Genomic DNA, 144,179 nt, shown 5'->3' with positions numbered 1-144,179 from the left:
TCCAGTCAGACCCATTCTAGCTCTGCTGCTTGCTGGTAGCATGGTCTCAGGGGAGTTATTTGAAACTTCTAAACTTCAGCTTCCTCTATCTAAAATGGTTTAATAGGTCTTATACATTTGGGCGATTGTGGGGCTTAAATAATGCTTGTAAAATACTTAGCACATTACCATGGACAAAGAAAACAGTCCCTGAATCGTTGGTATTGATTGATGCCTATCTTTTTATGTAGCTGCTTCTTCCTCTGAGTACCTGGACTGGTGGTCTTTACTACTAGCATCCTGGGGCATGGTCTAGCTTAGCCCTTAGACGATGTCCTAGAGGTGAGAAGAAGTGAGCGGTTGACATCTTGGGTGTACACCTCATTTGGATCTGCTCCAGGTGCCTCCAAGGTTCCCCAGAAGGTGACAGTGCCCAAGTGGGGTTGATAGTTTGGAATCACAGAAGCCCCAGCTGGCCGCTCTTGAGCGCAACTGTGGCTGGGACAGGCTCGCAACTCCATCTTCTCATTTCCACCCCTTTGCTACAGCCTCACCGAGACCGCTTCAGTCACCCCCAGCTAAATTCGCAAGCGCTTTCTTGCTGCCTTGCTACTTGGCCTCTGACCACCTGCTTATCTGACCTGCTACGCTTTTGCTCTCATTTCGGGGCTGCACGCTGTGACCAGAACCGCTGATCTCCAGGCTGAGCTCCAGTTCCTGTCGTCCTGATCCAGACAAAGCACTTGCCAGATTTTGCTCCTGGTGCCCCCTCTGCCTTGACCCATCCTTCTTGAAGGGCCTCCCTTATTGCTTGCTTCCTTCGATTCCCATCTCGTGCATTTTGCTTCTGACTGAGGCCTTATGTGACAATGCGGCAGCCGCCTCGGGGAGCCTGGGCGGAGGCAGGGGGAAAGCCATTCCTTCTCCAGTGACCTGAGCAAGGCCATCTTCCTCAGCCACATGTGGAGAATTGTTCTCATTATGACTATTTTAACATAATAAATCTTTGTGCCTCACTAGTGATATAGAGTAAAGCCTCATTAATTAAGGCCCCACCGATTCAGAATGTAAGATAATTTGTTCACAGGCCAAGCTGAAATTTACATCTGTCCTATCTATGAAAAAAGGTTCATTAAGTAAATCAATAAAGTAAGGAAGATTGCAGGAAGCCTGTTTAATCTAATTAAGAAAACAAACTATTTTCAAGCACTTCGTAATACCTTTGACATATAAACAATGTGCTCATTACAAATGACTTTTATGTACTCATTAAAGCATATGGAGGAAGATTCCCGTTTGACAAGTTAAAAATGATCAGTTCAAGTAAATGTATTTAATTGAAGGCAATGAAAGTGCTTTTAAAGATTGCCTGTGGTTTTGGTCTTTCCAGTAATGGAATGGATCTGTAAGGTGGTCTTCAAGGGGAGAGGAGGCTTGGGAATCAGACAGACTCATCTTGGCTCGGCTGGTGAACTTGGGCAAGGTAGTCCCTTTCTGTAAGCTGTGATTTCCTTTCCTCAAAGAGATTTTAAGAGGATTAAAGGAAATAATATATGTAAAGTTCTTTTCACTATCTTAGATCTATGATAATAAGCAACAGAAAGTTGTCATTTTGTCTCATTTCGCCCATTCAATAGAACCTGAGAAAATTCTTGTCATTTTACACATGACGTATGAATACGGGCTCTGAAATACTGAGTGACTTCTCCTGGTTGTGCATGGAGGAGCTGGGGTGCCAGCTCAGGCCGCCTGGTCCCATGCATAACCCTCACAGTGGCTCCCTGTGCTCCATTTGGCAGCTGCCCGGGGGAACCCCATGAGGACAGGGGTGTTTTAATATACTGGGCTCCCTGGTGTTAGTAACCAGTCCTGGCTCATAGCTGTTGCTGTTTGTTTCCACTTTAAGGCAGTGGAAACAATGAAACCCTTTCTCGGCCACATTTTTATTTTATTTTTATATTTTGGAGGAGAATTAGCTTGGCAGTGAGAAAGAAAACAAGATTAAGGGTATCTGAAATGGGGCTTTTGAGAGCAGCAGAAAAACTCTGGCATTTCAGAAAAGGGAGGGAAGAGAAAACCCTCTGCTGTCACGAGGGCACAGGCAGACCTCCGGCGTTCACAAAGCGCTCAGAGGAGCCCAACGACCCTCGGTTTTATACCGAAACCGGAGCTTCTAAGATGATGGATATCTGTTGTTGACAAGAGGGAGGAAATATGGATTGAGCCCATAACTATGTTTAGAGCATCAGGGGATGAATTAGCCTAATTGGAATATTAGTCTCAGTTACAGGGAGTAATCACTACAGGCTGTCTCTGGTTTCATTAGAAATTTAATTAAGTTTATCAATGTTTGGCCTCTCTAGCCTTCGTTTTTCCAGACTCTCCCCCGACAGCCCTGTTGTGTAGGAAGACTTTTCCTTTGTTTTCTTCTGTTTCCCAGGAAGGGGGTTGGGCTGGGGCGGGACGAGCTGGAGTGGAAGGAGGGGGAGGGGGGTGATGCGCGGGGCCGGCCCCTTGCGGTGAGCCTGGCTATTAGCGCTCTGAGACAGACTAACAAGCATCCGCGGTGAGGGGCGAGGTCCTGGCTCTCGCAGGTAGCACTGGGGCTTCCCAGCGCTAAAGACATCAGAGAAGGGTACACTCATCCAAGTCGGGGAGCCAAGCATTTTCTGAGCCTAGTTGGGAAAGCACCAAAGCCTTTTCTTCAATTACCTCCAAGGAGAGCACAGAGGTGGCCCTCAGGGACTGTGCAGTTCAGGGAACAGGTGTCTCTCCTCCAGGAAAATAGAGCGTTTTAGCTGACACACGGGGTCTGTGGCCACTATTCATAGGAAGAACTGTGTGTGCCATGCCAATGTTTCCGAGCAGGATGAGAGCTTTGCAGTTCTGCAAGGCGCCTGCTCCCTCTCCCTGGTTTTCTTTTTTCTCCTCTCCACCCCCCCACCCCTCGCTTTTCCTCCCTCCATCCTTCACCTCAAACTCTTTCTACCCCCTTTTTCTTCTGCAGCGAGTGTGGGTCTCTAACAAATGTACTCCCTTCTGCTGTGACCCTGGTCGCTTCCAATACTCTGTTTAAAACTCTTTTCACGTGTTTTGTCATTTTTATCCCCCCTCTTTCTCTCTGTTCATGTATGTAGAGATATGTGTGTAAACAAATGAGGATTATTTGATTTTGCCAAATCATTTTAAAGAAAGTTGAAAACATCAATTTCCTGTACTGAAATATTTTAGCATGGAATAAAAGAAATTACTCTGAGTGGAAAGACCATTTCTCTGTAGAAAGGATATCTTCAATGGGGTCTTTTTGGGACTCTGGGAAGAAAAGCCAGCATGAGGAATTAATTGGTGAAGACAATGTGAACCAAATCGGTCTAACAAAACTTTTCATCCCCATAACCTCCCACCCCCCACAAGTTGTTTCTGCCACCCCAACAAACAGAATCAGAGCATTTTGTTTCCCTTTGTGATAAATTTATTTTCCGGCATAATTAATGCATTTTTTCTTCTTTTTTCTCTTGTTCTAAGCCTGGCTATAAAAAGGAATGGGCTCTATATTCAGGTTTTAAGCACCACTCTAAGCTGTGCTTAACGTGGCAATGTGACATCGGATAAATCATTTCATCTCTCTGGTCTCCAGCTTCCCCGCTGAGAAATGGAGGGTGGGGGAGGACGGCAGTTAAAAATCTCCTAGGATCTTAAACCAAAAAAAAAAAAAAAATCAACTTGATTGAGTATAATTCGCATACAACAAAATGACCCGATTTTAAGCATCGAGCCCAGTGAATTTTGACAAATGCGTACTTCCGTGTAATCACCACACAAATCAATACAGAACATTTCCATTACTCTAAAACGTTCCCTAGGGCTACTATGCGGCTCATCCCATGCTAGTCTCGACCCTGGGGTAAACGCTGATTTGTTTCCTGTTACTATAAATTAGCCTATTTTAGAATTTTGTACAGTATATACTTTTTTTTGTATTGGCTTCTTTTGTTCCGTATAATGTTTTTGAAATTTTGCATGTTGTATATAACAATAAGTATTCTTTTCTATTTTTAGTGTTCCATTAGTATATAGATAATGAAAGTAGAATATAAATAATAAAATGTATGTAATATAAATACCTAAATCACATTTTTTTGAGCATTCCATGGAGTTTGTATGGAATTACCACTGATATGGCTTTGATGCTATTGGTGTTAGACGTTTTTTTCTACATATATTACGTAGCCCTGTTTTCTTTGACTTGCATTTTTTTCTTTCCTTTTCTTTTCTTTTTTTTAAAAGATTTTATTTATTTATTTGGGAGAGAGAGAGAGAGAGAGCACAGAGGGAGAGTGAGATGGAGAAGCAGACTCCCTGCTGAGCAGAGAGCCTGACCCAGGGCTCTATCCCAGGGTGCTGAGATCATGACCTGAGCCGAAGGCAGATGCTTAACCGACTGAGCCACCCACGTGCCCCTGACTTGCATTTTTTCTAACAGCACCTTAGTGATATTTCTTATTTTGGTTCCCCTCTATTTATTTATTTCTCCCTCTGATTGTCAGATTTTTCTTCTTTATTGTTTTTTAGTCACTTGATCTTGATGTGTCTCGATATGTATGGGTTTCTTTGTGCTTATCTTGCTTGGTATTTGTTGAACTTTGTGAAAAGTTTTCATCAAAGACTGTTACCTCAAATTTGGAAAATGTATGGGCATTTCCTTTATTTCTTTCTGTTTCTTTATTGATTTCTGCCCCTGTCCCTCTCTCTCCTCTCTTTCTATTACATAGAAATTATAATCCCATACATGCAATGCACTTAATGTAGCCACATAGTTCACTCTTGTGTGTGTGTTTCATTTCGTTCTTTTGGTTCTTTTGCCAATTTGATAGTTTTTCTTGCTAGTCTTTAGGTTTATTGATTGTTTCTTCTGGAGTGTCTAATCTTCTTTAAATCTCATTCAAATGAATTTTTCATTTCATTATATTTTTCAGCTGTGAAAGTTCCATTTTAAAAACGTAATTTTCCCCCTTATGTTTATGTTTTTCTCTCTGTCCTTGATCATATTTCTAATAATGATTTTAAAGTTCTTCTCTGCTAATTCCATTATCTTTGCCATTTCTGGGTCTGTTTCTATTATTGGTCAGTTTTTCTTCCAGTGATGGGTCAAATTTTCTTGCTTTTTTTGCATGAATGGTTATTTTTCCAAGATATATGTTGGGTATTTTTCTGTTACCGAGTGTCTGGATTTCGTCGTTGTTGTTCCTTTTTTTTTTTTTTTTATAAAGTATTTTTTTTAAGACTTTATTTATTTATGTGACAGAGATAGAGACAGCCAGAGAGAGAGGGAACACAAGCAGGGGGAGTAGGAGAGGAAGAAGCAGGCTCATAGCGAAGGAGCCTGATGTGGGGCTCGATCCCATAACGCCGGGATCACGCCCTGAGCCGAAGGCAGACGCTTAACCGCTGTGCCACCCAGGCGCCCCTGTTGTTCCTTTAAATGACTTAAGTTTGGGCAGGTAGAGAGGTAAGTTATTTACAGATCAACTTAATAATTTTTTACACTTGTTTGTAATTTGTTAAGGGCAGAAGTGTTGTGTTTACTCCTACCGAGACCTGACCAGATCTCCTAAACGCCCTGGTGTTCAGTGAAGCCTCTTTATTCCGGCAGGTGAGAAGTTAAATGCAAGTCTTTGTCCTGCTTCATGGAGTTTTACCTACACGTACACAGCTCAGTTCTCAGCGACAGACTTATGGGGACCCCGGACAGTTTTCTGGATCTCTTTCTTCAGAGCTTCCTTCTTGTCAGTACTGTATCCCATAATTTTTCAGCGGCTTCAGTGTCCCTGGACTCCCATCTCTGTTTTCTCAGTTCCATGAGACGCTGTGCTCTGTCTGAACTTCCCTCCCCTGAGTTACACTGGAAAGTGCCTCTTGGAACAAAGCTGAGGTGATTATAAAACTGACCTGTGTGCTTTTATTCTCTAAGGGATCACCATTCTGGGCTGCCTGTTGTTCAACATCTAAAAAACTCTCGTTTCATAGATTTTGTCCAATTTTCTAGTTGTTAACAGCAGCACAGAAAGTCTGGTCACAAACTTCCCTAATCCCCTTATCTCCAAATTCTACCATTTCCAGATCTAATCATTTCATATTAGACATCCTATCTGAATAAGCTCTTTTTTGTGTGTTCATATGTACAAAAATGAAAACAAATACAAACACAAAGTCTCAAATGTAAGAGCAAGCTTCTTGAATAAATGAGCACATTGAAACTTCCAGTCTGTCTCAGTATCCCTTTAATCCAGTTCTTTTTATTTTCTGGCTTGTGTGTGTGTGTGTATATATATATATATAATATATATATATATTATATATATATATATACACACACACACACAAGCCAGAAAATAAAAAGAACTGGATTAAAGGGATACTGAGACAGACTGGAAGTTTCAATGTGCTCATTTATTCAAGAAGCTTGCTCTTACATTTGAGACTTTGTGTTTGTATTTGTTTTCATTTTTGTACATATGAACACACAAAAAAGAGCTTATTCAGATAGGATGTCTAATATGAAATGATTAGATCTGGAAATGGTAGAATTTGGAGATAAGGGGATTAGGGAAGTCTGCTCAGTGGGGGTCTGCTTCTCCTTCTCCTTCTGCCCCTCCCCCTATTCATTCGCTCTTTCTTAAATAAATAAATAAATAAATAAATAAATAAATAAATAAAATCTTCAAAAAACATTGTCAGTGTTGGGGGTGTCTGGCTGGCTCAGTAGGTTAAGTGTCTGACTCTTTATTTTGCTCAGGTCATGATCTCAGGGTCCTGGGATGGAGCCCTGAGTTGGGCTCCGTACTCAGCTGAGAGTCTGCTCCAGATTCTCTCTCCCTCTGCCCCTCCCCCCTCTTGTTCTCTCTCTCTCTCTCTCTCAAATGAATAAATAAATCTTTAAAAAAATAAAATAACCTGTGTTAGTAGCGATATCTGATTACAGGGAAAGGTCTCACTGCGTCCCTGGGACCAAGCTCCCAGCATCGTTGTGTTAGAACCTCTAGCACCCGGACTAGCTTTCAGAAGCATCTGGAAGTGAACTTGCAGTTTCCTGGGGTGCATAGAAATGAATGTGACTTGGAAAAATATGAAGCTTTCTACTCATATCAACACATATCTTCTCAGGAACAGTAGCCTTTCTGGGTAAGTAGTCTAGCTGCTAAGAAGAATTGCGTCGTGGAACATCACCTAATACCTGATAGTTATTCTACTGGATTTCGTGCTTCTGAAACTCTTTTATTTCCAACCTTATGTGGTGCTATTCGTGGTGTAACCTGGCCACCGGTTGCCTCTTTGTAAAGTCTCTTTGTCTTGCCACAGCGGACTCAGCTCAGAGTCACTGCGGTGTCTGCGCGTGCTTCCCACCGTCTCCCCCATGGCTTCACAATCCGTTACAACTTGCGCACGCAGGACAATTTATCTCTTTTCCTGCTTCTACTTCCTCATTTGCATGTCCTCCCCACCCCATGCCTCACCAAAAAGGCTTCTTTAGTACAAGAAGCCACCCTCTTTATTTATTTATTTTTAAAGATTTTATTTATTCATTTGACAGAGATAGAGACAGCCAGCGAGAGAGGGAACACAAGCAGGGGGAGTGGGAGAGGAAGAAGCAGGCTCATAGCAGAAGAGCCTGATGTGGGGCTCGATCCCATAACGCCGGGATCACGCCCTGAGCCGAAGGCAGACGCTTAACTGCTGTGCCACCCAGGCGCCCCAGAAGCCACCCTCTTTAAAGCTCACTGAGGACTTATTAATAGATAAATGTGTTTTTTAAAAAATTATGTTAGTCTTCATAATTCAGATATGATGGCAGTATTAGGAATAATAATTCCTTAAGGAACAGAGAACACCATGGGGGTGGCATAGAGGGTAGGCTGCAGAATAGGACTTGGACCTCAGATCTAAGTTGTTTATATTCTTCACAGCAAACACCTCAGATGGTTTCATTAGGCCTGGAGGGATCCAGTAGTCTAGGGGAATCCAAAAACAGAAGCAGGAAACCTTCTCCTCGCCTTTATTTTTGGTGTGTGGGACAGCTTTTCCTTTTCACCACCTGCCTCATGCAGCCGTCACATTTTCTTTCTTCCTCCCAGTTATTATAAAGAGAGGAAGCGAGGCATGTGAGATTCCTCTCTGCCCTTGAGTCATCAGAATGGATGCCCAAGGCGATGGAAATTCTACTTCTTATTAAGGCTGCCGGACACCACGTAAGTGGCTTTTTCCCCCTCGTTTCTTAATTCTGGTGCCAGCACCTCTGAGATAATTTTCTCTTCGAGGAAAAGAAAGGGGTGGGGGAAAAATGTTGGAATTTTTGAATCCGTTACCTGTAGACCCTCAGAGGTCCAAATATTTTTGCCGTGTGGCACTGAGGGCCTAAGAGGGCTCGTTTTCCTCTCTTGAGGGAGGTCGAGCATCCTTGTGGATCCCAAGAGTGTTGTGTTGGAATCATTGCTATTAGAAATGCAGAATTCAGCTCCCTTTGTGCTGTCTGTCACTGGGTTACAGGGGTCTGCTCTATGTAGTCACAACGGGAAACTGGACTTGTTCCAAACTGTAGAAGGGTGACTGCTGGGCCCTGACAGGTGCTCCGTGGCTTTCAAATCTCGCAAATGACATCGTTTCTTGTATAGGGTGTGTATATGCAATTAAATAGTAGCTGGCATTCTCTTATTCGGAAACCACAGCCCATGATTGATAGTCCTGTGTCTGACTTGGGCCCTGCTGGGGCCCAGAGAGGGAATTAACGTGGATTGCATTTAGTGTTTGTCAGATACAGTAAGCTGGCCTTGGTTGAAAAGGTAAGAGTGTGTCTATTTTATAGTAAATGCTTTACTGTAAGCAGATATTAAACGATGACATTGTTGATAGATCATCCTGGTTCTCTATCTGTAGGACATGGGCATCTTTGGGATTCATCTTGTTAATGTAGAGGTCTGAGCATGACACCTTACTTTGTCATCACACCTTAAAAAGCCAACACATATGCACAAGAATGCAGGATTGCTTAACATTTGTCATTAGAGCAAAGGGGCCTGGCAGTGGCTAGTACCCTGGTGCATTGTCTAAATTAATCCATTGAGGGATATTGAATCACTTAATCACAACACAGACTTGCTGCCTTGGTAGGCACGCTCTCCCTTCATTAGATTTAATATATTTCTCATTATACAAATCTGCCTGTGCGACAATAAGTCTTGTTCATAAATCAGTTTGCCCTTTTGCTTTGCAGATGCAGAGAACCTTCATCAAACAAGACATAAATGGAGCCTGTTAGACAGGGGGTCAGAGCAGTCATCACCAGACAGTAATATCTATTCATTAAGATGATTTTTAATGGCACATTTTAATGGGCAGAGGTAAAACAATTATGATTTTAACTTCTTGTTTGCATTATAAATAAGTAAAAGGAAACATAGTAACAAGGAGTACTTGGAATTCCTCCGATCAATCTCCAAACTTCTTCCCCTCGTTCCACCTGCGTGCGAACCAAATGCTTGGGGACTCAGAGTTGGCCCACGGTCTCTCAAGTTACCACAATGGCATCAAGGCTGATTTAAAGATCAAGGCATAAAGAACGGTATGCATGTCAAGATATGCAAAATGTTTGGAAATCACTTAAAAAATAGCTATTGAGCAACGGAGCTAGAGTTATGATTATTGACTCCAAAAAAAAATAATTTTTTTTTGCTTTCTTTTCTCTCTACCATCGTGCTCAGTAGACCAGAATATTTGAATAGTCTTTTTGTAGGACAAATTCTGATTTATTGCATATTTAGTATATGTCCTGGCACAGTATTGACCCTTTTCCTCATTTTTTTGGATTGGATTCTCCAGAGCATTGTCTCTGTTATTGATCTCTTGAAAGAACAAACTTTTCTCTCCCATCGATCATTTCTACTGTTTTCATTGTTATTATTTTATTTCATTGTCTATTTTTATCTTAATTAATCTCTCTTCTCCTTTCTTTGGATATTGTTCTTTTATTAGCTTTCATGGATTGGAAATTTATTTCTTTTCTGTGGGTTTTGTCTAGATCCAAATGCATAAAAGTAGATTAAGCATAGTTTTGGCTGATGACTTACCATCAGCTCACATTTGTTTGTTTGATTTTTTTTATTTAATATAAAAAAGCTCTTATAAAACTACCATCCCAAATAAGAGCTAGGACCTGAATTCTCTTCATCTAACCTTTTGGCCTTTCTATCCTATCTCCCTTTCTCCCTGCTCTTTAGGTGATCATCCTCCTGAATCCTACGTATTTCTTTCTTTCTCATATAGTTTTAGTACGTCTCCATGTACACCTAAAACTATATGTCTTTATTTAGTCATCTTATACTTTGGGGAAGAGTCTCATGTTGTGTGTAATTTTGTTTGGAACTCCCCCACCCCCCATTTAATATAGAAATGTGAATTCCTACAATTGTCTGGCTGCAGAATTTGACATATGTCACTCAGATCATGTTGATTAGTACCAGTGTTTAAACATTTTACAGTTTTTAAAAAAGATTTTATTTATTCATTTGGCAGAAAGAGCACAAGCAAGGGGAGCAGCAGGCAGAGGGAGAGGGAGAAGCAGGCTCCCCGCTGAGCAGGGAGCCTAATGGGGGGGGGGGGCTCTATCCCAGGACTCTGGGATTTTGACCTGAGCCGAAGACAGATGCTTAACTGACTGAGCCACCCAGGCATCCCAAACTTTTTACAGTTTTAAGACTTTTTTTCTTACTCTATCACTTACGGAAAGAAGTGTGTTAGAATCTCCCATTCAGGTTGTAGGTGTGTCTACTTCAGCCAGTTCTTTTGGATTTTAGGTGATATTATGATGTGAATGCAAATTTAGAAATGTCATATTTTCCAAGGTAAAATGGACCTGCCACCATTAAGAAATATCCTTTTTTAATTTCTGTTTCTTTTTGCCATAAAGTTTACATTGTCTGATACCCATGTAGCAATATTAATTAGAAGAAAAAGACCAAAAACATAATAGGAAAAAAGACAAAAGATGTTTTACAGAAAAATCAACGCAAGTTGCTCTTAAATATATGTAAAGATCTAAACCTTACTCTTAGCAGTAAGGCAAATAAAAATTCTGTGGAGATGAACTTTCTCATCTGTTACACATTTTTTTAAAGGATTTATGTATTTATTTTACAGAGAGAGAAAGCGCGTGCGCAGGCACACACACACACACACACACACACACACGAGTGGAGGTGGGGCAGAGGGAGAGGGAAAGAATCCTCGAGCAGACTCTCCACTGCGTGTGGAGACCGCAGGTCTTGATCTCATGTCCCTGAGATCATGACCTGAACTGAAATCAAGAGTTGGCCGCTTAACCGATCAAGACACCCAGGTGTCTCCTGTCTGTTATACTTTAAAAATAGTCAACTGTCTGCAAAACAGTGGGTTGGCAAGACTGTGGAGGAACACGCATTCACCCATGGCAGACGGTATTCCAGAAAGGTACAACTCCAATGGTGAGGGATTTGGCAATATCTGATAAATTTCTCATGTATGTATTCTACGACCCAGAGTCTATGAGTCTATCCTGACAATACTTCACAAATATTGTCATACAGCAGAATATGTGATGTGCTACCTTTTGTATAAGAAAGGAGAGAAAACAGAATAAATAAATAAATTTACTCTTTTTTTTTTTCTCTAAAAAGGAACACAGGAAGGTTAAATTAGCAACCAATGAAAATAGTTACCAGTACAGGGTGGGGGAACAGGGTAAGGCAGATGGAAATGAGCTGGGACTTCTTTGAGAATCCAGTTTGGACTTTTATTTATTAATTTAACAGTTTAGTTTAACTTAATTTAATTTAATTTTGTTTCAAGTTTTTATTTAAATTCTAGTTAGCTAACATATAGTGTAATATCAGTTTCAGGAGTAGAATTTAGTGATTTTTATTTTAGAGATTCACATATTTTAGAGATTCAAAATCTAACTAAAATGGAACTAAATATTGCAAGTAACTTTTGGACACTTTCCGTAGAATATATTTTAAGACAAAAAGGACTGCAAAGAAATCTCAAACTTCACATAGTAGTTTACAGTTAGCAGTAACGATTGTAATTTTTAAGCTTTAAAAATATATTCTGTGATAAAGCAAATAAATAAATATATTCAAGCTTTTAGAAGAAAATAAAATGTAAAATTAAAAATTCCTGTAATTGAAATTCAAATTTAAAATATCAATATGAACTTCTAATAAAAAAAAGCACCATAATTCCAACCTTTGTCACTGAACATACCTGGAAACAATGACCCTTGAGTAGCAATGTGCACACCTAGTGTCTAGATCTCGGTTCTAAATGTCATTCTCCATCAGAGGCAGCCAGGGCTTCTCACAGACACGGCTGATTCCAATTTGGGCAGGAAAGAGCAAGGTGGGTGTAGGACATTTTGGGCCAGAAACCAAGGAAACTCTCAAAGACTAATGAGATTATGTCTAAGAGACACAAAAGTCAGCTTGAAGGGGCTCTCACTGGGCAAATTTGGGACAATTTGAACATCAAAGACAAGAATGTCTTTGATCAGTTACAATGCATTAAATTCACAAAATGTCATGAGTCCATCGCGATGGGGCTGTAGGGTAGGGAAGAGGGAAGGACTTACTGTTACAGAGGAATGCTGGTTAATAAATGCAGAAGGAATGAGAGAATTAGGAAATTACCATTTTTCAATCCCCAATGAAATAAATGATTCACTGGTTCAAGTAAGCCCCAGCAATCAGTGCTAATGTCATTGGATGAAATGTTTGGAAGCAGGATATTCACAAATGGCTAAAACAGCACCTCACAGATTAATTACTGACTGCCAAATGCAAAAGAAAAAAATGCACTTTAAAATAGAGACATCCAGGGGCGCCTGGGTGGCACAGCGGTTAAGCGTCTGCCTTCGGCTCAGGGCGTGATCCCGGCGTTCTGGGATCGAGCCCCACATCAGGCTCCTCCGCTATGAGCCTGCTTCTTCCTCTCCCACTCCCCCTGCTTGTGTTCCCTCTCTCACTGGCTGTCTCTCTGTCGAATAAATAAATAAAATCTTAAAAAAAAAATTAAAATAGAGACATCCAGGTCTCTTGTTACTGTGATCACATGAACAAAATTAACATCACTAACAATGGGGTGACCTGACTTTATACATTTCTTGATGGGATGGAACTTCAAGCATGCAACACCTCTGAGGTATACTTGCCAAAAATGTTTAACTTGTTAAAAATGTTTAATTTGAATGAATTTTTCAAGTGTCTAGGCATAATTTTCAATTAAAGTCAAAATTCAGTAACACCCTGAGAAAAGTTAGGTAGACATAGACTCTGAGACATTCTCAAAGACGGATGGTCTGAACTTTTAAAAAAGTCAATGTCGTGAAAGGGAAATAAATAAATGAACAAACTAAACCCAAGAAAGTTGAGGGAGTGTTTTTCAACGAAGGCAATGCCTGAACCTTGATCGGATCTTTGCTTTTTATAAAGTAATTATAAAAGGCATGTTGGAAACAACTGGGGACATTTGAAAATGGACTAGGTATTAGTAAATGTTATGGACTTGGGATTCTTATTTATTCTCTGAAGGGGAATAATTACATTGAAGTTATTCTCTTAGGAAATGCATGATGAAGTATTTATGGGTGAATAGTCATGATATCTGCAACTGTATGTGGCTTGGGGAATATGTATATATGTACAGATATATGCAGAGGAGGGGGAGAGAGAAAGGCAGGAAAGAGAGAGGAACAAGCAAATGTGGCAAAGGGTCAACAGTTCTTGACTCTGGTTGTGGGTACACAGGTTCATTATATCATTTTCCCAACTTTTGTGTATGATTCATGTTCATAATAAAATTGGGGAAGCCAAAGGACCTAGCTCAGCAAGAAAACAAACTTACACAGCCCCCTTGTCCTTGACTTGTATCCCAGATACTGTGCACTAGAGCAAAGTGGGTCTGGGAATGCAAAGTGGGTCTGGGAATCCACAGCATTGTTCATTGTGGACTGGTCACCGCAGCCAAGACATGGGAACAACCTCGATATCTGTCCATGGTTGATGGGATAAAGATGATGTGATGTAGAAATACCACTAGAGTCAATGACTGTTAACATTGTGCTGTATGTGCTCCCCCTTCTTTCCCCTCTGCCTCTCTCTGTCTGTCCCACCCCAGCCCCTGGCCTCCCCTCTGTCTAAACACACACACACACACACACACACACACACTGGAATATGATCCAGCCTTTAAAAAGAAGGAAACCGAGCCATTTGCAACAACATGGATAAACCTTATGATAAGTGAAATAAGTTGGACTCAGAAGGACGAATACTGTGTGATCTCGCTTATATGTGGCCTCTAAAATAGTAAAATTCATAGAAACTGAATGGAAAGGTAGCTGCCAGGGATTGGGAGTGGGAGAGAGAGAAATGGGGTGATGGTCAAAGAATACAACGTTTCAGTTATGCCAAATGAATAAGTTTTGGAGATCTTATGGACAGCATGTTGACTATAGTTAACAGTACTGTATTATATACTCGAAATTTGCTAGCAGGGTAGATCTTAAATTAAAGTCTTCTCATCACACACACACACACAGAAAAGAAGAAGATGATAAGGCGATAGATATATTAATTAGCTTGGTTGTGGTGATCACAATTTGTATTCCAATTGTACCCCAATAAAGGTATTAAATTTTTAAAAAATCCTTAAATGATAAAAAAGAAGAAATACTGAAGACACGAGGCCTTACTCTATACTTTCTGAATCAGAATCTGCACTTTGACAAGATCTCCAGGTGATCCACCTGCCCATTAAAGTTTGAGAAATACTGGTGTGTAAGAGAAATTGACAATTGAATTCTTAGTGAAACACGCATAATTGTCCTCTTTCCTAATGCAGCAACCAAGACTCTCTGACACTGTCTTTGTAAACTTTGTAAATTTGAACAGCAGGACATAATACATCTGTGGATCCAATTCTTTCATCGAGGAACATAGAATAATTGCTCCATAATTATATTTGTCTCAGGACGGGTAGCCTGTGAGTCAATAAACAATAAGCCCACAAGTAAAGATTCAGATTGGCTTCTGCTCCATTTACTTCTGTATTTCTTCTCATCAGATACAATTACAGAAAAATAAAGGGGCTTCCTCAAAGGGAAGAGAAACAAATGTCCACAGGAATCTGTTCTGGATGTCCCCTGCTAGCTCGGTATTTGCAGACTGCATTCGAATAGCCTCCCTGCGCTTCCTGGAGTAGACAGCTGAGCAATAGAGCTGAATTGCCATCCAATAAATCCCGACTTCCAAAAGTGTGGTTGGGTGATGGCTACAGAGACCCAAGGGGCCAAAAAGATTTCCTCAAACTCTGGTTTATGACGACTTGTCACTTTTATCCACCTTAGGAGAAATGTTTCACCGTCTCCCTCCCCAAGATTCATTGGCTCCAAGACATCTGATCTGGGCATTCCAAATCCATCATGCTTCTTGGGGATAAAAAGATCTATGTTAATTCAAGGTGGCTAGCATCGCTCTAGTCTTTTCCCCATTACTTCTGATCTACACAAGAATGTGAACATAATTGGTGCATTTCTCCCCATTTTCCTGCCAAGCCTAGGCAAGAAGTGGGAGACTTTTCATCCCTTGAGTCATTGATCTCCAGAATTATGGTCCAGCTGCTGCTGTCTGCTGTGTCTTCTGCACTTCATATAATCCTCCCCCCCAGGCTTGTACAATAGTTGCCCAACCCAGGTAAGAAGGCTGACAAATCGCTCCCTGTTTCTGATGCTTTTAAATGCAATTAAGAAGTGATAGCTTGTGTGAGCACTGCGAGAGCTCTGGGGTTTGGTGGTGAATAAACTCTAGATGCTTTGATTCATATCTCTTCCCCCCCCTTTTTTTCTTTTAATGGCTTCCTATCTTAATCTGGCTGTGTTTTCGCAGGGATGTTCACGTGACCTATACCCATGGCGGTCAACTTTTCCTTCCTTTTCACTGTAGAAGGAAACTGGCCTGGTGGGATGTGATGTCTCTTCTCAGTGACCAGTTTTAGAGCCAGCTTTCTCCTCAGCATCCCTACTCAAGTATCTACAAGATGTAGCACACCTCCCTTCCCTGGGAAAAAAAGGCAGGTTGCCCTTCATCTCTTCCCTCAAGTTCTTCTTTCTCTTCCTTCTTCTATAATCAATAGCGGTTCCATGACCATGTGAAACCCCCCTCCCCCAATTTGAAATCCTTGTCATTCTGAGTGAACCTGAACAATTGAATTATGCATATGAAAACCACACAGCAGAGCAAAACAAGATGGACTGCTCTTTGCACATTGTAGATTTGAGAACTGGATTTCTCGGTATCCTTAGGAGTTTTGGAAATCTGTTTAATTTCTCTGAGCCTCAGTTTTCTCAATTTTAAACTGGGGCAGATTTAGCTTTCTGGCCTGCTTCCTGATGATATGTTAAGGAGCCAATTTAACTTGAAGCCAGACCACTCTTTTACACTTTTATCTGGAGACAATTGTAGATTCGCATATAGTTATAAGAAATAATATAGAGAGACCCTGTATCTGTTGACCCGGTTTGCCCCATAGTAACCCTTATACAACTATAGCACAATATCACAACCAGGAAATTGGCCTTGATACAATCCACTGACCTTATCAGATCTCACCGGTTTGAAATGCATTCGTTTGTGCATGGGTGTGCACTTCGTTGTGTTTTAATTTCTCAGGGCTGCCATAGGAAAGAATCACAAACCTGGTGCTTAAAACAATGGCAATTTAATCTCTCATCGTTCTGGAGGTAGGATGTCCAAAATCGAGGTGTTGGTGTGGCTGTGCTCCCTCGAAAGCCTGCATGGGAGGCTCATTCCTTGCCTCTTCTAGCTTGTGGTGGCCCCAGTGTTCCTTGGTTTATGGCAGCATGAGTCCAGTCTCTGGCTTTGTCTTCACATGCCTTCTCCCTGTCCACCTTCACATCATCTCCTCTCTGTGTTCCAATTTTCCTCTTCTTATGAGGACACCACTTACACTGGATGAGGGGCTCAGCCTTCTCCTGTATGACCTCCCTTTCACTGGCTGAATGTGCAGCAAAGCTATTTCTAGATAAGGTCACATTTTGAAATACTGGGGGACACAACTTCAACATATCTTTTTGGGGGATGCAATTCACCCCGTAAGAAGCTCTATGCAACTTGTCCATGTGTCGATATGTGTGAACACCTCTACAATCCAGATAAAAACAGTTTCATCACTGCAAAGATCCTCTTATAGCCATGGACACCTTCTTTCCTCTTCTTCACCCTCCCCCACACTTGGAATACTACTCATCTATTCTTTACCTCTATCATTTTGTCATTTGAAGAATGTTTTATAAATGAAATCATACAGACCCCCCCTTTTCTTCCCCATTTAAGTAGGTTCCACGCCCAACGCAGGGCTCAAACTCACGAACCCAAGATCAAGACCTGAGCTGATATCGAGAGTTGGATGCTTAACCACCTGAGCCACCCAGACACCCACATACAGACCACTTTTTAAACCTAAAACTCACACACACACATATAGAAGTGTAGTTGGATGCACCTGAGAATTTTCTAGACCATCACATGGCAAGAGTTTTATGGCTTGTCTTCCTCCAGTTGTCTTCTTCTGGGCTCTTCGCTGGTCCATACAGAGTGTCAGTCAGCACCTTCCTCTTCCTCATCTTCTGTACCCAGGGAGAACTGGGGACCATGAGAAATATTTGTTCTCTGGTGAGTAGATTGAAGCTTTGCTACCGTCATACTCCTCCATGGCAAACCCTTGCTAGTGCGACAGAAACTTGACTGGGATTTGCAACACGCGGAAGAATTGTAAATCTTAAGAAATGAAAAATCACAAAATTCCCAAGGGTTATTGATAGAAAAATGCAAAATGTGGTAGCAATAGAAACACACACTCTAAGAGTTCTATGGGAATATAAAGGCTGCTTTGCCCCTTCTCGCATCTTTACGGTAGATGCACACGCCCTGATACAAATAAGACACATTCTGCTACAATAAACTCCACTGCTCTCCAGAAGGTACTTGGGAGCTTGGCAGGGTCTGAAGAGGTTGAATACCCTTCACGTAGCTCATTTGTTCTCTGACATTGTCCTTTTACCTGATTTGCCTGTTTTGACTGTCTAACAGTGTATTTCCCCTGAATGACGACAGCTCCTATAGATTTGCCTTATTTCTCGGAATTAAAATAAAATTGGAAGTCACACAATGCACTCTGCCAGATTTGGAGCCTCCCGGCATAAGATATCAACTTATATTTCTAAAGAGAAAGAGCTAGTAATTTTTGGATGCTTCTGAATGAAGCCGAAGGTTGATCACTCGCTGTGGTCCAGAATTGCCAACCCATTTTTTTACTGGAGAGTAAGCAGGACCTCTCTCAAAGTTCCTTCATTGTTCGACACCACAGCTATTTCTGTCCCTTACAAATGTTGTAGCAATTTAGCAATCTATTGACTTGACTTTTTTTCCATAAACATGCTGCCTGTTCGATGCATAATTCAAATTCACACACAAACCGTGAGATGTTTGCTTAGCAAGAGCTATAATTTAAACGTAACCTCTGCAGAAAGCCATTCAGCAGTGCCTGTGTGTAAAGTATAATTTAGTCTGTAGAAGCAATCTTCCCTCCGCCGTTCTAATATGTGAGCTTGTTTGCTAAATAATCATTGTAGCGTTTTGCTCAAAGCGGTGGTTTTATGTATTTTTCCCCCGCCACTTGTAAATGCTGCCAAGGTAAATGAGAGTTCTTTGGAAACTGTTACTGTCATGTAGTTTTCATTTGAAAATGTCACAATAAAGCAATGTTCTTTGATGCCAAGTAGCATGGAACATTAGAACATGATAAACATGGTTCCTAAATACAGTAAAAAAACACAGCGTAAACGGCCTGATTCTCTCTTAAAATGAGAGGGTTTTTGTTGTTTTTATTCTAAAGGGCCTGATTGGGGGACATAGCTGGGAAGAAGATGGAGTGCATAAAAGGGCTGTCAAGGTGGGAGTTTGGAGGAAATTATTATTATTTGCAGCTTGGGCCGAATGGAAAGGAAGAGGAATTTGGGAGAAAAATGTACTCCAAATAAGTGAAATGGAGATTACAGTCCAAAATATGCCATTAACAACAAATTACAAAAGTCTTTCCAAGAGCCAGGCGGAGGCACAAAGTAAAAGCAAAGTTTTAAAGGTGCAATTTGAAGAGTCAGGAGAAAATCTATAAAAAAAGAAAAAAAAAAAGAAAAAGAAAAGTTACAGAAGCAGCCAGATGGGAAAGGACACTATTTTCTAAGTGGACTTTTGCTACTTTTAACTTGTCCTGCCTACTACAACATGAGTGAATGTCGACGATGATTTTTTTGTGTATTTGAGTCCTATAAAACGGCCGCACAGTAACATTTGTTAAATCTGGCTGATGAGTGGGTTGGGTGGTTGTTATATAATTTCTTGCACCTTTGTATTTTAAAATTATGATTTTTTTAAAGATTAATTTATTTTATTTTAGAGAGAAAGAGAACATGTGTGAGTGGGGGGAGGGGTAGAGGAAGAGGGGGAGAGAATCCCAAGCAGACACCCTGCTAAGCATGGAGCCCAAGACAGGGCTCCATCTCATGACCCTGAGATCATGACCTGAGACAAAATCAAGAGTTGGATGCTTAACTGCCTGAGCCACCCAGGTCCCAGTTATGACAAATTCTAAATTAAAAATAAGATTGAGAATTTGAAACCACTGAAGAGACTCTACAAATAGCAAACCAATGACATCATAGGATAGTAATATGCGAAATGTCACCTGTACTGCTTTCATATATTTGAAGGCATAATTATTGTCTTTCAGCAAGATTACAGAACCAGTCGTTAAAGTCTCATCCTTCAAACATTTATTGGGTGATTACTATCGCTTTTCACTCTGCTGCTCACTAGCATTCAAAAATGGAAGATTCTGCTTCCTTATCCAGAGGACTCAATGTTCTGCAGTTTCTTAATGCTAAATTCCAGGGGAGTCCAGGGTGGCTTATTTCCCTTCTGAAAACACATAGTTCTGTGTCTAATGTCTTCCAACTTGCAGCTTGCCCTACCACTTGTCCTCATTTCCTGAATGACAAGAATTTAATCTTCTCCTATGATAGCCACGCCTTTATTCTGATGACTCACTGAAGGTAAAAGGTACACATCATCATGCCTTAGGATTGCTTCCAAAAGACAGTCATCGCTGCATGGTTTTCAACCATTGGGCATTTTTGGAAGAGTGAACTTGCTGCTCTAAAGCCAGTTTTGGGGCATGATTTCCCAAGTGTTTGAGCAATAACAGTATAGCTAGAAGGTACATGCATAACTCACTTGAAAGGGAAAAATACGCTGATGTCCTGATATGTCTCTTTTACAAAAAAGCTGCTTTATTTTAATCACATTTTGTACATGTGTTTACGTATTGAAAATTCAACGGTAAGTCAATATCCACTCTTAATACGTTTTAGCTTAAGACTGTCTTTTATCTAGTAGTTGGTGAGAAACGTGAAACACAAGAGAAAACATGAATCGTTTAACTCACTGGGTCGCAAAAGTCATGATCTTGAAATCTACAGTATAACGTCCTTTTCCTTCACATGGAATAGATCGTCATTCAAATTAATATTTCCCTGCAGTGACCTTTGGACTTGTTTTAGATAGAAAGTTTCTTGAGGTTGGAGGCTTGAGTGCTTGGCGCAGTGTAGGTCTTTGACAAGTGTGGACTGGATGTGCTGTGGTTGACTGGAGACCTCAGTTCGGGTGATCCAGGGACATGGCTCACACTTTGAGTGAGCAACTGCCTTTCCCCCAATCACAGGAACTGAACTGTGTTCAACATTATGTAATTATTACAGTGATTCCAATGAAAATCACAGCGGTGGGGGTGATGGCGTGACTTTCAGCAACGTGGGTGTGAGCATATCAAAGTTTACTTTAGCAACAAGCATAGAATATGGGGCTGGGCCAAGAAATAGACTTGGTGAACCAGACCCAGGCTCTGCTTCTTTGATGGAAAGAGTCTGGAAAGAAATGAAATGGAACATGAGCAAGAAATACCTACCAAGGACTCAGAGTGCCTTTCAAATGGGTCTCACTTCTGTATACTCAATTCCCGTAGGAGGATTTTTCTGGCAGGCTGACCTCAGCAGTCCACATGCAGACACATGGCCTTCTGGGGCTCTTCAAAATCAAGTTATGATAACCAATAGTATCACAATGCCTCATACTTGCAAAATGAAAGAGGAGTTTCTCAAAGAGCAGCTATGATTCTTGATGAAAAGTCTCTTGCTATTAGGTTACCCCGAGGGCCATTCACACTAAATATCACAGTTCCCTGTTGCTACGAGGGGCTGCACTGTCCTGTATCAGCCATTGGCTGGTCCCCCTCAAGCCTCTTCTTGTTATATTGCCAGAAATGTCTTGAGTGGCTCTGAATCCGGTCAGTGATTTCAACTTTTCTAGAACAGTCCACAGCTCTAGGAAATCAAGTGTTGTTCTTTGTTTTTTTGTTTTTGGTTTTTTTTTTTCAAGCTAGGGTACTTCTGTCAATGAAAAGGGGCCCCATTAGTACCTTTGCGATGATAGCAATTATAAACTGGGACTGTCCCAGGCAAAGGGGAATGAAAGGTCCAGGTACCTGGGGGGATTGCCCCTGGTTAGCGTCCCACTGTTTCTAAACACACAGAGCTTCACTTGGGACATGATCAGCAAGCTTGTTTGGTGGCCCTACTTTCTGGGGTTTCCAGAATAGTCTTGTTCATCATCCTCATCTTCCTAAGTGAGCTGGGCCTGTCCTGCTCTAGGTCCCCTGCCAGTCCTTTCTCATGGCAGTACGCTTGCTGCTCCTCTTCCTTGCTGGTGTTCGAGTTGATTTCCCTGCTAAGGACTCCAGCCTGGCTCTAGCGTGGCTGACCTGGGCCCCTGAAGCTGCACCTCCAAGCTGAGCTTGTTTCCTAGAAATGGATTCACTGTCAGATATTGGTGCTTCTCCCAATGGAATTTTGCCACAGAACATGGGGAAGGTCTCATGCGCGCAGTCCTGCTTTTCTTGTGTGAGTAGAGGTGCCAGAACTTTGCACTGTTCTGGGTCCATTTCCATTCCATTTCCTCTGGGCCTAGTCCCTCCTCGTTCTCAGAGCATCCCAGGGACAGCATTTTGTGGCAGTGGACTATGATCTCCTCTGGGGCTGGTTGAGTCGGAAAAGGATTACTTTGGGTGCATCGCAAAGTAGAGGAAAACTCCAGTTAATTAAAATACTCTTGAAATGAGGTTTTCTCATTAGGAGAAATTTCTACTTAATTGGAATAAACCAAATTTATGTCTTTTAGTATCAAAAGATAAAGCGTTCTTCAGTAGTATTATAGTTAATAACAGCAAACATTTACCAGGTGCCTGTTCTATGCCAGGCACTCTTAGAATACTCGTTACTAATCTCATTTTAGCCTAACAACAGTTTTGAGAGGTAAGACGACAATTACCCCCACTCTGTTTTGGGGAAAACCAGGTATCAGAAAGGTTAAGTAACCCGTCCAATGTTACAGGTAAGAGGGAAAGCAGGGATTGAACCCAGGAATTTTGTATGTTCGAATCCATGCTTTAGCTACTATTATATTGCTTCCACACAAGACAATAGGGAATCTGGAAGCTTCTGAGATGAATTGAAAAAAATCTTTTTTGAGAATATACTTTTCCAGGATATAGTTCTTCTTTCCTACCACCACCCCCAGACCACTGCTTCCACATCCTCTGGTACAACGTCTGGTAAACCAGTCCTCTGAGGTCCTTGCTAGTCAACCAAGCTGTCATTCTTCCACATTGATTGCTCTATCCTCTCTCTCACTATCTCATGATGAGTAAATTCATGGGATTCATTCCAGCACTTGGGTCATTTTCTCTGTCTTCTTGTTTCCCTCAAGAGCTAGAGTAAATTTTGCAGTCTATTTTCTTGATTCTGACACCGGTTCCCAGGTGTGGGCTCTTTCCCCAAGCTAAGCAGTTCTGAGACACTACCTGGGTGTCCCACAATTCAGCTCCGTTCTGACACTATCTTCAAGTAGATAGTGGCAGATCCCACAGGCTAATTAAGGGCTCAGTCCAACAAGACCGCAATTGTCTCTCTCCATTTCTTGGCTGGCCTCCTGTCATGGAGGGCACTGGTCCCTAGAAGATGGGGCAGTGCGTCCCGCTCACCACCTCTTCTGCCTCCTCTCCCCAGCATTAGGTGGAAACTATTTTCCTTTGAGATGACAACTTCTGCATTTCTCCTAAGGGCTCACCTTCCCCGTCATCCTAATTAGGTCACATTATCAGTGTAAGTTCTCAAAGCACCAAAAGTGTTCCTGCTTCTTTGCAGTTATAATGAGTGGGTGATCCTTTCATTGTACATTTAGACTTTAAGTGCCCCCAGCACAGGGTTTATTTCTATTTTGCCCACCATTAAATCTCTGACACCTAGCATAGTGCTGGGCACAGAGCAAGTTCTCAATTAATATAAACTTGATGAGCAAAAGGATGAGTTTGTGAATGAACACAAAATTTCATTCTTATACAATTCTCCTATTTCCAGAACAGGACACACACACACACACACACACACACACACACACGTCCCCCTCCCCTCCTTAGTTGAAAATATGAAAAAGACAATTTGCTAAGTAGCCCTTCTTGGAATCTTAAGTTTATATGAATTATTTTGGCAATGCTTACTCTTGAGTTTTCCAAAGTTTTCTTTTCCCCTAAACCAGAATTTAGTTAGAAGTTTGGTCTCACTGGGATCTCAAACACAGCAGAGTTGTGTTTTTGAAACTGTAGGCAAATAAGCATCCCTATATTCCCTGATCATGGGCTATAATTTGTTTTTTGCTCGCTTCTACCTCCTTCAGTGTATCTTAGTTCCCCAGAGCCCATAAAATGGTAGAGAAAAAGGGAAGTTATTTCCATTGGTTTATTGTAAATTGTTTTCTTACTTTTCCACTGGAATAAACATTAGATTCCATGGTGCTTTCTATCCAGAACTAGTCTGACAAAGAGTGAAATTTCATTCATTATGGCCCTTGCTGACAATAATTAACATACACTAGTTCCTTCAAAATGATTTTTGTAACTTGCGCTTTTTTGTCTGAGACTTTCAGACATTTGGTTTTTTGTTACATGGTTTTTTTTTTTTTTAAAGATTTTATTTATTTATTCGACAGAAATAGAGACAGCCAGAGAGAGAGGGAACACAAGCAGGGGGAGTGGGAGAGGAAGAAGCAGGCTCACAGCAGAAGAGCCTGATGTGGGGCTTGATCCCAGAACGCCGGGATCACGCCCTGAGCCGAAGGCAGACGCTCAACCACTGTGCCACCCAGGCGCCCCTGTTACACGGTTTTGAATTCTCTAAGAATCATCAGTTTCTGTTTGTGATGTCCATCCCCCTCCCCCCAAAAGAAGGCTATTTCTCTGGGACTGGTTACTTATAAGTATTTATCCAAGATTTTACTGAGTTATTTAAAAACACACCTACCATTTTTAGATCAAGCCTTAGGGAAATTATTGTGCTTAAAAGTATAAATTGTGATATTTTAATACACTATGATGAAATCATTGAAGGCATCATCATGTGAAGAAAACCCCAGGGAGGTTATTAGCAATTTAGCATTTACAGTTCATGAGAGAATGCTAATTTCACTTACTAGAGAAAAGTACAAAGATGGTAATCATTATGAATAAGACCCAATGATTATATAAGACTAAAAATGTGAAGTTGATGATTGTATAGAAATACTTAGAATAAATACATCTGATAGTGTCGAGGGAGTTGAGCATCCCTGATTCAGTAAAACTTCCTTCTAGATTTCTTTTTCTGGGAATCTGAATGGCAGTGACAGTTCCGCCTTGAAGGTATCTCCTGGTTGTGTGATTTTTCACCTGTGTAGACGACCACTAGCTATGGACGAGGATGTGTAATTAGACCATGGTGACTTACCCGGGAACTAAAAGCCATGATCGTGCCTCCTTCTGATTAATTTCTGTCCCCCACCCTTTTTCTGGCCCTGTTATCAGGAACCATGCAGGCACCTTACCATTCAGTTTCATCTTTTGTCCCACCCCTTCCTCACTACCCATTAGCTGCTCAGGTTCCTAACGTGATTGCAAGATAATAGGAAAAAGAATTTTTAAAAAAATGCTCCTTAAAAAAAAAAAAGTCTACCATGTCATTTACAGGTAAGGAGAATAAGTTGGTGAAAGAACCAGGTGTATATGACAGATTCTTCACTCTTTGCTTGTTATCATTTTTGTTCTAGGATGTCATCTCAGTTACTGCCGTCACGCTAACAGCTGTTCCATTCTCCCAAGTAAATGAAAACGGAAACAATCTTGGGCAGTTGAATCACAAAGTTGCCCATGTTACTTTAAAAAGAAAATAACTTTTTCAGATTGTAGTAAATCACTGTAAGTTTATTTTATTTTACATAGATAAAAAGGACAAAAGTTGGGAAACTGGCAGACCAATGCACAGTAGTATTGGGAGGAATGAAACGGAACAGAGAACACAGAAGTGGCTCAGATTGAGAGGAACAGAAAGGGAAGGGAAAGGCAGAAAATAGGTAAATTACTGTTCCCATGAAATTCAGAGTCTTTCAGGAAAGAAATCATGTAAGATTCCTTGGGTTTTAGGTGAATTATTTTCTTCTAAAAGGAATGTTTTCATCAAGACTGCTCACTCAGTAAATGTCAGTGGTGAGTAGGTAACAGCACTGAATCATTGGCAAAATTATTTTGCTTAATCCTTCCTATGGTCACCTGAGAAATAGGTACTGTTTAACTCCCATTTTACCTGTGAGGAAGCTGTGGCTGAAAATGCTTTAGAAACATGTTCTGGGTCACATGACTAATGAATAGCAAATTTACTTAAATCTAAGTCAGCTGAATTTCCTCCCAGTCCTTTTAATATGGTCAAACATACGCAAATATCATAATGACCTCTCGATCTCAGAGGTACTTTGCAGCTCTATAAATTTTGCTGTCATGGACAGCCCTGTTGTATAAATTAGGATCCATGGTAGACCATGAAGCCTTTCTTAGTAATTCTCCAAGCCGCTATTATTCTTCTTGTATTAATGGAGTGGTTACTCTGAGCTGGGCCAGCATGAAGCACTAGAGAATTGAAGATGGATGAGACGTCATCTGGTAAGCAAAAGAGAACTGAAATAAAGTTCTTGTCACACAACATGCTAAGCACGGTGACCGAAAATCTGAGCGAAACCCATGAGAACACCCTGTGAGATGGGATTCCTGCTGAAGCAGGAGAGTCTGACGAGAGGGCTGTATCAGTTTGCTGGGGCTGTCTTAAGAAAATACTGCAGTGGGGGGGGCGGTGGTGTAAACATCAGAAATTTATTTTCTCATAGTCCTGGAGACTGGAGGTCCAAGATCAAGGTATTGGCAGGTGTGGTTTCTCCTGAAGCCTCTCTCCTTGGCTTGAAGATGGCCGCTTTCTCCCTGTACCTTTTCTGTGTGTGCGCGTGCCTGGTGTCTCTTCTGTGTCCTAATCTCCTCCTTTCCTAAGAACACCAGTCATATTGGACTAGGGTTTGCTCTAATGACCTCATTTTAACTTGGTTGGCTTTATCTCCAAATATAGTCATATTCTGAGGGTGTTAGGGCTTCAACGTACGGATTTTGGGAGACCCAATTCAGTCCCTAATGAGGGCCATCTGAGATGTCGAGGGGTTAACATGGATCTTGGAGTTACATACCACCCTGCCATTGCCCGGAGCAGAGCTTCTCCCATTTGATCACACATAGAATCACCTGGAGGCCTTGTTGAAACAGAGTGCTGATTAGAGTTTCTGATGCAGTAAATCTGGGCTGGGGCCGGAGAAACTGCCTTTCAAGCAAGTTCCCTGGTGCTGCTGCTGCTGCTGCTCTGGAGAGCACGCTTCCAGGGTCACTGCTCAATGACGACTGAGCGACACCCCCCAGTCCAGGTCAGTGCAGAAATCCGGCCGACCCCCAGAGGGCTTTGAGCAGCGGTGTGTGGGCTTTGCAGGAACTGGCCTGGAGAAAGGCTGGGAGTGGTCTTTTTTAGGTTGGTGGAAGCAGCTCGCTTTTTCTGACTGCCATCTTTTTTTTTTTTTTTTTAAGTTTTGTTTTATTTGAGAGAGAGAGAGAGAATGTGCAGGAGGGAGGGGCCGAGGGAGAGGGAGAGAGACACACAAGCGGAGTCTGTGGTGGAGCCCAACATGGGGCTCAATCTCACGACCTTCAGATCAGATCTGAGCTGAAACCAAGAGCTGGACACTCAAGCAACTGCACCACCCGGGCGCCCCTCTGACCGCCATCTTTAAGAAGCTCATTTTTTCCCATTGGGGATAAAGGTTGCTACTGTTCCCTGTTCTCTCCCCTTTTTCTCTCTGTTATTCTGAACTGCTGCCTGAGATAGACTCTTCATCTGTCATGGGTTGTGGTTGTTTATTCCTTGCGTTGTGTGATGATTTCTTGCTGTGCAGAAGACGGGAGGTAGCTCTGGGATTTGTCATGTTAGGCATGATTTTATATTTCCTTAACATGCTACGCTGTTTCCTGAACTGTGTGTGTTTACATGCGGTGAGGTGGGGGAAGCCGGTTTGTCTTATTTAGTGGGTTTTTCATCACGTGACTCCAGCATATATTTACCCTTAGGACAATTCTCCTTGAGGGCTGGTGCTTTTCAGTGCTGTCTTGAAGCTGGGTAGTTATGATTTAATGCCGACTACAACCAATTATCATAAAACAAAACTAAGAAATTATGTTTACAACAGTCTGTTCTCCAGGCACTGAGTTGGCTACAAAGGCATTCATTATCATTATGGACATTAGTGTTAAGTAGGTGCATTAATATTTTACTTCTATATTATCAGGGTTGAATGATAGTCAACATTAATAGGCAGAGTACTGAAAATTTAAGGGGATTTTTTTTTCATACTCTTTTGCCTGGATGCACACTTATGTGATGTGCACATGGGCTAAATGAGTCATTTCAGCCAGCCCTGCAATCCATTTGGATCACTCCATGATTAATCTGTTCCGGACAATCAGTAGCAGGGAGAAAGATAAAGGGAATGAGGCATTGGCTGTGGCATAGCCCAACTGTCTACTGGATAGACATAACCTCTGTCTGACGTATAAACTTTGTTCTAGAGTGTTGTATAACACAACCGACATTGACTCTGTGTGTGTGATATGTATCCGTGGCCGTGAACAATGTGAGCTCACAGGCATTAGACAAATTTTTATTTACGTACAGTAGCAAAAGGTATAAATGGAGTCATTTCTTTTGCCCATTAACCGTTATGTGATCTGAGTTGTTAAGGAGTTACTCTTCCAAAAATGTAAGCCCTTCTTGAGATGGCTGTGCCAGTCATCCATTCACTCAACAAATATTTACGAAGGTCTTCTATGTGTCAGGCACTTATATTAGCAGCTGTGAACACGGCAGTAAATAGTACATAATTCCTCTTCTTACGGAGCTTACCATATGCTAAAAGAAAGGAGCAATAAACAAGTAAATAAACAATTGAATAATGGTAGGAGTGCTGTGAAATGAACAGGGTGGCCCGATGGAGGGTGGGAGAAGGGTGCCACATCCCTAGGTGGGGTGATAGGGAAGATTCGATGAGAAGTTGACATTTAAGCTGAGACAGGAGAAGCTAGAATGACCTACACGTGCAAAAGGGAGAACATTGTGGGTAGAGAGGACAATGTGTGGGAAAAGCCTTACCAATATCCCAAACAGGTTGTCTCCTAAGAGCTACGTATTTGAAGGACTATGTGTTTTTCACTGATGAGTAAAAGTCAAAAGTAATTTTGGAAATAAGACAGGGTTAAGGGAAGCAGAGCTTGGTGGACAGACTATGGTCATTATGAAAGCCATGGCCAGAGGGGAGAATAAAGGAAGTGTAGCAAAGACACAGTTTTCTATTTTGTAATTATGTCTAAAAAAACGGTGATGCCAGCAGCAGCCTGTGTGCTCTAGCGAATTTGCCCTAGGACAGCATCCTCTGAGAAAGGGCAGAGTTCCTTAACTCTTGGCCTCTTCACATTTGGCTGGTTCATTGCTATGGCATAACCATGGAGATAGTGCATGCAGTGTCCGCTCTGCGGTCTCACCTGCTTGCTGCGGGCATGATGGGCTAAGTTCCTCCCGTATAAATAATCCAGGCCTGTTCGGAATCGTCCATACATCTGAACTGCACCTGCATTGGCTGATCAGCAAAGACAAGAGGCTGGTCTTGTGTTCTATATTAGGTCATGGCTCCACACAGCAAACCTTACCCAGTTGAAGAGTGAAAAATCTATTCAATCAACCCATTGTTTAGTATTCAAAACATTTAAACAGTTTGACCGGGCTTTTAACAGAATTAGCCATAATTTGAAGGGCATAAAAAGTGTTTAAATTAACCACGATAAAAATGGGGGGAATCAAGACAATTATTCTAATCCTTCATTCAAATATCCAATGAGCACTTACCATATGCCATTGACCTCACCCGCCTCTACCCGGCAGAGAGGAGTTTCTGGAGTCAGGAGTGCTGTTACACAGTTGAGTCAGCTTGACTATGGAGAACCCAGGCCTGACTCAGCCATACCTCACATATGGAGTTGACTGAGGCATCACCATAAGCTCATAGCAAACATCCCGTTAAACCTTTAGGTGCTGATTTCTAAATGTTTTTCAAAGGGTAACATAGTATCTACCATTTATGGAAATTAATGAAATCTTGTGAAATGACTAGGGAGGAAGCTGTCTAGACAAAGAAACAATATGCATTGGGTTTTGAGGTTGGGGGAAAGCCTAGTACGTTCCAAAATCGTTATTCATTCTGTATGCTAGAACATAGGACCAGAAGGAGAGAATGAGGAGGGGTAAAATGTACGTGGGGCAAGTTTATGAAGGAGTTCGTAAGCACCATAGTGAAAAGTATGAATTAATTTATAAGCTAATGGCTTCTCAAACTTTAGTGTGATTAAGGATCACCAGGTGGGAGAAGGGGAGGCAGTGGTTTAAGATACAAATTCCTAAGTCTTGCCGACCTAGATGACAATTCAGTAAGCCATGAGTGAGAATATCTTTTTAGTATTTCGGGTGATTTAGATTCGGGGGTCCAAGATCACCAACTGAGAAGTATTGCTGTAGGGAATAGGAAATTCTGGAAAGGTTTGAAGCTAGGGAGTGTCTTAGAGGATTGTGTTACCCTGATCTAGCTGAATTCTTCCATTCATTTTCCGCAGTTACTAATGCTATGGTAGATAACCTGGTCTTGTGTGCTTCCTCACTGGTCGCTCTCAGCTGGTAGCCACAGGAGACTGTTCATGGTAAGAAGAAGTCAAAGATTCCCTGTGTTTGCAACGTACAGTGAAAATCCTTCACGATGAATTCAACTACATAGTCATGATTCAGTTTTAAAAGTTCTCCAACCACAGCGATGTTTTATCGACATTAGCATTTATTGTGCCGAGCGCTCAGTGCCAATTCATTGGCTAATCCAAATGTCTTTGTCAATCTAATTTCCTGTTCCTGAGGCCACTCGGAGTCCCTCAGGGTCTCTGAGAGGATCCTACACCATTTATAATTACAGTGGCCTCTTAGCAGGTTTCTAACTCCAATCTTTGGCTTCGCAACCCCACCCCCCTTTTTTTTTGTATTGCTGGATTTTCTAAAACTCTGGTAAAGTTTATGCTATTTCTTAAAAATTTTTTTTGTTCCTCCAGCTGACCATTGCCATTCTTAGAACAGCCACAGAATTCAAGATGATTTTGCTTAACTAGCAATTTCTTCTTCCTTGAAAGCCCTTTCCAGTTCTCTAATTGTGGAAAGCCTCCTTATCTTTTGTACTTCCTCTGTGAAGGCTTTCTAGAATCTTCCAGTCATAAACAATTGCTCTATATTCTTTATTCACTGTACATTTTACCTTGGCTATAGAGCTAATCTGATTTTGCCAAATGACATATAATAACATTCACTACCATATCTTGTAGATGTTTCCTTGTTCTCCTGTCCCCTCTCATCCTCTCCAACTAGTTAGATGGTATGCTTTCTCTCAGAGGCGGGGGATATAAAAGTGACTTAAGGTTTGACCTCCTTCAAGCTAATGACAGTGCACCCTTCAGAAGGGTTTGTTTTTTTGCCCCTGTCCTGATCCAGTGCAGGTTGGTGGAGAAGCTCTGCACATTCGTGGACCCCAGTTTCTTTCTGGGAACTCTAGTAACTCCTGGGGTCTTGAAGTCATTGGGATTTTTCCCCCCCCATCAGTTAGCAGGCAAGGGAAGAGAGAAGCAAGGGATCTCGCACGGGCTCTTTTATGAGCCAGGCTTGGATGTGGCAAGAAGCACTTCTGCCTGTTTCCTTTGGCCAGAATTCTGTCACATGGCCTCTCTTAATTTCAAGGGAGGCATGGAAATGTAGTTTAACTATGAACCTGGAAAAAAGAAGAAACAAGTTCGATGTGCATTTAATGAAATTCTCCCACACAGACTAAAAGCAGCTTGAAATCTCCTTGCGTGTTATGACACAGCACATAGCTCGAGGTGCATAGACTTTTCCTGGAAACAACAGCAACAACAATATAAGGCAAGACACTGAGTCATTAAGAAAGCGTCACATGTGCAGGGATTGGGTAGTATTCAGTGGTAAAGCATGGCACCCCATGGAGCTAAGACTCCCGTCTCACCAGGTCACATTCAGACCAGAGTCAGGGATCTGGTTCTTTCTAATCAAGCTCTGAGAGCGTAAGGTATTCAGTTAGGAAGTGAATGGAAATGTTCTTCCTTACAATTGAATGGATCAGGCTACTGCTTTTATCTGGGGAGATTGAGTGGCCTGCCCACTGTCTGCAGAAGAAAGCTACGTGAAGCGGCCTCTGCACGATTGTGTTAGAGGTGGAGAGGGGCACCAGTATTGTCTAGCAGTTGATTGATCAAACTCGTTTTCTTCAAAGTCTCATCTGCCACACCAGTCTCTTGTTCCTCACTCAGTCCTCTGCTTTCCCTAAATCCTTTACACCGATGGGCATTTTTGAGATTGACAAATTGCACTGTCTGCATGGAGATAAACGAGAGCAGTCTGATTCTTATTTAAACCCAGAAAATCTGTGGTAACCAGACATGTGTTCAAGCAGACAGCAACACCTGGAGCCCACCAGAAAACAGATAGGAGGACTAAGAATGGTGTAAAGCCAGGGACAGCCCAGCGCTTGTGAAAGTCGTTCCCGTGGTGTTATGGGGGAAGGGACCGGATTAGTGCTGATATGCTAATTAGCAAGCCTTTCCAATAATGAAGGAGGTTGGTTTGGGCCAAGTCCAGGCTGATATGGCTGTGAAAATGAGTCTTCTTTTCTTTTACAGAATACAGGGACCTCTTGAATGTTCTCATTTCTCACATTTATTTGTTTCAAAGAAGGAATTTGCTGACAGCACCCCCATTAAGATGACTCCCCTTATTTATCAATCTTGCCAAGCTCACTGACAGAAAAGGGGTTTGGTGCTTTTAAAAATAGGTTTTCTTCCCAAATGAAGCAAAACGTGGAGAAAGGGGAAAGAAAAGTGAAATGTGAAGCTTGTAGTGTGAAAGGCAGTTTCATTATTTGTCCTTTAGCTGCTTTTGTTTCCACTGAGGGAGTGTCTGGGTCTCTCCCCAATTTGCTAAAAATGAAAGCCCAGTTGCCCAACCATAAAAGACAGAAAAGGACATGGGAGGAAAGGATTTTTCCAGTACTAATGCTTGGTCTTCAAACTGAAAGAGGGTCTGGGGACCAGTTACAGTTGTGAAGTGTACATGGGGATGTTCCAAATTGGAGTTTTCAAGGTCTCATGTCTTGGAAAGTTCTGTTGGACACTTGAATTTCCCACGGGTGAAAAATAACATCATTTGTATAGATATTTTATGCTTTTCAAAGCTCCTTTAAAAAAAAATCTTTATGAGGTCAAAACTTTTCTTAGTCCTTTTAACCACCCATCAGAACAGTCAAAGACAACTCCCTACCCACTGTGCACAACCCAAGCCATACTCATTCCAGTCACCCACACGGGAATGGCATGAAAACTGAAGATAGAGGACGAGCCAGCATCTGCTATAGGCTGATAGTTGGCGGGATGGTAGAAACCGCAATGGGTCAGAGAGAAACTGGAAACCAGAGGGTGCGTCCTGACTTACATCTTTCCAGCTTGTTGGCCGTGTAGAAAGCATTTCAACAATTTGGACCTCATTTCCTACACCATAAAATGTGGTCAGAATAGTATCAATTACTTCCATAATTATTTTCTGCTCTATGAATATGGATCTGAAAACATTTTTTTAAAGATTTATTTATTTGAGAGGGAGAGCAAGAGAGAGGGAGAGAGAGCACAAGGTGGGGGAGGGGGGAGGGAGAGGGACAAGCAGACTCTCCACTGAGCTGGGAGCCCAACATGGGGCTTGATCCCAGGACCCTGAGATCATGATCTGAGCTGAAGGCAGACGCTTAACTGACTGAGCCACCTGGGCGCCCCAGGTCTGAAAACCTTTTTGATTCTGATACTCCTAATTTTATGACAATTGAAATAAAGGAATTGGGAAAATTTGTCAGTCTTTGGGCAAATATAGGCTGTGTCCTCTTTTTAAAAATGGTGTGCTTTCTAATAGTAGTTACCTCATTGGAAAGATGTGGGCATCAAATAACAAATTTGACAGGCACCATAATGGCAATCATATTATCAAAGATCAATATATATTAGGTATTATCACTCTATTTCACAGATGTAGAAGTCAAACGAGAGTTTTAAGATATGGTATCCATCTTATTCTTTGTAAAAAGTGTGCTGTTGGCTACCCTGGATCTCAGGGAGGAAGTTAGGTCACAGAAGGGAATGCCTTAACTTTTCAGGCCACAGAATATCACACTCTTGGGTGAAGCTCTGTCATTCCGAGGTAGCTGGTGACAAGCTTGTGGGGTAGAGGATGTGATGTTTGATCTGGCATATCGTAGTCTGAAAGCAAAGCCCAGAGCTCTTACCTGTGGGAACTAGCTGTGGCGGCGAGCTAGCATCTTGGCCCCTCTGCCAGTAAATGTGGTGCCCATGGAGACCTGGGGAGGCCTGAATGGAGCACAGTTTGAAGTAGTTTTAAATTGAAACCCTGGTGCCAGGTTTCACGGTGGGGGCTACAACAAAAGGAGTTTTGACGGGTCTGCAAAGTAACCTGTATCATCTCAGATAGAAGCATTACCCTTTCAGTTGGGTCGATATGTGAAAATGCAGTGGGGAACTGCATTATTAGTCAGCATTTCCTGGGGTCCAAGCGCATAACCACACAGAAGCTCACACGTCTCCCGACAGCTCCTCAGCCCAGTTTACAAGTGGAAACTTGCCTGATGTTGTGTAGTATTTAAGTCAGGGACGTTGAATTGAAAAGAAACCTGCGTGATGCTGTCCCTCCCCAGGGATCAGACTCCCTTCCTGGCATGAGGCTAGTCTTTCCAGATACACTGAATAGGATATGGCATCCTACTTTTCTTGAATTATAGATCAAATTTTGACTAGGCTGTTGATTAATCATTTAGGAAATCCCCATGTTTTCGAAGGACTGAGGCGGACTCCTCAGGGTGCTTAAATGTTTAGCATTTTCAGAAATCCTAGTCGTCTCACAATCCCTGTGTTCTTTAAATGTGCTTGCGAAGTGATCCAAAGCCGCAGATAAAAGATACGAATGAGAAAAAGTATTAGCATACTTTTCTTCGTGTGTAGGTGGGTGCAAATGTAAATGTGTATTCTGCTGATCTCAATGTGTGTTAACACAGGAGTGTGTGAGTGAGTGATGTACGAGAGAGAAATAGTGACAGCAGTTTAATTAATTCTACTGACATTGTTATGCCTTTAAATACAAGTAAGAATCAAGATTGGAACAACCTAGAAATCTCCATGGCTGCCGTTGATGTTTCTTTTCTATTCAGTAAAATTGGAGCTGCAAATTAACAAAACCAACCAACCCCTGGCAACTGATGGCTTGTTGATGATCAAATCTCTGAGGAAGTTTGAGGAATGACCTCCTTGCCCAGAAAGGAAGGACTCCTCTGCCCCTATCCTCTATGCACACAGAGTAATAAGGCATTTCAGCTCAAGGAAAGGGAGGAAGACTGGTATTGTGGGAGTTTCCTATTTGGTTCCATATATCTTTGTCATGTCACCGCCACTAATTAGCAGAAATGCTTTCCTGACAACCACTATTAGAAGCAATTTTATCTGCAAAAGTTCTGAAGAATGAAACCTTGAAAAACACAGAAGGGTAAGAAAAGTGGGTCAACTCGCAGTGCTTTATTTGAGTTGTCTGCGTATGTGAAGGAAGCTCTGGAAACTAATTAATACTCTTAGAAGAAATATTCAGTTTTCAAATAGTCTACTCTAGCGGGCCAGGGAGATGAGAGATTTGTATGTAGCCATTGACCATGCCACTAACTACATGGATTTGGGCAAGTCACATAAGTGCTTTTAGAAGTACTTCATATTTTTAAACATTAGATTGCAGGATTGAAACATTTCTAAAGCCCTTGTCAGTTCTGTATTCTGTAATACACTCTCTGTAGGACAGTGGTTCACTAGGGGGAGGGGAGTGATTTGTCCCCCCAGGCGACATTTGACAATGCCTGGAGACATTTTTAATTGTCATGACTAGGGGTAGGGAAGATGGACGGTGGGCTGCTACTGGTATTTCACAGGTAGGGGTGTAGCGATGCTGGTAGACATCCTGCAATGCATGGAATGAGCCCCTACAACAAATAGTTGGCCCAAAATGTGAATAATGCCATTGAGAAACTATGCTGTAGGAGGATAAACAGTGAAGGTAGAGCCTTGATCCCACTGTCTTTCTAAATGTCCTTGGAAAATTAAAAATGATGAGATTTCTTGATGATTGCCACCCAACATTTTACATGATGGTTTTCAGAGTCTAAAACTAGATCTGAAGACAGATCGTGGGGTGGGGGTGGGGAGGCACTCCCTCATAATGAGAACATGGTGCTCAGCCTGGGGAAGACCTGTGTGAGAGCCCTAAATAGCTTACAGTTGGATTAGATAAAGGTATTTTCCAATCCTCTTATATATGGGCTGTTTGTCCATGATATAGGCATCAGATGAGAGGAGTAAAGAATAAAATAAAAATTAGTTCTCCAACATGCTAATAAAGCAAGTACTTGAGCTCCTCATGCAAAAGCTGATAATGAGATTTCCTTTACAGTCAAAGCAGATTTCTATTGCTGCTGGAATAAATGACCACAAATTTCGTGGCATGAAACAACAAAATTTTATTATCTTAAAATTCCAAGGTCAGAAGTCCAGCATGGGTATAGCTGGGCTGAAGTCAGTGTTGGGAGGGCTGCATCTCTGACTGGAGGCTCTAGGGAAGAATTTCTTTGCTTGACTTTTACAACTTCTAGAAGCTACCCATATTCTTTGGCTTGTGATGTCTTCCTCCATTTTTAAAGCTAGTCTGTCTGATCCTGGCCTCAGCCAACAAAATTTCTTTTAAAGACTTGTATGGTTAGACTGGACCCACCTGGATAATCCAGGAAACTCTTCCCATCTCAAGGTCCTTCATCTTAATCACATCTGCAGGGTACCTTTTTCCAAGTATTACATTGTGTATTACATTTATTACATGTAGGTAACATGTTCACAGGTCCAGGAGGTGGGAAATGAACATCTTTGGAGGTCATTGTTCTGCCTACCACAGCAGGATTGTGTGTATTGGATGGTGTGGCACCATCTAGATCCCCCTGTAAAACTGAGGCCCTCATTTCCCCAGTTTTGGAAAGTGTTGGCAGCTGACAAATCTCAGCTGAGCTGCTCCCGGGGAATTGTCCTCTACTAAAGAGAATTGCCTCACCCTTCCCAGAGGAAGCCCACCACCAATGACTGGTTGATGCAGGGATATACAATGAACAGTCCCTTCTCTCTGAACAGAACACCTCAGAAGGGCCATTCCGGCTCTCGAGCTCAGCACTGGCTTGGCAGAGGACTTTGTTGTGATTGTATTGCAGTTCTTGTGTAATCCTCCTGTCTTTACCTCCCACTTGTGTTGGTCCTGAGGACACCCCACCTCCACTAAGCTTCCTGCCAGCAAACCTTCATCTCAGAGTCTGTTTCTAAACTGTTGATGCCAAGAGTTATCTGAGAAGGCAGATTCTAAAATGGGCTTTTGGAGCTGGCAGTGAGGACCCAATCACTGTTGGAAAGAGGGGGATAGATGGCTTCCCACATGCTGAAGTGAAATGATTATTACAACTTCACCATGCTGAACTCTGCTTAGATGTTGGGCGGAAAGTCTTGGTGGAGGTAGTATCTTAGATGTCTGGGAGGTGTGAGCGGGGAATGATTATTAAGACTGGAATTTCTGGGGGCAATCTAAGAATTGAGAAACACAAAATTGGGGTGATTGTTCATCAATTAAATGTTCAGTTTGAAAGCGAGGAGATTTCCTTTCAGCATCTATAGAGTATCCTGCAGCCAGAGTGTAGAAAAAGTTGGGGCTCATGCCCAGGACTTAATTACAAGAGAGACAGAGCTCCGGGAGAGGTCGAATTTTCAGCCTCAGCAAATCTGGTCTATAGAATCAGGCCCTTCATCAGACTTGGGATGAGGATGTTGGAATTGGATGCACTTGAATCTCTTAAATCTTTAGATCTTTTTGGACTCTTTGGTCCCACATAAGTGACCCACTAAAAGTTATTGTTTTTTTTTTTATTTTTTTATTTTTTTTAAAGATTTTATTTATTTATGTGACAGAGAGACAGCCAGAGAGAGAGGGAACACAGCAGGGGGAGTGGGAGAGGAAGAAGCAGGCTCACAGCGGAGGAGCCCGATGTGGGACTCGATCCCGGTACGCCGGGATCACGCCCTGAGCCGAAGGCAGACGCTTTAACGACTGCGCTACCCAGGCGCCCCTAAAAGTTATTGTTAAATCATGCAGGGTTTACCTTATGGGCTAATGCTCGCCTGTTGCTTGAAGATAATGCAGAGGTCTCTGGTTTGAAAGACATATGCAGCCCCCTCAGAACCTCCCCAAACCTCCAATCCTAGGCCAGATCAATAATGAGGGTTAAATTACAACATAGCTTGGCTAGGGAAGTTCTAAGTCAGCTAAGAGAAGAGGAAGGAATTGCAAGACCTACCTCACATGTACTTGCATCACCTGGGCCACATATGGGATTGGGTCCTGAGATGCTGGATCAAGGTAGGATGTGAAATACAAGGTTGGCTAATGGAGAGTTTATCTAAATAGAGGCACCTTGTGATACAGGATCAAACTGGCAAGAACTTTAGAAGGTAGTATTAATGTGCACCTAGGATGGCATGGAGAAGGTGATAGCCATCCTAGATGAGCTGGAAATGCCAGGGCCACTGAAGAAGACAGTAGCAGTAGTTATCAAGCTTAGAGAATTTGGTATGCTAGACTGGATAGACTCTGTGACCCACTAGTCTACTATGTTCCATGGGAGAGCCAGAAGATACTCTGCTTATTTGAATGAAAAATAGTTCACTGGTGCGAGAACTCTCAGATTTGTTGAGAAACTCAGTGGTGGCTGATCTTTTATGCCTGTGACATAAGAATAGTAGAGGAGACCAAGCAGAAACTTCTGAAATACCCCACAAGCCAAGATATTAAATGAGAAACAAAAACCAATGTGTTATATTCATGACAAACAATAAATACCGGAAGGAAAAAAATCAGGTTACCATCAAACTTCTCAAAGATGTGAGGGTAGTTGTCCTCATTAGAGAACTAATTTATCATTTTGGTCCCAATAAAATCAGATCCTGGAGGATGGCAGTGGTCCACTGCCCGATATGTTTATTAAAGCAAATTAACAGGGTTTCAGATAGATATATTGTACATGGCCAATGGAAAATGCACTCTTCTTTCATTTCTATCAAGAAGGAATATCAAAGTAGTTCACATCTACTTTGGGTTGAAAATGGTGTACACATTTACAATCTTACCCTATGGCTATGTTCATTCTCCTGCTCTCTATAATAGCATAGTCCAGAGAGATTGGGCTATGTGAATAGGCAGCCAGAATTGTTCCTCATGACCTGGGTTCTGTCAGATCCATCAAATCACAAGGTAGGGTGGACCCAGTAACAATTTATCATAAGAAGGAAGTGGTGCATTTGGGATCAAGCATAAGAAAAACCAGAGGGCACTAGTCAACATCATGTGTGAGACTTCCGGGTGATCCATACTGTCAGGATGATGTGATGCTTCTCATGACAAAATAGATATCTCAAAGTGATATAATGATATTTCTCTCTCTCCTAATATCTATGACCAGATGGTTAGCTAGGGCTAAAGACAGTAGCTTCCATTTATTGAACTTCATCTAGCTACTATTTCTGCCAGTTGTCTAACTTGCCAGCCATAAGGTCAAAGCTGAGCCCCCAATATGGTGCTATCATTCAAAGAGACTAACCAGTGATTTGGAGGCAGTGATCATTATATGGTACTATGCCATTAGAGGGCAAATACATGAGTCTAGAAACCGGTGGATAGAAAGAAGTGAGAGTGGCTGGGTTTATCATCATTCCCAGTGACCCACTTAAGGGATTGGTACTGCTTGTCTCTGCAACTATGTGCTCTGTGGCTTTAAAGATCCTGTTCCAGAGAGAACACTTACATCAGGGGACACTGAAAGGGTTCCTTTAAATTTTAAATTGCAACTTCTGCTTGATTACTTTGGGATCCTCATAACAAGATACCAGCGGGCAAGAAAGGAGCGACTATCCTGGCATAGGCAACTTTCCTTCATCATCACAGGGAGGTGAGGTTGTTGTTACATAATAGGACAGGGAAGAATATGTTTGGCACTCACTTGATCTACTGGCATGTACCTCTTGGTACTCTTCTTCTGTCTTTAATCTTGGTGATAAATGGTCAAAGGCAGTAGTCACAGGCTGAGAGGTTGGTAGCTCTGGGTTATCCCACTCCAAATGCCCCCTAAACCTGGAGAGGTGCTGGCCAAGGGTGAGGGAAATCTAAAATGGTTAATAGGGGAAATGATGAGTATCAATGGAAAGCCTGAGACTAACTTCAGAAGTGGTGGCTGTGGTAGGTCCTATTAGTCTTCCCCTTAGAAATTTCCTTAGGGAAAGAGATCAACCAGAATCTGGGAAGATCTGTTCCAAGAACTTAGTATATGAAGAAACTGGGTCTAAGAAGTATGAAAGGGATTGTAGTAGATGCTGTGGTGTGTTGCCAAGATCTATCCTACAAGACTGATTCTCTCCAAAGCTGGTAGTTTTAGTAAATGAGTTGTTCTTTGGAAGTTCCCTCAGCCAAAGAGGACACAAGGTTCTCTTCTAAGGTCACACCTAGTAAATGGGGCCAGGGCACATCCAGTAACTGGTCAATGTGGAGCTATGAAGGGTTGTCCCAGCTCCAGAGCACCTTTTGGATTTGCTCAAGGTCTTTGTTGCTAATGCATTGCAATTCAGCTTCTTTCTCTGCTCAGTCCCACTTCTTTCATTTCCCAAAGTTACTGATCCAGAAGACACTCCTAATAAAATTTCTGCGTACGCATCACTGTCTGAATCTGCTTCCTGGAGAATTCAATCTAACACAATATATACAACAAATAAATATCAGATTCTTCAGGCAAGTATTCAGCAGTTTTTGAGAAAAATGATAGACTATTTAATAAATGATTTTGACAGGTACTGTATTAAGAATTTTACATGTAGTATCTCACTTAATTACCAAACTATCCCTGTGAGGTATTCACCATAATTATCCCCATTTTATGGATGAAAAAAACCAAAAGCTTAGAAAAATAAATTACTTTTCAACGCTCTGTTGTTAGGGGAGAAAAAAATGAATTTAGACATAGCTGAAAATTATTCTGTTATATGATGGGCAGAACCCTGAAGCCTTGTGACATAAGCCTGGCTCTAGAAATTTTACCATTTTAGAATATAGCAGTAAGAAATGAGTTAATATATAATTACCCTTTAAGAATTTATGGCTGATTTCTGGAGAGTCTTGCCTTGATGATAATAGTCAATTATCCAAAACTTCACAAAATTATCTAATCTCTAAATTATTTCATGTGACACACTATAGACAGCTTTTCCACCAACTAGCTGAAATTCATTTTTAAGAAAAACTAATAATACTATTTTAAAGCTGAGGATGGCACAAAGAACATTTGATTCAAAGCCCTATCAACTGAGCTCCTAAGGGGCAGGGACTATATCCCCCCCAAGTTAGCATAGAACCAGGAACTTTATTTTCTTAACTCAATGTTGAACCCCTGGTGAGTTCCACAGATGTTACTTAACTTCCCCAAGTTTGGATAGTATGTGTGGCAATGCAAAACTGAGCCTAGTTTTAAAGTCATTAATTTTTAAAGATTTTTCCTCTACATTAACTCTCCCTTAGCTAACTGAGAGATCAGCCATAAAATGTAAATATCCTTAAGAGATGAACTGTATGTTCACACTATTCAAGTGGAAATAGGTCTGTCTTCACCTTGGGTTAATGGAAGTCCATGAGGCAAATAGATGTTTAAGGATGTTCAGATGCATGCCAGAGGGTCTTTCAGGTACTTCCAAAATACCACCTCACTTACACTTTCTTCATCTGGCTTTCTTCTGAAATTTGTTGCATGATTTGCTAGTGCTGATGTCTCAAAAGTCAGGGGAAAACAAGGTGAAAATATGCCACACAGATCTTTTGTTGTAGGCAGCGTAATGTTGACCTCAAGCTGCCCCTCTTGATCCACTGCCACATTCATGCCAAATCATACATTTTTATGGGCTGCTCCCAGCTACTGAGTGTGGATGGCAAGGGGTTTAAGGCAAGTTCATTCTGGAAATATTACAGGACTCTTCCAACAGAGGACTTTTGCTTCTGGACATTCCCACAGGCTGCTTGAATCTTGGGATCATGCAGCAGTTGAAGGCTCTTCCTGCTGAATCCTCCTTCCTTCTCTTTCTCCTTCCATCACTTTAGATCAGCATTCTAATCTGAAGGTTCTTCCACTTTATCCTGTTTCTTCCTTAATAAATTTCTTACACTTCTGATCCTATCTTGACACCTCCTTCTCTGAAGATCCAAACTAATGTATGTTGTACTGAGGAAGCAGGTAGTAAAATGAAGATTTGGGGCTGGGTAATTCCTGATGGGCAAGAACAACATCCTGGGTGATGAGTTGGGCATGGATGCCTCTGGAACAAGGTGGTAGCCCAATGGCAAAATGATTTCACCATTGAGACGATAGTCCATGTCCTGGTGGAGGACGATGTCATTGCAGGTGATGGGGACAGTGATGGCTACAAAGACAGTGGACTTGATGATGCTAAGTTCTACTGAGGACCTGAAGAAGCATAATGAGAAATCAAGAGCTATGGGGAAATCACTGTGAAGATGAGAGAGGACCTGGTTTAAAGGTTTATTTATTTGTTATTTGAGGGGGGAGGGGCAGACCCCCTGCTGACTGCGGAGCCCAACGTGGGGTTAGATCCCATGACCCTGCGATCACTACCCAGAGATCATGACCTGAGCTGAAACCAAGAGGTGGACACTTAACTTACTGAGCCACCCAGGTGCCCTGAGAGAGGACCTCATTTAGTAAGTAGATAATAACCATGGAAGAAAAACCAAACACAGGTATATAAACCACACCATCCACTTTGTGCTTAAAAACAGTAAGTATATGCAACTGATGAATCACTAAACTCTACCTCTGAAATTAATAATACACTATATGTTAATTAATTGATTTTAAATTAAAAAAAACTAATAAGTCTTCATTTAACTAAAATTGTGTGTGTGTGTATACTCCACCAGCTTTTAAAACATTTTTTAATTATTTTATTATGTTCAGTTAGCCAATGTATAGTACATCATTAGTTTTTTATGTAGTCCTTAAAGATTCACTAGTTGTGTATAACACCCAGTGCTCATCACAACATGTGCCCTCCTTAATACCCATCACCGGGCTACCCCCCCCCCCAATTCCTTAACTCTCAGTTTTGTTTCCCAGAGTCCAAAGTCTCTCATGGTTTGTCTCCCTCTCCGATTTCTTCCCATTCAGTTTTCCCTCCCCACTCTGCCAGCTTTTAGATGTGGCTGGAAGCTAACATATAGAAGGAAAGCAAAAATGGGTATTACATTTCTGAATCATGCCAGTGTCTCCTACAACGGAAGGCTAGCTCATCCAATGGATAATAGCATTTGTTTCTCATCTTAAAATTAACAGAAAGCATCACTAATGATACTTATGTCTTCGATTTGCATAGTATTTTGCTTCTAAACAATATGGACCCTGTACAGACAACTTTAGAAGCATGATTCACTTTGCTTGAAAATATAAGTAGAAAAACCCACCAATAGTTAATGTATGGTTATTATAAAATGGGTGAGGCAAAAGTGATGAGTTTCCTGCCCCAAACACTTTATGATGTGATTTCCTCCACTATTTTGATTCTAGTTTCCTTTGACTGAATGATTTCTGTCTTTTCCTCTCTTATTCTTTCTCTCTCATTCTTTGTCTAGATTGAGCAAAGGATATTTCCTCCAAAGCTGGTTGCTCATGTTGCTGAATTATTTTCTCAATTGCCTGAGAACAGCTTCTCCTTGTTTTGGAAACAATTCCCTTTTTTTGTTGCATCTTCAATTCTGAGATCACAGGAAATTTTTCTAAGTTGTGACTCACTGATCCTGTCTTTAGTTAACATTTTTTGACATGTTTTTCATGCTGTTCTAAATACTTAAAGAAATTTGGATCCTTTTATTTCTCATATAAGAATGTTCCATAAAAAAATTAGCACAACTGGTATAGTTTTAAGTTATTGCTGAGTGAGAGTTCTTATTATAATTATAATTTCTGGTCAATGTAAGAATGTTGTCAGTATATTCTACTTCAAACTCTTTCTTTCATCAGTGGAAAAAAAAAAATGAGGCTAGGGAACCAATGCTAAGGACTAAATGTTTGTGTCCCTCCAAAATTTGTATGTTGAAATTCGAATCCCCAATATAATGGTATTTAGAGATGGGGTCATTGGGAGTAGTTGGGTCATGAGGATGGGGCCCTCATGATGGGATTAGTGCCCTTATAAGAAGAGACATGGGAGAGCTTGTCTTCTCTCTGGTTTCCACCATGTCAGGATACAATGAGAAGATGGCCATCTGTACATGGCCATCATCAGACATGGGAACTACCAGGGCCCTGGTCACAGACTTTAGCCTCCAGAACGGTGAGAAATAAATTTGTTATTTAAGCCACACTGTCTATGATATTTGCAATGGCAGCCTGAACTGAGTAAGACACCCAGAGACATTAAAATTCATGGTCAACATTAAGAAGGAACAAAAGAGAAAATTTTACCATTTGGGGTCCTAATCTTACTCTTTCTGACAGAACTGTGAGTTCAGTGGATTCCATAAGTTACTGTTGTTCTGAAAAGAGTCCATTTTAACTGATTTCTTTTTGATGATATAAAAAGAAATTGGAGTGGAATTGAGGGTGGATTAAGGGAATAAAGAGACCACACTCATCACCCTGGGGACAGGGTTTGGGAGATAAGGACTGGGCGGGGGCGGGGGGGATGGCGGAGCAGATGCCCCCTTCAGTACATTGTCCAAATTTCTATATTTTTCAGCAACTGTGTAAAAGATATATGCTGTCATTACTGTTTTGAGAATCCTAATGGAAAGATGTCAGAGGAAGCTGAGTGAAAGCAGGGCCACCAGACACATAAATAACAAATAGAATCACTGGGGGGTGTCATTTTGTGTGTGAGTTCTTCCTCCAGCAAAGTTCTGCATAGACTTCATCCGTTGGCTGGCTTCCCAAGGCCCCTGAAACCTCTGACTTCTCTCCATCTTCTCCTGATTCCCACACCTTATTAAAAACTTTTGAGTTGAAAGTGCCTATTTTATACTTGGTTACAGTGTCATGTTTCTTAAGCTCCTTGGATATAGAACAAGGATCAGCAGCAAGCCAAATCTGGTCTGCAGCCCATTTTGTAAATAAATTGTTATTGGACCAGGGTCATGCCATTCGTTTAAGTATCATCTACGGTTTTCGGAGTTGAGCAATAGCAACAGACCAAATGTGGCCCACAAAGCTGGAAATATTACTATCTGGGCTTTTACGAAAAAGTTTGCTGAATCCTGATCTAGAAAGTCGCCTTTACTCCTTTTTATCCCACACTGACTTTTTATCTCTAGTTGAAGAAGCTAAGCAGTTTTCTTGTAAAGTGATGCACATTCTTAATTTGTCTGATCTTTTTTTTTTTTCTTGTGATGTTGTTACACTTGTTTCTCTATCTACTCTGTTTCTTAATAAACTGGAAGTTAGGTTTAAAATCTTAATTAGATTAACCAGATATATGTTTTTTTAATCTTACGAATGTCCTTGTTATCCCAAAGGCTTTTCTTTTTTAATCAGACATGGATTGCTTAGAAGAGGAATAAAAATAAAAATGGCTAATGTTTATTGCGTGCTTACCATTTGCCAAACATACATGTCAATGTTGAGTAGACAGTTAGGATGTGAAGGAGAATCTAATATACTGGTGAAGGGAGACGTTAGGTTTATTTATGTCGTAGATGTAAAAGGATTTAAGAAATCCAGAAGAAAGTCGCCATCCAGTAAGACCTTGAAGAAAAACAGGGAGGGGGATAGGAGGGAGCAATTGTAGCATGTTTATATTCTTGGCATTTCAGAGAAAGATGTGCCCCAAACATGGTAGAAATTTAACCAAGATGAGTTAGGGTTTCAATAAAGACCAAAAGTGGAAATCTATCACTCAAGTTTGCCCTGACGAGGAGGTCTGTGCTAGGTATTCTCTGCCTCACTTTCACCTTCTCTAATCCATTCATTTCTTTTCTGCCCCGCTCTTTGCTGTGGGAGGCTGACTTCAATGGCCTGAGTCACGCACCCAGCTCTCTTGTCTTCTGACTTTTGATTGCGTATGGATCACTCTCTCCAGCCTAACCCAATCTATGGGTACCTGAAGAGGGGGAGGAGCAAGGGACAGCCTCGTTACTTATTATAATTCCATGAGTACGGCCTAGATGTTTTTATAAGCCAGGTTCCTGGTTGATTTTACCATAGGAAGAGGTGATATTTAGAAATGTGAGCAGGGATAGAAGGAACTAAGAAAGGACTCCAGGGCTGGTAGTGATCAGAAACAGTTCCAGCCCTGACTAGGTGAGGTATGGGGTGCGAGCCACAGCCGTGGGAGTGGGGAGTATTACATGGGAGAAAGTAGGGGGATGGTATAGGCTGCCAGAAGGATGTCATGAAAGGCATGATATTCTGAGGATCAGAGATTGTCTAAGAATTCTTCCGCTGTAAGAGATCATAGACACCATCCAGTACATTATGCCACACCATGAAGAAATTCCTCCCGCAATATTGAATTTGACCTGTCTGCTTTGATTATCAGGTTCTTCTCTCTCTGATAAATAGCTGTCTTGAGTAACCAGTTCTCTTTAGCTTTATCGGTACCCTCTTCTCTCCAGAGAAGCTAATAACACAATACAACCGGGTGTGCCAAATTCCTTTCCCTGCCCTGAAGCCAAAGCTTCAGATTCCAGCTTTCAAGCGAAAATTGTCATACCAGTGAGGGACTCTTTGGAGTCTGCAGAAGCACTTCAAGGATTTCTGATAAAAAATAATAATAATAAAATAAAAAGCCAAAAAAAAAAAAAAAAGCCTGATTACATTGAGCCAAAAGCAGAGGAGACATTTGCATTGGAGACACATCCAAATAACTACTGGTCAACAATTAGTCTGCTAATCATGGTTCTTTCAATTTTATTTAATAATTATCAATTGAATAAGCCATGTGCAAAGCTGGTGCTTGGCCCTGGGAGAGAGATGGTAGCAAACAAATGTTTACATGGCACCAAGTTCCCACCCACAAAGGAATTTTAAATGGACAATTTTCTTAAATAAGCAAATCACTAGACATAGGACATGAGATGAGATACTATTTTAAAATGGTGAAGCTTTTCCTCTGGGTAAAACTCTAGATTTTCTTTTGGCATATACCTCTGTCAAAATTGTGCTCTCCACAGACAATTGAATATTTAGTAATGGTTACGAGTAGTAAGTATAATGAATTGACGTCTCTTGTAGGAAATCAAAGGGAAAAAAGAATTTCAATTATAGTTGTTTTCCATGGTTGCTGTAACAGATGATCATAGACTTAGTGGCTTAACACTACAGAAGTTTATTATCTTATAATTCTATAGTTTAGAAATCCAACACGGGTTGTAACTGGGCTAGAACTGGGTGTCGGTAGAGCTCTATTTCTTTCCAGAGGCTCTAGGGGAGAATCCATTTCCTTGTCTTTTCCAGCTTCCAGAAGACATCTGAGTTCCTTGGCTGTGATTCTCTTCCTCCATCTTTAAAGCCAGTACAGCTGGTTAAGACTTTCTCACATCATGTCACTCAGACTCTAGCTTCCTTCTGTGACTGACTCCTCTTCTACCTTTCTCTTCCCCTTTTAAAGACCCTCATGAGTCCTCTGAGTACATTAGGATTATCTAAGATAACCTTCTTATTTTAAGGTCAGCTCACTAGTCACCTTAATTCCATTTGCAACCTTAATGTGGCTTTGCCGTGTAACATAGTCGTAGGTTTTGGGGTTTAGGATGTGAGCATCTTTGGGGAGGGCCATTATTCTGCCTATGACATCAGCCAACAATCAGCAGTCCTTGGTGAGCATTTGGTGTACCTATCTCTGTGATAGACGCTATGAAGGATACAAGAGATGGATAAGACACGATGCCTGTTCTCAGCTAATATAGACGCTAGTTAATTGCAGAACAGGGGTAACACAGGAAGTGAATGGATGCTCTGAGATACAGAGGTCACAAACTGGCTGCTGGGTGCATCAAACTTGGGTTATACATGTATTTGTGTCGTGGGAAATGCACTCCCCAATCCAACTCAGTCCTCATTTCTCCCAATTGTCTGATAGCAACACCATTTCGCTCCCCTGAACTCTGATGCATACCTTAGAAAACATCTGATACTTTCATCATGATTGACATATCTCATGTATTCCATGTGTAAGTGAAGTTTGGAAAAGGACAATAAGAGAAAGTGTCCTAAAACAACTAAAACACAGCTCTTTTTGTTCCAAACTATTGATCCAACATTCCCTGCCCCTTCATGCCCTTCAATCTTTGTTTGGAAATATTTTAATCATGTAAATACAAGAATTAGAATTATTATAGCCATCAGTTGTGAAGTTACTTTAAAAAATTAATGGCATTTTGTTTAACCAATGTTATAAAATATCATTTCACTATGTAATCCAAACAAATTTATTGAGATAGTTTATAATCTTTGTGTGTGTGTGAGAGAGAATATTTAAGTTCTTCTCTCTTAGCAAGTTTTAATTATACAAAACAGTGTTATCAACTATAGTTACCGTGTTATGCATTAGATCCTTAGACGTTATTCGTCTTATGACTGAAAGTTTATAGCCAGGACCAACTGCTATTTCCCCCATCCTCCGCCCCCCCCCATCTCTGGGAACCAGTGAAATTATTTTTTGATGCACCATCAACTGTTTTGATCTTTTACTTATACTCTTCCTAAATAAATAAAATTTATTTCTAAGAAATAGATTGATAAGCAAGTCTAGGTCTTGGTGATTCTAGAATTATCTGGAAAAAAATCTCTCTTTTATTAGCAGTTGACTTCTCCTATAAGAAATGCTAAGTCCTATAAACATTTTCTAAGCATCTGTTACCTGAAGGACATATAGATGGCACAGTTCTTAAGGAGAACAGAATAGACAATGCTCATGGATAATGGAACAGTGCATTCCCTCTGCTTTCATAAAAATCTTTCAAACAAGCTTTTGAAGTTGTCTCTTGTGCTAAAGGATTAAGCCATTAACCTTAACAGTGCCAATGTGTTCTCACTTTCAAATCCCACTTAATTAGTATCCGAGGTAATATTATGAGTAAATTTCATACAGAGGAACCCGTAAAAGCATTAGCTGCTCATAAACATGATGGTCTTTTGAGACACAATGAAGGAAGAAGATGCCAGGCAGAATATAAACTGTTATCTATATAGATGGTAAAGAAACTTCAGCCAGAAGGATAGACTGCCAGAAGGCTTAGTAACATACTATAGTGTAGCGCTGTCTTAAAAGAACTTTCTGTGATGATAGAAATAAATGTTCTATATCTATGCCATCCAATATGTCAGCCACTAGACACATGTGGCTGTTGAGGACTGGAAATGTGGCTAGTGCAACTGAGGAACTCAATTTTTAATTTTATTTCATTTTAATTTGCATTTAAATTAAATAGTCCCATGTGGCTAGAGGCTACCGTATTGAACTGTGCAGCTATAATGATTCACTTTCTTTGCTTTGTCCATCACTGATCCTCACATCTCCCTTCTCCAAACAACAGCAAAAAAAGAAACAACAGCAACAGCCTTCTGCATGCACACTTGCCCAGAAGGGGCAGCAAGAGGTTGTACCCTTGTCAGGAGACCCTGCAGACCCTGGAGACGATGGGGCAGCATTAGGGGTTTGTTACTGAATTATCAGACTGGGCAGCAAAAGATGGTCCACATCTGACACTTAATTTGGAAAGTTAGTACAATGGGTACCATGGTTCTGGTGGAAGGAGCAGAGGTAGACTTAGCATTAACTTTTCTGTGTGAAGACAGAGTCACACAGACAGATTGGAATAAAAAGTTCTTTACGGTTCCTTGTCTATTCGTTGACCCTTTCACCCCCAACAGTTAAAACATTTCTTTTTACAGAGTGGGATCCAACTTGTGTTTGCAAATTATGGGTAGTGGTGGTGTATGTGTCCCATTCAAGTTGGGTGAACCTTCTGTTACAGTAATAACTACTTCTGACACACGATCTGACAAAAATTTTTGCTTTCTGATTTACAGTTTGTTTCTGAAAAGTCTTATGAAGATGAATGAATAAAATCACTTTTTGCTCCTATGACTAATTTATTGAATATATTGAAATGAATACAATTTCATGAAATACTGATGGTCTCAGAGACTACTGGCTGAAGGATCACTGAATGAATAGCTCTTTGCCATCCTCCTTGAAAACTTTGCTCTTCAAATGTGGTTTGCTTGAAAGCATATTGGCTGTGTTGACAAATCTTGCGCCTTAAGGAACAGCAAGCCCTCAGTACTGCTATTTAATTTGGAGATTGTGTTGGCAGGGCCAAAGGGAATGGAGAGATGAAGCTATTCTTAATAAATATATTTTGAAAAATATCTTCCTTAAGAAATTATTTTTTTCCCCTAAAATTTCCAGATTGTGTTAGACTGATTAATTTCAATCTAGTACCATTCTTGCCCGGTATTTACATCAGTGAGCTGATGTATTATTAGCTTTGCATTCTGATGCCGTGACTAATTTGTCAGGAAGTTTTCTTTATTACATAATCTCTCAAAGGTGTTTATAGCTATATTTGCCATCTCTTTATGACTCCTAGGACACACATATCAGAATCATAGTATTACCCCCATCAAGTTGGCTTGTTATACATAAAGATGTGCAGAACAAACTATAAAAGGAAGGACAAAGACCATGTTCTCAATACCCAGAGGTCAGTTATCTTCATAACATCTAGGTGACACTACTGGGTTAGGTTATGGATCAAGTTATTCTCCACAACACTACTTACCTTGTATCTAACCACTGCCCACATGCCCAATGCAGAGTGTCTTTAAAGAAAAGGAGCACATTTAGCTATCTTTCTTCTCTCTCTCTCCCTTCTGCTCTCTTCCTTCTTTTGTGCAACTGTCAAGGGTACACTTGACCCTTGAACAACACAAGTTTGAACTGTGTGGGTCCATTTACATGCAGATTTTTTCCAGTAGAGTACTGTAAATATATTTTCTCTTATGATTTTCTTAATAACATTTTCTTTTCTCTAGCTTACTTTATGGTAAGAATTAAGTACATAATAGACATAGCATACAACATGTGTTGTTTTTATTATCGGTAAGGCTTCTGGTCAACAGTAGGTTATTGGTACTTAATTTTGGGGGGAGTCAAAATTTATATGCAGATTTTTTATTGTATGTGTGTGTGGGCTTCTGTGCCCCTAACCTCCACATGTTCAAGGGTCCACTATAATTATTACTCCGCAGAAAGGCTCTTTGCTCTGCACTGTCTAAGGCCCTGGAGTAAGGCATACTTGGTTTTGCTTACAAGTAGTCTACAATTTTTCAGAATTCTAGGTACGTAGAAAGAAACTGTTCTATGAATGCTCATTACCAGGACTTGCACATTACTGGGGAATTAATCAAAGGAAAAGCAGTTATTGAGACCCTCATAGATATCTGAGTAAATATCATACATGTTCTTTGCCTTTAGGGAGCTCTTGGTTTAGATAGGGAGAAAAAAATAGCACACATTAAAGAACCACTACACAATTAAATCTGAACTGTGTGGTGGCGATCATCTTAAATAGAAGCAGGCATTTCACAAGGGTGAAACTAATGGGAACAGGATTTGTTGGAAAACATACCAAGGAGAGGAAGAGATGAGAAATTACAAGAAGGGGTCTCTGTTCATATTTGGCTTGTGTTAGCCAGGCAATGGCTTTGGACCATGATTAGGGAATAAACTAAAATCAGTCAATTCCATAAGCATCGATGAGCCCCACAATCATTTCCACATTAGTATTATAAGCTAAAATTGTTGAGGTCTTAAGAATGATTCTTAAGCTGTCTTAAGACAGCTATGGGAGATGCTGGTAAGACACCAGAAGGAGAGAGAGGAATGAAGTCAGAGTATTGATCCCTTTCTCCTTTGGGGTCAGGATGGGTTGTCTGCCTTTGTTAAATGACAGGTCACAACTCCTGTTGAGTGGCTCTTTCTTTAAAGCTGTCTCTTCAGATTCTTTTAACTGACCCATGTCCTTACCCTTTCAGGTCTAGAGACTGCAACCACTTACTAGGATTAGGATTGAGGTATTGTCCAAACCCTTGTTGCTTTTCCTAATCCCCGCCCTCTCCTCTGTAAATAATACCTTTAATACACGCTCCTCAAATACCCAACTTCAGGGTGCTGGCAATTTCCAGGTTGATGCAAATTCCAAGATGGCAGAAGGGCTTGGAGCGGTTACGTATACTCCAGAGCAGCCCGTCTGACCATTTCTTCTGGGCCATGTCAGAGCACCAACTTGGGTGGCATGTGTAAGTTTGAGCCTGGAGTAAACCCAGCTGATGCAGAGGGCAGTTGGTGATAATTAACTACAACTTGTTTGAAAATATATTCATTTCAGACAGTTTGTCCATCCTTCCTCTCAAGGGTGTTGCAGCATTCCAAGGAGACTGAGCCATGCAGTTGTAGACAGACGGTACTGCTGACTGCCAGCCGCTTCTTCCACATTCTCTGTAGCTACACCAGTACCACTTCCCACTTGTGCTTGCAAAATGCATTGAATTCCACGCACAGCGCAATTAGCTCAAGCTCTAACAGCCCAATTTGCATGTGAAAATGCTGTTTGCACCAGAAAATACAGAGTTTTGTGCACACAAATGATTTGCTTATACAAAATTGTATCTCAAATTTTTGGTTTTCAAAAACTTATTACTTAAAGCTGATGGTCTCAGAGCAGTTATTACAGACAGGAAAACAACCTAATGACAGTCTTTCTTTTTCCACGTGCATTCTTATCCCAGGCCTTCAAATCCTATCTGCTTCTCTTCGCAGCTCCCCCCTGAATCTGCCCAGGAGATTCAAGGGGTGGGGAGGGGGAAGCAGGGAAGAAGGAACAGGCTGACATCCCGCTTCACTTCCCATTGACAGCTGAGCTCTCATCACCGAGGCCTGCATCCAACAATGATGTGCAAATCAAGATCTCCTATGGATTTGCAAGTCCCAGGTGGAACTCATAGCAAAAGCATTTAAAAAACAAAACCATCTTTTGACGTGCGAGCTGAAAAAGCGTGATATGTCCTTCCCTTCGAGGATAAGCTTGGGGAACTCTGACGTGAGATTCCTAGGATGGCTGCTCATATGCCAGTCACTCATTTTTGAGGTGGTATTTGAAAATCCCAGAGGCAAACTCAGGGCTTTACCCTGGAGCTTCGTGAAAGTATGGCATGGAATGACCGTGGGGCTGTCCATAACCTGCATAATTTTGTTCCAGTCATAAAGTGATATTTCCTATTCAAGTGGAGGAAGGTCTGGCATCGCAACTGGTAACTTGTTTTGAAAGCTTGAAATTCCTTTTTGTCAATCAACCAGCTTTATGAGGTAAATATTTATTTCCTGCTGTGGGCTTGATACCATCTAGACTGCCAAAGAAATACCAGAAGTCATGATCCTTGGCCTCAAGGAACGTGTAATCTTATTGGACTTCAGAGAAATAGATTCGAAGTGAAATAAGTAATGAAGAATACCACAGAGTGCTGTATTTGTTTCAATATTTATTGAATGCCGCTCAATGGGAGTACCGTAGGCGGGAGAAAATGGCAGGTCTTTGATTCTGGCGTGCTTACCATCTGGTTGGTGAATGATGTGGGCCCAGGTTGTATTTTTCATCAAATTTAGAGAAGGGAGAGGGTGTAGGAGGTTGGGACAATTGAGGAATGGATAGAATTTGAGTTGGGTCCTAAGAGATGGCTAAGACTCGCTGGTGAAGAGGAAGGGTCAGCCTAAATAACCTAAGAGGCAGTTGTAGGAATATGCATGATAGGATGGATTTGGAAGGGAGAAAACTGGCTTCTTTCTTTAAGACTGGAGAGTATTGGGAGAGTATCGAGGACAGTGTCCTTATGTTTGATTCTTGCTTGCCAAGTTTAAAGATGGCACCTGTCACGGTGAAGGCTGTTGGGGAACATCAGTTAGGTGGCATGTCATCCCGCCAGCAACCCTGTTTCCTTCCACTCTTTTCTCTCTAATTGCCAGGCCTCTATCTTTTACAATAGTGTGCCTTTTCTTCTGTAGATAAGCACGACGTTTTCTATGTGGGAACGTTTCAGGGATGTCCTTAACCAAAGCCGTGTCATCAATCATGCTTGACAAACTCAGGGATGAGGGAGGAGGAGGAGAAGTTTGCTTTTCATTTAGGGAGGCACGGAGGTCAGAGGCAGCTTTGCTTTCAACAGGGTTTTCAGTCCCAATATTTTGGCGTACACCTTTTTCTTTTTCTTCTTGTCAGACTTGCAGCATTTTTTGCCCTTTTCAACTTTTTCTTTTCTTATATGAAATGTATTTTACAAGTCTTTGTCAAGTTCTCTATGAAATAGTCTCTATGAAATAGATGCACAAAGTCCAGAGGGCTTTTAAAACTTCCTCGGCTTGTACTGTTCAGGGAACACTTATCAATCCTTTCTTGTATTTCGGCCCCTTTCTTGGCTCTACTGTGAGGACATTACTGGGGGAGCCAAGATGATGGAGGGGAGCAGGAGAGCTGACAAGAAGGGAAGTACTTCTCTGTTAGCCAGCAACCTCCAGCTGGCAGCATGGGGCAGGTAGGAGGGAGCAGACTGGAATTACAGAGGAGTCTTGGACTGGATGGGTAGAATGGGATTAGTCAAAGACAAAAAAGAGGGCAGACCTAGTGAGTAATTCAGGTGGGAGCTCAATGTAACATGGATGGTCAGAGCAGGTTAGGGAATTAGACCCTGACTGCAGGCCAGTGAGGGGCTTAGCCTATCTCAGCAATGACAACTTAGGGCTAGGTATGGGTCAGAAACATCAGACCAGCAGACAGAATCAGGAAGTCACCACAGTAGAAGGACGAAGGTGGGGAGGCACAAGGTCCAAGAGCAGAGACTCAAACCTGCTGTCTCCTGAGACCCACAACAGGGAGGCAGGCGTGCTCTCCCCTAGGACCAGGACTTCACACACAGGACAAAGTCGAAAGCCTATAGGACCAAGCAGAGAACTCAAGGGTGAGGGGAGAGTGGTGTGGGGAAGCATAAGGGAGTGGTGAGGACTGTGGCCAGCTGGAAGCCACGTATCCTGTCTGCCTGAAGGGAGCTGCTGCTTCTCAGCTCCACCAGATAGTTTCCCAGAGGAAAACAAGCTCAGTGTTGCCAGTTCTTCTGATACATTTTTTTTTAAGAAAAAAAAAAAAAGGATTTTAAAAATAAATCTACCTTTTAAAAAAATGTTGGAAATGAATTCGTATTTTTCTGAGAAACACCATAAGGCTAGGATTGTATGGGCCAAAAGCAAACACATCTGTGGGCTGCCAGTGTGTAGCTTCCGTACGTGGGAAGACTGCAAGCCCTGCAGGTGGACAGTATTTGCATCTCAGCTCCCTCCTGCCTAACTTCCTGAACCTATGTTACTTGCCCTTTCTACGTCTTGGGTTCCTTGGAAGAAGAGGTAGACAGTGACTGTTTTGTCAGACTGCTGTAATGATTACTGGTAATATACGTCAAGTAGCTTATCTCTTTTATTTTAAGAAAGAACCTTAATATCTGAGGCAGCTTAAGTGCAGGTCTGTGGAGGCTAGAACGGACACCAGCTTAACCAGCTGGGGCGGAGCAGGCAACCGGAAGTGCTAAGTGACCATAGAAAGCTGTGGCCTTTAGTTGACAGGAGCTGGGTGGGACATTTGATTCTGTAGCTAATGGGAGAACAAGAAGAAGAAAAGAAAAAGAAGAGTAGATAACTTGTGAGGAATAGGGTTTGTTAGAGTCAAGTTATGTGACCATGATAATTTGAGTTCCAACAAGAGAACCAAGGGGAGGAAGTAGCTCTCCATTCCACCCTGAGAAGATTCTGTGCCTTACGCCTTTAGTCACATTGCCCAACACACATTTCTGGTGAATTCTTTATCCAAGACAGAGCCAGAGGGAGAGGGAGAGACCCTGTTCTCTTGACTCTAGGTCTGTGTTTGGTTGGCTTTTTTCCCGCCCTACATTGTAGGGCAAATATTACTTGGTCATTACTCACATAATAATTATAAAGATTTTATTTTGAAGTAGTCTCTACACCCAGTGTGGAGCTTGAAGTCACAACCCCGAGATCAAGAGTTGCATGCTCTACCGACTCAGCCAGGCAGGTGCCCCTTCCAGATAATAATAATTATAATTTTGAATTTTTGAATTCTTAGGTGCCTGCTCTAGGTCAGCCATTGTACTAGTACCTCATATCTATTAGGAACTCAAGTCTGAACGTAAAGGGTATTATCTCCATTTTAACTGTTAGAAAACTGGGGTTCACAGCAATTCAATGTCACAAACCTTGTGGGTAAAATTGAGATTTGAATCTGAGTCTTTTTTGCCTCTTTACATTATCTCTCACCAGCTTTCATCAATGGAGGAAGTTTAAGAGAAGCAATACCAAGGGTCTCTCTTTAAGCCCTTGGAGAACACAAATTTTATCAGTTCAGTGGGGCATCTTCAGAAGGGAGAATATGTTTTGCTCAGTGAGGATTGAAGAAGACCTCACATTGTCTCAAGTCTGATAAAAGCCAAGGAATTCGCATTTAGAAAGCATTCAGGGCATTCAGAACAGTCTCTTTCTGTGCTGCCTTTGGCCATGTTTTTATTCCGTTTTCCCACACACACCATTGGAAGAAGAGCAGACTATTGCTATGGACAGTCATCCCTATACTTTGTGGGTCACTTTTCTTTTGAAGAGAGCAGAGTTTGATGACAAAGTAGTGCACCACAGAGGTCACGTAGCCTGTAGGATAGTTTGCCGAAGAAATGGGTGGGCCAATTTGGAATGCCAAACGTGTTTTCTCTGATAATGTAGAAAGTATGACAATGGACAATAGTTTTAAATGATAATAACAACAGTAACCACCATTAGAAAAAAAGCCAATTTAGTTTGACATATCTGCTAATTCTGCTTGGCTCAAGGAAAGTCATCTGGGGACCAAGAAGGGAGGCTGATGTGATAATTCGTAGAGGTGGGAGGAGGAGTCGCCTCAGAGGGAAGGTTCATAAACCAAGTAATCAATTAAATAACAGTTCTTTTCAGAACACCTCGCAGAAACCAGGAACCATGCTTCTTACTAGAGGGAGTACAAAAGGCACTGGACTGAATCCCTGGCGGTGATGCCTATGGACTTGACTCCCTAGGTGGGAGCCAGGCCTAGACAAAAAGTAAGTGAATGGCCACATACACAGAGGTACAAGTGATATCAACAGGTAGTGAATGATTAATTTCCAAATCCTTACCGCCTCTAATGTCTCCAACACCAGCAACAGATATTTACGGGGCTGGCAGTGGGCGTGGCATAAGTAACACTGTCTGAGACGCCAGGGATTATCTTTCCTTCTCAGTTTAGGAGCAGGTAAGCTACCATATTCAGGGACTAGTCATCCATTGCCTTTCTCTTTCCATCCATCCTTCTCCCCCAACCACACTAATGCATCATTCGTTTCCCTTCTCTCCCAAACCTGTTCCTCTTTCTCTTCTTGGCTTCCACCTGCTGTCTTGTTCTCCTTTCCGCTCTTATCCAAGTGGCTGCTAAGTCCTGTTGACTCTTCCTCTTTATGTCTCCTGAAATTTGTTCCCTTCTTTATATTCCTGGTGCTTCCACATTTCTCTCTTTTCCCAAAGCTCCTTACTTCATCTACAGTTATGTACCACTTTGATGTCATTTCTCCCCCAAAAGCTGATGACTCTCTGTTGTCCGTTGGATGAAGGCCAAACTCCTTGACATACTAGTCAAGATCCTTTATACATTTTTCCTTGCCTACCCCACGGACCCATTTTTCTGCTACTCCCTCCCTTCCGTAAACCCTGAAATCCTCACTTCAGAAACTATTTGTTGGCAGAGAACCCAAGAGAGGACATTTATTATTGAAGGATATCTGTATTCTGCGACTTTTCAGGGATCCCACATTGAACCTGACTTGAAACACATATTACTTCTGCTTAGGAATATACATTCTTTCGTAAAATAATCCTCCCATCCCCCATAACGTTAATAACCTTAAAACATCCCAATAACTTAATCCATCATTAGCAGAGGCCTGTTTGGTAGTTTTTCCAAGAGCCATGCCTGTTTGATGTATTGTCCCATACTTAGTCATGACAGTCCTGTGATGCATTATGTCACTCAATATTTTCACCCCAGAATAATAAATTGGAGAAATGAGACATCTGCCTACAATTTATTCCTGTTATGTCTTTTCCTTCATGAAGAGGAAATGGCAACACTTCTAAAATGAGAAAGCTAGGTCAGCTTAACCCTTCAAAAGCTACCTGCAGACCCACGAGACAGTCATGTCATTTTTGTGTGTCTTAATATATTTGGTGGATACATGAAAATACTTTTGCCTTTCCTTGGAAAGGTATTATATTAGTGAAGCAAGGAGTGAATGCTCACTTATGCCGTGAGCACTGTACTAGGCACAGGGGCACATGCATGGTAGCCTGAGTTCTCAAGGGAGGTGGTCAAGCGTGGTGAGTGGTTGAGAGCGTAGGCTTGAAGCTCAAGTCCTGCTTTCCTCATTTACGAAGTGTGTGCCCTTGGGCACATGACTCTACCTCTTTTACTTTCTTCTGAGAAGATGAAAATGATTTTATCTATTGCATAGTGTTGGGCAGGCTGAAATGAGTTAACAGAAGCAAAGTGCCTAGCATATAGAGCAAATTCTTAATAAATGGTGTTATTTTTACTTTGGTAGACAAATATACAGGTTGTTAAAACAGAATAAGCATGGTCATGTTAGGGATAAATACATGTATGGTAACTAGAGAGAAGGAGTATCTGATAAAATTTTGTGGTGGGTTCAGCTGATACCACGGGAGTGTCCAGTGTTCATTGAGTGCCTACAAGGTGCCAGGAAATGTTTAATTTTCATGACAAGTTTTTAGGGTAGATGCTAGTGCTATCTCCATTCCACAAAGAATCTGGAGGCACAGAGAGATTACATAACTTGTGTAAGGTTGCCCAGCTTCTTGCAAGGCTCAGGAAAGACTTCCGGGAAGAGCAACACCTACTAGGCCCACCAGCAAATTCCTAGAACATGAAAATTAGTAACTGGGAACATTTGTGGGCAGGAGGCAAGGTGTCTCCTGTCAAGGAATCAAACCGATGTGTTTAAGGAGTTGAGGACCATGAAGTTAGAGAAGGGAGGAAGAAATCTATACCAGAGCTATAAAGGAGAAATAAGGCACAAGAAGCATCCATATAAATGGTGTATTATAGAACTTAGATTATAAAATTGCTAGTAGCTCCATGGAGAGATGATTACTGTCTTAGGGGGCCACTGTTTTGTTTTTTGTTTTTTGTTTTTAATTTTATTTATTAGAGAGAGCACATATAGGGTGGAGAGGGAGAAGCAGGCTCCCTGCTGAGTGGGGACCCCGACATGGGGCTTGATCCCAGGACCCCCAGATCATGACCTGAGCTGAAGGCAGACGCTTAACCCACTGAACCACCCAGGCACCCCTGAGGACAATTGTTTATAGTGAAGAAGCTGGGAAGGACCAACCTAGAGTTAACTGTAGATTTTTTTTTTTTAAATAGTGGAAGGAGACTGGAACACAGAGAAAGGGGAGTAAAGTATCCACAGCTTAAAAGATTGAAAGCAGGCAAGAGAGAAAGAAAGGTGTGCAAGGCAGGCTCATGGTATCTTACTTTGAGACAGAACCACTGGCATGCTAAAGGCCTTGCTGAACGATGTACAAAACAACCAAAAGAGAACCTGAACACCTCAGAACATCGTCCGACTCAAGAGTTTGATCTCATGGGTTGTCTGACACCAATGATGGAACGACTGGTTACTTTACTTTCAAGCTTCTTAGCAGGTTTTGTTTGGTGGTGCACAGACACTGGCTTGCTGCCAGGCTGCCAGAATGAATGCAGTTTGTAAAGCAACACCATCAACCAAGAGCGCGGTGATCACAGGCGTGCTTTGGGCTCCGCGCCTGTAAAACTCCAGCTCGTGTTAACAGAACCAAGTTTTAGGTAAAATCGGACAGTCTACAAAGCACCTTCACACATCTGTCCCCTGTAATCCTCATAGACACCCTATGGAATAGACATTACCACCCCAGTTTTCTAGTACATGGAGGGGACTGAGTCTCAGAGAGGCAAATGACGTGCCTCAGGCCACACGCTCCGTCATGTTAAGAAAGGATGCGAGCCTCCATCGTCAGACTGGAAGTTTGGTGCTTCCTCCATTCCACCGTCGATGTTGCTTCTGCAGAACGGTCGTGGGGTTATTTCAAGAGACGAGGTCTGTTCTCAGGTCATCCAGAGAACCCACAGAAGTAAGGATGGCATGTACATTATGGTGATTAAATGAACTTTGGTATTTAGGATTCCATAATTATTACTAATTAATTAGCTCAGTAGAGTCCATCCATTTGAAGGATCTACACATACTAACCAGAGTGTTTTTTAAAACTAAGAAGAATACCTGAATCCATTCTGTGTAATGATGACTATATATGATTTACCACACATACACATAGCTTATATGTGTATAAAATATGCATAGTACTTCTTGATATTAGTCTCTGGCTTTTCTTCGCTAAAGAAATTTCCAAACATACTAGCAAGTCTATGCACCTAAGGGAATGGTTATGGTTCCTTCCAGGCCAGCGCTGTCCACAGAAACATGACGTGAGCCACAAACATAACTTTAAATTTTCTAGTAGCCACGTTAAAAATAAAACATGGGTCAAATTAATGATCATATATTTAGCTCTATATGCCCCAAACATTGTCATTTCAGCCTGTAATCAGTAGGAAGATTATTAGTGAGATATTTTACATTTTGGGGGGTATAAACCTTCAGAATCTGGTGTGCATTTATTTTGTGCTGTCACACGTCTCCATTGGAACCTGTCACATTGCAAGTGCTTCAGAGCCACATACGGCTGCTGTTTTGCCGAGCCTCTTGTCTGTAGGTGTCACATGATGTCTTACTTCAAGCTTTGATGACTCAGTCTTAATCTTTACTCATGTACTGGCTGAAAGCAAGCTCTAATCCTAATTCTTTTGTCAGTGGCTTTCAGTGGAAGGGATAGCTTCCCTTAAATCTGCCCTAAAAGTACGGAGCTATAACCCATCTCTCCCAACGTCTCCAACTTCAATTCGTAAAGGAAGGGTTGGGTAACATAAATGTGTGAATTCGGGACGGGCAGAAGATAAAAAAAAAAAAAAAAAAAAAAGCTGGTTGAATCTGCCGGGAATTTGGAGAAGGTGGGCTTTGCCTAAATTCAAAATTAAAACCAAAAATGAACAATAAAAACTCTGTGTGCATCCAAAATATTTATGGGGGCAGTATTTATCCTCCAAATGACCCAAGCAATATGCCTGTGTTCTTTTTGGCACTTGACTGCATTGATAATGGTGTCTTAATGTTTCTGTGCCGCACATTTTGCCATCCCTACCTTCTGGTATCAACAGCTTGGGGCATTATTGTTGAAATTCACCATGAAAGTGTTACTCTTAGAGCGTGCACTGTAACACAACACCTGTGATGTTTTCCTCCGTGATGATGACGGGCAGTTTCAGCCCCATGACGAGTAGGAGTGGAAAAGGTCTTTCCCAGGCTGGAGACATTTTATCCATGGCCTCGTGCAGTTCTAGCCTTGTCAATTTAGGAAGATCAGTTGGGCGGAAGGGCTGCGTCATTGCCCGTGTTTGCACTGCCACTCAGGCTGCTGTGACTTACTAACAGCACGGCGGTGAACTAGTGAGAAGAAGCTGTGTTTGGGTCACAGCCAGAGGCATGTGGCTGGTGATTACATTTCCTCATCTGGAAAAGAATTCCTTATAACCCTCAAGATGGGGATCTATTTCCCGTTTCTTTCCTCTCATGCTTGCTTTCTTTGCAGAACAAACGTATGACTCCTTAAGCTGGTTAAGGTCTAAAAGGCCACATTTTCAGGGAAAGCATCTAGAAAATTAAGAGGTTAAAAAAAAAAAAATCTGCCTCTCCCTTCCTCTGTATTACATAAAAGCTGGTTATGTCAGATTTGCTCTCCTGTGCTCTGCTAACAGTCTCCTCATTATCCGAAGCACAGTCTCAATGGCTAATCAATAATTCCACAGGAAACATTTATGCAACGTACAGAAGGCGGAAATTCCAGTCAAACAGGGAAGTAAATGTAACATCTTTAGGCAAACCCTTACATGAATGTTTTAAAAATAACTGTGTGTGTGTATAGACGCTGTGGGGAAGTCTGGCGAGATGAGAACTCGGATTGCTTGATCTGTTTCCTTCTAATCCAGGCTTGGGTGATTGGCATAGATCATGAGGATGAGGGCGGGGGGACAGAAGAAAACAACAAAGCTTCACATTATAAATCTGTTTCTTATTGCTTACAGCTCCAGGCAGCCTTAAGAATCAACTTTTATTAGCTCCCTATTAGAGGACCATTTCCCTTATAATTTGATTATTAGAATGGATATATTTGAAATCTCCATTTCCATATAGATAGAACCACTCTGTTTTTATGACCCTGATGCACTCTTAAAAACTCATGGAGAGACTCCCTCTAAATTTCCTCAGTTGATTGTTTTCAAGAATGAAGTAGAAATAAAATCCACTGAACTAAGAGAGAGAGGGTCAAGGCTAAGAGGTGGTGAATGGCAGAAGTTGGGTGCCTTAAGCCTCATTAGGTACAGAAGTGTTTTATTTTCTTTGTCGTTGGCCAAGCACATTAATTTAGGGCAATTTACTCTTCATTTTTCCCTCTTTACCCTGTCTAAGAAAATATTTATTTTCTTTTTCCTTCCCCCCCTTGTCTTTCCCTCTTGCCACTTAATATACGTACTAAGGACGTGTGAACACCTGCAGAAATCCTGCTGACCCATCTAGTCCTAAATGCTCCTTTCCTGATTCTCAGCTGGCATGAATGATAACTATTATTTACTGATCTTTTATTGTATGCTGGGAACTGATGGCATTATGTCATTTAGTCTTCCTGATAGGTGCAATTATTATTCCCATTCAGTGGATTAGAAAACTGTGGATAGAGAAGTAAGCAAATCACCTAAGATTATATACGTGTTTATGAAGGGTGAGTTGGGAGTCAAGTTTAGAAGGCAGAGTCCAGCATCCAGACTCTTGATCATTCTGCCTTACTGCCTATAAAGCATGTCTATACCATTATTTCACGTGATTCCTGTATCAGCTCTATGAGTTGCTGTCATCACTCTTGTTCTGAAGACACACACTTAAGGTTCAGAGACATTACGTCTCTTGGACAAGTTCACAAGCTGGTAGGTGACAGAGCCAGATTTTCTTAAGTCACTTCTTTTAGAGCCTGTCTCCAGGAAGCTATGGGAAGTTCCCAAGGGGACTCTAGGTCTCTTGGATATCTTTTTTTTTTTTTTAAAGATTTTATTTATTTATTTAACAGAGATAGAGACAGCCAGCGAGAGAGGGAACACCAGGGGGAGTGGGAGAGGAAGAAGCAGGAGCCTGATGTGGGACTCGATCCCGTAACGCCGGGATCACGCCCTGAACCGAAGGCAGACGCTCAACCGCTGTGCCACCCAGGCGCCCCTCTTGGATATCTTTTATGGACATGAAAGTCCAGAATACACTTGAAGTTTGGAGTAATGTGGAAGGTGGAGCTCTGCGGAGACAGGGGACGTTGTGCACTCTGCTTTCTCCCCTACACCCCAATCTATTCCACTTCTACTTGATTTTGGTTGGAAAATGCTACCTCACTTGGGACATTCAGAATGACAAGTGGAGAATTGTTTCATTAGCAGAACAAGGGGAAATTAATCCCTTCTGGCATTTTCCCCCTTTTGGTCATGAAAACTTTGAATTGAATGTGCAATAATGAGTAGAAAAAATTGATTAAATACAATCATATAAAACCAGAATTACTTCAAATTGATTCCTTCCTCCTCATTATTTTTTATTCCATTTTATGTTCCTGGGGAACATTCATTCAAGACAAAAGTCATCCTGTTAAAGCATAACAATAGGATTTGTTTTTGAAATTTGGGTGAAAAAAGAAAGATGATCCTGGAGGGGTTAAAATAGAAGTCCACCCACTCTTCCTTTCTTCCTTTCCTTCCTTTTTTCCATCCCTCCTTCCTTCCTTCCTTCCTTCCTTCCTTCCTTCCTTCCTTCCTTCCTTCCTTCCATTTTCACTATGTACTTCACAGGTGCATAGGTAAAATGTACAGCTGCTGTCACCATGTAAGACCTGGGCCTTAGGGCTGGTGTGTATGCATCTCGCCATGAAGGGAAGACTTCCTCTATAAGAATTCTAGTAATCATTTTATTAATGATAAGGCATAGGAGCTCAAAAGTGTCTTAGAGGTAATCTAGTCCAAATCCCTATTCAGTAGGAGTTAACTGATACTTAGAGAAACCGACTTGCCCAGTCTCTTCCCAGGATGAGATTCTGAGAGCGTGAGAGGAAAACCAGTGCTGGGTGGGAGTGGAGGTAAAGGGTAAGCAACAGACCGAAAGAGAAATTGGTTCCTCCAATTGGTTCTTCAAGCAGAGACGCTTAAGGGAATATTTAGAACCTAAGTGTGGAGCTAGAGAAGGTATCAGAGATGTCAAGACTAGAAAAGCGATCTGTGTGAATGCCAAACATCTTTCCGAGTTTCCCATTTGCTGCGGCTCCCGAGACGGAATGGGCAAGTCTCTTCCAAGGTTCCATAGAAACTCTGCGACAGAGCAAAGACAAGGTCCTAGATCTCTTTGGTTCCTGCCGCCCTGTGGTGCTGATACTGGAAAAGAGGTGCTGTGAGGAAATCACAAGGGCTCTGAATTCTCCCATCAGATGTGGAGTCTGCTGAGCTCTGACACTCTGACCATATCGCTTGTCTCGGTTTTCTGGAGGTCAAGTTGAGATGATACCTCATAGCGTTGTGAGGATAAAATGAAATAATGTAATATATGAAAAGCATTTATCAGAGTGTCCTGTACAAAGTGAGTTTGTGATAAGTGATAGCCATTATAATTGTTGTTGACTAAGATGACATGACCAGGGTTTTCTTTTTCCTTTCCTCTCCTCTCCTCTCCTCTCCTCTCCTCTCCTCTTTTCTTTTCTTTTCTTTTCTTTTCTTTTCTTTTCTTTTTCTTTTTCTTTTTCTTTTTCTTTTTCCTTTCTTTTCTTTTCTTCTCTCTCTCTCTTTCTTTCTCTTTCTCTTTCTTTCTTTCCTTTCTTTCTTTCCCTGAGTTGTGCTTCACTGTGACACCAGTCTTCCTGATAGCAGGACAGGCATTTATGAGAGCATTGGCTAGGAAAGAGATACCATCTGTGTCTGTGCAGAGTCGTCTCTTGGGGTGACACTCTGGTTCCTATGGGAAATGGCCCTTGGCTTCATGACTGGCCTGTTCTAACCAGCTGAACATATGGCCCAGATAAAAATCTGATGGTCAACTGAAGTCACAGCTCAGAGTTTGGAAACTTAGTCCCAAATAGACAGTACTAGTTTGGTAGGAAAAAAAATAACAACATGATTTGTAGCCTAGTATTAGGATAAGGCAAAGCTAATGATGGGAAATTTCTATCACTTTAATTTTGGACATAGCCTTTTGTATTGTCCTTTCTGATATATGAATAAAAAACAACAACTGTGTGATAAAAAGGCAAATCACTTATGTGAAAGAGAATTGATACCTGATTAGAAATAGACCAGAGAGGAGAAAATTGACATCAAAATACTGTTGATTTAACAATTTAGGAAACATTTATGAAAAAATCATCATAAAATAATAAAATTTCCTAGTTTGGGATTCAGAGAGAATTTGCCTACTCCTTGTTCTTTTTGTTTTCTTTTTCAGCTTTAATGAAGTATAATTGACAAAATTGTAATATATTTAAAATGTACAGTGGGATGATTTGATGTATGTATATATTGTGAAGAAAGTCCCACCATCAAATTAATTAATTTTTTTTTTTATTAGAGAGAGAGGGAGAGACAGAGGGAGAGAGAGAATCTTAAGCAGGCTCCACACCCAGTGTAGAGCCCAATGCGGGGTTTGATCTCATGGCTCTGAGATCATGACCTGAGTGGAAATCAAGACTTGGACACTTAACTGACTGAGCCACCCAGGTGCTCCCCACCATTGAGTTAATTAACACATCATTACTTCACATATTTACGTGTGTGTGTGTGTGTGTGTATGTTTTTGTGAGAACACAAGTTCTACTTTCTTAGTAAATTTAAGAATTTAAGATTTACAGTCTAGCCTCTATTAGGTATAAACCAGGAGCTGTTTTTCCTTGTTTTTCTTCATACTCATTTTGTGTTGAGCCAGACTGAATAGTCACTGGGAATGCTTATGTACCCAAATAGAACTGTTTCTTTGTTTTGTGTGGTCCTGTTGGAATTCATGATTGCCAAGCTCTGTTAACTCTCAGAGCTAGGTGATTTGGGACCCAGTCCCTTGGGTGGCAGCCATAACAGTTGGGGTGTTAGATGTGTGGACAAGTTCCTTCCAGGAAGAAACCGGAGGCTTGGTTTTGCTGTTGGAGGGATCTAGAGAGAGATGGATTAGGGGAACATGACCCACCACCTGTATAAGGCTCCAGGAGGATCCTAGTTAACTTCCCCATGCAGGATTATGGAACATCAGTTAGCAGCTGGGAAAATAGGCAGCGAAATCCCTTCCAGGGAGAAACTGGGAGATGGGTGTTTTTGCCTGCTTGATGTATGCCAAGCCTGGGGAGGAGAGCTGCAAGGAGTACCTGCACACCTGTATGAAAACCTATGGTTTTTTTTTTTGTTTGTTTGTTTGTTTAATAAGGTCCTTTGGGACCCTGAATGCTGAGCCCTATGAGCTATCAGAGATAGGTGACCGAAGGGACCATTCTTAAGGTGGCAGCTGTAAAAGTTGGGCCACTAGATGTGTGGACAAATTCTTTCCAGGGAGGTGCTGAGACTTGGTTTAATGTTGGAGTGAACTGGAGGGAGAATGTGGGGGAAGTGGCCACAACTCTTGGGTCTTTGAGGAGGATCAGAGTGAGAACCCAGGTTAGAGGCTGAATAGCAGCAGAGCCCTCAGGAAGTCATTGGGAAAGTATGCAGTCCAACCCCTTCCGGACAGAAACTGGGACATGGGCGGTTTGACTTGCTCAGCTGTAAGAGCTGTGAGGGTACTTCTGTGCTCATTTGAAAACTGCCTTTTGGCTGCAGTAGTCCCGTGGGACTCATGAATGCAAGCCCTGTTGGCTATCAGAAAAAGGTGATTTGAAAGCCCATCTTTCAGTGGCAGCCTTAAACATTGGGGTCCTAGATGTATGGTCCAAACTCTTTGTTCCTCAGGGGTAGGCTGGGAGTTGGGGGTTCCCTTTAGATTTTACGGTGCCGTGCTGGGGGGGGGTGGTGACACTGTGTCTCAGTCCTTCCTATCCATTTTGATGTGGATCTTTTGTCAGTCACGTGATGTGTAGAAGTCACTCAATCAGTCTCTGAATTTCTCACAGAGGCAATTGCTCCATGTGTAGTTGTGTATATGGCACATCCACGGGAGGAGGGAAATTCAGGAGACTTCCATGTCGCCATCTTGGTGAAATCCTCTTTGACTTATTTTTTTTTTTTCCAGATCATGGGGTTACGTTGAGTGAATAATGGAATGTGTTTTAAAGGCCAGTGGATATGAGGCAAATACCTGTCGGGAGCTTCACTGGATATTCAAATAGTCATTTGAACTCAAACTTGTAATTAGTCTCTTTGAGTTCGGAGTTCATGTTTGATATTCTCTCTCTCTCAACCTATCTCATTATTCTCTGTGATTTTTGTGCTTAGTAGAGAGCCTGCCTGGTATATAATACAGGCTCAAAAAATGTAAATAAATGTTTAGAGATGTTATAAAAAGCCATTATATCACTAATAATATTTCCAACATTTATTGGGCAACTATTATGTATCAGATAGTGTTTTGAATAATATATACACACACACACACAAATATTTGTATATATGTACAAATATATGTACAAATTGTATATATATATTAACTTATTTATTTCTCTCAATAAGCCCACTATTATTATCCCCATTTTTTCAGATGAAACACAGAGAAATTCAGTAAGTTGTCTAAAGTCACACAGTTATGATGGAGGAGAGCCAAGATTCAAACTGCAATGTCCTGGCTCCAGGGCTCGCTGTCTTTGCCACTAAGCTGACTTGTGGTTCTAAGGCTGCCATGATGAACAAGATCAAGCCTTTTTTTTAAGATACTCTCATCTGGGGGAAAGAAAGATAAATGCATTAGTACCGCATGGTGGAAGACAGTGTAATGTATTAGTTAAGAGCTTGGGACCTGGAGTCAGAGAACCTGTTTCACAAAACAGTGAGATTAATTTCACAAAAATTTTATAAAAGAGTGAGAGGATAACAGGCTCATGAACCTAAATGACTATAGGAGCTGAGAGGCTAACCTCAAATAAGTCAAGTGGGCTGGATATACGATTGTCTGATTGACAATAGGGTATGGTGAGGACTGTGTATAATTGGAAGCATTAGGCCATTGTTACAGACTGAATTGAGTCCCCCACAAATTCATAAGTTTGTGAAGCTCTTAAGGTAGGCCCTAATGCAGTCTGATTGGTGTTCTTACAAGAGAGGAAATTTGGGCACACAGGGAGACACCAGGGATGTGTATGTACCAGGAAAATTCCCAGGGAGGACACAGTAAGAAGGTGGCTCTCTGCAAGCCAAAGAGAGAGACCTCAGAGGAAATGACACCTGCTGACACCTTGATTTCGGACTTTTTGTTGCCAGAACTCTGAGGAAATAATTTCCGTTGTTTAAGCCACAGAGTCTGGTGCTTAGTCATGGCTGCCCTAGCAGACCCACACAGCCACTGAGGGGTACGGCCACAATTCAAGTGTAGCCTACTGTTGCCACATTCAGAAATGAGGAATTGTCAGATTTAATACTTTTTTCGAAGGAAACTCTGAATCCAGATTTTTCTTTTGAAATATCTTGATTTATTTATTTATTTATTTATTTATTTATTTATTTATTTATTATGATATGTTAGTCACCATACAGTACATTAGCCTCTGTTGTAGTGCATCAAAAGCTAAAAAAAATCATATTTAATTAATAACATATTAAACTCTGTTAGGTCAAACCGAATACCTATATATTAAATTTTGACCCACAAGCCTTCATTTAGATCCTCTGGCATAACCCATGCAGGCATTTAGCACAGCATCTGGCTTATAATGAGATCTCCATGAGTTATTAAGAGGGTGCTGTGATGGAGCAGACTTCACAGGACTGCCAGATAATCCAGACTTGGAGGCGAGGGCATTAGGGACAATCGGTGGTCTGGGAATTCCTTCTTTTAAAAGGTTATGTTTGAGCAGACACCTGAGGGATGGTTTTTAATGACCTAGATAAGGGAGGAGAAGTGTAGCAAGAGTGTTTTCCAGGTAAAGGGAGCAGCTGTCCATAGACCCTAAGAACAGAGAAATTTGGCCTTTTGGCAAACTATAAGTGGTACAATATGCTTAAGGCATAGAGTTAAAGGTGAAGAGAGGTAATGCTTGAGGCAGAGAGGGAAAGCAGGAGCTCACTTGTTAAGGAACTGTATCCAGAAAGCAATAGTAGTAATAAGAGAGTTTGAAGCAGAGCAGGCAGATTAGACTTGTTTTTTAGGGAGATTGCCCTGGCTCTACTGTGAAGGCTGATTTGGAGGGGGTCAGGATGAAGGAAGGGAAACCAGTTAGCAGGAAATGCAAGAGATGACAATGGCTTGAACTTAATGGCAGTAGAAATAGCACAGAATTGAGAAACATCAAAGAAGGAGAATTGACAGGACTCGCGATTTGTTGTTGGATGTGGCATAAGGGAGAAGAATGAGTCAAAGGTGACTCTTGGTGTTCTGCTTTGGACAAATAGGTGGATTAACATGTCATTAATTGAGCTACAGAGCACAGTAAGTTTGGAAGCCAAAGGAGAGAAGAGTTTAGTTTTATCTATGCTGACTTTGGGATGTCCTTTGGTAATCCAAGTGGGATGGAGAAGCATTACATGAAGACAAGAGATCTGGACTTAAGATATACATTTGACATTTATCAGTGTAGGAATAATAACTGAGGTCCTGCGGGATGTGTGAAGATGGAAAAGAAGAGGGGCTGGGTAAGGATCAGCCATACCACAGAAGGGTCTTACATCATCTATCATACAACAAGCCCATATCTCAATTTACTTGTCCTCATTGAGCAAGAATAACTGAACATCAGGGAAAGTCCAGCAAGAAACCAAAACAAGAGATGAAAATATAATGATGAATGCATGACAGATCCAAAGAAGGAAAACAGACTTCAAAGGGAACTCTGTATCAGTCTATCTCCTGAGAGATGGGTGTATTTCCATTTACATCTTGGTAAGGTGTTAATTTCCTGTCTCAGGAAGATGAACTCTAATGCCAGGTGGTTTCAAGGATTTTCAAATACAAGATTATAAAGATTTGTTATGTATTAATACATCATAGGTGGGATCCCCCCCCCCCACTTTCAACTAGAGCCAGCTTTGGAACCACAGGGATTAATGTTAGCAGAATGGCAAGTGTTGGAGAAAAGGAGGTGTTTCAGAAATACTGACACCATGGATGTTTCCAAGGTCAATTTTACTCTTTATTGGAAATTGCAGTGGCAATTAGTGAATTCTTTTCAGACAGTTTCTGGAGTTCTGACTGAGATGGCCTTGCCTCAGCTGGGCCATAAAGCCCATTTCAGGATTTGGACAAGACCCAGGCGATTTGAAACGCTCTGTATCACCCACTCTCATCTTCATCATCACTAAACCATGCACAGTCTGGAAGGCTCCTTTAGTTTCATTTTTTTTTTTAATGTTATATTCTTTCAAAAAGCACTTGGGTTTCTATAGCCATTATCTTCTACCTTTTTTTTTTTCTGTCCCAGAAATGAAGAGGAGGAAATATATTATCTCATCTCAGTCAAACCCTCTAGGTAACAAAACCCCCTCTCCTCCCATTTCAAGGAGCTTGTCTAAGCACAAATGAAAGACAATCTCTGTCTGTTTTTGCTAGCACACATGAGAGGAAGCTTTTACACCAGAGGAGATGAAATAAAAGAGGTCACCGTTCAGCGGACCCATCTCTTGGGTAAGCAGCTCTGCTGTCAGCACTTTATGAATGCTACGCTTACCTTATCCCCATGGTTACCAGAATATGAATTGTATGGCCTTGAAAATGCCTAACGGTGCTACCTGTCCATTTTAAGTTTAAAAGTATATCACTCTTACAACTTAGATTTGGTCTGCAGTATTGGGTCCTGGAAGAGCAGAAACTGAGCTGTTCTCACAGCTTGAGGTGATAAGTGAGCTTCTCAAGGCAGAATATCATTGTTATGGATGTGGGGGCCGGAAATCTCTAGTCTAATAGGCGTTTTATAGCTTTGTTTAGATTGGTTTATTTTCCTCCAGCTGAGTATTCGAGTCTTGGGATATGTCATCTTCAGCCCTCACCTCTCATCTTTGATATCTTGGAGTGTCGTGTTTAAACCAGAACGTGTTATTGGGGCAACGAACTCAGAACAAGATGGTCTGAAATGGGAATACCATAAATAGTTTCTATGGCTAGCCATGCAAACTGATAGGCCCCCATGTGCCTGAAGTTTTACCCAAAGTTTCAAATGGATCTCAAAATTATCACAGAGCAAGAAATCTCAGCTATATCGTCAGGATAGATTCAAAGATGCTAGCTAAGGATTCTATACACTGGCAAGATGAAGTTGATATGATGAGTTCTTCTGTTTGTATGGGCTGTGAAGCAACTAGTTTGGCCAGGGTCAGTGGGAGACTCTGAGTTTCTGTTGCATAATACCCTATGTGGCGTAAGCAGAGCCACTTTATATGCTTGTGTCTCTCCTTTCTCAAATCAAAGAAATTGATGGGGGAACTAATTGACTCCTAAATCCCTTTTCATTCTGTCTATGATTCTAAGAGCTCAGAGTTTTGTTTTCTTGGCCCCTGACTGCGTGCTTTACATCATGAGATTTCTTAGGGGTATATCTGAGAATGTAGAGCAGTGCCATCTGATGATAGCTTAACATTCGGTTCTTCCTTTATTTTTGTTCATTCAACAAATATTTATCAAGTACCTATTATGTGATGGGCACTGTTATAGGCACTGGGGTTACACAGTTGAGGAAAAGGTAGCTTCTGCCAACAAGGAGGTCCTTCTGAATGGGGAGGATGGTCAAATAAGCTGCAATTCTAATAGAGCGATGGAATGGTGTCTATAGAATACCTTAGCAGTGGTTCTTAATGGAAATGATTTTGCCCTCTAAGGGACATTTGGCAACATCTGGTGACATTTTTGGTCGTTACAACGTGGTTGGAGGTACTACTGGGATCTCATGGGTAGAGGACAGGGATGCTGCAAAACACCCTAAAATGTATAGGACAGTCCCCACAAACAGTTACCCAGCTCAAAACATTAATAGTGCTAAGACTGAGGGACCAAGTTATACGAACAACAAAAACATGAAACCAGCCCAATTACAGCCACAGTTCCCTGGAGGCTCATCTAGCTTTCTCACGAATTCTGCATGAGTGTAAAGGGAAGGTAGCAAAAAGCTTCCCAAAGTTTTAGTTGAGTCATGAAGAATGATTACAAGTCAACCAGATGAATCAGTGGGGAATGAGAGGGTGGATTTGTAGAAAAGCTCGTTAGGGAGATGAACCACTCAGGCATTTGGTGGGGAGGGGTGACAGGTCCTGGTATCCTGATTGATTGGCAAGTAGCTCTATACAGCCTCAGCCCATGCAGGATCTGTGGGGCAAAGATGGTGAAGGGACAAAATGATGCCTCGGAAGGGCTTGTGTACACTACTAATGGGCTTGAATTTCTTCTAGAAGGTGATGGGATCCAGTGAATGATTTTAAAGAAGACAGTGATCCAATCTCTGTTTTCTAGTGATCAGTCTGTTGGGGGAGGGTGGTTCTAAGAGATGAGACAAGGGGCAGCCAGGAGACCTTTAGATTTAGCCCCAGTGAGGCATGCTGAGGGCCTGACTGGCAGTGACCATGCGCATGGAGATTCAGTCACAGGCTTGAGATCTTCGGAATAGAGTGTTAGGATAGCTAGCCAGTTAGTTGTGGATGCTTCAGAACAGGCAATGTCAGAGGACAACTCACAGGTTTCAGCACTACCAGATAATGAGTGGTAGCTTTTACCAAGATGGAACATACAAAAGGAGGCGCAGGTTGGAGTGAGAGAGAGAGTTTACCTTATTGGAGCAAAAGATGAAGCCAGCCTCATTAAAATCATAGGTTCCCAGGGGCTCATAGAGCTTTCAAACTTGGCTTTGAAGGGAACACATGGAATGACTTCCTGAAAAATAACCTGACTTGTTAGCTTGGTTTAAAGATGGAAATGCAAGGAGGCATCTACTCGGACAGGTTTACAAGCAACACAAACTCATAAGGACATCCCTGTCAGAACTGTATGTTTGGCCTTTACTGGAAGCAATTATTCTGGGCAACTGGTGCATATTTATAAGGGCACCAGCTAGAAATGACTCAGGCTGCATTGGCTTGATTGCTGCTCACTCTTTCTCTTCGTGCGGACAGTGATGGTGATCACAGGTGGAGGAAACCCTGCGATCACAGCTCACTTGATTGGTTACTACAGTGGGGAGGAAAGCTTGGCCCCCAACGGACAAGGGCCTCTGGGCTGATCAGTTTGGATTACTCTTTTCTCAGTGCTCTGGAGGTTTCCTGACCATTTAAAAGTGCAAGAGACTTCAGTCTTTCTGGGATTGCTTCTGATTGTCCATACTATCGGCATTTTCTTTGGGTGGAAAGCTATCTAGCAGGAAATTGGTTTGTTTGTAGTTTCTGAGATTTGAATTGATGAGTTTAAGTGTGTTCTTTGGTGTTTCCTGCATAACTTGGTTGCCATCTTGAGTTTGTCCTCTTTTGGTTTCCAGGAATTGGGTGGAATTTTATGGTTGGTGCAGAAGATTTATGTCGACCCCACTTCCTAAAACAGCATCCTATGTAATAGCGGTAAGATATTTGCTTTCCTACTTGCCTGAACATATCTAACAGAAGAAGGTGACATTATAAACACTGATAATCTGTCAAGATTTTGTATAAGTCAACTCATTTAGTTTTCAAAATCTTCCTTGAAATAGTTACTATCCCATTTACAGATAGGGAGACTGAGGTTTAGAGACATTGATAACTCTAGCAGGTGATAGGGTATAACCCTTCTCCTTGACTTCACCTGGCTCAATGCTTTCTTTGTATCTATTGCCACTAGACCTCTTAACATCTGCTGTCCTGGAACAATGCAGATGGCAGAGCTGTGATTATGAAACATAGCCTCACCATGCAGAAGGCAATCCTCTCCCACCATAAGTGGCATTCTATATGTCTGTCAGTTGGAAAGTTGCTCTATTTTGAATTTTACTTGTATATGTGCATGTCCTCCCCTCCCAGACTGAGTTCAAATATATGGAATCATTGTTAGGTCTGTTTCTTCTGTCTGTGGTTTTGTTCATGCTTGTGCAACCTTATTTTCTTGTATGATAATATATGACTAATTGCTGCTTCTTATTCTTGAAAAGTTATTTGTGGGAGTAGAGAGACTTTAGTTTGTCCCTGCCAGATATTGACAGGCAGCTTCAGATTGAGCTGCCATGGACTAACTTCAGGGTTGGGGAGTCTCTGCCCATGTCCCCACCCCATGCATATGGTACCCAGGATCATCATATGTTTCTCAAGAGCCAGGGGTTCCCAAACTACCAGGGTTGGCTTCATTTTCTTTTGTCTCAGTTGTCCTTCCCCTTTGGACCTGCCTAAGGCGGCCCTCCCTGAAAAAGTTGGGGGAAGAAGTAGAACTGTTTAGGTTAACCTAATAGAGTGCTGCCTGGGGCCCCAGCTGTGTATGAGGAGGGTCTCCCAGAAGTCTCCCTGAGTTCTAAATCTCTAGCCCCATGTGGCCAACGCTACGTACTTGAGCACAGACTTTGTGGTATCAGCAACTTCCCTCAGGGCACATGCGTGTCTGACATCCTGATATTCACCTTACCATCTCTGCTTACTGTCTCTCTTCCAAAAACTGGCCTGAGGTATCTGCCTTGTGTTTTTCAGATCGTTGGTTTATTTGTTTGTTTTTTACATCTATCTGTCTGTCTGTCTATCTATCTATCTATCTATCTATCATCAACCTATTTATTGGAATAATTTTTTATCTAGCATTTATCTTGGGTATCTGAAAATAAGTTAGAGAAACTTGAGTATTATTAACCATAACAAGGATTATGCTAATAAAGCCAGAGTCAAGAAGGGGAGAGCTATGCATTTTAAGTTATACAAGAAGGTTGTAAAGAATGAATTTGAGGAGATTCATAGGGCAGTGTGAGGAAGGACTGTGGGCTTAGGTTACTGGAGCCGAGACCAGTATTTGGGTCCAAATTCTGGGATGTTATCAAGTTAACCAACTGAATATGACCCTTAATAAAATAAAGGGGCTGGACACATAAGAGACAGATAGTCTTTTTGGGGAGCATGGAAGGCAAAGAACTCCTTAGGGAAAGGACTAGAATTTAACGAACCCGATGTCTATAATAGTATAACTTTTATTTGCATTACATTGTGTTGTTTGCAAAGTACTTTCAAATGCTATACCATTTGTTTCATTTAATTCTAACAACACCCCTATGAAGAAGGCTATTATCACCAACATTTTACAGGAAATGTCACGGAAGGTCAGCTACTTGCCCAAGAGCACATAGTAAGTGGCAGACTTTGATAAGGGAGCCCTGGTCGTCTGACAGGAAGTTCAATATCCTCCCCACTACATCCATATTCCATCGGTACCCTGGAGAAAAGTGGTTTCTTGTGTTCTAAACTGTCAGTTGAATGTGATGTTATTGATGAGTTCATATGCACAAGGGGCATGGACTACAATTAAGGACAAGAATTCTGCTGTTTGGGGATAGTTGTCACAGTAACTCAAGGGATTCTTATAGGTTATTAGAGTTTAATAGGAAAGTTATCCAAAAGTACAGTTCTGATTTCATAGCTTCTCTACTCTAAAACTTAGAGGACCAGACTGAGGTGGAAGCATCTACTCTCTGGCTGATGCCAACAAAGCCCTCTGGATTTTTTATTTCCCATTACATGTATGGGTCATGCAATCATACCAGACTACCAGACATATTCTTTGCCCTTTCCTGCCTTTGTTGTGCTACGAATATGGTTCATTCCTTTAGGGACGCCCTTTTCCTTCATTCCTACCTGCACAATCCTGCCTGTCTGTCACCATCTGACTCACACACTGCTCCCTCCCATCCGTCCCCATTTCTTCCTGCCCACCAACTGCCTGTCCATTCTGGTGACTTCCACTGCATTTTGTTGGCATCTTTCTGGCATAGGTTGCAAATTCAAATGTATGCATGAGCCTGCTCCCCTAAATAAGGGAGGTGGTTGAGTGGGGGAAAATGGGCATTATGAAGACTGGTGAACTCCTGAAGTCCTCATCTAACTGGTGGGCAGGACCAGCCTGAGCGGGTTGCAGGGCAGAAATTGAACCGAACCGTGTGTGTGTGTGTGTGTGTGTGTGTGTGTGTGTGTGTGTGAAATCACTTAGTTTAAAAAATATTGGCAAATAGTTAAAATATTTTTGGAAAACCAGGTGGGCTAAACAAAAGCTGCCAGTAGCCCTGGTTTATGACCCTACCTTGTATATAGACTGGGGATAGATGATACAAGAAGGAATAAAATGTCTTGATTATTAATTACAAATACACTGAGAGTGAACAGCATGGGATCATCTTTCTAACCATAGAGCGCCGGTTCTGGAACAGGTGTTCTGCGTGTTTTTGTTGAATTGCAGGAAACTTTGGGAAGGTGAGGGCTGAAAGTGTTGAGGAAAATGAGCCGGCTTGAGGTTGTGGGTGCTATTTTAGACTAGACAATTTGAGACTACTTTATTTTTGTAAACTGTTTCATTTGAATGTTTTATTAATCATTGCTCCTAGTGAATTTAAATATTTTAATGATTGGTATATTTTACTCTTTGCATGCCCTGGGGCTTTTTTTTTTTTTTTTTTTAAGGGAATGGCAGTTTAAAAAAGTTTAAATAGAATCTGTTCAATCAGCATTTGAACCGCTTGGTGACACTCAGGTGCTCTCTCTGCTCTGAAACTGGGTCAGCGTGGCATTTGGTGACTGTGGAAACCTGAATTGCCTTCCCTAGCGGGTTTTAACTAGGCTGAAATCAGGCTCTTTAAGTAATTTCATCTCTCATGTTAGAATTCTGAAAATTATCGCATGAAACCACTCTCTAGTTAGATATGAATCTCCATACTTCCAACACAGCTTGGAGAGAAGGGAAAAAAAACCAACATGTAGCACCACCACGTTTAAATCTTGCCTTTCTAACTATTAACGTATCATTTCTAAATTACAGATTGTGTGTCTGTGGGGAGTCTGTAGTAAGTGCAAGTTCTGACCTCCTCAAGGTTATTAAGCATTTATTAAAACAGAGGTTGGGGAAGATGACTTTATTTACCAAACCTTAGAAGAATCTAACAGTGAAAGGATGGGCATTTTGGGGGTTCGATTTTAGTTAGTTTCTTTTTAGTGGCAAGAGGGCTTGTTCTTGTGCCAACAGTTTCTCCTCATTGGCTCAAAACATCGAGGGTTCCAACTTGGCCTTTTCTGCCCCCTTCCTTCCTGCAGTTCATCCTGGACCCACCTAGTGACCACATTTGTGGGGCCATGATCTAGAATTGTCCCTACAAAGCCTTCTACCTCACTGGCCCTATCTATTGTCATTTTCCATCATTACCCCAGTCTTGCCTTTGTCAGTGCCAGGATTTGCTAATTTCTCCCACTCCGGGTTGCTCTATAATTCTGTAAATCATAGACAGGCAGGGTGTGGAGCCCAAGTCACGTCATAGAATTCTGATTTTTCATACCCTCCTGCTCAACCTTTCGGAATTGTCACTTTTCAGCCAAATCTTAGACGCGAAGCTTAAAAAAATACACAAACAGCTTTGTGACTCACCTGAGGGATTCTCTGACCTTTTATTTCCATTGTTTTCATTTTTTCTCCTCCTCAGCTGGAAATCAACAGTCTGCATTTTAAAACAAAACTCATTGCCCCATTCTAGGAAAGGCGAAATAGTAGGAAGGATTTTAAAAGACTCCACAGGGAAGAGATTGAGAGGGATTATAAATAGGGAGGAAAAAAAATGTAGCCCTGGATATTTTAAAGGATATAAAGATTTACCCTTGCAAGTAGATCAAGAATAAAAATCTCCTTGGCTCTACCTCAGCCCCTTGGCCACAAAGAAACACACAGTCGCATTATTCTGTTTCCATAAAAACAACATTACCCGGAATTCTGACCTAGAGGAAGACATACCATAAAGCTAATAAAGCCTACCCGAGGCCCTGAGAGAGGTCCCGGCACTGTGTTCACATGGTTATACACTCTGGAAAATTTGCAAAAGTAAGGTAGTTTGAACTGCAAATGGTCTTTTTCCACTTCAGTTTCCCCAATCACCCACTGTCCCCACTAACTGGGCATTTTAAGAATCTCCCTAAGGAAAGTTGAGTTGAAGACATATTTAGTTGAACCCACATTTATGTGATTATCTGTTCCTTCCCCGCAGTTAAGTTACTGTCAAGTCAACCCAGTGTAGGCTTCTAGGAACACTACCACCAACTGTGCTGCCTTCAGGGCAAACTGGGTAATTAGAAGGTTGTCACTTAAAAGAGGATTTAAGGTAGTCACTACACAAGAAAATTTAAAAAGCCCTGAAATCTTACAAATTCAATATAAAAGAAGCTTGAAGAAGTTTCTCCACACTTGGCAATCTTAAACATATGCGTGACATCATTAATATTGAGTTGGGATGCTGAAAGTTTTCTAAACTATTGGCAATGAAAGGGAATTTTGAGCAACCAAAAATAAATGAAAGATTCAATTTTTTTTCTATTCTCTTTATAGAAAATTCTTTTATAACGTTATCATATGAAGAGATCATCAAAGAGTAAGCAGTCAAAACTGTGGGGAAAATATTAGAGATGTGTGCTACCAGGTTAATTAATGAAAATATGTTATTTTCTGGATTTTTGTGGTGTTTGTGGCATCTGCCAGCTTTAAAAAAAATCTTATAATTTGTTGTAATTTCTTTTCTCATTTATTTGTGTGTCCTAATTTTATATTCCTTTGCTTAAAGGATGCCTTCAAAGTTGTAAAAGCTTCAGGTCCCGCAAAACCTGGATCCTCCCTAGATGTGAGTTCTCTGTATTCAGTCCAACAGGTCTTGAATATCAGCTGAATGTGGCTGACTGAGGTGTCCAGTGGTTGCATGAGGTTAAGCATTCTGAGCAGATTTCAGATGCTGGGGACTGGGACTCTAGCCAGGATATTAACTACAACCTGGTGGTAGGCATGATTCATATTCCTTCTTGTCAATCCTAGATTAGCTACTTGCCAGGTGGGAAAAGGATCAGAATATTTTGGAAAAATTCTGGAAATAATAATACAGACTGGTTTGGAAATGGAGTCATAATATATATACTGGGGAATCAGTCAGTACAAACCATCTAGGACCTCTGTCTTTTTGGCATATTGACTTTTAAGGCGAACAGGAGAAAAAAAGAAATATTAGGACAAGGTGAAGTTAAGAGTATAATCTTAATATGAAATGCACTAGAATTTTTATGATTAGAATTCTAATGTTCTGCTATCTAAGTGAGTCTCTGACACAATTCCTCATTACCCTCCTTTATGTAGAATTAATATACTTTAGCTTTCTTTTGATTATTGTTAGCACGGTATATCTTTCTCCTTCACTTTCCTTTTTTAATTGATATATATTTGACATAAAACATGTTGTAAATTTAAGATGTGCAGTGTTAGTGTAATACATTTATAAATTGTAATGTGATTGCCATTGTAGTAATAACTAGCACCTTTATCATGTAATTATTTCTTTTTAGTGGTTGGATTAACTAAGATCTAGTCTCTTAGCAAGTTGGAAGAAAATAATACAATATTGTTGTCTAGATTCACGATATTGTGCATTAGAAATGTAGAGCTTATTTACTAGTCATTGCAAGTTTGTACCTTTAAACAACATCTCTTTTATCCTCTAACCCCCATCCCATTGTAACCAGCATTTTACTCTTTGTTTCTACAAGTTTGACTTACTTATATTCCACATGTAAGTGATATCATACACTATTTTCCTTTTCTGTCTGGCTATTTCACTTAGCATAATGTCCCCAGATTCCATCCTGCTGTTGCAAATGGCAGGATGTTCTTCTTTCTCATGGTTGAGTAATATTCTATTGTATGTATGTACATATGTGAACATATATCTGTATTTATACATATGTTACATCTTCTTTATCCATTCATTCATTCATGAGCACTTGGTTGTCTCTATAGCCTGACCAATATGAATAAAGCTGCAATAAACACGGGAATACGTATATCTCTTTGGTATCCTGTTTTCATTTCATACCCAGAAATGAAATTGCCAGATCATATGGTAGATCTATTTTTAACTTTCTGAGCAACCTCCATATTATTTCCCTAATGGTTATATCAATTTACATTATCACCAACAGTGTACAAGCATTCCCTTCTCTCCACACCTTCATTGGTATTTGTAACCTCTTGTCTACTTGAGGACAGCCATTCTAACAGGTGTGAGGTGATATATCTTTGTGGTTTTGGTTTGCATTTTCCTAATGATTAGTGACATTGAGCATCTTTTCATGTAGCTGTTGGCCATTTGGATGTTTTTGGAAAAATGTCTATTTGTTTCCTCTGCCCATTTTTAAATTGGATTGCTTGTTTGGTTGTGATTGAGTTGTATGAGTTCTTTATATATTTTAGATATTAACTCCTTATCTGATAAATGGCTTCAAATGCAGTAAAGTTTCAGGACATTAAATCAATATACAGAAATCAGTTACTATTCTATATACTAATAATGAAATATTTGAAAAAGAAATGAAAACTGCTCCATTCACAATAGCATTATAAACAATAAAATACCTTGGAACAAATTTAACCAGGGATGTGTAATATCTATGCAATGAAAACTATAAGACTTTGTTGAAAGAAATTGAAGAAGGCATAGACAAATGGAAAAACAATCTGTGTTCACGGATTGGAAGAATTAACATTGTTAAAATGTTCATACTACCCAAAGCTATCTATACATTCAATGCAATCTCTATCAAAATTCTAATGATATTTTTCACAGAAATAGAAAAAAATCTTAAAATTTAAATGGAATCACAAAAGACCCTGAAGAGCCAAAGAAATCCTGAGAAAGAACAAAGCAAGAGACAACACACTTCCTGATTTTGAACTAGAGTAGAAAGCAATAGTGATTAAAACAGTATGGAACTGGCATAAAAACAGACACATAAACCAATGGAACAGAATAGAGAGCCCAGAATTAACCCCCTGCATATACAACTAATATCCAATAGGGAGCCAAGAACATCCAGTGGGGAAAGCATAATCTCTTCAACAAATGGTTGTTGGGAAAACTGGATAAACATATGCAGAACAATGAAATTGGACCCTTCTTTTATACCACTCACAAAAATTAACTCAAAATGGACCAAAGACTTAAACATAAGACCTGATACAGTAAAACTCCCAGAAGAAAACCTGGGGAAGAAGCTCCTCAATGTGGGTCTCAGCAATGACTTTTTGGGTATGACACCAAAAGCAACAACAAAGGCAAAAATCAACAAATGGGACTATGTCAAACTTAAAAGCTTCTGCACAGTGAAAGAAACAAAACGAAACAGAAACCTGTAGAATGGGAGAAAGCTTTTGCCAATCCATCTTTTTACTTTTAACCTATCTGTGTTTTATAGTTTAAAGTTTCTCATAAACAATATAAAGGGGGATCTTGTTACTTTATCTACTCTAGCAGTCTCTGTCTTTTAACTGATGTATTTACACCATTCATATTTAAAATGCCATTGATATCGGTGGCTTAATATTTACCATGTTTCTAATTGTGTTTTATCTATTGCTTTTGATTTTTGTTTCATTTTTCCTTCCATTCTTTTTCTGCCTTGATTTTAATCAAGCACTTTTTATGATCCCATTTTCTCTCCTTTCTTAGGATATCCTTTCTGTCACTTGTAACATTCCTGTCATTCATTTCACTTGTCCATAAGCTATAATCACTGAACACATGGTAGGGCTCCTAGTGGTAAAACTCCCAAAAGTGGCTTCCTCTGACTGGGCCCTATCCAAGTTTCTAACTCTCAAACTAGGCCCTGCTGGACCTCCAGTAATTTGTCAATTATACATTAAAGTGTTCCTATCAATACTGGGTTCTGTGCAGGCTTCTGTTCCTGGGCTTCTGCTCTGTGTACCTGTAATTCTCTGCGTTGTCCTGTCTCCAAATTTGGTAGTAGCAGTTTTCCCTGAAACCCTGATTTTCTGATGGCTCTAAGAAGAGTTACTGATTCTCAGTTTGTTCAGAATTTTCCTTATTGTGAGAATGGGAGCAATGACTTCCAAGGTCTTTACAGGTTGGGCCAGAAACTGGAAGTCTTACTTTACTTTGTAAAATAGCTCTAACTTGGTGAAAAAAAGGATCTTACTTAAAAAAAAAAAATAGAAATTTATTTGATAAAAGAACCAAGTGAGGAGCTAGATGAGAAAGTCAGGGTTGGCAATTTTGTGTCTGATTTGATTTTATGTTAGATATTAAGTGTCTAAAATTAAAAAAAAAATTCTTTTCCTTCCTCCCTCCCTTTCTCTCTTCCTTTCTCCTTCTTTCCTTCAACAAAAATTTTGAAAACATATTTCTAATCTGTGATAGGCACTGGGGACAAGGGTAGACAAGATATGGAGATCCCTTGCCCTTGTAGAAGTTATTTCTTTCCTTTTTAAAAAAATTATGTAGTGAAGCAATCATAGTTGGAGAGGGACTCCTGCCTTTCAGTGTGTCTTCTGCAAAGCACGCCTCTACTGAGGGTGACTGATTATACATAATGAATCAGTCCTCCCTCTGGCTGTTTCCAGAGTCAATGTCTTAGTAAGAACGGATCTGGAGAAGGTTATTTTAGAATAGTCACCATGCAGGTCAATTAAGTACTAGTGTAGAGTCATCCTAGGAGTGCTTGATTATAGGAGCATGTCAGGGTGAGGTGGTAAAGATCTTTAGAGAAAATCACACTGAGTTTCTCACTCTGCACGGCCTCTCTGTCAAATAAATGCCCTTGATATCCTCATTAAAGAGGCAAAAATCGAGAGACATTAGTGAGAGAGAAATGAGAGACAAATGAGTAAAAAATGAGAGACATTAAGTGACTAGTTCCATTTATGCAGCTAGCTAATCTAAATGGTAGATTGCAACTTGGAGACAATAAATCTGTGTCCAGAGCTTGCCCGCTTATCTATGTATGGAATACTACAGTCTTCCAGTGAAGGCTATTTGGGTAGAAGAGGTTAAGAGGGGAGAAGGACTCTTGATTACAGAGTTACGGTGAGTTTGTATCTGTACGTGGGTCTTCTCTCTGCTTCTCTCCCCCTCCCTCTCATATCTGAAAACAGAACCCCCTCTTTATTCCTTGATCAGTCCTTTTCTGAATATCAGCTTGGGTGTTGGGGACATTCGTTTGGATTTACTATTTTCTGGGGCAGATCTTCCTCTTTCTTATGTTCCATAAATGAGTGAAACCATATGATAATTGTCTTTCTCTGCTTGACTTATTTCACTTAGCATAATCTCCTCCAGTCCCGTCCATGTTGCTGCAAATGTTGGGTAATTGTTCTTTCTGATGGCTGTTTATTTTTTAATTTTTAAATTTTTTTTTAAGGTTTTATTTATTTATTTGACAGAGAGAGAGAGGCAGCCAGAGAGGGAACACAAGCGGGGGAGAGGGAGAAGCAGGCTTCCCACTGAGCAGGAATGCATGACCTGAGCCTACGGCAGACACCGAATGACTGAGCCACCCAGGGGCCCCAGGACTCTTGCTTTTAAAAGAGGCATGAGAAAGGTCTTTCTCTCTGCATGAGCACAGAAGAAAGGCCATGTATGTACACAGTGAGAAAGTGGCCATCTACATGCTGGGAAAAGTTGTCTCACCGAAATCCAGCCCTGATAGAGACATCTTGATCTTGGATTTCTAGCCTTCAGAACTGTGAGAAAATAAATTCCTACTGTTTAAGCCCTCCAGTCTATGGTATTCTAATATGGCAGCCCAAGTAGACTAATATATTACCTATTTTATATAATATACTGGAAAACGCAGGAATGAAAAGTTTCCTAACTTACAAGTGATTGATGTATCCTAGAATTGAAATGATTAGTTTCTAAGAATTTGCATTGTGTTAGCTGTCTACCTCCTTTTAAAGGAGTCCTTTGAAATAACTAATATTCAAATACGGGTTTAAAAAAAACAAAGGAAATACATCTGTAACCTTACAAAGAGAAAACGTAGTCTCTAAACTTTTCTTTTTATCACAATCCCTTTGTAGAGGGCCGAAACTTCTGCACTAATGCTAATCCATGGGAAACAAAGAGAAAGAAAAGGAGGGATGAAGTTTATAAATGAAGATTTATCTAGGTAGAATGAAAAGAATGCAGTCAGTTATAAGTGTATATTGCATACTATTTGCAAAAAGTATGTGAAGTGGTAGAGAACAAAGTTGTGTGTGCTGCCTATATTGGACGGAGCCCAGGAGAGAGAGTCAGGTGCCCTGATAAAGGAGGAGCAACTTCAACACCCACCAGTACTGTGGTCTTGGTAGGTTGTCTAACTCCTCTAGCTTTATTTTTCTTGAAGAAAAGTAGAGATGACCACCTGGCCCTGACTACATCACAGTGTATTGGAAGGAAATAAGTGAAATTGTGTGAAAAAACCTTGGCTTCCTACATCCCTGGAGAGTGTGTATTGCCACAAGGATAAAGGACATATGTAAGTGGAAGCTTGTAATATAGTGCTCAGCCCAGAGTAGGCACTCTATAAATGGTTATTGAATAAATGATGAGTATTGAATGGCCTCAGCTGAAACTCTGATATTCTGGATTCTAATCTTCTGGGGACTTAAAAGAGGTGCTCTAGGACTTTTGCAAATGTAAGTGGTATGGTGAGTGTGGAACTCCCAGGATGTAATAAAAATGCCCACACTGATCCATTAACAATTTTTCCATGGGTGAGTTCTTTTTCTTTGTCCCTAGATGGAAAATTTGGCATATCCCATCTTTTTTCTGGTCATTCTTAGGAAACTGACATTCGTATACTCACATGTAAAAAAGAACAAATGATGCAATTTATTGGTAACTGGAATGCATCAGATCCAAGGTATGAATCAATTCTCGTCCATCTTCCACTCAGTGTCTCCCTTCCCTTCTCTTCCCTTCCCTTCCCTTCCCTTCCCTTCCCTTCCCTTCCCTTCCCTTTCCTTTCCTGTCCTGTCCTGTCCTGTCCTGTCCTGTCCTGTCCTGTCCTTTCCCCAGATGTACAGTTGGTTGTAGCTTCCTTTAGGGTGGTTTCTTTTATCTGTCACTCACTCTTTTACATACTAGCAACTTATGCTATTTTGGGCCTCTGGTTGGGGGACTAGGGAACAGGTGAAGGGATAAGGCAGGCTTTGCCTGGCTGGGCTACTTCGAAGTTCCCTGGGCCTGGCTAATGGTTGGACTTGACTCTCTCTTGGTACTTTAATAGATTCTTCAGACTTTCCAGTAACTGGCAACTCCTAAAACACAGGTGATGAAATCTGTATCTCAAGCTGTCACACGCTGTTCAGCACCTGATTCTTTGGTGGTTTACCCCAATTGCTGTTCTCTTGTGCTCCCACTGAAACTTTGGGGGGATTCCAAAGAACTATGGCCCATATCTCTTTCTCATGAATAGTCAATATTTGGTTCAAGGACATACTCTTATAGCCTTTTTTTCTTGAAAGACCACAAAAGTTTATAGAAATCCTAATGGAGCCCCTTCCTCCTGCTGTCATAGGATAGTTACTTTAGCTTCATTAGGATTGCATGGAATGTACAGAAAGTGCTTTTATTTTGTTATTTTTTAGTTTTTTAAAGATTTTATTTGTTTATTTGAGAGAGTGGGGAGAGGGAGAGGGAGAGTCTGTAATCAGACTCTGTGCTGAGTACAGAGCTCCATGCATGGCTCAGTCCCAAGGCCCTGAGATCATGACCTGAGATCATGACCTGAACCAAGAGTAAGAATCTCAGTTGACTGAGCCACCCAGGCACCCCCCAGAAAGGGCTTTTAAAGCTCCATCTTATTAACTTACTTCTTGAGTTAAAAGTTTGCATCTGTCACACCAGCAATGCCCTTCCTCCCTGCTTTGCAGGGGAGGACTCATCAGATCAACAGTTCTCTGTAAAGACAATGTCACAAATCCTTTCTCTACTTTCTGAACCTGTTTATATCCTTGATCTTTCTGAGTGATCCAAGATTTATGGAACCTTGTCTCAATCATCTGCTATAAATATGAGTGATGTCCATAGTGGTGCTTTAGCTGAAACTTCAGTATTTATATCCTGTTACACAAACAATAAACTGATATCCATGACACTATAGAGATTCAATCCCTCTGAGGGAACTGCTCATTGTTTGTTACTTTTTATGTAATGGGGATCAGCAAAGGTTTTATTTGTAAAGAGTCTCACTGCTAAGAAGATTGGAAAATGACTGCATTAGTGAAACCACTTTGTTCAGAAGTTTCTCCATATTTCCAGTGGAATGACTGTTCCTCATTTAATAAAATATGAGTCTCTTATGTGAATAGCACTGAGCTAGTTTCTGGGCAGGTACCAATGCCATCATGATTACTATTAAAACCAACATTAAGGCAACCAAAGGGTGCCCTAGGGGTTCTGTTGCCCTTCAGATCTGAGCAAAATATTACATCACTTTGGATCCCCTGGCCCCAAACCCTATCATCTTACTTTCAATCATTCCATTTGTTTAGTAACTTTGTTGAAGATATGAGGGCTGAGGATGGGGAGAGACTGTCACAGGAAGAATCACATGAAGGAATATGCAGCTTTCTGATCTCATACAAATCCCATTCTCTCCTCCCTTCCCCTTCCCTCTTACTCCAGAGAAATTGGCAATATCTTCCCCCTTTTCTGCTCAGATCAATTCTACCCTCAGACATTCTTGGAGTAGGACCTTCCACATTCAGTGCTTTTGTAGAAGAAACCGCTCACTTCATACGAGATGTTTTGGTATATCTAATGTATCTCCCACATTATATTGATAATAACCTAATTCACATTTTTAGAACACTTTGCACTTTCTAAAACACACTTCAATCCACATGGTTTCTTGATCCTTATCATTTTCTTAGGGTGCAGATAATGGAGGCATTATTTTCTGCTCTTTATGGGCATAGGGACTGAGAAGGTATATTACCTGTACCACTAGAATTTATAATCTAGAGGAAGACAGACATACAAATTACAAACTATGGAAAAAAGAGAAGTTTTAAATATATGCTTTTTTGAAAGTTGCCTGGACAGTAGTTCTCATCATAAGAAAAAGTTCCCATCACAAGAAAAAAAAATTTTGTAGCTGTGTGTGGTGAGGGATGTTAACTAGACTTACGGTGGCAATCATTTTGTAATATATACAAATACTGAATCATTATATTGCAATCTGAAACTAAGGTAATGGTATATGTCAATTATTCCTCAATAAAAATGCATAGAATAGTTTTATATATAATAGATCAGACGGCAATTCCTTCAGATTTGATAAACCGCAAAAAGACTTTAGGAAAGAGAAAATAATTGAGCTGACTACTAAAAAAAAAAAGAATTTTGTTCATTCGGTCAAGAAAGGAAGAACATTTTAGGCAGATAGGTTAGCAAGAATATATTCGTATGCGAGAAAGCATATGATGTGTTTGGAGCGCTATCTAGAAGCTGAACTTCGGAAGGAGGATTTGTGGCCATCTAGGGGAGAGAGTGGTTGGAGGGAGAGTGAAAAGTATTGTGGAAATTTTTCTCTTGTTTAACATCCCATTTTGTTTAATTAATCAATTAATTGTTTAATATTAATTAAATTGTCTAATATTAATTGATCAACAAATTGTTCAATATTAATTAATATTGTTGAATATTCTATTTTTAATTGGATAAAAACTGCTTTTAATTGTATATAACCAGATTCATGTGTGGATTTGAGTTGGCGCAATTGGTTATGCAGTCTCTGTCTGAAAATCAAATATAATACCCAACAGAGTTACTTGGAATTGTTTGTAGGAAACTTTGATTTCTATAGGCACATGATCCTTATGCTATTGGCAAATTCATTATGAGAAGTCTACACATGCAACTACTTTTTGGAATTCTCTTAATGAAGAAGGGCATTTCTTATCCCTTTAGATAAGTATCCTCCCAAAACTGCAGGCTCTATCTTGTTACAGAGAGTAGTCACACACACACACACACACACACACACACACACACACACACACACACGTAGTTACAGGATATATTGTTGATGGTCTTAAGGGCTATAATCAGGAATTTGCATTTTATTTGTTTGTCTACGGAAGCCATTACAGGTTTTGAACAGAGAAGAAAATTGTCTAACCCTACTAGGTATGAGATAATCCAGTAGGTTTCTTAGGATGGCCAAAAAACCCAGAATTTTTTAAGTAATCTCTATGTTCAATGTAGGGCTCAAACTCATGACCCCAAGAGACCAAGAGTCACGTGCTCTACAAACTGAGCCAGCTGGGTGCCCCAAGAAAGTGGAATTTTTTAACCTAACTGTGATTTAGTGGTGGGTAAGAAGGTGTCTATGTAATATTCTTTCGTTCAACAAATGTTATTTACACACCTACTATGTGTCAGATGTTCTTCTAGGGACTGTTCAAAGGGATGTGAGTTTACCCCTTCCAGTAGGGGCTCTTATGAAATATACATGGATCCCTAGCCACATTCCCCCTCCTCACTTGCAGGACTGTGAAGAATAGTCCCAGACCAGATTTGCATCTTATCCTAACATGCTCATCTCCAAAGCCTTGCTGACGAAAGTGGTATCTGCTAGCCATATACGCCCATGAAGACTTGAATTGTGCCTACTGCGGGTAAGGAAAGAAATTTTACCTTGTATTTCATTTTAACTAACAAACTTAAACACTGTTATTTGATTTAAAACTTGAAAACTTTCAAAAATGTTTGGAGCAGTTTAAGTATGTGAATCTATTTTTTTGACAATGTTACAAAATCAAGTATTTCCAGTAATAGTGTAGTGTCTGAATTGAGACCTGCTCTAAATGTAAAGAATTGAAAAGATTTAGTAAAATGTAAAATTTCTTATTATAATCTTTATGTTGATTACACATTGAAATAATATTTAGGCATGTTGCATTAAATCAAGTAAAATGTTAAGGTTAACGTAACTTTTTAACTTTTTAAAATGTGGCTAGTAGAATATTTAAGATCATATATGTGGCTTGCGTTTTACTTCTTTTGGACAGAGGTGCTTCAGACCATTACATGAGAAAATAAAATAAATTCCAGTCTTTTTGAAGCCATTGGATTTTTCTTTATTTTGTAGCGAAGCCTATACCCACACAATGCAGCTGTTTTTATAATTGTGTGTGTTTGATGTTCCGCAGCTGCACTATAATATGGCTAGGGGTAGACTTATTTTTATTTATTCTGCAGAGGATTTGGGGTGCTTCTTTTAATGTGTCTTTCTTAAATTCCGGAAAATTCTTTTTCATTAGCCCTTTGAATAACAATTCTCTCTTTGTCTCTATTTCCCCCCCCCCAATCAGGAATGTTTCTTTGATGTGTGTTATGCCTGTTTTTTCTCTAGCCCATACATCTCTTAATTATCTTTTCCACGTGCTGAATTATAGATGATTCTCTCAGATTTTTCTTCCAATTCATTAATTTTATTTTTGTCTGTACTGATAAAGCCTTCTATTACGTTTTAATTTCACGGACTGTATTGTTCATTTGTGGAATTCCCTTTGCTTTTTAAAACTCTGCCAACTTTTTCATAATTCCTATACTTGCCTTAGGTTTCTATTTGTTTTCTATCTTTTTAAGTACTTTAAACAAAATACTTTAAAACCTTCTTTCATGTTGATTTACTATTTTTTTAAATTTTTTGGCTGCACCATCTTTCATTTACTTATGTGTCCTAATTGTTTCTAAGTACATTTTATTTCCTCGTGCTATTTATAATATTTGGTTGTGAAACCAGATTCAGTGATGGCCATTTTCCATGAAAGTAGTAGCTATAAATCTTGTCTATAGAAGCATCCTTACAATGCAGTTTTATCCTGATCCTGATAAAATATGGATCAGTTTTTAATGTATATTCCTTGGTTTGGAATTCATGTATGCTTTGATTGTATGAATTCAGCCACCACTCCGGCAAATGGCATTGGCTCGATTCAGACACTTTTTCTCCAGATGGGCTTCAGTGTCAAGTGGGATTTTTTAAAATCCCTGTTTTACAGATAGGGTAAGTCTTTGTGACTCTTAGCTTCATGCAAGTAGCGTAGCTCTGGGTCCCTATGCTCTTAATGTCCTGGGCTTCCTTCTCTGCAGGACTCAGTCTCCTGTTCTCTAGTTTTGTTTGTTTGTTTGTTTGTTTTAAAGATTTATTTATTTGAGAGAGAGCATGAGTGGGAGGGGTAGAGAGAGAGGGAGAGAGAATCTCAAGCAGACTCCATACTGAGTGTGGAGCCAGAAGAGGCTTGATCTCACGACCCTGAGATCACGACCTGGGCCAAAACCAAGAGGCAGAGGCTCAACTGACTGTGCCACCCTGGTGCCCCCCTGCCCCCCGCTTTAAAAGCCTATTTTGATTTCTAGAAAACTGTGAAGTGTTTTGATTTTAGTTCTTATTGATGTGACTTCTAGGTCCTTTTGTTTCTAGCACTTGGGGATTTTCCTTTCTTGGTGTTAAGTGTAGTTATGCTTCCAAAAACTTAAATTGTTATATTTTATTCAGTTTTCTCAATGTGTTTGAAGTGCTGGTGTATGTATATCTTAATGTCAGCTTAATATTTCCATTCCAGAAGTACCTTGGTCAATGACATTTGCTGTTTTTCCAGTAATCAAAAGTCTTTCATGATTTTGCTACGGGTTAATCATAAAAGTTGAAAACAAATAAACAGAATTTGCATTATTATAATGCTGCAAATATTATTTACCTTCAGAGCCATCTAGTGAGCTAAGATAGTATTTATTTCTTTTTGAATCTAATATTTCCCCTATGTCATCAAAGAATAATTACTCTGTCACTAGGTTTAATTACAGATAGGCATAGCCATAGGTCCTAGTCTTAACTCATGAGACTTGGTTGAGAGACAATTCTTCATGGGTTTCTCATGCTTCTGCATGTTTTAGTAAGAGACGCATTGATTGTCTTTTGTCTTGGATTATTTTTTCAAGACCGTATAGAGATCAGCCTTGGAAGATGGAGATAGTGTCTACTTTTGAAGCAAATGGCAGGCATGCCTATTGCCCATTATAAAAGATTGGGGTTCCCTAAGCTCTAGGTTTCTCTCTTGTATGCAACTTTTTTTTTTTTTTTTTTGGTTTTGGTACAACTTCTCACTTTTCTACCTGCCTACTGCCCGTTATAAACCTGCATATGAATTCTGGGGTGGTGAGTAGCTAACTTGAGATCATCAGGTAAAGGTGAATTCTGCCATCACTAACTCATTGAACAAATGTCAGCAGATTTATGGCTCACCATTATCAATACTTCGTGATAATGTAAAGAAAAAACAAACAAATGAACAAAACCAAACTCCCAGGTCAACAAAATCCCAAAACAAACTGTTTAAACTGTTATCTAGATGTTACATTTTTTTGACCAGCATCTTCAATATCATTGTTATTGATCATTTCCCCAAGGAATTGATGTGTATTCTGTATAAAATACTGGGTGAGGCACTAAAAAGGATGAGGTCTTTGTTATCCTTGAGGAGGATACAACATTTTGGAGAAAATGGTAATTAGCAAAATGAGGCAGAGCTGTACCCTTCCAGGAAGAGCAGCAAGTAATGAAGGGTGTCAGCACGGAGGGGTGGGGGTGTGGCTGAGCTTTATGGGCTTGGAGCACTGCCGAAGTTGGGAGTGTGGGCAAGTCATTTCCTCATCCGTAAGGTGAGAAAGCTCACTAGAACCAGATTTTTTTTTTTAAAGATTTTATTTATTTATTTATTCAACAGAGATAGAGACAGCCAGCGAGAGAGGGAACACAAGCAGGGGGAGTGGGAGAGGAAGAAGCAGGCTCACAGCAGAGGAGCCTGATGTGGGGCTCGATCCCGCAACGCCGGGATCACGCCCTGAGCCGAAGGCAGACGCTTAACCGCTGTGCCACCCAGGCGCCCGAACCAGATGTTTTTGAACAAAACTATTTTTCTTAATGAAAATTTACAAAGACCTTTAGTCTGTAAAACAGGTAAAGGCATAGATTCATTGCACCTTAAACCCACAGTCTGACCACTGGACCCTCCTCCCCGGAGCAGTCTCCATACCCCTCCAAAGTCCACAGTCCACCTCTCTGAAACCCTAAAAGTCACAGAGCCCAGTTTGAAAATCATCGGGCATGATGACTGCGGAGATTTAGAGAACTGAAAGAAACACATTCTGTAAAGACCAAGCGTGTCTGTTTGAGGTTCAGTCGGGTAGCTGTGCTGGCCTCGTTACCACGGTGCCAGAGCCCAGCCAGGCTTCTGTGGCTGGTGAACTTGGCTGACCGCTTAGTCAGAGGCAGCCTGAGCGGAACTAGCCACCCTGTCGACACATGGTATTTGCTCATAGGGTGGGAAGAGTGGGGGAAAGCCAGAAGATGTGAATGAATCGGTTCAAAATTCATCATACCTAACTCGAAAAATAGCTCACAGCTCATTCCTTACTGACTGAGTTCTTGAGGCATCTACACCCACTAAGGGAGGTCAGCTCTTGCGTGGAAGTCAGCGTTTCGCCAAACATCATGAAAGGAAAAATGCTTTTTAGATGAGCTTCCCCCCCACAGTACCCAGAGGGGGAGGCTGTTGTGGTCATTAGCTTTTCCTGCATTAAATCTGCTCGGTGTGACTAGGCCATTTGATTTCAGGTTTATCCTAAAGCCACAGAAATCGAGTTGCTGGGTATTTACTTGGGATTAATGACCAGTTAGGAGAAGCTGTGCTTTATGCCATTAACCCGAGCCAGGTGCTAATTCCTGGAACATGCCCTGCAAACAGAGGTTATTATTGCTGTTTGGAGCTGTGAATGCTGCCGTAGAGACTACAGGCTTTCTTTAAAGAGGAAGCCATTTTGATTGGTCAACACTCCATATTTCGGGAAAATTAATGCCCTGTGTATAAGCCAATCTGATTGCCTGGAAACATCTCCCGGTGCTCATGCTGTTCCGCTGATAATCCACTTCGAGACATGGGGCAGCCGGCTGGAAACCGTAGCGGGTTCTATTTTTGGCACCTAAAATCAATGCCCCACTCTGGCAGCCTGGTCGGCTTCCTCATTATCCCCCCTGCCCGGTGCACTGAGCGCAGCTTCTCTTGTGGGAGATTAAAGTTAGTCAGGGAATGTGATAAATGCTTTCAGTCATATCTGCTGTCATTTGAATAATACTGGGTGTCAGGAAGAAATACATCCCTGGCCTGTTTTAGCCAACCAAATTCTTTTGATTCTCTCCTTCCCCTTAATGCAGCAAGAAACAGCCCCTGAGAAGCGTACAACCTCTCCTTCCACGGGTCTGGTTCCTATCTTCCGGCTGGGTTGGATAGTCTCTCAGGAAAGATTCTTTCCATTTTATCCAGCAAAATTCAGGATGTCCCTACTTGGTTGGGAGGGGCATTTCCTCTATTTACCAGAAGAGAAAGTAGTTCCATTTTGCCAGAACCTTCTAGCCTTTTGGAACACAACATCCTATTTTCTAACTAAATCTGTATCTGTATCTGTTTAAATTGGCCTCAGTGAATATGCTTTTTCATGCTTTAGTTTTTCTACTGATAAAATAGGGGGGAAATGAAGGTATGGTTAAAAGACATGATTGGATGGAGAAGTAGTATATGAGGCATATGTCCTGTCCCTCCCTCTCAAGTCATGCAGCTGGAGCTGGCCGTGGGCAGACCTGAGGCAGGCAAAGTGGATTTGTGGTGCCCCCAGGGTCCCCCTGTTGAGGCTGTTTGTCACACAGGTGAGTCTTTCTTCATTCCTTCTTTCTGGAAGCCAGGATCCTCAGTTCTCTTCCCTCTTTCTCCAATGAGACAGGATCTCCAGAAGGGATCTGATGGATTTGTTCTTGATGTGATGTGGGTGATGGCACTCCCTGCATACCGATGGGATGGAGCTGTCTTGTCATTTAAAACTTTGAATGGCTCTCAGACACGGGTGTCAGGCATTCTTGGATTCCAAGGATGCATGCCTAAGGACTCCACTTGTGCGTGCTGCTCAAGTTGGCTCTCAGAAAAGAAAGCCCTGATTGTAGCTTTTGCTGAGTTCAGTGGCCTGTTGCCTTGATGGCTGATTTCAAGCTACCAACATAAAGCCACTAAAAGTGAAATTGGAAGGCATGAGCAAAATTGGCTCCTGTGAGCCACCGTGGTTCCTTTTCCTGGCCCTTTTGGGGGGAATTGTTCAGTGTGGGTTTACATTTGCTTCTCCATAGCTTTCTGATTTTACTGAAAATGAGATAGAGTTGTGTTGAGGTTTAGACTGACAACCTTAGCTTTGAATCCTGGATCTCTCCATTACTTACCAACTTTATGATTTTGGACGATTTAATATCACTGAGCCTTTATTTCCTTGACTATAAAATAAGTATAATACACAACACTCAGAGGTGTTCTGAGAATAAAATTTTATAAAGTATGTGAAAGAAGCCAGCACATTAGTGGCTCAGAAACCGTTTTTATAATCTGCCTTTTAACATTATTTCTTTACTTTGGTTTGATCTTAATAAAAAAAAAAAAAAAACAAGTAGGAAACAGCCATCACTGAGAACATCCATGAAAGTCACTGTTGCTTCTACATAAGGAGGCTCGATCATTTCTTTCTCTGGTTTTCCTTTTCTTACATCTACTCTGGTCCTTGGTAAATCCCTGATCTGGAACTCAGTCATGTACAAACATCCTTCCTTTTATGGCTGGTGATGGATATGACAAATATGATTATTTCTCCTTCTTCTTGCTTGAAAGATAACTCTGTCTTGGCAATTGCTCTATTTGATTTTCAAAACTATCCAGTACTTCCATGAAAAGATTTTGCTTTTTACTGAAGATAAGAATGTTTAGTCAAGAGAATGGATATAACAGCTGACATCTTCTCATGCTACTCCATGTTAGAGACTCTACTAAGCCTTTTTACCAGGATTCTCTCATTTGGTCCTCATAATGACTCAATGAAATGGACACTGTTATCTCATTTAACAAATAAAAAAATGAGAGAATTAGAAATTGTTAAGTAGGGGCGCCTGGGTGGCACAGCGGTTGGGCGTCTGCCTTCGGCTCAGGGCGTGATCCCGGCGTTATGGGATCGAGTCCCACATCAGGCTCCTCCGCTGGGAGCCTGCTTCTTCCTCTCCCACTCCCCCTGCTTGTGTTCCCTCTCTCGCTGGCTGTCTCTATCTCTGTCAAATAAATAAATAAAATCTTAAAAAAAAAAAAAAGAAATTGTTAAGTAATTTGCTCAAGGTCACAAAGCTGCAGAGAGATTAATTATGGAATTTCAAGCATCAGTGAATTTGTACATGAGGCAAACTGGCCGGAAAAAACCTCTCTAGGGTCCCAAAAATCATGACTCGTGGCTGGTCTTTGCAGGGCTAACTGTATTAATACTTGGCTATAATAAGTCCTTTGAAGGCAGGAATTGTGTTCTATTCATTGCCATATCTTCTCATCAGTGCCTGGCACATCCTTCAGATAAAGTAAGTGCCAGTAAGGGATTGTTGAGCTGAACCTTCAATTTACTCAATAAGTTTTCACAAAACACTTAAGTAATAGGTACTCTTCTAGGCATTGGAGATAGCATTGTTAAAAAACCAAAAATCAGGAAAAAAACTCCTTGTTCTTTTAGAAGTTAGATTCTATTAGGAAGAGGCAAAGAATATAATTAATAAGTCAATTATTTCATATGTTAGAAGCTGATAATTGCTCTAAGAGAGTAAGGTAGGCTAAAGGGGAAGGGAAATCAGAAAAGGGAAGTTCAATGAAATGATGGTATTTGAGGAAAGACCTGAAAGAACAAGAGAGTTAGCCATGAGGACTTGTAGGCAACCGTGTTCCAGGCAATGGGAAGGCCCTGAAGTGGAAGCCTATCTAACCTGTTTGGGAATTGCAAGAAGGCCTCTGTGGCTGGAGTAGAATGAGCATGGAGGAGATGATTCAGAGCTGGGAGATGATCATTTTTGCAGGGCCTGTAACGACTTGGGCTTTTACTGTGATAAAATGGAAACTCAGGCAGGATTTTGAGCCAAGCACCAGTGATCTTACATCTTTTGTTTATCGATTGATTGACATGTTTTCTAGGCTATTTTCACTGCTCTAAAAATTCTTTCTACTCTGCCTATCATCTCCGTCCCCCAACCTCTGGCCACCACTGATCTTTTCTGTCTTCTGTCCCCATAGTTTTGCCTTTTCCAGAATGTCATATAATTGGAATCATACAACACATAACCTTTTCAAATTGGCTTCTTTCACTTGGTGGTATGTATTTCCTCCATATCTTTTGAGTATCAATCAATCAATCAATCAATCAGAAAAGTCCTATCAAAATAGGCCTTGGACTATAATTACCAGTCTTGACATCAGAAATGCTGTAACACTGTCATATATGCATGTGACCTGACATTGATTGTCATGTTGAGTGCAGACTATAGAGAGGAAAAGGTTGGAGGCAGGAAGACAAATTTGGAGACCATCATAATAAACTAGGCAAGTAATGATGGTGGGTAGGACCAGGGAGGCAGAAATAGAGTTAGTGGAATTTGAAAGACAGGAGTCAAAAATGATTCTGAACAGCTGGAAGGTTGGGGTTACCATCATCTGAGCTGGGGAAGACTGCCAATGGAGCACGTTTTAGGGGGAAGATCAGGATTTTAAAGTTTGAAATGTCTATCGGGCATTTGTCAGGTGGGCAGCTGGGTAGAGGAATATGGAGTTCAGAAGAGATGACTGGGCTGGAGATTTTTTCAGATAATTGGGAGGGATCAGCATCTGGGGAGAACTTAAAGCCAAGAGATTGGAAGGGAACCCCGACAAAAGAAGGTGTTCAAGGACTAAACCTTTGGCTCCGAAGTCAAGGAAAAGAACAGGAATTTACAAAGGACAATAAGAAACTGCGGTTAGAGTTTGGAGAAAAATCGGAACCACGTGGTGTCCTGGAGGAAAAGCGAGAAAAGAAAAAGTGTATCTAAGAGAAGGTAGTGAACAACTGTGTCAAATGCTGCTGGTATGTCAGTTAAGCTGAGAACGAATACTGCACCCAGGATTTGGCAACATGGAGGGGACTGGCAACCTTGACAAGAGCCGCTTCAGTGGCGTTTTAGTGGCAAAAGCCTAATTGGAATGAGTTTCGGAAGAAATGGGGTGAGAAAATTGAATAGAGAGACAACTCTTGCAAGGAGTTTTATTGTAAAGGGGAGCAGAGAAATGGGACTGCAGCTGGAGGAGGGAGAGGGACTGAAAAAACGTTTATTAGCATTATCCCTTCAGTTGGAGGAATAACATGGTGCTTTATGCTAATAGGAAAAAGCCGGTGGAGATGAAACATGGATGATGTAAGAGAGAGACAGGTTCTGTGTCCTTGCAGGAGAGGAGAGATGGGATGTTTGTAATGCATGGCAGGGGTGTGTGTGTGTGTGTGTGTGTGTGTATCTATATATGATATAATGTAAAATTCTTCATTTGGGATATATATTTGTGTATATATATATATACACACATATGCATACACACACACACACACACACACACACACACACCCTATATAGTGATATTCTCTGTAAGGTGGAAAACAATAACAAACAAATGAATTTGCATTCCAGGAGATTTCCAAACTCTAGCAATATAAAGCCACTTAAAAATTTCCAACCTTTCAAAGGCATATTGTTAAAGCTCCCTTAGCCCCCCTACCCAACCCTGTACCTCCTGTATTAATTTAAAATGAAAGAGCAGTTAAGTATATTTAGGACACTTTATTTAAACTGTTTTTCAATCAATGATTTTTTTTTTTTTAATAGAGTGAATCTTTGAAGTGAGTCAGCTGCGGCTTCCCTCTCCCATGATTGAAGTGAGAGAGAATTATATAGAAAGAGGCCAGGGTGCTCTTTAGTCCAGACAAAGCTGTGATGATTAGAAGAATGAATTGCAAATGAGGAAGACAATAGGGAAGAAGGTTCTTTTATGGAGGCAGGGGGGTGGGGTATGGCAGCGAGGACTCCTAATCATTACAATCCAGGCTCAGAAAGCACTTGGGGATGGGAGTAATTCTGCAGCCATTGGAGAAAAGGAAACCTTTGGAAAATGTCAATGTGTGGACACCAAATTGTACAGTGTGGGCGCAACATCTGTGCCCTCCCAGATCGGGCCTTGCTGATCGGGGACAGACAACAACACACTCAGCCAGTTTATTAAGCACTCCTGATTGAGAAAGGCACAAACATGAAACGATTTGATTTTCCTACAATTACTCTCCTAACCACTTTATGCCAAATCTCCCTTCTCTCTCGAAAGATCTGTTCATTCACCTGGGTCAGATTCCATAATTTCCCAGATACTTTCAGTTATTAAAAGGTGATCCATTTTAAAACTTCAGTATCTCATTCAAAGTTTCTCTTGCTCTTATTATATGTCAGGCTTAGGACCGTGAAGAAAGGACGTGGGAAGGCAGGCCATTCCGAAACAAAGTCAAGCTGGCTGCTTCTGTATAGTTCAGGATGTGATCCAACCAGTGAATCCCATGGTTCCAGGTACACCCCAGAAATCCCCTTCAGAGTGAAGTGGGTCCCTTGGTTAGATGCCACATTGTGTGGGATTTCTCCATTTATATTGGATGAACAAATGGCTACTGAATGCCCTTTTCTTCTACTTGCAGTCACTTCCAATCTTCACTAAGACACTTGGCTCTGGAGAGTAGAGAGCACCTCTTTCCCTTCCCCTACAGAGAACAGCCTGACCCCTACTGCTGGAGAATCTCAGGATAATGTGGCACAGTCATTGCCTCTCCACCCTCAGCACTGGCCTTGGATGTTGGCAGTCTTGGTTCTGAGAGTGGGGCACACTGCTGGGAGGAGCTTTGCCTGGGGCTCTAGGGGAGTAGAAATGGCCCTTTCCTCCGATAGTCCCTAGAGATCAAATGGGCGGGGAGCTTACGGAGTCTGTGTTTTGTGCTGTAAGTATACAGAAGGCTGCTCAGCTTGACTTCTTGGTTGGTGGTCAGAGTAGAGAGCCACTTTTCTAGTAGCAGGGAAATAATGCCTGGGGAGTGGTGGCGGGGGCGGGGGGGGGGATGTGTTGGTGGGAAGAGCCCACGTGGCAGTCCTCAGGAAACCTGCATTAAAATCCAAGACTGCCACATACTTATGACGTTGGGAAAGTCACTTATCCTTGGGGAGCCTTTTCCCTCATTTTTGAAATGTGTGGATCCCGTTTTCCCTATGTGTCATAAAGGACTGTTTTGGGAATTAAACGGGGCTATGGATATGCAAGCACACTGTAAAATTAAAAAAAAATGTTTTTCAAAGGCAAAGGTGATATTCTCATGAAAGTCTGGTGAAAATGGCTGCCAGGATTATTATTATTAATTTTTTAAGATTTTATTTATTTATTTGACAGAGAGAGAGCCAGGGAGAGAGGGAACACAAGCAGGGGGAGTGGGAGAGGAAGAAGCAGGCTCCCAGTGGAGCAGGGAGCCCAGTTTGGGGCTCTATCCCAGGACCCTGGGATCACGCCCTGAGCCGAAGTCAGATGCTTAATGACCGAGCCACCCAGGCGCCCCATATATTTGAGGGTCAAAGTCGATTGAAAAATTATGCTTGTTATGCTACTCTTTCCACCACCCACCCACACATCCATCCATCCATCCACCCACACATCCATCCATCCATCCATCCATCCATCCATCCATCCATCGGTTCATTCATTCATTCATTCAACAATAACTGAGCAACTATCATGTCCTGCATGCTAGAGATACAAAGATGAATGAAACGTGCCTCTGGTCTTCAAATAATAGTTGCATGAGGAATACACGTAAACAACTAGAATGTGGTGGGATAGAGGTTTTGAAGGGGGTAGGGTGTGGGGTATTGGAAGCATATGGGGGTTCCCTCACTTCTGGGAGAGTCTGACGCAGTGGAGGTTCCCTTACATGGGAAGGCTGGGAGAGTGAACACATTTTGAATTATGCTGGACATCTTCTGAGAATTGTCCCATGATGAAAATTACCTCCCGGTTTGTGTTCGATGCTGCCAATCTCCCTGCCGGGCAACATCTGCTGTAGCACCTGTAAGCCTTATGCTAATGATTATTAATGATACTCTCTCCCTGCATTGTGCTCAATTGCAGGGGAGGGCAACATCAACAGCCCCTCCACCCAGCTTGTGCCTTGGCCACTATGAAAAAGACCAGGTCTTACCCTGCTGCTGCTGGGGAGCAGCCCACCCATTTCAGATCACTCTTGTCCACAGCAAGCAGAGCCTGTGTTTTCCATGTGACTTCTCTTCCTTAACTGTTTTTGTGTCTTTGGATTTTAAGCTTTCTCAGAAAAGGGACTTACTTTCCCTATTTATGACTTTTTCTGTGTCATCCATAAAAATACGACCAGCATCAACAATCGGAGATTCCTGTAGGTACTCATTCATTCAACAAATTTGTGCAACGGTGGGTATGAAATCAGTGTCACTGATTCACTAACCAGCACAGCCCCCGTGTTAGCCTCTTGTGTGTGAGAAATAAGGACTTTCCTAACTTCAGTATAACACGTGGCTGTAAGGGACTTTTTCTGGAATCAGGTGGAACTGGGCTTGGATCCAGATCCAATATTTTCTAGCTGTAAGACTGTGGACAAGTCGCTTATGTCTGCAAACCTTAGTTGTCTCCCATAGTCCTATTTCCACAAGATATTAAGGAGGATTAAATGAGATAATGTGCGTAAAATACTTACCTCAGCGCGTGTACATCACAGGACTGTGATAAATGAAACTTACAATTATTGTTGCTATTGCTGTTGTCCTGATCTCTCACTGCCTGTTCTTTTCCTCTGGGGTTAAGATTGATATTAAATGGAAGATTTTGAAAGACAGAAGAGGACTTGCCAGGGACATCATGCCCTTGGCACTGTCCTCCGTAGAGGGAAAAGGTTGAATTCTTCATCGTCTGAGACAAATGCTGTGACCCTTTATAGGTCTGAAGTGTTAACAGAACAAACACTATGGGATCGTCTACATATATTCTGTCTTTACCCTTTTAAATTGGGTTTTCTTTCTTGGAGAGAGCTAACTCATGAATAGGGCCAGCTCTCCCATTCCTTGCTGAGTACCATGAGGCATCTTTCCCTGATCATTGAGGGGCCTCATCAGCCCTACTGTGACTTATCCTTCCTCTCTTGGTGACCACAAGGCAATTCTTTTTTTTTTTTTAAGGCAATTCTTAAAGTGGGTATCATGACATGCTCCTGGGAAAAAGATGTGAAACAACTGGTGTCTTAAGGGCTACAATCAAACTGGAGAACATTCCTTCCTTCCTGCAAAACAGTTCTTACAAATGATGGGGCCTCATTTTTAAACTCGGAGTCTACAGGATTATTTGCACACAACTATTTTATTTCTTTCAACTTGACTTGGGATAGGGCCATCATTTTCTTTCTATTGTTGATCTCTTCTCCCTTCTCATTTAGTATAACAAAGTATCAATAACAGTTACTTAAGAAGAGTAACAGACAGGTAAGTCATGCTTGCAGGCACTAGGCTAAATACTTCAGCATCATGACATCTGCATGTTACAGAAGCAAAACTGAGGCAGCCAGTGGTCAAGTACTGCTAGATCACAGGAAGGAGTGGAGCCACCTTTCTAACTCAGGCAGCCCATCTTGGGAGACCCTGGCCTCTACCACTATGCAGATCTGTCTTTCATACTTGGCGTTTTATAGTTTATAAAGCAGTTTTGCATATTTATTTAATCCTCATAACCAACTTGCAATGCTGATATTAATATTTTTCTGCTTTATAGACGAGGAAACAGGATTTCGGGAAGTTTTTGCAATTTACCCAAAGTTTCACAGCTGGTAGCCCTCCAATTGGAATTTGGAACTAAGGTTTCTAACTACAGATAACATTTCCATAGAGCACATTTATCCAGTTTGACAGAAGATGTCAAACAGGGTATTAGCATAACAACTGCTCATTTGAGGAGCATTTGAATCTCAAGCCCGTTTGCCCTCTTACCATAATTTTGCACTATGTAAAAACCATGTGGGTATTGAAAATGCTTCCCAACAACCTTATTCTCAAGGTCTGGTTTTTCTTTTTTCTTTTCTTTTTCCCTTCACACAAGGAAAAAAAAAAAAACTAATTGAAATGCATGCTGTGGTCTTGCGAACTATGAGTCAGAAGAAAAGCAGTTAATCACTTAATGCAATGATTGTCTTTTCAAGTATCAAAGGGGAATAGAACGGAGGTGGGGGTATGGAGAAGAGAAAAGTATGCAAGAGATCTTATGGGAAAGTCTTTGAATACGATTTCTTCATCTTTGCAGTCTTTTTGGAGTCCTCCTGTGTAACTCAATATGTTCCTTTCTCAGACTCTGTCTGGTAAAGAGGAAGTTAGCTGACTGTCATTGTGCACCTGCTTTGGTGCTAGAAGACACAACCACATGTGTCTGTGTTCAATATCAGGGTCAGGTCTTCCTTATGAGAGTCCATTCTCCATCTGGGATACCTGGGTTCCCTCTATGTTGTTGATGAGGCCAGGTTAGATTTGCTTCTTAGAGTCATGCTTAGCTACTGGGAGGGCAGGCTCTGTCCTTGACAACCTGTGCCTATCTCCTTCTCCTACCACTTGCTCTTATCCTTTGCATTTAGGCTCCAAAGTCATGGTTTATGACAAAACTTGCATGTAGCCACAATTATTCTAAAAGAATTCCTCACATTCCTCATGAGGAATATACTTTATGAGTTCATGCACACTGCATTGTCATAATAAGTCCAATGCACAGCTAGTGTTTCCCTCCAGCCTTGAAAGAAGTTTCGTTTCCTTGGCTTTTGTATTAAATGAAGTGGTTAGAACCAGGTGGTGGTCTATACATGTTTATTTTGGGGACAAGTCCTAAGACGGTGGCAGGGTAGGAGGAACCTAGGCTTGTCTCATCCCACGAGCACAGCTAGATAACTGTCAAATCATCCTAAATACCCCAGAAATTGACCTGAAGACTGACAGAACAAACTCCATGACTAGAGGGAGAGGAGAAGCCACATCAAAGAAAGTAAGAAGTACAGAGACATGGTATAGAGAAGAAATGGATTATGGGTGCTGTGGAGGGGAGGGGGCCATGGTCCTGGAAAAGGATGAGAGAGAGAGAGAGAGAGAGGCACACAGGAGAATGCATAAGAAGGTTTCCCCAAAGCCACTGGCTGGGAAAACAAGAGGGGCTGAATTTTGTGAGTTCTTGCAACAAGCAGGGCTTAAAGCCTAGAGTTTTAAAGGTCAGCAGGCTTGGCTGGGATAGAGCCTGGAGGGCCCTGCACTGCTCCTGGAGAGAAGGCAGGTAAACAACCCAAGGGCAGACAGCATGGAAACAGCAATCTGAAAAATGCTTAGGGCGCACTGCAGAAAGATTACTTGCTCTTTTCAGAGGCATCCCCAAGAGGCTGCGTTCCTGGAGCTGCTTCTCTGGGGACAAAGGAGCTGCCTGGTACCATTTCCCTCCCCTGCCCCTCCGCATAAACAGAGCTACCTGCGGGAAGCAGTGCCGCACTGCACTGGCTGCCTAACTTGCTTACACCAAGCCCAAGCCCCCTGTGCTGTGGCAGGACTGCCCTTCTAAGTCAAGCTTGCCTCTGTCTCAGTGTAGCTGACCCCTCCCTCAGCATAAACCCCAGCCCATATCACATCTCCAACCAGAGAGTTCTGCAGGGCTTCAGTTCTCATGGAGTTGGTATCAGGTCTCATTTCACAAGCAGATCAGAGCACGCCTAGTTAAAACTCATCATATTCAGGCCAGGGACCAAACATTACCTGCAACAGGCAAGGAGAGCCTCTGCAGATGATTGGCCCCAAGGATAGGGCAGCCATAGCACAACAGCATACACCAGAGTCACTCCCTGAAGCTCCAGGCCCCAGGCCTACATGACCTCTTCTTCATAAGGCCATTATTTTAGGAACAGGAGAGATAACTGTTTTTTCTCACAAACAGAAGAAAACAGAGACTTAGAAAAATGCCAAGACAAAGGAATTTATCCCAAATGAAAGAAAAAGATAAGGCCACAGCCAAAGAGCTAAGTGAAACAGATATAAGTAACATGCCTGATGGAGAATTTAAAGCAGCAATCATAAAGATACTCATGGGGCTTGAGAAAAGAATAGAAGACATCAGGCAGACCCTTATCACAGATATAAAAGGGTTCAACAAGAATCAGAGATGTAGAATGCAATAAATAAGATTGGAAACAGGCTTAATGCAATGGACAGCAGGCTGGGAGAAGCAGAGGAATGAATTTGTGATATAGAGGGAAAAAATGGAAAATAATGAAACTGACCAAAAAGAGAAACAGAATTATGTCACACAAGAACCGACTTAGGGAACTCAGTGACTCCATCAAACAGGATAATATTTGTATTATAGGAGTCCCAGAAGAAGAAAGGGGGGCAGAAAGTTTATTTCAAGAAATAATAGCATAAAGTGTCCTTAATCTGGGGAAGGAAACAGATTTCCAGATCTGGGAGGCACAGAGACCTTCCATCAAAATCAACAAAAGCAGGCCAACACCAAGACATACTGTAATTAAATTAGCAAAATATAGTGATAAAAAAATATTAAAAGCAGCAAGACAAAGAAAGTCCTTAACTTACCAGGGAAAACCCATAAGTCTAGCTGGAGATTTCTCAACAGAAATTTGGCAAGCCCGAAGACAGTGGCACAATATATTCAAAGTACTGAATGAGGGAAATTTGCAGACAGGAGTACTCTATCCAGCGAGACTATCGTTCAGAATAGAAGGAAAGATAAAGAGTTTCCCAGACAAACAAAAACTAAAGGAGTTTGACCACAAACCAGTCCTCAAGAAATATTATAGGAGACATTTCAAGTGCAAAGGAGAGACCAAAAGTGACAAAGATAAGAAAGGATCAGAAAAAATCCCCAGAAACAACATCAAAACAAATAATAAAATAACAATAAATGCATATCTATCAATAATTACTTTAAATGTAAATGGACTAAATGCTCTAATAAAAAAACATAGGGTGTCAGAATAGATTAAAAAAAAAAAAAGATCCATCTATATACTGCCTACAAGAGACTCATTTAGACCTAAAGACACCTGCAGATTGAAAGGGAGGGTGTGAAGAAATATTTATCATGCAAATGGATGTCAAAAGAAAACCAGAGTAGCAATACTTATCTTGGATAAATTGGACTTTAAAACAAAGACTGTAACAAGAGACGAAGTAGGTCACTATATGATCATACAGGGGGCAATCCAACAAGAAGATCTAACAATCGTAAATATTTATGCACCCAACATGGGGGCGCACACATATATAAAATAATAACAAACATAAAGGAACTGATTGATAACACCATAATAGTAGGGGACCTTAACACCCCACTTATAGCAATGGAGAGGTCATCTAAGCAGAAAATCAACAAGGAAATAATGGCTTTGTTTTTGTTTTTTGTTTTTTAGAGAAAGAGAGAGAGGTGCACCAATGTTGGGGAGAAAGGGCAGAGGGAGAGAGAGAATCTTCAGCAGGCTCCATGCTGGGGCTTGATCTCATGACCCTGAGGTCATGACCTGAGCTGAAATCAAGAGTCAGACATTTAACTGACTGAGCCACCTAGGTGAGGAAACAATGGCTTTGAATGACACACTGGACCAGACGGACTTAACAGATATATTCAGAACATTCCACCCATACACATTCTTTTCAAGTGCACATGGAACATTTTCCAGAAAAGATCGCATATTAGGCCACAGTCAGGCCTCAACAAATACAAGAAGACTGATATCATACCATGCACCTTTCCTTTCTTCTTCTTTTTTAAAAAAGATTTATTTATTTGAGAGAGAGAGAGAGAGTGTGTGTGTGTGTGGACGGGAGGGACAGAGGGAGAGGGAGAGGGAGTCCTAAGCAGACTCCACACTGAGTGTGGAGTCTGACATGGGGCTCGATCTCACGATCCTGAGATCATGACCTGAGTCGAAACCAGGAGTCTGACACTAAATGACTGCACCACCCAGGTGTCCCACCACACACCTTTTGTGACCACAATGCTATGAAACTTGAAGTTGACCACAAGAAAAAATTTGGAAAGACCACAAATACATGGAGGCTAAATAACATGCTACTAAAAAATGACTGGGCCAACTGGGAAATCAAGGAAGAAATAAAAAAATACATGGAAACAAGTGAGAATGAAAACGTAACAGTCCAAAACCTTTGGGTTGTAGCAAAAGTGGTCCTAAGAGGGAAGTATATAGCAATATAGGCCTACCTCAAGAAATGAGAAAAAGCTCAAATAAACAACATAACCTTACACCTAAAGGAGCTAAAAAAGAACAAATGAAGCCTAAAACCAGCAGGAGGAGGGAAATAATAAATACCACAGTGGAAATCAGTGATACAGAAACTAAAACAAACCAACCAACCAACAAACCATAGAACAGATCAATGAAACCACAAGCTGGTTCTCTGAAAAAATTAATAAAATTGATAAGCCTCTAGTCAGGTTTATTAAAAAAAAAAAAAAAAGGAAAGGACCCAAATAAATAAAATCACAAACGAGAGAGGAGAAATAACAACCAACACCACAGAAATAGAATTGTAAGAGAATATTTTGAAAAACTATATGCTAATAAATTGGACAACCTGGAAGAAATAGACAAATTTCTACAACATACAAACTACCAAAACTGAAACAGGAAGAAATAGGAAGCTTGAACAGAGTGATAATCCGCAAAGAAATTGAAGTCCAGGGCCAGATGGCTTTACAGGTGAATTCTACCAAACATTTAAAGAAGAATTAATACCTATTATTCTCAAATTATTCCAAAAAATTGGAAAGGAAGGAAAACCTCCAAATTCATTCTATTATGCCAACATTACCCAGATACCAAAACCAGATAAAGACTCCACTAAAAAAGAGAACTAGAGACCAATATCCCTGATGAACATAGATGCAAAATTTTTCAATAAAATGCTCGCAAACCAAATCCAACAATTACATTTAAAAAAGTCATTCACCATGGTCCAGTGAAATTTATTCTTGGGTTGCAAAGGTGGTTCAATATTCACAAGTCAACCAACATGATATACCACGTTAGTAAAAGGAAGGATAAGAACCATATGATCCTCTCAATAGATGCAGAAAAAGCCTTTGACAAAGTATGACATCCATTCATGATAAAAACCCTCAAAGAAGTAGGTTTAGAGGGAATGAGCCTCAACATACTAAAGGCCATAAATGAAAAACCCACAGCTAATATCATCCTCAATGGGGAAAAACTGAGAGCTTTTCCTTTATGGTCAGGAACAAAACAGGGATGTCCACTTTCACCATTATTTCACATAGTACTAGAAGTCCTAGCCTCAGCAGTCAGACAACAGAAAGAAAGAAAAGACATCCAAACTGGCAAGAAAGAAGTCAAACTGTCACTATTTGCAGATGACATGATACTCGATATAGAAAACCTGAAAGACTCCACCAAAAAAATTGTTAGAACCGACAAGCTAATTCAGTAAAGTCACAGGATACCAAATCATCGTACAGAAATCTGTTGCCTTTCTATACACCAATAATGAAACAGCAGAAAGAGAAGCTAAGGAATCTGTCCCATTAACAATTGCATCCAACACAGTAAGCTACCTAGGAATAAACCTGACTAAAGAGGTGAAAAACGTGTACTCTGAAAACTATAAAACACTGATGAAAGAAATTGAAGGCGACACAAAGAAATGGAAAAGCATTACATGCTCCTGGTTTGGAAGAACAAATATTGTTAAAATGTCTATACTACCCAAAGCAGGCTACACATTTAATGCAATCCCTACCAAAATACCAGCAGCATTTTTCACAGAGCTAGAAGAAACAATCCTAAGATTTGTATGGTGTTGGGGTTAACGAAGAGCATGAAATCAGCCATAATGCCTGGCTTGCTAAAATATAACACAGAGGCCGCGGAGGGCCGGGAAGGCTTCAGAGAAGGGCGTAGGCCTTTGGAACACAGAGGCCTCCCTGACCTGTCAGCTGTTGGAATGCCCAGGGGAGTTGCCTTCCCGAAGCTTTTCCAGCCCAAACCGACGCCCTGTGATCTAAGAGCTGTAGGCACTGTCCCTTAGGCTATGTTTAGTGGAACTCATAGAACACGCCCAAATTAGCGTATTGTATCTTTCCTGTAAACAGATCCTTCCTGTTTTCAGTAAGACCCCTTGTAGACATCATGTGCTTGAGAAACAGTGATAAGGATTTGTGATTATCCTGAAGGACCAATAAAAGCGGGAGCAAAAAAGAGCAAAGGGTTTTTTGTCTCTGAGCGCTGAATCCTCCGCCTTTCTCCTCTATTTTACGGCAAAGTTTGGAGTAATTTGGAGTAATCTTTCATTCGTTGGTACAGGGATTGCTGGCCATTCCTGGCAGTATGGAACCACAAAAGACCCCAAATAGCCAAAGCGACCTTGAAAAAGCAAAGCAAAGCTGCAGGCTTCACAATTCCAGACAAAAGTTATATTACAAAACTGTAGTGAACAAAACAGTATGGTAATGGTACAAAAATAGACACACAGATCAATGGAACAGAATAGAAAACCCAGAAATCCAGAAATGAGCCCATGACTGTATGGTCAATTAATTTTGATAAAGCAGGAAAGACTATCCAATGGGAAAAAGACAGTCTCTTCAACAAATGGTGCTCGGAAAACTGGACCGCTTCCTTACATCATACACAAAAATAAATAAAAAATGGATTAAAGACCTAAATATGAGATTTGAAACCACAAAAATTCTGGAGGAGAACACAGGCACTAACTTCTTTGACATCAGCCGTAGCAACTTTCTTCTAGATTAACATCTCCCGAGGCAAGGGAAACAAAAGCAAAAACTATTTTGACTTCATCAAAATGAAAAGCTTCTGTGCAGCAAAGGAAACGTGAATGAAACTAAAAAGCAACCTTTGGGACGGGAGAAGATAGTTGCAAATAATGTATCTGATAAAGGGTTAGTGCCCAAAATATATTAAGAACTTACAAAACTCAACACTGAAAAACCAATCTAACTAAAAAATGTGCAGAAAACATGAATAGACATTTGTTCCAAAGAAGACCTACAGATGGCCAACAGACACATGAAAATATGCTGAACGTCACTGATCATCAGGGAAATACAAATCAAAACCACAGTGAAATATCATCTTACATCAGTCAGAATGGTTAAAATTAACAACACAGGACACAGCAGGTGCAGACGAGGATGTGGAGAAAAAGGAATACTTATGTACTCTTGGCAGGAATGCAAACTGGTATATGGAGATTCCTCAAAAAGTTAAAAAAAAAATCCTATGATCCAGCAGTTGCATACTAGGTATCTACCCAAAGAATACAAAAATACTAATTCACAGGGATACATGCACCCCGATGTTTACAGCAGCATTATCTACAATAGCCAAATTATGGAAAGAGCCCAAACGTCCATCGACTGATGAACTGATAAAGAAGAGGTGGTCTATAAACACAATGGAATAGTACTCAGCCATAAAGAGAATGAAATCTTGCCATTTTCAATGATGTGGATGGAACTAGAGTATTATGCTAACTGAAATAAGTCAGAAAAAGACAAATACCATATTTCATTCACATGTGGAATTTAAGAAACAAAATACATAAACAAAAGGGGAAAAGAATAAGCGAGAGAGAGGCAAACCAAGAAACAGACACTTAACTGTAGAGAACAAACTGATGGTTACCAGAGGGGAGCTGGGTTGGGGATGGATATGTATGGAAGTGTTGAATCACTATATTGTACACCTGAAACTAGTACTACACTGTGTGTTAATTGGAATTTAAAGAAAAACTTAAAAAAAAAACAACCCTAAACATGTTTATTTTTTAAAATATTATTTTTATGTGACTTTGCATATTTGAATTTGCCTAAGTTAAATGTCATCATGTTGTACGTATTCCATATGGTACCAGTACGTGTGCCAAATGTTGACAATAACTAATATTAGCATGTTGAGGTTTTCTGTGCTTAAGGCAGAAGAGGCAGGCCATTGTGAACTGCCAAGGATGTCACACAGTAGGGAGGGATTAGAGGCCAGGAACATTTCACAGCTTGGACAGCTCTTACACTAGACTTCTCTGAACTTCCTTTGTGTGTCTTAGGTAAAAGAATGTGCCATGGTCTGTCAATAACTGTTGACTCATTTTACTCTGCCTGATAACTGTTCGAAGTTTGTTCTTTCTCTATAGTGAGAGAATTCATATTCCCCTGTTCTTCTGAAGGATTGTGTTTATGTAGGAGATGCAAATACTAGATACCTTGTATTTGGGAAAGAAACTCAAGTTATGAAAGGGTTGCATCTTTGAGTCTAGAATGCATGTCCACATTTTCTTAACTCTAGACAGTGTGACCTTGGACACAGAAGAAATTCTTTGAGTCTCAATTTCTTTATTTGTAAATGGGGATTAAAATACTTGCCTTGTCAGTTTCAGATTTGTTGTAGAGATTTACATAAAGTGATTTGTGGGAAAGGATTTTATGAAATAAGTGGAGTTGGTAAAATGCAATTATTTCCTAGTACAAATTTTGGAATTTTTATGATTTTAGGATACTATTTTGAACTATTGATATCTCGATGTGTGAGCAGCTTTTTTGTATTACAGAAAACAAATCTTTGGATTTTTAGAGAATAATTTCAAGGAAAAAATCCCAACCAACTGTATTAGACTGTACGAAATTAGTTAAATTTTATAAATACAAAGGAGAAGGAAAATAAATATGGAAGAAGAAATTTAAATGATACTTAAGGCTGTTAGTGTTTACTGTTAAGTGAAAATGATGACCCTCTTGGATGATGTAGAGGGAATTTGATTAAAGAATTGGTTGATACATATGACATGTCAGTTACACATGGCATAGTAAATGGATAAAGGATGAAGGGACTGCACATTGCACGTTTGGGATTTGGATAGGCTCAGATTTGGATAGCCAGGAAGATTTTGAGTGTATACGAGAATGTGTCACACTTCTCAGGAATTTTTTATTTTCAAAGATGGTCTGCTTTTTGTGTGATATATCCCTAGCACCACTTGTTTTGATGATCTATTGATCATCTAGGACATAAGATACTGTATTATCTCTCAGATACTGTGTTACCCTTAAGAAGGAACTGGAATGTTATACTAAACTCATCAATGGAATGGACTGGTACACCAATATATGCTTCACCCTTCCAGATTTGACAAGTGAAAAGGAAATAGGCTGAGTTTATTCTCTCTTAAGGTCTGGCAAATTTCCTTCTGATACAGATAATCTTCTGCTATTAAAACTAGGAAGGAGTTAAAGCACTGAAAGACAAATTTCCTTCATTTTATGTGTATGTAAGTAGTCAGGAAAAATACTTGCTTAAAGTCACATAGCTAATTTATTGAAGTCTGACTTCCAGTCTCTGCTTAGCTACTGATTTGACAGAGAAGTAAATAAAAATGAAACACAATAAATTTGGGACACCAGTTTTCTGCTTTGAGTGGACACACTGATCTGGTTAATTATGAACTTGCCAAGTTTCCATCTTACCTTCTGCTATGAAAGAAACCAACTGGCATTTACTTAGAAATATGAACTTTCTTTGAGCAAAATAGCATTAAAGTTTATTCTCTGTTATTAAAGTTTTATTAAAGCAACAAGAACATAATTCCTAAAAGTCAGAAAGGTCAGCTACAATGCAGCTACCAAAAGAACAGTCAGGAGATTATTTTATTCTAACTTAAACTTCTTTTGGTGTTATGGGACAGGAATAGGCTACTAGATCATCTCCCAGAAAAGTTTTGAATTTGAAGAAAACATTTGGTTGCTGTGGTAGTTTAAAATATTTTTTGTAAGATTTTATTTATTTATTCGACAGAGATAGAGACAGCCAGCGAGAGAGGAAACACAAGCACGGGGAGTGGGAGTGGAAGAAGCAGGCTCATAGCAGAGGAGCCTGATGTGGGGCTCGATCCCATAACGCGGGGATCACGCCCTGAGCCAAAGGCAGACGCTTAACCGCTGTGCCACCCAGGCGCCCCTAAAATATATCCACAGATTCATTGACACACTTCTCTGCAAGAGGTGGATACTAATTTTCTTCCATTGTGGGCTACATTTAGTGAGTGTCTTCTAACAAATAGAATAAAACAAAAATAATGATGAGTGACTTTGGAGACTAAGTCATAAAAAGACACTGCAACTTCCTTCCTGATCCCTCTCTTGTATTGAACTGTCTGGGTAAAGTTAGCTTCCATATTCTACAGATACTCATGTGTCTACTCATGGAGAGAAATATGTAATGAGGAGATGAAGTCTCCTGCTAATAGCCAGCAAGGAGTGGAAGCATCTGGCCAATAGCCATGTAAGTACACCATCTTGGAAGCAGATCCTTTAGCCTCAGTCAAGCCATGAGATGATAGTAGCCCCTATTGATATCCTGACTATGACAACCTGAGATACCCTATGCCAGAACCACCCAGGTAAGCCCAAGGCAATCAACCCATCCTGGTTTGCCTAGAATTGTCCTGGTTTTGGCACTGAAAATCCCATGTCCAAGGAATCCCCTGAGTCCCAGGCAAACCAGAATGGTTTGTCACCCTAATCCTTCCTGAATTCTCAACTCACAGAAACTGTGAAATAGTAACTTTAGCCATTAAATTTTGGATTAATTCATTACACAGCAGTAGATACTAATCCTGCAAACATTGTTTATTACTGGTTGTGGTTGAAGTATCAAAATGCAGAAATAAAGATTTATCTCACTCTTTTTTAATTTAAATTTTAGTAAACACACAGTGCAATATTGGTTTCAGGAGAAGAATTCAGTGATTCATCACTTACATACAACATCCAATGCTCCTCACAAGTGCCTCTTTAATTTCCATCCCCCATCTAGCCCATCCCCCACCCACCTCCCTCCATCAACCCTGTTTGTTCTCTATCATTAAGAGTCTCTTAGGTTTGTTTCTCTCTCTCCTTTTGTCCCCCCCTTCCCATATGTTCATCTGTTTTCTTTCTTTCCACATATGGTGAGATCATATGGTATTTGTCTTTTTCTGACTGACTTATTTCCCTTAGCATAATATACTCTAGCTCTATCCGTGTTGTAGCAAATGGCAAGATTTTATTCTTTTTGATGACTAATATTCCATGGTATATATATATATAGACCACATCTTCTTTATCCATTCATCAGTCAATGGACATTTGGGCTCTCTTCATAATTTGGCTATTGTAGATAATACTGCAATAAACATTGGGGTGCATGTATCCCTTCAAATCTGTATTTTTGTATCCTTTGGGTAAATACCTAGTAGTGTGATTGCTGTATCATAGGGTAGTTCTATTTTTAACTTTTTGAGGAACCTCCATACTGTTGTCCACAGTGGACACACCAGTTTGCATTCCCACCAACCGTGCAGGAGGGTTCCCCTTTCTCTGCATCCTCACCAACACCTGTTGTTTCTTGTTTTGTTAATTTTAGCCCTTCTGACAGGTGTGAGGTGGTAATTGTCTCAGATACCCTTAAACACAATCTTCAACTTTACATTCTGAATTATCTTCATCATCTAACAAACAATTGCCTGAGAAACCCAGTCATTTTACCCACTGTCTTACCCTCTAATGTCCATTTGTATGAATTTCTTTTTTTCCCCCAAATTTTATAGTTGTTTTGAAATCTGGTAGATGTTTTTTCACACTTTGAAATGGTGTTACTCAATGTATTGTTTGCAAGCTACCTGCCTTCGAATCATCTAAAGAACTAGAATCATCTAAAGATTTTGTTTAAACGCAGATACCTGGCTCCACTCGAGACCCAGTGAATCAGAATTTCTGGGTGTGGGGAGCAGGGTTCTGTGTGCTTATTAGACCGTGCAGGTGGGTCATAGGCACCACTTTAAGAGAAATGATAAAAAAAAAAAAAATCCTATTAACCACTGCCTTTTCAGCTGATAGAAATAATACTTTGACTGCAATATGTTATGAACGAGCTATGATTGATAACAAGATTACAATTACTCTTGGTTTCAATCTTCTTAATTTCACTGGGGGAAGGAGAGGAATGTGTACTGACAGAGCAGATGGATGAGTTCAATGCTTGCTTTCAGGAGACGGTTTAATAGGTCAGCAAACACGCTGTAGACTCATTTTGGGAAGTGCCTGGGCTTATCTGGTGATGGGAGCAGAGGAAAACAATCAGAACTCCCCTGGCTGAGAAGCCCCTGTACATATTTTCCCCTTGTGAAGTTCCACAGATGTCAGAAGGCCCAACTAATCTGTTACAAATCCAAACCATGATAGCTGGAGTCAGGCTGTTTTTGAAGGGAGATGAGCCAACAGAAGACAAATTGAGGAGGCGCGGAAGAGCCAAAATGAGGAAAGCGATCGTAGTTCCAGCATAATGACAAATATGAATAATGAACACGCCTCCTCTCGAGTGTACACATCTTTGCTAATGAAACACTCTACAGATTGTACAGATAACATGTCCATCATGAAGGGGGAGGATATACCAAAGTGAAATAATGAGGGAAAGCAGCTCTTCCTAGGAAGGATGTAATACAGCCGAAGCAACAGATAGAAGCTAATGGAAGACAGGGAAAAGGGAGCCGATGAGAGGGGTTTTGTGCGAATACAAGAGAAGAGCAGCAGGTCAAGGAGCTGGAACAGAGCAGGAAGGAAATGAATCTCAAACAGCATATTTCTTTCTTTTTGATGCACACATTTATTTCCCATAGAGTTGATTATCTTCGATTTGGTTAAATGTGACTCAGCTTAGTTCAACATTAGTAAAGTCAATACACTCCCCTTAGGCACTGAGGTTATCCAGAATGAGTCAGACAAGAGTCATATCCTAAAAGAGCTTACAATGGAAAGGGCGGGGCGGGGGGGGAGAGTAAGCAGGCATATAAACAGCTAGTATGATAATTATACCAGTCTCTATGAGGGGATATGCTGCATGCCCTGCTTTGTATCCTGAAGTGTTCCTATGTCTTTCTGGGTGTATAAAGGATAAAACAATCTATGAGACTTCTCCAATTCATCTGCAACAGTCAGACAATTTTGTTGCATTGATGTCTCAGATTTTCCAAGTTGCTGGTTTTTATTTTTCCAGAGGGAAACTATCAGAGGAATTTGTCTAGTGAAAACCATCTAGAGAAAATATTTCTTTGTGACACTTGGTATTTAAGTTACAGCAGATACGTAGAAGCATATAGATTTCTCTAATCCTCATAATAATTATATGGAGTAGCTATTATTATCCACATTTGAGAGATGATGAAGACAGATGGAGAGTTTGAACCAAGTATGTTGCCCTAGGTCATGCAGCGAGGAAGGGGTAAAGCTGCAATCGTAGTAGTTCGTGTCTTTCTAATGTCATTAGCGTGCTCTCTTAAATTCCTTACGATGCCTTTTAAGATAGCATGAAAGGAGAATGAAATAAGCGCGAAGTGAATGTGCAAATAAACTAGAAGCATCCAAATGAGGTGATTTTTTTTTTTTTCTGACATGAGGTTAGATAATTAAAGACACAGTGGCAAGTGAATTGGGTCTTGAAGGATGAGAAGGATTTTCATAAAGACTTGAGAATTGAGGGACCAGTAGGAGCAAAGATATCAAGACACACAGGTGAAGGGTGCATTTTGAAATTGATTAGAACATAGATCATATGGCATTATGGAGAGAGGGGCAAGGCTAGAATGATAATTTGCGACTGATTATTTAAAAACCTATGATAAACCTGGAATTTTGTCTTGGAGGTAGTGAGAAAGCCATATAGGTTTTGAGGAGGAAAATGAACTAACCTGATGTCTATGTTTGATGGAGGAAGGGTGGGACATGATGGGCCATGGAGACAAGTGTTTGTGAGGCTATAACTGGAAAGCTATGGAACTGGTTTAGACTAAAACAAAAACAACCGACCAAAAAAAAAAAAAAAAAAAAAAGAAAGAAAGAAAAAAGAAAAAAACCAACAAAAACCAAACAAACCAAAAACCTCCCAAACCCAAGAATACAGTTAAGAGCAGAGTGTTGCAAAAAACGGGAACTTTCAGGATTTAAGTAACTGCACACGCTGGATGAGGAAGAGCAAGCTGGTGAAGAGAACCCCGAATTTGCACATGTGGTCAGGATATAACGACATTAATTAAACAAGACAGAGAATCTCAGCGGAGAAGCAGTTTACAGGAAGGGGAGGATGAAGCGTTCAGCTTTACTAAGATAGTTTTAAATGTGTGGAAAATGGCTGGAAATTTGTCCTAGAGCTCAAGAGAGAGATTAAGGCGTGTGATATGGATGTGAGCATTTATATTCATTGGGTGATTTGGGAGATGATCTCCATTTCATCTACAGGAAACTGGAGGAAAAAACAGGAATATGTACTTCCCAATGATTGTATAGCGTATCAGTTAAAAAAAATTAATCTCCACCAACATCTAATGAGGAAAAGGCGCAGTCTGTGGCCATTGCAGGACTTCAGTTTAAGGAAGAGACAAGAAGTCATTCACATTCTATAAATGTTCTGCAAATTCCTATGACTATCCCATGGAATTAGAGACTGTTAACTCCTGAGGAACCATAGTAAACATGCAATGTCATGCAAGATGGGAACATGAGAGTCCTGTGAGCCAAGGTGACGATTTTTAGTTTCTAGTCAGACTTGAAACAAACCTCAGCTTAGGACGCTATAAGCACTTGCATAGATCAGTATTCATACCCTAGAGTTTTTGCCGATTCTCATCATTGCTTCATCCTTCAGTTTGAAGACCAACTTTGCCAAATATATTGTTTCGTGCTCCACCTAAAGCCTTTTTGGAATCTTGACATTATTCTTTCTACAACTTCTTAAGAGATTTGTGAGCAGAAACAGCATGTATCCCAACTGGGAGATAGGTTTTTTTCTCTCCAATATTAAAAGGAAGAGATATTTGCTGCTGTCACTTTGAAAACTAATGATCTTTTATGGCACATGTGTGGCATATTTTCACATTATTTTAGAAACACTGGGAGTATTATTTTAGCGAGGGTGAGATAATGCTGAGGATAATTATTATAATTATTTAAATCATTTCCAGGAGAGTTTAAATGGGTTTATGTTATTTCGTAGTGAAACTTACAGTTCTTGCAAGTTTTTTGCAGTCTGAGTTATAGATTTTAGTTTCTGAAGTTTAGGCATAGGAAAGTGATATGAGAATGCCCTGTAGGTATTCTATGTATGATTGAACATATTTTTCCAAGGTCAGGCAAGTGTTTTAGTTTTATGTACTGGGAGGTAGAATTTTCTTTAAGATTATTTATTTATTTGAGAGAGAGAGAAAGAGCGAGCACAAGCTGGGGGGAGAGGCAGAGGGAGAGGGAGAAGCAGACTCCCCGCTGAGCAAGGAGCCTGACATGGGATTCGATCCCAGGACCCTCGGATCATGATCTGAGCCAGAGGCAGATGCTTAACTGACAGAGTGACCCAGGCGCCCCAGTAGAATTTTTTTTTTTTTTTTTTGGCAACCTAACCCCCACAAGTGATTAGTTGATGGTAAGTCAAAACCCTGTTTTGTTCATGAGGCAGCTAATGTTTCACTAGGTTCTAATAGTGTGCCTGTATGATAGGAAAGGACACTCAGGATCTTATGGCCACTTCTATTCTTCCAGTTTTTTTTTTTTTTAAAGTAATCTCTACACCTAATGTGGGGTTCGAACTTACATTCCTGAGATCAAGAGTTGCACGGTCTACTGACTGTGCCAGCCAGGCACCCTTGGCGACTTCTATTCTTGAATCAGTGATTCTAATTAGATTATTCATTTTAAGAGTCTCATCTTACATTATATGACATATTAGTAATCAATAATACCCAGTATTTGAAATACTATTTTCTATATGGATGCTATTAAGGCATCTTGAAAATGTAAGCTATTCTTTCATGGGAATAATGAAATGATGAGCTGTCAAAGGAGGCAAGATAGTGAGATTTGTCAAATTTGGGCTTTTGTATCAGAAAGATCTGTTTTGAGTCCAGCTTTGCCATTTACTAACCGGTCAAGTTAGTCAAAATTTTTGATCTGTAGAAATTCTCAATTCCTATAATAACATAATTATAGCCCAGGGTTGTAAGAATTAAATGAGAGAATGTCTATAAAGTGTTAACTTGAAAGGTTAGGTTATTTGGTATTTATGTATCTTGACCATTCATTCGCTACAGAAACTGTTAAGGATCTTTGTTCAGGAAAGTAGTTGAGAGGCGGAGATATTCATGCATGACTCTGTGTGTGTGCAGGATATCATAAGTAAGTTGGGGTTGGGGGTAAGCAGAGTGGTGGGACAGGGCAAGGAGACTTCATTAGCGTCTACGGACTTCAGAAAATATGGTACTTACCATAGAGAGAACACATGGAAAGAGGAAGCCGAGAGGCTTACTTAAAAGCAGTTTTGGGAGTGAGGGTGGAGTTTCCTAAATGGACACATGTGCAACTTCAATCATTTGGGGAAAGGGGCTGGAAAACAAAATGTTTTTAGTAAGTTACTACCATGTGTGACTTGTTATATATATTGTGTTTTTGCAGCCCTGTAATATAATTATCATTACTTCAGCATTGGAGACAAATTTCCTAAAACTTGGAAAATATAATTTTCCCAAGGCTACATATCTAGAATGTTCCAAAGCCATAATTTCATCTCTCAACTGTAATTGTGAAGTCCATGAAATTTTCATTCTGTAGTATTGCCTCCCTCACCTGCTTGTATGCTTTGGGCATAGGACTGAAAGAAATGAATCAAGGGAGGTAATAAAATGGGTAACTTGGCCAGGAGAACCTACTGGAAGGGCCAAGGTGGTTTCTCTAATATATGCAAAGAGATCCCAATCCCAGCCCTTCCTTTCTAAGGTGCCAAGACATCGTACCTCTGTAAAGGCCACAGTAATAACTCACAAAAGTGCAACAAACAATACTGCCCAGGGCCGGAACGGGAGTAATCAGGACACTATATGCAGACTGAAGGCCAGACTCAGGTTTTGGGAGGGAAAAAAGTCCTCTGAATCTTGAAGGGCTGAAAACACAAATATACTCCAGATAAGACAGTCTGTGGCCAGACCAATTGTGAATGGTCTGAATTCAATTCTGTAATTCTGAATTCTATCCTTCAAACCTGGTAACTAAGAAAGCTTTCCTGTGTTTGTGGAGCTATCCATTTCCCAAATCCTTTGGGGCATCATTATGGGTTTTTTTTTGTTTGTTTTTTTGCCAGGGGTTTCTAAGCAAAAGTATCTGGTCAGATGTACAAGTAGCTTGCGGGTCTGTCAAAAGGTAAAGAAATAGTCTGACCAAGCTTCAACCCGCATAATAGGACATCACAAACACACAACTTCATAGGTCCCCTAAGGCCTGGTGTGATGGCAGACCTGAGACTGGCCTTTTGGTCCAAGGAGATCACTCAGCTGGGAGAACAGGGGAAAATCAGAGATCACTCTACACGTGGCTCCTCCCTTCCCTAACCATCTTATTACAGATTTCATTCATTTATTGATTTAACAAATATTTATGAAGCATTGTCTGTGTCCCAGAAACTATTCTAGATGCTGAGAAAATATCAGTGAACATTTCCAGAGATGTCTCTGTCCTCATGGCACTCGCGTTTTTGTGGCTGGGTTGGCAGGGGATAGACAATAAGCATGTAATAAAATTTAGTATAAGTAACATAATTTTGTAAGAAAAGATGTGACATAATTTTAGTTAGTGATGAATACTTTGAAGAAAAATAAAGAAGAGTAGGGAAGGAGTCTGAGGGCAACTGAAGAAATGTAAGCGTTTGAGTGAAGGTCAAGGTTAAGCAAGGGCAGTTAGGGAAGATTTCTTTGAGGATGTGGTGGATGCTGTTTCAGCCAATATTCTGGTGGAGGGGAAGGAAGGAAAGGCAGAAATGAGGGAGCAAGACGGCTTCTGGAGGACAGGAGAGTGACAATTCCAGGGTCCTGTCATTGCACAGGGGAGGCAGAGAGAAGGCGCAATGATTTACAACAGAAACATGGAGAAGAGCTTGGATTCGCAACTATGTGCGCAGGTGTTTTGATCTCAGTATTTTCTTCCAACTCATAACAAATACAGTCTGACCCAATACATTTAGTGGCATATTGCTTTCATTGAATATCTCCTTTCCCTGACTCTTCCTTCATTTCCTCCCAGAAGGATGTGTTGTTGGAGAAGAAGTTAATTTAACTAGAAAAGCTGAAACTGGCAATGTGGAACCTTGATTCTCTTGCAAATGCAGCCCTGATTATAATGAAATCTACCTATGACAGGTCTAATATGTCTCTCTTTACTGGTAAATTATCATTCATCCTGAAAGGTGTGAGGACTTAATCCTTTGCATTTAAGGAGCTCAGAGACTGAACACTGCAATTATAAACCCATTTCTTTCTCTCTCTCACTTTTCTCTTTTTTTTTTTTTTCTTATTTTTGAAAGGTTCCACAAAGTGCTTACAGTGTGGCTGTGGGCTCAACTCTGGGGGCTGAGGCGTAACCTACTTACAGTTTTCTCCCTGGTTGTCCGGATGTTGCTAATGTTTTAGGCAGAGCTTCGCTTGCCTAGTACCTCAATAAAGTGAAACAAAATGATTTTCCCTTGTACTATTTTCACAAGTACAAATAGTTTTGGAGGCAGCACAAAATAATGGCAAGAGTGACGTTGGAATCAGACCAATTTCTATAGCTCCATCTCTTAGAAGCTGCTCGCGCTTGAACGAGCCAATTTACGTCCCTGAGTCTGAGCTTCCTCTTGTACAAAACAGAGCTAATAAGAGCTACCTTGCCTGGGTAAGTAGAGGAAGATGTGAAATGTGATACCTGGATGTGAGGCCCTAGATACTGCTGAGTCATTCAGCCTGGTATTCACTTAGCCTTAAAATTTAACATCAAATACCACAACGGTAGATACAGGTCATTAACCTCCGTCAAAACTGATAGGAGTGAACCCTAATGAAATATATGGACTTTGGGTGATAATGATGTGTCAATGTAGGTTATCCGTTGTAACAAGTGGACCACTGTGGTCCTGGGTGTCCAGTGTGGGGGAGGTCCTGGATGCGGGGAGACGTATATGGGGACTCTGTATTCTCCGCTCAATTTTTCTGTGAGCCTGACTGCTCTAAAAATAAATTCTATTAACTAAAAAATAACATTAATAAATATTAGTTGGACTATGCATCCATCTTGCATTCGATAGCCTAGTATCCTTACAGATATCTTGCAGGATTTGGAAAATTCTTGTTTCACTTAACGCTCTTTGGGCTTTAACCTTTAGTTTTATTGCATTGCCAATTTCAGCTCTGCTTTCTCCACCTGCCTGCTCCGTTCCTTGTTAAACCACACTGACCAGTACTCACACTGAACAGGAGAATGCATTAACAGTTTGGGAATAATGAGGGAGAAAGCACAGCCAATCAAAAATGTTAAAAGTCCCTAGGTGATCCTTGCTATTGGGGCAGTTCACTGGTCTCTCCACATAAAGCTTTATTCTCTTGTCATGATTTACTGACCCTTACACCTGCCACTCTGTCCCTCCCCCTCTTTTTTTAGTCTCTCTGGAGAAACTAAAAATATCTTACTTTCTTATGCCTAACAATTTTCTTTTTTAAGTTCTGTTAAAGAATATATATATTTAAAAAGGTAAAATCATGACTGCATAAATGGATAAAAATTAACATGTGACAAATATTTCATTTAACTCATTTAATGAAAGGAAATTTCAAAGAAAAATTCAAAGAAACTCATATATGCAGAGACAAAATTGATCGATATTCACAGGGCAATAAGAAACTATCTCTTTTGGGCAGAGTGCACATGTCTATGGACAAGACTCATTTGCATTTCCATCAATATTCTATAATTTACAGTTTTAAAAGTACTCAAAGACAATAAAAGGAGGAGATAACCTGCCAGGGGATGCTAGACAGACTTCCTGATTTTATTTATTATTTATTTTTTTCCTATTTCAAAGTCTTTCACAGTTTTTCCTGACAGCTCACTCCTGGCTTATCTAGACCATGCACAAATGGACTATTTTCATAGAATCTAAATTGCCCATCAATTACACAGTTTAGCTAAACAAAGAACTGTTCTTTCTTTCCAGAGAAATGCTGCTGCCTCTTTGTTTCTCTTTCTCTACTATGTAAATAAAATAGGTGGTACATTGCACACGTTCAGGAAATGTTACTTTCCCTTTTGCCCTTCCTGACTTGTTCCCAGCTCAGGCCCTCTTGTCTGTTACGTGCTTTGCAGTGTTTCCCTTCACTGGGAACATTCTTCTCTTTCTCTTCCAATCCATGCCTTTGTACTGTTTCTATTCTACTGAAAGGTTAAGAGTGTTAGGTGTCATAAGACATACAGGTGTCTGATGAAATTATGTGTGTGACTGCTTTCAGTGTCTCTGAGTGACGCTCATAGACTCTGCCACAGAGCCATGAATGGACTGTGTGCATAGCTGAACCCACGCAAGGAAGTGAACTAGAGCACGATAAGGTAAAATTGTGGCATTAGGTGTGTTTATCTTTTGATCACCCCTAGATCTCCTTTTAGGCATGAGTTAGTGGCACAGAACTGAAAGGAAGCAGATGAGATAGGACTGGAGGTCCTTTGAAATCTTTCTAATTATAGGTTTCACTAAGATGACAGAAATTCCTTTTGTTCAGTTTGGGAGGTAAAAGCAGGGGGAAGTTATTTAATCGTCTTTTATAAAATAGAAAAAGAATCTTAGTGTCTCTTAACCCATTTGTCAGTATTATAATCAGTCATGTATTTCTTAAGGTGGGTTCTAGGGTCTAACCTCAGCTGAATCACCCATGGATCCATGGGCTTGTTAAAAATAGGTTTCTAAACTACTGGGGTTTTTTTGTTTTTTGTTTTGTTTTGTTTTTCATCACTCACTGTATCAGAATACCTGGGAGTAATTGTCTAGAATCTGAAATTTACTAAAGATCTTAGGTGATTCTTATGCCTACTGAAGTATGGAAACTAGGGTTATGGAAAATATATTATTTTTATATATGATGGGGAACTCCCACTACTATGGCTAGCAGCAGTGAAATCCAGTGGAGAGAGCAATGCTGAAACTTTCAGAAGACCTAGCGTCTGACCCTGTCCATGACCTGGCAGGTCACCTGCATAAGTTAAACCTCACTGACTGCCAAGTTTCAGAGAAAGATCAGGAATAGTCTTCAGAGAAAGAAGAGAAATAATCTCTATTTCTCCTCCAGTCGTAAAGTTGGGTTTATTCTTGTCCTAAGTAAGCATGAAGATAACCTTGTTCTTCTGATAACAATACATTGAAAGAGTACTGTGTATTTTCTTTGGGCCTCATGAACATTAATCCAACTGCCTGATAGCAGATTTCTACAGAGCCAGGCATCGTGTGGGTTCACTAATATCATTTCATGAACCATTAGTTATCTTGGTTCTATTCATGTGATTGATTTTTTTGGTGTGTGTTTGTTATCTTTTGTGCAGGTATATGCAGCACTCTTTTCTCTTGAAGGGATTGAAGAGACACACTACTGAACTTCCTCCCCTGCGGGTAGAATGTACCTGAAACCTAAGAAAGAATTAAATAAGAATACAGGCACTTCACATTATGGGAATAAGAGCCCCGTTGTTCTTTCAGAAATAGACTGAATGGCAGTGTGGACCCCCCTTTCTACTAGAATCCAATTAATTTGTTTAGACTAATTTTTCTTCCCTTATTAACTGTCCTCTGTGCTTAATGGGACCAAATGCGAGATGGGAAGATAAAGTATTCAGGCATCTCTATAGGACTAATTTTAGCATCAAGGATAGTTGGGGGGGGGGGGCTGGGAGCCAGGTGCATTTCAGTCTTAATGAGGTGGCACCTCCTTGATGCTTTTGACCTTGTCCATTGTAGGTGGGAATTTGTAGAAACCATTTAGACAGCTTAAAGCACAGTTGACAGAACTGTCTGCACCATTCATCCTTATCCATTTTAGCACCACAAGAGCAGGCCAAGTGCTATTTTCTGTAAATAGAAAGTAACATACATTTATCCAGTCATGGAACAGACGTAAACGTGAGTTGACACTTCCTCCTGGCTCTCTTGCCCGACCTGAAATCTGCATTAACAAAGAAATCCCAAGTGGTCCTTATTTTGCTTAGAATCACACCAAATTGACAAGTTTCTTAGAGCACCACCAAACCTGTGGCCAATACAGGACAGTAACAACTGTAAAGTAAAGCTCATTAAAAGACGCTCTGTGTCCAGGGTGGCTTCCTCTCTGGCCACCTCCACCAGAACCACCTGCTGGCCTGCACCTCACCCCAGATCTAAAGAATCACGAACACAGAGGCTGTCATTCCTCTGTGTGAGCCCATTTATTGACTTTTGTGACATACAGTAAAGATTATTTTTGAAGTGTTCCATGAGAGGAGAGATGATAGATACCTTTGATCTTTGCTGATACTTGATCAGTCCTCTCGAATGCTCTTGAGACACATTTTAACTAAGATGATTGCAGTTTACAACAGACCTATGCTATCTGTCTGTCATAGTTATTCTATTTAACTTCTCCCTAATCTATACCCCCATACCTCTCATACCTTTTCAATGAGAACATCGTTGTAATAACTCAGAAACTGTAAAAACAAACAAATGAAACTTTTCTCCATTGCCATTCTTTTCCTCTTATGAAGAAATTGCCTTGAAAGAGAAAAGTAGATAATTGGTACAACCACTTCAACAGAAAAGCTCTTCAAGAGCTCAGGCTGTGTGTGTGATAAGTTCTCTTGAGATGAACACGAGATAGGTTGAATAATGTTATGGTTTCATGGCTGTTGGGCTTAGTAGTAAGTCACTGATACAACAGTGATGTTAAAGACTTGTTAGCTTTGCTCAAAACATTCCATTAATGTCTACATTTCCCAAGGAAGAAAAAAAAATCTTTCCTTTGGTTATAAATAGAAAATGTTAGAATGGGAAGACAGGTGACTAGTGACAGAGTCAGGACTGGAGTCCGGGAATGCCATACCCTATTTTTGGCTCTTCCATATAGTCCAGCTTCAACAATTCTTAAGGTATCAAGAGGCCACTACTTGTAAAATGCTCATACTGTTGGAATAAATGTGTACACTGTTTACTTGAGCGGGAACACGAATCACATTCTTTCATTTACTTATGTATCTTTTGGAAGCTCTAAATTCACTTCCTCAGGGCTATGAGTTTTTGGACCAGAGTTTTTGGACAACCATCCTTCCTCCATTCATTTCTCTGTTTATTGATATTCCACTATTTGCTCCTCACAATTTCTTCCCACCCACACATACCTACTCATATCCCCAAAGCCTAAGAAGTGCATGGGTGTGTAAAGAAGGGCACAGAGGTGCACTGATAAAGGAGATCATATTATTGCTAGCACCAGTGATCACATACTGTTGTCAAAGACAGTGAGGTCAGAATCAGAAGGACTGAGCTGTATTTTCTTGGTTTTATTGACTGTGTGACCACTGACATTGTAAATACCTTGAGTTCAGTATCTTTATCTGAAAAAATATAGCAGTACCTATCCTGGTCAATATAGAGGATGGATAAAAATCTCAATTATGTTAATATGCTTGCAAATGCAACTATCGATTATTTTAGGAAAGAGTTAAAATGAAAAATAAAACAAGGAATTTTTTTGTCTCATGAAAGCAGCAATTTGAACACAATCCATATTGTTTACATATTGACTAAAGGTTTATAAACCCATGCAAAAAGAAGACTTTTTTTTTTCCCCCTGAGAAAATAGCAGTCTTCACAATGTGCCTTTCCCATGACTTGTTCCTTCCTAACCTAAATCAGATCATAAAAACGTTGGGGACCCGAGGATCAATCAAAGTGGAGTGATCACTGAAACTCAATAGTCTGTCTCCACAGACCAGCAAGAGTGGACGTGTGAAGCCAGGACAGACTGTACAACTCTAACTCCTGGCCATTCGGTCATGGTGGTCAGCAGGACTGCAAAGAATTGTCTGCTTCTTAAGGCTACAGTGAGCACGCTGAGAGGAACACAGGTTGGGATACTTTGCAGGTGTTGGAGGACTAGAAAACTGAGCCAAGAATAATGGTGTGTGCCAATTGCACACAATACATCAGATAAAAATGAGTGTGGTGGTCTTCCCCAGGGACTGTCCTTCCCTGAAACGATGTAATACAAGGCATGGAAGTGCAAGGGCAAACAGAGACAGATAAAAAGGAAAAGAGTGATGGTAACTGCAACAATAGCAGTAGCAAGTAAAACATCAAGTCTTAAATACTGCCTTGTAGACTTAAATGTGGTGAGAGCCCATGATGACCTTTTGGATAGAGTTTGAGAAATATAAGACCTCTACAAAAATGAAAAGTAGGTGAGGATAATTATGCAATCATATATATGCGTGCGCACCACCTGGGACTATAAGCAAAGCTAGGATGTGGCAGTCCCTCAGAGCGAAGGTTGGGAATTATAGCAGAATCAGATACAAATCTATGTTCTATGTAACTCTAATAAGGTAACACACTCCCCTTTTACTCCTTTTTAATTAAATTGTTTTCATTGTCTCAATATTAAAAATTTTTGAGTATTGCTAGAAGAGAAATGACAACCTGAATGGCTCCAAGTAAGCCATAGACAAGATTTTAGTGTCTAAGGGTAATAACCTTGGAAGAGTCTGCAAAACCTATTGTTGAGACATCGAAAATCCAGCTGCGACCAGAATAGGAACCACCTCAGGTGTGAGTGTGCCAGAAAAGGGTCACAAAAAAGCATGTTGGAAAACCTAAGATGGGACAAAAATGCAAGGTTTTGTTGCTAAAAAGAACTCCTTACGTAAACACAGCAAGCATCTCCGGAGCTGGGTCAGTAAGCTGCCAGTTACTGGGGCGCTTGGATGGCACAGTCAGTTAAGTGTTATACTCTTGATTTCAGCTCAGGTCCTGATCTCAGGGTCATGAGATGGATCCCTGCCTCAGGCTCTGCAGTCAGCACAGAGTCTGTTTGTGATTCTCTCTTCCTCTCCCTTTGCCCCTCCCACTTGCTTTCTCTAAAATAAATAAATAAATCTTTAAAAAAAAAAAAAGCTGTCATTGCTTCTCATGCACCCACCCACTATGCTTCTTCTCTTATTGGGGCCCTCCTGAAATAAAGGGGGTTAAATTTGTTCAGAAGTATAAAGGAGTGAACATATAATGAGGATTATTATTATAGCTATCATCTAAAATAATTGTTGCCTACTAACTCTTCCTTACCAACATAATCTTTTTTGTTGCTTTACCAGTTTGTTCTTTCCTCACCTGTGTTCAGCCTTCTTCATCCAACAACAGCCACTACTCTCCCCACATGTGCCAAGTGCTGTGCTGACAGAGCCCTGGTTGTGAGCAAATAGAGAAATTCCTTGTACCTCATAAAACTGATTGCACAGTGAGGCAGGAGAAATTACGTGCATAAAATTAGGTGGTCGTGGTGAAGGCTACATGTATCATTATGAGCTGTGATATGTGTGAAAATGTGCAGGGCCCATGAGAGGATGGAAGTGGGAGATCTTGTGTAGGTTGTGGGGCTCAGGGAATGCCTCTTGGATGAAGTGCCATTTAATCTGAGACCCAAAAGATGGGTGGAAATGGGATAATATAAGTGTGGGAACAAGGGTATTTCAAGCACAGAGAACAATATGTACAAAGACACAGGGGCGAGACAGACTTGACACGTTTGAAAAACCAAGAGAAAGCCAATGGGACCAAAGTCTTGTCTATAAGGGGGTGGTATGGTCAGAGGAGAGGCTGGAAAGCTGGGGTTGCTCGTGGGGCAGCAGGACCATGTTCAGCACTTGGATTTTATCTCCTGTGGGATTCCCAAGTCCCTTGATGTTCATTTTTCTCTCCATGTCATCGCTTATCTACTCCCCGTTCTCTTTGTAATCATTTCTGAATTCCTCAAGACCAGATTTTCCAAACAGTCCAATCTTCTGTTCACTGCCAGTTTCCACTCATTTCTCCGTAGTGTTTCATCCAAAGGTAGCCATGGCTGAAAGAACACCATAATGATAATAATTTAAAAATGACACCAAAGTAGCAACTAGAGCCAGTGCTGCACAGAAAATGGCATGTGTGTTCAGCAAGGAGAACTAGGTGATGGGTTGGTGAGCCCGTATGCAGGAGCTGGAGGCTGCCGTCCGGGAGCGCTGGGAAGCAAAGTCAGCCTCAGTACTTTCCAAGTGCTCACAGGCAAGATGGACTAGCAAGAGACAGAGGGACACACATTTTACTTCTCCTAGCAATAATATAGGTTGTCCCCAACTCATCACTCACACAGTAGTCTGTCATGCAAGCGTGAGACAGAGAATTCTAAAGTGCAATGTGTCTCTGGTGGCACTTGGCACGTGTAGGGTTGTGCTTCCCTGGCCAGCACCCTTTGATTCTGTTTATCTGAGTTTGGGACCCCTGCCCAGTATCTCAAGAGACTTCTGTGGAAGACTCCATCAACTCCATCTCTTGGAGGAAGGAGGATTATTGTTTCTGGTGAGTTGCTCTTAATCTTTTAAATTCTCTCCCTTCCCCAACACCTTCCCCAGTCACCCCCTCCCATACTAAGATAGAGTCCTGTGGGAGAAAGGGGTGGTGGGGGGAGAGAAGGTGGAGAGGTGTCGACAGAAGAGCTAGGAAGGGGAGAAAAACGCCAAGTTTTTCCTTAAGGAAATTTTCAGTGGAGACTTCTAGGTTTTAAATCTATGCCCTTAAAAATATCCATTCTGAAAAAAATAATCTGATCTCCATTATTACTAATTTTGAAAGTTTGGAAAATGGTTAAATAATGAAGTACTCAAAATTCAGATTATAGGGATGCAAAAGCAGTCCTAAGGTGTTTAAATGCATTTTACTCTTGAAAAAATTTGCCTGAAAACAATAATCTGCTAATTATTAATATCATTTTGTTAGTATCACTTTTTTCCCTTAGGAAAATATAACCGTGGCAGTCTCAGCAATTTCTATAGTTTTTTATGGAGACTGTATCTGAACTAATTTTCTTTCTTTTGCCTGTCATTTGGTTATTTATATCTAAGGTGGGAATAATAGTTGTAGATCCCATAGGGCACTGAACAGTCGAAATTATCCTCTACATTTAAATATGTGAGTTTAAATACAGCTCCAGGTGAGACCCCTGGGGGTTTTGCAGCTAGGAGAATGTGCAGCCACCACTCGTATTCCTTTTTTGCATATTCCACATTACTCTCTTCCAGATAGAACATGGGCTTCCCTAGAGAAACTCTCATGGGAATAAAAGGAGAACTAATAAAAATAACGCTTAGTAATATTATTTTTTGGCAGTACTTTTCTCTCAACTCACAGGTCCACACCAAAAACTAATGGCAAGCAGCAGGAGTCAGTCCCTGTGTAAGGAGAAATTAGCTGCTAACCAGAATCCCTGGGAAGCAATCTTGCTGGGCTACAAATGTGCAGAATTGGTCTGGTTAAATGGTCATTCTATGTCTCATTTTTTAAAAACTTTTTTTTTAAATCAGGGGTAATAGCATTGGCTTGTTGCTTTCACAGTGAGTGGTTAAGCACAGGAGCAGAACACTGATGAGAAATACAGAGTGAGTGAGCATGTGGTCGGGTCTAGGGAATGGTTTTTGAGCTTACTTTGGAAAATAAGATTGTCATAAATTCTAGATGCTGAAAGAATTGAGAAGGCATGTAGCTTTCAGTTCTCTCATCTGCTTGTCTTGCTTTCCCTTTCACCTCCCCTCTCCCCGCCCCCCCCCCCTTCTCCCTTGACAGAAGCGATCGTGGGGATGGGAAGTTCTACTTCACAAAATTTTGGCCTGGGAAAGAGTTACTCTTCTTCTCTGAAGTTTCCTGTCTTTTGGACATGCTTTTAGAGACTTGGATTTATAAGATGACCATGTCTGTTCACAAAGCTAATACTCTCAAAGATTTATTCCTTAAAATAGATGACTATATTCCAAAGAATCCAAAATAGATATTTTCTAGGAATTAAAAAAAATATGGGATAATCAAACCAGACATTTCATCTGGAAATTCTCCATCAGACATGTGAAGGATATTTGTGAAGAGGTGGAGCTGGGTGGCACAGGAAACCCATTTAGGAAGTCTTGTAAAAATGTGAGTAATTACAAATAAGATAGTGGCAGTTAAATGGGAAGTAGGAAACTGATTGAAGGGATATTCAAGAGGAGAACAATCAGGGCTTATTGACTGTCTGGATATAGAAAATAAAGGAAAGGAAAGTGTTAGTGATGCTTGATTGCTTAGTTAAGTGGGTCCCATCAGCCAGAAAAGATGTACCAGTCAGAGAAGTTAGGGTCATGATGTGTTAACAAATAGCTCTAAATCACAGAGGCTGAAAACAGCAATGTCTATTTCTTGCTCAGGCAGTTTGGTACTGGGATTTGTGCCTCCTTAGTCACTCGGACCGAGATCGAGTGACGTTGCTATGGTGCCACTCTTTCAACATTTCCCTCCATGTACTAAATTAGAGGAACAGAACATGGAGAATAATGCAGCAAACTCTTCAATCTGTTTGTATGGAAGAGACAGACACACATTCATCTGCTCATATCTCTGTAGCATGGCCATACTTTTCATTAGTGGGCGGGGAAATGTGACCTTCCATGTACATGGAACAGCAAGAACACGTGATACTGGTGACTACGAGTGTTGCCTACCACCATAGGAAGAACAGGAGAAGCAGAGACGTGGGATGGTGACCACAGTGACCCGTGAGCTCTTAGAGGCTGGTGGGCAGAGTGTGGGGCAGCATACAAAGGTGAGAAGTACCTGGCACATGGTGAACTGGGGGTTCACTTGAGTCAAAATAAATATACAGCATCCAGGTAAGAAGGAAGGTACTGCTATATAGCTCAGGAGAGGAGATCTGGCGGAGGGAGGGGGTGATGGGCAGAGGTTGCAATTTCAAGTCATCAGATATTGTGGTACTTCAAGTCATGAGAATATCTGGAAACTCACAGGAGGAGTATGGAAGAACAGGGACATGACTTTGGAAAACTCCAATATTTAAGGTCCAACTAGAGGAAAAAGAGCCAGAAAAAGACCAACATTTATGATTAATAGTGATATGGAATCTATAAAACATATACCAAATTAAAAAAATAGAGGTATGTACATTTTTCATATTTGCTTGGGTAAAAATAAGGACGTAGACCATTATTCTGCCACATGTGATTTCCAGCGAGCATGCTGCATGTGGGTATGTGTGGTCCCTTGGAAGTAACCTTGAATAATTCTGTCTGCCAATCAGTCAGCAGCAGAACAGAGCTAAAAAGAATTAAATAGCTCACACAGAGAGGGAAGCAATCTTGTTAAGTTGGGTTTCTAAGTGACCCCTGACTGACATACCTCAAACTTGGGAAGTCTTTGGCTTTCACGGTGTGGAGGCTGAAATCTAAAGAGCAGCTTGTCTTTTTGGTATAATGATTACAAAAACTACAAGAAAAGTGAACTTTCAAAGTTAGGCTCGAGAGAACCTCCAGAAGTGATCCGTGCTGCTATCAAAAGCCACTTACTCTGATGGGCTGAGGGTTAGGCATTGGAATAGGTCATATGGTCCAGCAGACAAAGCCTAAAGGTCTGTGAGTTAAACGAAGATGGAAGTTCTCACAGTTGGAAAGCCTGGAAAAATTGGGTAATGAGATAAATCTATTATGTTTGTGTTTCCTAGGTAGAGACTGTTATTTTTCAGAGGTCATTAATTATTCAACAGTAAAACCTAAATGATCCTTGGAGGGCCAATTCGAGGCAAAGTACTCTTGGGATCCCACCTGCCACGCCCCCTCTTGCTGGGGAGATGATCTTCTATTTGGTTTGTTGGGAATGGCGCTGCTATTTTGTATATGTGGTTCTAATATGAAAGGGAAGAAGCATGGAGCTGAAGTAAAACACTAGTCAGGAGGCAGGAGAGAGCTGCTTGTGAGTGGTAAGTTTTCACAGAGAGCCTGGGAAGTGGGTGCACAGAGCTAGGCTGACACTGTTGACTTTTCACTGTGATCATTGGCTGTCTGTGCTCCATGAAGGGCATCCCCCCACAGGGAGTAGGAACTTAGTAGGCAGACAAAAAAGAAGAGATGCTCTGAAACAAGAAGGGAGGGGGATTTCCTCCTGGTCTTTGGTCTTTGAAAGGTGTTGGCCGGAGGCAGACAGCAGCGGGAAGGCAAATATTGTCCTGCAATAAAGCTGTGTAGGCAGTAGTGAGATTCACTTTAGATGGAAAGTTGACACTGAAGGTGGAGAAGGCAGGCTTTCTAAGACAGGGCACATCTTAAGAACAGACTGGTGACTGAGTTCAGGGAGAGAGAAATGACTGCCACCACCTTGTTTTCTGACTTTGCTTTCCCCAGGTCCCCATGGGTGTCTATGATTTGTCCTTGTCTATGGGTTAAAGTCCTGCCCTGGTTTCATAAACAAGCTCTCCAGACAGGGAGTGTAGCAGTAAGGTCGGGCACCTTTCTTACATGTTCCTGCTCAACACAGACACAGGAACATGGAACAAGGCCTGGGCCCAGTTATGATTGCCAACTTCTGATCTTTCTCTTGGAAATCTGTTGTTGCCAAGAAAATGAGCCAGCTGGTATTCCTAGGTATAAATCCAGGGGCGTGGGGCCTCCCCTAATTCACTGTGCTTCCCTTTTTTGGACTGGATGGGTCTATATACTGGCTCTCTCTATCTCTCAGGACGGTCTAGATTATGTTCAAGTAATAAACGACCCTTAAATCTTAGAGGTTTAATAAATGTATATTTCTCATTCCTATTAGAACCCTCTTCTGTTGCTGGGAACTCTACTCCTTCGTCTTCCTCATTCAGAGATGAATATTATAGAGGCCTATATCATCTGGAACATCACCAGTCACTGTGACAGAGGGGAAGAGATATGTAGAACAGGACACTGGAATTTGTAGGCTTCTTCTTGGAAGTCATACGTGTCTCCTCTGTTCACATTGCTTTCCTCGGCCCTAACAGTACCCAAGACCAGCATAACTTCAAGGCTAGTGGGGCAACAGAACCCTAGCCTGCACTCAGAAGGAGCAGAATTGGAAATGTTGGTGAACACCAGAATTATCGTCTCAGCTACTGCTTTAGATTTCAACCAGACCTTTTCCCACAGGACAGAAGCTGTGCCCTGATGCCTGTTGGAGATTGGGGTTTGGTTCCTTTCTTTTTTGTCTCTCTCTCTTTTTTTTTTTTTTTAAAGATTTTATTTATTTATTTGAGAGAGAGAGAGAGAAACAGAGCATGAGCAGGGAGTGGGGGAGAGGGAGAGGGAGAAGCAGGCTCCCCGCTGAGCAGGGAGCCCAAAGCCGGGCTCAATCCCATGACCCTGAGATCATGACCTGAGCTGAAGGCAGATGCTTAACCAACTGAGCCACCCACTCGCACCATCTCCTTTAGTTTTCTTATTGCCACGTCTGGGCAGGTTAGCCAGAACATGATGAACTGCCTAACAGGAAATGTATGGATCCTATGTCCCTCTGCTCTGCCCAGTATTGATAACCCTTGTGGCTTGGAACTTGTAATAGCAAAGGTTTCTGAACTCCTGTTAGAAAATAGTGTCCCTCAAGGACACAGTGCTTGGCTAATCTGGTTATATTTCTGGAGTGAGTCTTTGCATTGAGTTTGTTCTCCAAGCCCCTGCTCTGCCTTTTTGAGTGAGTCTTGGTATAATTCCCACTCCCCTTCCCTTTCCTCCCCTTCCCTTCCCTTCTCATTTCTTTCTTGCCTAGAATGACATGTCATGAATTGACTATAAACAAGTCAGAGAAATACAGCTGCAGAATGAGGGTTGGAGGACAAAGACCTCCAGAGGGACGTTCAGGAAAGTGAACAGAACAGGAAAGGATGGTTTAATCAGTATAGAAGAGAAAGTGCCTTTAAGAGGAACTCTTAAGAAACAAAACAAAACAAAACAAAACAAAAGCCCTTTAGATGATGGATGCCATTTGCATTTGCAGTAATGCCAACACTTTCTAATCCACGTCTGAGTAGCCAGTCTACTCAGCCTAGAGCAGTCGTTCTGAGAATGCATCCATGCATTCTTACATTTACACAAGGGGAGTCGTTTTGCTCTCTGGACCAAAATTATCAGCATCACCTAAGAACTTGTTGTAAATGCAAATTCCTAGACTCCTCCTCAGACCTGCTGAATCAGGAACTCTGGGGATGAGGTCTAGACATCTGCATTTTAACAAGCTCTCTAGGTGAGTTGCTGCATGTTAAACTTTGAGAATAGGCAAAGGAAGGAAAAGAAACTGAGACTGGAAGGAAGGTAAAGAAAAGACAAGGAACTCTCACACTTGGGTCTACAAACTGACCAAGTTTGCAATTTCTCAACCACATACCCATAAATGAAGGAAAAGATTTTCTACTCACATAATACATTGGGGAACAGGTTGGAGAAGCATGTCTAGAGAAACAAGATGTGGAAGGTAAGAGTGAGGAATGGCTAAGGATACTATCATTTCCTGCCTGAAAATGCCCTTCCTGAACTCCTTTGCATAATGTCCTGGCTTCCCTTATACTTTGAAAAGCCCAAGAGAGATATTTTCACTGGAACTTTAAGGTTGGTGTGTGGGATATTCTTTATCTTCTGTCTACATCTTCTTGGCCCACCTTTTTGCTCTGGTCATGGCTGCAGGAACCAGTTGCTACAAACGTAGTTGGCCGGGATCTCACCTCTGAAGCAATGGCTACCTTTGGCTTTTTACCCTGGGGATTTTTTGCTATCACCATGTCTAACACCTGTAGGGGCCCACTGGGCCATTCTGATGCATGCACAGACCTGGAAGTGTAAGAACTTTAACCCCCACTCGCACAACATTTGACAAAGAGAAGCTAAGAATCGAAGGGCAGGTACTCCCTTGGTCTCTGTCTCAGGTACATACTTTTGGGAGAGTTACATGTTTCTCTGGGTGTCGTTGCTGGAATCAGGTCTCCACTGACCAAGGCAGTTTAGTTTTTACCTAATGTTTGTCTGTTTCAGGATCCCATCCAGGATACCACATTACATTTAGCAGTCATGCTGCCTTAGGCTCCTTTTTCAGATTTCACCACTGTAGAGTTGCTCTCTTCCCCACTTTCCATATTTTAGGAGGTCATTACGTGCAGCCCACACAGAAGGAATGGGGTGTTATGCTCTTGGTACTTGAAGACAGAGTATCTAGATTAAATTATTTGGAATTCTTCCACATAGGATATTTGTCTATTCTGCCTTATTTCATTTTATTTTATCATTTATATCACCAAGAGCTCATGGATATTTATTATCTTTTGGGTCATAATCCAATACTACTTTATTTTCTTGCATGGTTTCTTCTCGACTATTGGAAATTCTTTCAGGTGCTTCCTGTGCTCTTTTGGCATAATTCATCACTGGGTGTTGTACTGCATGGTATCCTACAAGATGTTCCAAGATCATGTAAGTTTTCTGCTGCAGTCTTAAAATTCACCATTTCTCCAAAGCGTCCTGGTTCTTTTTATCAGGAAGTGGGGTTAGAATCCAAGATGTGGATGTTAGGTGTTCTCTGAAAAGACTTTTCATTTATTTTTAACTTTTTTAAAGATAAAAAATTTATTTCAGAGAGCGGTAGAGAAAGAGAGGAGCAGAGGGAGAGGGAGAAGCAGACTCCATGCTGAGCAGGGCACCTGATGTGGGGCTTGATCCCAGGACCCTGAGATCATAACCTGAGCTGAAGTCAGTGCTTAACTGACTGAGCCACACAGGCACCCCTGAAAAAGCTTTTTAAAATGTCTTTTTCATTCTTTTATTTCAAACCCCAAACAAAAGTTCCTTTGTTATTTGCCTTCACCGAATCTAATACATCATTTATACTCCTAGGGGATATTGCATCTATTCCAACTGATTATTATCTAAGGATCACTGGGGCCCTCTCTTATACTCAACCGAATAATTAATTTTCCTAGGAATATGCTTTTTTATCATTTCTTCAGTTCCAGGAATGTGACAAGCGTGCATGACCATGGAAGTCACTGGTCTCATCATATTCCATATCATGCAGAATTAACTGGCCTAATGGAATGGTGAGATGACCTATTAAAAGGACAGTTAAGGTGACAGTTTGGGACCAAACGCCATGAGTTTGGAGTGCTCTCCTTCAGGAAACTGTATATACACTGAAACAATAGTTGATACATGAGACTGTGTTCCCAGTAGTTAGAAATATGGGTCAAGGAATCAAAGGATGAGAGTTGGATTGGTCCCTCTCACAGTCATTCCCAGGGACCCACTTTTGTGTTTTTCATCCATCCATTCTTATACATCATTGCTTTGGAGGTCTGGTCCCCACGAAGAAAACATTTACACAAGGGGATGAGTAAGGTTTCCATTGGAATATAATTAACCCTGGTTATCAAAGGAACCTAGGTTCATTACTATATATAGTGGTGGGGGTTGTATTCTATGAAACTCACTGGTTCACTGGGATGTCTCTTGGTGTTTCCATGCTTAGTAATAATGATGAGTGGACAGTTGTGCAAATAGGACCTGTTAGGGATAAATCAATCAAGGGCTGAAATTTCTCAGGAATAAAGGTTTCTGCTACCCTAACAAGGAAAACCCTTACATTTAATGAAGTTCTGGCTGAGTGTAAGGAATATTTGGGATGGATGGTGGAGATAGGAGATGATAAATGTAAATTTTGGATTTGGGACTAGCTACAGCAACAAAGACTAGCTTATTCCACTAACCAACTAATGTTGAGTCTTTTGTGAAGACTGAACTTACTACCATCCTGAAGGATCTATGATGGCATGAATTTATGCAGGGCATGAGTGGAGCCTAGTGATTCAAGGGGAGGACTGTGTTAGACTTCTCTGATAGACTTCTTTCTTTGATTTCCATCTTAGATGGCCTCACTGAGCTTCAACCTCACTACAGATTTCTTGCTTTCTGCCCCAGGACTTTCCTAGCACTGTTAAGATGTTAGAGTGAGCCCTTTCAGCCTTTCTGGTACATGTGAAAATGTGGACTTGCACCCTGAATTGAAATCTCTTAGGATAATCATTAACAACAGGGCAGGGGAGCGGCGCTCTGTTTCTAGTTCACAGTTCTGACAGTTGTATGTTTCTTAGAAAGTCCGAGCAAGTCCTCTCATTGCCCACGTGAGTGACCTTGATACATCACCCTTGCTCTAGCTTTGCCTTTTTATCTGTTTCACTCTCCCCAGGTTCTCACTCCACCTCTCTTGGCTTACCAGATAAACTGCCCATTCAAACATCCTTTCATCAGGCTCTGCTTTTGTGGTAATACAAATCAAGACAGATTAATTGGTTTACAGTAGCCTGAGGGAGGGAGAGAAAATTCTTGAGTATAGGAGTTTGAAATTCATGAAAAATCTCATTGTAACTCAAGCACTAGGTTAAAAACCTTTTTTCTCAAATTCTGTAGCTTAGGTAGATTTTTACCTCTTTGCTTTCTTCCCTCCACAAGTTTCCATTAAGTCCCAATTAGAAGTCAGGCACTGAGTGACAAGATCTAGGGAATACAGAGTCATGATCTTAACGACCTTATGAGATCTTGGTACAAGGAAAAAATGTGTGGAATACTATGTGTATGCTTGTGTGTACGTGCACACAGCTATGTGCACTGAGAACTTGGTGAGGGAGATGGAGAAGAAAGGAATCATATAAAAATGACTTTCAGGTCTTCTCCCATCTGATCTTGGATTTATAGTAAAGGGTCAGGTATGAGCATAGGGCAGCTGTGCGACAAGAAGAATCACTTGGCTGTTGCTAAATTGCTCTCACTGGAGAGACGGAACCACAGACACACATACGATTGGCGTATTCGCTGTTCTCTCTGATGAGACACCTGAGACCTAACAATTCTCTTTGCTTTCCAAGCAGGGTCCCTGCAATCCACTGCCCTTGCTTAGATCACTTAGGCTCATTATCCTCCAGAATGTGACCGTGATGCACAATCATCAGTTGCTGTGAAATAAACTAACAAGGAAATTACTCTTACAGTTCCCAGTATTCTTCAGAGTCAGCAACTGACTTGTAATCAATCAATCAACAGCATTAGTAACCAGGGTCAGACGCCCTGACGTTTACCAAGTGGGCAAAATCGTATAATCAACTGAAGGCATTTCCCTGTGGCCCAGTGCTCACGCCAAAGCAGGTGAATATGAAGATCTACGTACATATGTTTACAGACACGTGTGCATGCACGTGTGCAAACACACACACACTGCCTTCTGTTTTATTTTTATGTTTTAAAAGATTTTATTTATTTATTTGACAGAGAGAGAGAGACAGCCAGCGAGCGAGGGAACACAAGCAGGGGGAGTGGGAGAGGAAGAAGCAGGCTCACAGTGTGGAGCATGGAGCCCGATGTGGGGCTTGATCCCAGAACCCTGGGATCACGCCCTGAGCCAAAGGCAGACGCTTAACGACTGAGCCACCCAGGTGCCCCTGCCTCCTGTTTTGATGGGAGAAAACATAGTGTTATGGAAAATATTAGAAGCTCTGGGGCTAAAATTTCTGGTTCTGAGTACTGGAATGACCTCTTAGTGAGGGACTACTAAGTGACTTTGGGGATCATGTTAAATAATTCACTAGGTATTTTAAAGATTATATGTTTCTACAGGACACACAATAGATGTTGGTAAGTGATAAATGTTATTAAAGCAACTGAATACAAATGTATTTTGTATGCTACAAAATCTTATAAAAAGACAGATGCAGAGAGAAAAATGGGGTCTTGAGAGAAACACAAGTAAGCTTGCAGAAGACAAAATAATCCCAGAGAAATCACAGGTCCAGGGGAGAATCCCACCCAGCATTAGGACCCAGGAAACCTAATTTTGTTTCACTTATCCTGTTCCTACACTATTTCAATTGACAATATCTTTTGCACATTCTCAGGGTTTCAAATTTTCCTGAGAATGGAGAAACTGTCTCTGCCTTTGTTTTTCTTTTCTCCTTTTTCTTTCCTTCTCTCCTTTGTTTACTGGAATTCTATGTTTCTTAAAGTGCTGGTTCAAGTAATCTGTTCTCTCTCCCCACATGCGTCCCTCAGGTTCACTTCCCCTCTGACCTCCTGTAGCATTAATGCCCCGCATCACCGGCCAGGGAGCCCTACTGTGCATCACCGGCCAGGAGCCATACTGCGCATCACCGTCCAGGAGCCCTACTGCGCATCACCGGCCAGGAGCCCTACTGTGCATCACCGGCCAGGGAGCCCTACTGTGCCCTACTCAGGGAAGGTGCATACATAAAGAAGGTCCCTCCAGCTGGGCTGCTGGCGGAGGAAGGGCTAGATCTTTTTCATCGCTGCTTCTCTTATGCTAAGTATAATCCCTCACATGTAATGGGGGCTCCATAAATGATATATTTTGCTATTGATGATGGTGATATCTTCCAGAGGTATTATGCCGTTAATAATCCCCTTTGAAATCTTCCCAATGCGCCTCTCCATGGAGACGAGTAGAGGGCACACATCCACATTACTGCCTGCAATTGATGTAATAAAATTCCTGACTTTGGTATGGTACTTAATATGATTTATATCCTTCACAGAGCATCTACAACAAAAGCACTAATCATAGGATCCTCGAACACCTCTGCGAGGTAGAAAAAAAGTTTTATTATTCCTATTGGACTAACGTTTAATGAGCGTTTGCTGTATTCCAGGCATCATTTTAAATGCTTTTCATTTGAAGACTCATTTAATCTTTCTAACTACCTTATGAAGTGGGCACTATTATTATCACTTTTATTTTACAGACGAAGAAAGTGAGACACAAAAGGTAGATCGTGTTTTATACACCATTATTTACCCCTTTCCATGTAACAGGCTCAGAGATCCCTGCCTTTTCCTATCTGACGTGCTTATCCTTCCTATGGTAGGAATATACTTCTTTGTATGTCGAGATCATCACTTAGGTCAATGAAATGTGACTGGAAGAGACAGGAGGCCTGTTTCAGTGATTTGCTTTAAGAACCCTCCCCTGGCTGGCTGTTTGCTTTCTTATAATCTGCCATGAGACAAAGACAACGGACTCTATCTCAGCCTATACCCCTCAATAAGGAAGACATGTAGAGTGGAGCCCCAGAGCCCTGAGGCTTCCCTTGATCCACTCCCAGAATGCAACGGGAGTGAGGAATAAATCTTTAATGTGATAAGCCACTGAGATTTTGGTGGTGGTGGGAGGGGGGTGTTTGTACAGCAGAAGCAAGTACTATAAGCTGCCTAAGACAGAAATTTGAAGTAACTTGCCGGTGGTTACCAAGCGGCAAAACTCAGATTCAAAATGAAGCAACCTGGGTTGCCGATCCACCTAGTTCACCACCACACAATCACGCTTCAGAAGAGTAAAGATACTGGGGCGCCTGGGTGGCTCAGTGGTTAAGCGTCTGCCTTTGGCTCAGGGAGTGATCCCGGGGTCCTGGGATTGAGCCCCGCATCGGACTCCCTGCTCCACTGGGAGCCTGCTTCTTCCTCTCCCACTCCCCCTGCTTGTGTTCCCTCTCTCTCTGGCTGTCTCTCTCTCTGTCAAATAAACACATAAAATCTTTAAAAAAAAAAAAAAAGGGGGGCGCCTGGGTGGCACAGCGGTTAAGCATCTGTCTTCAGCTCAGGGCGTGATCCCGGCGTTATGGGATCGAGCCCCACATCAGGCTCCTCCGCTCAAAAAAAAAATAATAATAATAATAAAAAAAAAAAAGATTAAGGATACTGAGGCCCAGAAAGGTAATCATCTAAGCTTGTCTAAATCATACATGGCGTATTTTACAGAGTTCGGAGTAAGTCTCCAAGTCCTGAGCTCTTCCCATGATGTCGTCAAGGTTTTGACTGGAAGAGGAATTCCTGCCCTGCCTGGCAGGCAGTACTTTGTTCCTATCGCGCCAGAAAAGGCTAGAATTCATTCTTATGCTTCGTGGCCCAGCTGCAGGATGATCCAAAGTCAGCAGCACCACCTCGTCAGCATTCAGGCCCTGTCTCCCCGGCAGTCCTCCTTCTTGGGGATTATTTATGAGGGAGGAAGGAAGAGGGGGCTGTGCAGAGTTATTTGTTTTCTGCGAAGCTAGGGGATTGGAAATGTTTTAGAAACATAACTGGTTGACACAAAGGATAAAAAGTTAAACATACAGAACCCAACATGTCCTCTCCCGGGACCCCTGTCTAGCTAACAGCAGGATTCACTCCGACAGTGTACTGCAGACTGAATGAGGGAAAAAGACAGCCCTGTTCAAACAAAGACTTGACTACAATGGTTCTGAAGGCCTCATACTGAGTTCTGCAAGAGTGTTCAAGAGAAAATGCAGCTTGAGTGCTAGTTTGGGTCTCATGCAGTGACAGTGTCTGCTGGTGGGGGTCAGAACACTTGAGAGCTGAACTCGGGGATTTCTTGCTTGGTTGATGTATGGGTATGAATGTCACTAGGAGTTAGAGAGGAATCTGCATTGAGAAATATACACCACCCTCCCCCTGCTCCCAAAAGCATGCCTTTCAGGGGAATACAACATAGAAATTACCGCTACGACAATTTACTTTAAAGCCTTTTCTCCCCGCAGTTTTACTCTTTTGTGATACTGAACAAAACAAGATTTTGATAGTATTATATGATCAATTTACTGATGCCTTGTAGGTTGCAGAATCAGAAAGTGGGAAGGTTCCTTTGATAACCCACCTCTAATAGTGGAAATTTTGATCAGATGGTATTTGTGGGCTGGATATGTTCAGTGGACTTGCCTGAGACTGTAGTTTGAAGTAAACAGCAAGTTAGGACTGGTGTGCCAGTTTCCAGGGTAATGAACTCTTTATGTATGCCTTCTGAGAAAGCAAAACTGATACCTGTTAGGAGTAGGAATTATCACATCACATATCACACATAGAAAGAAAACCACTTTTCATCCTAAGATAAACTCAGAAAGCGAGAACACCCTGTCTGAAACTAGCCCCCCTCAAATCAGTGGAGCCCTGGGCTCTAGTTAGATGCTACTCTGTAACGAAAACAGCTCTGTCCCTGACTTTTACAATCCTGACTTCTGTAATTATGGGATGAGCCTTGCATTTAGGATAAGCACGTGAAGGAGCTGACGTTTTCCCACTGAGGACAGACCTGTGGTACCTCTGTAGGTTAGTTCGGGTCTTTCGAGAAGCAGATGCGGATACTGGATTAGAGGTATGAGAAGAGCTTTCTTCTGGGAGGTGTCTGTGAAGGATTAAGGTGGAGGGATGCGGAGGAGTCAAGGAGAGCCATCAGACTACAATACAGGTGTGACACCGATAGAAACAGGGAGCGAAGGAAGGAGTGGAACAAAGCCCCAGACTGCAGTGCGGTCCTGTGAAAATCTTGCCCACATCCATGGGGAGTCCCTGAGCCAAATTTGCCCATCAGAGGGATTTTCCACTGGGCAGGGATTGGCCACTTCTAGTCCATCATTATGCTCAGCGGCTGGTGAGGAGCAACGCAGGGGAAGCATGGCCTGGTGTAGACACTGCAGTGGATTCAAAGATGTGGTGTCCGATTACTGTCACCCATCTATCTTCCCTGCTGTAGTTTCTCTGGAAGGATTATTGGGCCTTCCGACTTTGGTAAACTGATGAATTTTTCCCCTTAATGCCGTTGTAACCTTTATTTGGGGATCCAGTCCTTCAAAGGCTAGAATTCTTTGCAAAGCATTGCAAGGAAGAGTACTTGAACGTCCTTTATACTTTAGTCTCTCAAATTTAAAAATACTTCATCAGGTGCTTCTTAGGAACCAGCAGTAGTAGGTGCTGGATACAGCAGTGATAAAACATAGAATAAAATGCCTGCCCTCATGTAATGTACATTCCCAAAGGGGAGGAGGCAGGCCATAAATTTGTATTCTCATCACAGAACTTTGTAGAAGATGTCAGATTTTTCCATTCCACACCTCCAGGGGACTTCTGTTTTACAAGAGTTAGAAAATCAAAGTCCTTATAATCACTGCCCTATAAGGTCCTACACAATAGTTTTGAAGTGGTTTGTAACTATAGAAGTCGTTTGTAACTATTCTGGAATGAAGTAACACAGGTTGATAAGGAGTGTCGATGGGGTATGTTACAAGAGTAAATAGAATGAGGTGGGTCTCTCTGAGAAGTTGGTACTTGGATAAAGACTCAAAGGAAAAGGAAAAAGGAACCACATGTTAGGAGAAAATTCTACATGATATTTCTACACATCTTAGACTACCTTTTCAAGGACGTTAGAGTAACAAACAGCCTTGGAAGCTAGAAATAGCATGTCCCAGTGAGTTGAATGGATTCATTTCCTTATCGGTATAATAAAGATGGACAATGTATTCTTTCCCTGGAGAATTTCTCCTTCCTCTCTCCAGAGAAGATTTGCTTATATCACAGGGTAATAAGGTCATAGTTTTTTCTGGAGGGGAGGGTGGGCAGGTTTCACAGCAGTCTCCTTATAAGACCAGGGGTCTCCTAAGCTGGGGGTTCCTCGACTGTGACACAGCCCTGTGTGCACTGCACCAGCCCGAGGCTGTTCTTACAGCCCTCGTGGGACTTGGGTGAGCAAGGGAACTAATGCCGGCATCACATGTATACTGTCTGCTATGTGCTATGAGTAATGAACTGTCTAGACCCATTTGGGCTTGTTTTCTTACTGACCAAATTTATGGGAGTCAGCCCAGCATCTCTGCGGCTGCTTAGGGATTGCTTGACCACTTGGCACCATGTGGATATTTAAGGGAAAAGCATTCCAGGCAGAAGAAATTGCTAGTGCAAAGCCCTGGAGGT

This window comes from Ursus maritimus, unplaced genomic scaffold, assembly GCF_017311325.1.
Source record: "Ursus maritimus isolate PB19 unplaced genomic scaffold, ASM1731132v1 scaffold_28, whole genome shotgun sequence".
In the NCBI taxonomy this organism is placed as follows: Eukaryota; Metazoa; Chordata; class Mammalia; order Carnivora; family Ursidae; genus Ursus; species Ursus maritimus.
The sequence above is the reverse complement of the archived record's forward strand: the minus strand, read 5'-3'. Positions refer to the sequence as shown.